Here is a 141,144-nt window from a genome sequence, read left to right on the forward strand (position 1 = left end):
TTAAAAGTCACAAGGAGCACTGTGCTAGAATGCAGAAATAAGAGGTGGGGGCATACTGATGGCAAGAAGTTCTGTGCCAACCACAGCACTCAGGGTCACATGAATACAAAAAAACAGGGCCAACGGAGGAAGAGAAGGAGGAGAAGGAGGAGAAGTACGTGAGGTATTGGAGCTCTGCATATGGGGTGAGGACAGCCAAGCAGCACAGGGATCCAGGGATGTTCCTTAGAAGACATCAAAATGAAACATTCTCTTAGTTGTTTCATATCAGTGTTGTGAAATTCCTGTTCCCTCTGAGATAACAAAGTGTTCCATCTTCCATGCTGCCTCGGAGAATTCCTGGGTGAAGAATTCCAGCTCCAGCCAGTCCTAAATATCAGCAGACAGGCTGTGAAGCGCCTGCCGAACCCACTAGAACTGATGGGACCTCCTCAGTGCAGTGTGTTGGTTGAGATAAAGAGCACGGAGAAAGAATGAATAGAAGAACTGTAGAATGCCCACACTCCAAAATTAGCCATCACCCTAAGCATGATCAGCCCCAGCCTGAGCTGAACACATCACCCGATGAGGATGATGTTCAGTCCAGTGCTCCAGTCCCAGAGCCACCCATCTCTGTCACATTTGCAGAGAGCATCAATTTTAACAGTATAGCATGAAGCTTGCATTACTAGCGCACGCAAACACGTGTGCGATTCAGATATATTCTAATAGACAGCTCTGGCCCATGACATTCCTGCAGGTCAAAATTAAAATAAAAGGGAGAGACGCGCCGTGCACCTCTGGTTAGACTCCGGGCTGGCTCAGCGCAGAGGCAGCCTGCAGTTAATCAGCCTTCTTTCTCCACTAACTGTCACTGCAAACAAAGGAATTAGCAGAAGGTCTGTAGGGAGCATTGAGATAATTTGGCTGGCTGAAGAAAAGAGAAAGAAAAGAAAAGCAAAGCAAAATTACTGAGAAATTTACTCGCGCTGACCTCTCCATAAATATTTAGATATAATCATCATTACCTTGGAGTAAATTAAGTTATAAACAGTCTCCACAATTGCTCATGATGAATGCGTATCGGCATCAGAGAGCACTTTATTGCAAGTTAATGTGGAAACGGAACACCTCAATCAATCAGGACGCAGAAATGCTGCCGAATGATATCAGCCTGTCTCACCCTATTCATGCTGGGCACCGTACACTCGCCCACCCGGCCCCCCTGCCCCCGATGTGTTATGTTAACAAATACACATCGAACCGATGACAAGGGGTATGTATGTGGAGCCAGAACAACAGGGGAAGTACAACACGTGTCCTAGGATGTGTTAGTGGTACTATTTATGCTACAGTAATGTCTACAGGGACCGAGGATATGCCCCCCTGGTGCTGAGCTCTGTACATAAACACAGCCAGCAGCTTCCTTGGGGGGATCCATCCAACCCAACCCAGACACCCACAATGGGGATGTCCATGGCCAAGCTAACCAACCCCCGTCAGCCCCCTTCACAGCCAGCAGACAGAAATCGGCACTTTCGGAGCTCAGCTTTCCAGACCTATTTGAGACTTCTAGTGGAAGCAGAGATGAATCATGCCCCGGGCTCCTTCGGTGCCTTGGCTCCATCTCCGTTTGGGAGCCCCGGGTGACTGCTGCTGAAGTCAGCATCTGCTCTGCGGATGACGATTTGACGAGACGAGTCCCATCCGCTCCGACCGAGAGGTTTAGAAAAAGCAGACAACCACACGGCAAGCAAACGGGAATCGTCACCAGGCTGCGTTTTTGGACATGAAACCCATGGAGCCTATCAGGGCCGATGACTTCCCCGAGAGGTTTTTCAGAGCCCAGCTGCTGAAGAGGAGAGCGGCAGAGGGAGCGTGCTGCAGGGGAACTCCTTCGCTTTCAGTGTGAGAGCTGAGAAGTCAGGAGCTTTGTTTTCCATTCCAGCCACCACGTATGAGAAAAATCAAAATTGTTTCACACTCTGCCCCCTTGGGTCACCCACCTCCATCTCCTTCCCACCCAAGCCAACGCAGTGGCACATGCATGGCAGGTCACCCAGTGAGCTCTGCAGTGGCATCACCACTAAAGGCAGGATTTAGGATTTGACTACTTCACGACACCTACCAATCACCCTCACTTTCCCATCGCCACCACCCACAGCACCCAGAACCTAGAGGTGCTGCACACACAAGACTAGAAAGGGATTTCCATGCTGCAAGGTAGGAAGGAATGGGGTATAAGACAACCGGTGATAAAAGCGTTTCAAAAAAAAAGGAGCATAATCAGAGATTTCATTAAGGCTCTTGACTTCAGCAAGATGGTGAAACTTGTGAGAGAACAAAGATTTTAAAATGGAGGGTACGTGTACCTAAACTTCTTAAGAAAGTCATTGAAATAGGCCCTAATACCGCAAAGAGCTGAACTGGGGTCAATTCAAGAAATCAGTGCATCATGCTGTGCTAAGGTTCTTAGGAAAAACCATCTTCATCTGGTCTTCATCTCACTTCAGGGCTTTTTCTTATGCAAAAACTTTATTTGCATTTCCCATAAAAAAAAAAAAAAAATTATGATGTCCAGTTCATGGTGCTGCTTGGCTCGAATTTAGTGTTGGGGAACAACAACAGCAACAGACTCAACAGATGAAAAGTGCCAGACAGAGAAAATAATTAAAATGCAAACAAAGTGGGCTGTGAAGATCCTTCTCACAAGCAGGTATTTATAGCAAGAGGTGAAAGAGAGACAGCGTAGCACTGACTGTCTCTACCCTGTTGCAAGGTGAAATAAAAATACTCCTCCTCTTATCCTTGTTGAACATAGCCTAAATAGAATGAAATAAAACTTAGCTGGTAGCTGCCTCGTTCTCTGAGCTGTGGGAACTTTCAAAAAGAAGCATCATGGATGAGTTTGCCACTTTTCCTCCAACATTATGAATTTCTTCTGACAAGACCTTATCTGCTGTCAGTGCTTCCCTCCGTGTTACAACACCGACCTCCATCTGACAATTTCCCAGCCCAGGACAATTAAGCCCCCTTCCTGGCCGAGGACAGCCTCCGACAGGACTCCCACCAAGGCTCGTTTTGTCACCCGTGTCTCATCCCCACCGAGCCTTAGTCAGAGGGGAAAGAAAGAAATCTCTAAATCTTTTGACACAAGGCAAAGATTTCTATAGATACCAAAAATCTATTGACTGGCTCAGATCAAGGGGTTTTTAATTGAGTGAGCAACGTTAATTAGTAAATCTACTGACTTCTAAACGCCACGAGGCCCAGGGCTTCAGATTGCCATTGTGTGAGGACAATGCAGCTTTCAAGGTCTAGAGAGCATTTTCCCTGGGCTGCCCTGCCCCCAGACACCAAAAAGTTTTGCAGCTAATTGTGGAGGCATTTGGGTGGTGGCAATCAGACATCTCTTCAGCTGAGGGAAAGGCTCAAAGGAGTCTTCAGGGATGTTTATCTTTGAAAGAAGTCTGAAAAAGAAACACAAGGTGTTTCTCGAAAACAGAAAGATCAAAGGTAAAAGCATTTGGACGGATAAAATGGCTGCAAAGATTATTACTTCTTAACATAAAAATTACTCAAATCGCTCCCATCTGTCTGCCTCCACTGCCATATGAGAAAGGAGACCAAAGGCTTAGCTCCCAATACATTAAATCCTAATAAATCCACCCATGTTTTAAGTTGTAATACATGAAACACTTTTCCTGGAAAAACTGTCTGCAGACCAGCAGCAAAGGCTTTAAAACATGTTTGTTATGGAATCAGGAAAAAGAAGGGATCAAACTGTAGCAGCTCAGAAGTGAAGGATTGCTGGAAAAGCAGAAACTAAAAATGTAATAACGGGAACATGAAGGCAGGAGGAAGAAACTTAGCAGAAGGAATGGCCTTGCTGGGGAAAATGCACCAGAGTTTATGGCCCCGCTCTTTATTAGCTGAGGAAGTCAATGCAGGCTTCTGGGGAAAAAATAGGAAAGGAAATAAAAAGGAGTTTAAGATCATTTTAATGGTTCGAGGCCAGATTCATAGCAGACCTGTGCTGTGCCCGGGGATCTCACCTCTATTTTTAACATTCCCTGAAGTCTTCCTACGAAGCGATGACCAGGATTCTGACAATGGCCACATTTATCCCGTGCATCCGCTGCCATGCCAGCCCACGAGATCCCACCAGTGGCACACAGCAAACGTTCAAACCATCCTCTGCTTTTGGAGGTCCTGGCCCCCTTTCTGGAGACATCAGCAGCCCTTTTACATCGCAGCAGTGAGTGATGTGACATGGCTGCACATATGAGACACATTTCCCCACCTGGAGACACCCCTTTGCCAAACCATGGTGCCTTCGTGGTCTTACACAAACTCACACGGGGACATGGATGGGCAGGGGACGTATCTCGGCATTCAGCCCTGGGTGAGGGCAGCCTGAGAATTTTTCAATGGCCACAACATCTTTGGATTTCAGCTCAAAACTCAGAAGTAGATCCAGGGATTTGACAAAATACTTGTTCACATTTCTGTGCAGGGCTACAACACATTACGGCCCTGGTCCCTGCAAGGTCAGCATTTACGGAGTGCAGCAAAAACAGGACAGTGTGAGTGACACCCTTCCTAGATGTGGCTCTTGCAGCGACACATTTTTGCCTTGGTGAAGTCAAAGCCCAAAGGAGAGATACCTCCTAAGTCATGGACAGTTTGCAGCCTCTGGTGGCATGGTGGCACTTCACCGAGACACAAAAACATTATTTTATTGGAATTCTTTTACAGGGTTTTGGTCTCTTGACAAGAAGAACAGCTACTGGCGCAGCCGAAGGTTCTGCTGGGCTGTGTAACATAATCTAGAGTTAAACCTCGCAAGTGGTGTTTCCTATGTCAGCTCACTGCTTCAAATCTTACCTGACGTCCTGCATCATGTATGAGACATCTGCACGACATGTCAGTGGAACAAATCTGTCAGCAGCACGAACTTGCAGGGACAAATCCGTCCCTGCTCCAACAGCAGTGGCCTTACCCCAGGGGACCACTTTTGGCCTGCTGGAGTCAAATCGGATTCAGAGCAAGTAGGTCCCTATGTGCAGCTTGGAAGACAAAATGAACGACTAAAATAGCATTAGTGGAGGCAGGAGTGCCTGCTCGGTATGCCAAGATACATCGGCTCGGCTGCGGCTGTGGCAGTCACACTATGTTTGGATTCAGATTGCCACCAATCAGTTATGCCCTATGCAAATCCCTCCCCCAGCATAAAAATAAATAAATAAATAAAATAGAAGAAAAACTTCTTAAAACCTATCTTGTGTTATGCCTTCAGGGCAAATTTGCTTTTATGAGCATAAATAATTCATGCATGTTCATTTATTATTAATTAATATTCCATGAACATGCATGGTTTATCCACCCAAACAAAGCCCCACGCCCCACGCGCCTTCCCTGCAGCCTGACATCAGCTGCTGGCTGCAGCCCGGCTGACCAAGGCATTAGATCAGTACCATTTATCACCTCTTTCTCCCCAGAAGCTGCTGAAAACTTTCTGAGCCTCCTTGCTGGTCACTGGCTTGCTCCATTCCTGGGGCTGGAATAGGGCGATTCGATTCTTCTGGGCTTAAATATTTGGGAGAAGTTGGAAACGTGGTGGCAAGAGGGGGGCATGAGGAGGAGTTAGGATTTTGGGGCTTTTTTCCATTTCATGTGTCACTGGTGAGCATGGCTGCTGGGAGGACCTATTTCACATTCAGTGCCCCATCAGCAACACCCCCAGCACTATCACCCAAGTGGAAATATCTCCCATCACGGGGACTCCAGCTCTTGCACGTGCCCCTGGCAACCCCAGTCATCTGCAATGGGGGTCCCCCTCTGTGCTGAGTGCCATATAAACACGGCAAAAGAGAAATCCCTGCCCCAAAGCCTTATTTTTTTGGATAAAGAACTGAAGCAATCTGGAAAAAAAAATAGTTTTACAATGGGGTCTTTTCCCTTTTGCAGTGGAATGAGTTAAAGGACCTTGGCTGTTACATTTAAGGTCCAGTGTGTCAGTTATGAAGATGGGGAGAGGGGTGGGAGGAGGCAGGCTCAGCACCATTTCATTGCTTATGGCGGGACCCGTGCCAACCACGTTTCCCTGCTGTGCAGGCAGCTGGCTGAGAGCACACAGGGATTCCCCAGCAAAGCCAGGAAACTAATGAAAATCTCTTCCATCCCAATATAGATCCTCATGCGTATTGACTCCGGCATCGGTCCACGCCGGAGAGAGGCAGCCGGATTGTTCTTCTTGGTGTCTATCCTCCGCAGATCCCGCGCTCGGTGGATTGGCTCTGATGCCTCGATCAGCCCTCGGTGCATGAGCAATGCCTGCAGAGGCAGCACGCATCCTGGTCTGAGGAACCCCCGCTGAGCCCCTCCAAGCAGGGTCAGAGCTGCCTCTCGTAGCTCTCTGCAGCCACCACCGTCATCTAAAGACCATCAAAGCTCCACATTTTGGGGGGACAGGCAGAGTTACCACGTGCTCTATAAAAACACCACCCACGACACCACCCTCATTGCTGCCTGTGCACAAGCACAGGACTTCAGGTGCATGCAGACTCAGGTCCCTGCCAGCACCCACAGGACCCCACAGAAGGAGATGTTCAGCTCTCAAATCTTCACCGGGAAGCAGCAGCCTTGTCACAAGCCTCTCCTGGATGCTCCATTCATGTCCCAGGTCTCCAAACGCCCATCTCACTGCATCCTGGGTTACAGACATGAGGATGCAAGGCCAAGAGCTGGATTTTCTTTATTTGGGCTGAAACATTTAAATCTCTTTATACGGTCCTATGTGAGTCCCGATTTCAAGCACAGGAATGTGGCGAGGAGATAGTAGAAAACTCCCTGTGCGTTAGACACTGGAACAGCTTCAAACCAAGAGTGAGCTGAGGCAAACAGAGACATGATTTTGGCATTTGCTAAGGGCAGAAGCAGAGCGCACGGGGAGAGGCGTAGAAGAAAGCATCACTTACAGGAGATGTTCCCATGGCACTCAGCACAACGGGGACCCAAATCCCTTGATATTCCTCAGGTGGCAAGTGGAGGAAGAGAGAAATGAGAATTTACAGCAATCTATGCACAGTTAGTGCTGGGTCCAAATCTCAGGTCTAGAGCCAGATATCCTCCTCATCTTCGAGGACCTGCAGAAGGGAGAGGAGTTGGTCTCCAGTGGGTGTAAATCGCCCAATTTCTCCTGTTTCTCTGTAATGTTTTACACCAAAGGCCTGGGTCCAAATTCCCCCAACCTTCACGTGTTTCACAACCAGACCTGAAGTGTGTGACTCCAGCAAATACCCTGGGCACCCGCCTATCGCCTCGTATTGTTTTACAAATAGAGGTAAGTTCTATAACACTGAGAGTTACAGACAATTTAACACACAGGGGCTGCTCTGGGAAAACTTAAAACTGTCATAATTCATCCTCCCCTTCCCCCAGTCCAGAAATGAAAGATTAAACCTTGGAAGATTTATTAAACTGACATTTTAATAGAATTTTTAGACTTTCCCTGTTAATAGTTTAAATATAATTGAATTCCATGAAAGGGAGGAATATGGGATAAAGTCGGTGTCTCCCAACAATAAGAGCATTTTAAACACTGGGGCATATCACTACTGCATAATTTAGTCTTATTTGCATGGCCCTTAGAACTGGGAGTAACGAAAACACAAATCTAATTAAGAAAGTGAAAGAATTGCCTCTACCAGCAAACTTCATCACAAGCTCCACTACCACACACCCACCCTCCCTGAGTTACAAACATGAAACAGATGGCAAGAAGGAGAAAAAAAGAAAAGACATCACACGTCAGCTCTTGGAGAGGAAGAAGGGGGGGGAGGAAAAAGAGAGAGAAAGCAGAAGGGACAGGATGGATAACTATGCTACTTGACGATGCAGCAATTAACTTGCTGAGGGTGGAATAATTCTTGCGTTGCCTCTCCGGTCGGAGCACTCTCCCAACTTAGCCAAGTAGTAGATGTATTGAGTGCAGCGGAGAGTAAGCTAGTTTTCATAAATCCCAGCAGGACTCCGTTTCGCTTTATGAGATTCGTGTGAAAAATTGAAAATTCAGGTTTTTCCAAATGCATCTGTAATCAGCAGCCTGAGCTCTGTGGGTCCCCGGAGGTAACTGATCACAGACAGCACAAAGTAGGGTTTCACAATCACACTGAGCTTCTACACTGCATTTTTAAAGGTTAGACATTAATTCCTGATCAATACAAGGAACAGCAGGCTGTCCCCTACCCCCATTCTCAGAATTGTCTTACATTATTAACTGAGCCATGGCTTTGTCCTAGAATTACTTCAAATCACAACTTGGGGCTGTAAGACTCAAAGTCCCTTTGGATGCTGAGCAGAGGGGTGTGAGAAAGACCCCCAGTACCTTCTTCCCCCATACAAATCCACCAGGTCCTAGTTCTGAGTGGCATCCACATTTTGTTGCAGCCCCATTTTATTAATTTATTTTTATCCTGCTACAAGTTCACTCAGGTCACTGATGGGTTTTGTCTTCTTCACTCAAGAGGTATCCCCTTGCTGGACTGTTGAAGGCAACAAGGCTTGCTGTGCTTGGCATGGCCCAGGCTGTCACCCAGTTAAACACAGATGGCAATGAAGACCTTTAAAGCTCAGCCATAACCACAGACCTCCTTCTAGTCAACATTAAAACAGCCATGAAATCGAGGGCACAATTCATCCTATTCTAAAAGAAACAGCTAAGTTTAATCAGATGAATCACCCCCTAAAGGTCTGTGTTTCTGTCCATTGTAAGATACATTTGGACCAAATATTGAGAGGCTTTCTTATTCAATCCCCAGAGCACATTCACATGCATACACATCCGTAAACACAGATTTCATATTTTGCACTCAAAAATAAAACCAGAATTTGAAGCTTCTCCATGCCCAACAGTTCTAGCTGGATGATGTACAAACAAGCCATTCAAAGTTATTCTTCATGTGTGAGTATCCCTCCCTTAACAATGTGCCACACTAAACCTATTTTTGCTGGGTTCCTCTGTGCCGTTACCATTGCAAATTTCATTGACACCCAGAGAACTCCCTTGAGCTCTGAAAACAAACAGTGTGTCCCAAGCATCCAGTTTTCCAGCAGCTTAAGAAAAAGCAATCCAGGCTGCTCAGCAGCCTGTAGGGATCAAAAATGTTCTGGTCTTCTCCACACTTGCATATTGGGCTGTTGTTTCTTTCCACTCGTGTGATAGATAGGTGGTGGCTGCTCTTATGTGAAGACCTGATGCAGTTTGACATGGTCTAGGTTGGTGGCAAGAGGGATGCAAGCAGGTCAATCAATTAGATTTAGCATCAATGTTTGACTGTTGGCTATGACAGAGGAGGATTCCTCCACCTTCCTTTCCCCTGGGGCAAAACTCCTGGAGCTCTGAAGTCCTCAGCTGGAGACCTGGAGAGAGTCTTGGAGGAGAGTCTTGGACTTCAGGCAGCCTTCCGGGGAGGTTTTGGAAATCTTCACAGATTTCTAGGCAGGCCCAGATTCATTAGCATGCACTCATGGTCTCATATTTTTACTGACTCTCTTCAGGGCTCATTTATTCCACTGAAATCAAACACAAGAATTCCCCCAAGGCATCCTTGTCAGATATGAAGTGACTGGGCTACACAATGCACTCTTTCCAGGTACTGCAACAGGTACAGGAAGGTTTATTGCGGTTTTCGGTGTCATATCAATTCATTATCAAAGGGAAATTGATGAATATCCACTTTTGCTGAATTAGAGAGTCTCCTGATGGCTAATGAGCGTGAATAAAACGTTATGCAAATTAGAGGCTGAGAAGGGACTTCTGGATCCGAACTTGAATATGAAACAGGTCATTAATATGACATGTTTTTAACATCTGTTGATTGTTTCAAGTGTTACATTTGTGGAGAAAATGCCTAAGATTCAGTGAGAAGAACACAAGATACCCCTGTGCTCATGCGTGCACCCCTCTGAGACCTGTGCCACTCTAGGTGTGAGAAAACAGAGAAATTCTAGAAAAACAAGCAGGCCCCTGCTCCTAGCAAGGAAACTCAGTTTATAGCCCAGATTGCTATTTGCTCACCTGTTCAGCACAGCTCAGTATTGTGTGTGCCTAGCCAGCTGTGCAGAGATCCTCATAAAATATGAATACTTCTTCCAGATACAGCTGGTTCTTAACTTGCGTTTACAGTATGAACAGTTATTGGGTTCTATTATTATTTATAAGCCTACAGTGTGAGAAACCTTTCTCTAATGCTTAAAAAGTGGCAGCTTCCCTCTTGCCCTGAGCAGAAAGACAAGGGGACACAGTAAAACAAAGTGGAACAAAAATGAGATGTGTAGACATGACAGCCTAGATTTTCTGTAAGCCATACAGGCAGTCTAAGTGTTTAAAAACAATTAAAACTGGGATGGATTCGGGCTTTGTGGGCTTGGCGGTGTAAGGTACAGTCTGTGTCTTATCCTGTTGGTACAATCCAGTCTGTCTGGATTTCTTCTCATGGGGTTGCTTTTTTGTTTGTTTGTTTGTTTTGTTTTGTTTTGTTTTGTTTTGTTTTAAGGTTGAAGAACAAGTGACAAGAGCCAGCAGGTAAAACAGGAAAACCACAGTTTCTTTCAACTCAATCTGTGGTGTTCATAGCTGCGTCCAAAGGGTCCCTGACACATCAGACAGGAGGAGTGGCAAGGTAATATTTTGAGGGAATCTTGCAGTGGTTTTTAAAAATGAGAAATGATTACTGTGACATTAAAAAAAAAAAAAAAAAAAAAAAAGACAAAACTGTCAGACTAACAGAAATGTTCCTTTGTGAAAAACAGACATTTGGACACAGAGTTGTATTCATATCCCTCACCTCTCCTGCAGCAGGATCGAGACCTCCCAGGAGGGCTAAGTCTGGGTAGGAAATGGTTATCATCACAGGACATTTTAAAATCTGGTTCTCCAAATCTGCAACCTTATGGTCTTGCAGACATTCAGAGGGAAGAGGGTAGGCGGGAGGAAATGAAGGAAAGCTCCTTTCTACCTTCTCCCTGGGCAATGGTTATTGAGTTACCCATATGAAGTGGGCAAGGTGCAAGAGGAGAAAAATAATCCATCCAATAAATTGCAAGCAGGGCAATATTCACAGGTTGCAGAAAAAGTGAGTTTCAAGCCACGGTAGTGACACAAGCTTCCATTTCTCCCTTCTGAGGTGACCACCCAACTCATTCCCACTTCAGGTATTTTAGGTGAGGATATTTCTCCCTGACCAGAAATTCTACACATCCAACATAAAGTTTCAGCTTCCCCAAACTACTTTCTACTATCCTTTCAGAAATTTCTACACAAACTCTAAACAGAACAGCACAGGAGCTCTCATGCAAATGAGGACCATCCTCAGGAGAATATAAAAATGGCTTTGTTCTCCTGTCATTGCTTCAGATCCAGATCTTCATTCACATTCGCCATTTATGAAAAAGAAAAGTAAATCAAGTCTTTTGCCAACAGATTTTAAAAGCTGGCACAAGTGGCCCATGCAAACCATGGTCTAGAGGCCATGACCCTGATATTGGTCAGCAAAAGGAGGAAAGCAAAATACGACAATCATTTCAACCTGAGGCACATATCCAAGGAGACACAAATAGGATGACTCTGCAAGAGAAGGCTGGGATGTGCTTCTTCAGAGACAATGCATGAAATGGCATCGAAATGAAAATTTAAGGAAAGAGGAATAAAAAGGAATGACATTTTGACATCTTCCCAGCCAGACTCTGTGCATATCTGCACTTGCCCATTAGGTATGAAATCTCAATCACTGCATGATGTAGGAGTATTGATCCAATGTGTTGGTCTCCCAGCTGATAAGATGTGCCCAAATCTTCTATCTCACATGGATAAGGATCACAAAACATACCCTTCACCAGAGCAAGTGAGAGAGCAGAAGAATAGCAATGCAGGTACTTGGGTTGTAGAGTTCTCCAAACAGTGAAGGATTCAGGTTGTAGAGATTCTCCTCAAAATCCAGGGCAGTGTTCCCAAAGCCCTCATTCCAGGTCAGACCCACCTCAATAAACAAGGGTCAAGAAGAGACGGTAACAGAGTTTTTCCATCCAAGGTGCATCGCAGCCCTCTGGATTGACAATCCAGGTTGACATAAGGAATGACAAGTCGTGATAAGGTAATGAAACCTGCAAGTCATGCATCTCAACCATGGTCCAGGGCTTGGAGGTGCTGAGACATCAGGCTACCAAGACCGAGTCACCTTATTTCTTGCAAGAGGACCCACAACCAAGTTCAGATGATCCTTTCCAAGGCCCTCTATTTCTCATTCATTGCCTGCCAGCAGTCACCTCAGTAGCTTCATCTCCAGCCTGCAAACCACAGTGGTGGGCTACTATATTTATTTTCCCATCACAATTAACCACTTCTGATTAGTTCAACTAATTACTGGGTGCAAGCAATTATTCTCTGACAGGCCTCCTCAGTCTTTAATGCCTGTTCCCACAAGATCAAACAGGTGAAGGCCAAAAGAAGTAAAAAAACTAAACAAGTGGGAAATGAGGGAAAGAATTAAGAAATCCCTGAACAGATCCAGGTCCTTTGATACCCCGAGTAGCAAACAGCCGAGCTAATTAGCATGCCTGTTGCCTTGCCAGCATGCATGGAAATTTCCCCTCCAGCCCTTTTTCCTGCAGAAGTTCATGATCTGGGATACCTCCACAATACAAGCACAAGACAAGCTGCATTTGTGCATTCTCATTTCAACACCGCAATGCCTCTTATTTGAGCAAAATCCAAAGCACTAAATCATGTCTGAGAAATTTTGTTTAGAGGGTGAATTTTGGATCCTAGTCCTCCAAGTGGGGGGATTTTCTTTGCAGCTGAATGAAGACCACTGACAATGGGAGGGATTAGGAGAGAATGGAAATGCTGACAAAGGGATAGCCTTAACTGATGGGGAGCATACTTTTATGGATCTCAGAGGCAAAATCTTTAGGAGGATGCTCAAAATGTTTTAATGGCAACTGTATGTTTTCTGCCTCGGATTGTGCTAACAGAATTGAATAGAAAACAAAGTGTTAAAGACATTCATAGGAGTGAGTTTGATATGTATTAAATTCTGTAGGATACAAGAAAAAAATCCATAGCATGTTTGACAGAGGAGCGTATTTGACAGAGAATACTCATTCCTATCGCCATTGAATTTCATGTAATTTTCCCCAAAGAAGAGTGCATTCAAATAATAATATCGTGGTTTCCAACTGTGTCTTTTTGCACCTCTGGTGGGGTTTTCAGACGGCTGGTGAGGTCGGCTGAGGTGCCAGCACCACCTTTAACTGTGGCTCAAGTCAGTCCTCTTAGTACACCCTTGTCCATGGTAGCCATGGACACGATGGTTTCTTTGTGATGCAGATGCTTGTTTTCAGAGGGAAACATGTTCAACTCTTTGAGCCTAGTTGTGCCACATGTGCCATGGAAGGTTGGACATGGAAAAGGTTTTCTTAAGGAAATTGGTAGAAAACATCATCCCCTTTGGAAAACAAGCTTCCTGAGCACAGCCCTTGTCCCTGGGGATAGGCATCAGACTTGGGTATCTGTGTGGGGTGTGATGAATCCCACCCAAAGCCGATAAATGCAGGCAGGATCATCCGCAGACCAGTTGAAGAAACACCAATCTTGCATGCACACAACTTTAGTACCCCAAATGCACACCCTGCTCGAGAGGGGAAGGGCAGTGAGCGTGGCCAGGAGAGCTCAGCCCCTGGCAAACAGCACCAGGCAGGTCCTCCTGCTTTTTGAAGAAAAACAAGGGGAAGAGGGGGAGGGTTACGGCTAAAGCTAAATTGTCCCATAAAATATTTTACTACAACAAACCGATTAACATTTGACTCTGCTGTAGAATGCTGAACAATGCTACAGGCTGCAAAATGCCTCTCTGAAAAGGCGATGCCAAACAATGCGGTCGCACAAAGAGCCCTTGGGGAGGCAGAGGGGCCCCTCTACGGCCCCACCACCCAGCCCATGGCTGCTTTCATCTTCACGCTAGCTACCCATGCTGAAAAGGCACAGGAAAGGTGTTTTGTTTCAAAGTAAAATCCTTCTGTAGGAAGTGTGCGCTGCAGAAAGGCAGGGCACAGCCCCCGTCATGATGGCGTTCTGCTTTCACCACACTGACGGAAGGCGTTCATTCTTGCAAATCAAAAATACTCCTGGTGTCCTGCTTTCTGCCTTCAAAGCTCTCTACCCATGCATGAACTCCAACAGGCTCAGCCCCGGGGGTCCCTCCTGCCCCGCTCGCGTGGAGGTCAGAAGCACATGGGGTCCAGGGGAAGCAGCCGTGCAGCTACCCTGAACTCAGACAGACCATTGCTCTCTCTCTCTCTTCTCCACCTCTGCTGGTACATTAATCTTCACAGAATCACAGCCCGGTGAGGCTGGCAGCACCTCGGGGTCCCTCCATCCCAGCCCCTGCCCCAGCAGGGCCACCTAGAGCAGGGTGCCCAGGCCCATGGCCAGGCAGCTTTTGGAGTTCTCCAAGGAGAACCCACAGCCTCTCTGAGCAACCTAATACACTTATAAAACTTATATTATACAACTTACATTCTTCTACACTACTGGATGAGTTTTCTAGACCTAGTGAGGAGATTATCCTGTGAACTGGACTGGGGAAGACTAAGATTGAACTCATAGACTTTTGTAAATATATTCAACGTTGGAAATCAGCTGAGCAACTACAAGAGTCTCTGATGTTAGATTTGATATTTTCAGTCAGTTGTAAGCAATATATTTTCCTACAAACACACATGCACATAACACTTTTCATTAAAACTCTATTCATACCTTTCCTCCTTTTTCCTTTTTTTCTGCTTGCTGTTTCGGATCACAGAGCTGATCCCCACATGGGCATTGCCAGTAGCCTCTGACATTTGGGGACCCAACAGGAGAGCAACAAGTGGCTGATGTGCTGCCATTTCACCCACCTTCCAAAACACAGCAGGCTTGGGTGTCCAAGAATTTCCAAGGAAATCCACACATATGGCTGACATCCAGGAACAGCAAGCCATGGCCATGGTGGGCACAGGAGTGTCTGAGAGCGGCTGCCATCAGAAAATCAGCATCACTTGAGAGCCTCCTGGGTGGGAAAACATCAGACCTGCTTGTTAGTCAGAGGGCAAAGGCTGATGAAGGCAAGTTTCTTGATGTGTTTTACTGGGGATTTTTTTGTGTGTGTACCCACAAGTAGAAATTCTGGCTTTATCACAGTCACAACAAGACGCCTCTTGCAAAGCATCCCCTCCGCTCCCCCAGGCAGGCAGCACCCCAACAGCGATCAAGTCCAACCTACAGCTCCAGGTCCACCGGAAGCAACCACCATGTCATGGGCAGGTCAAGCAGCACTGGATGGGGGCTTGTTTTCAGGGCTCTGTGTCTGCAGGAAGGGGACTTGCTGTTCATCAGGAGGGAGAGGTACCCGAAGGAACCCCCTCCACCAAGGGGAGCATGAATATCCACACAGGTCTGGGGTGTTTAACATCAAACGGAGACGGAATTAAGGTGCTTGTGTCTGTGGCTGCTTTACACACTAACTTTTGACAGGATGAAAACATAACCCCCTGTTTTTGCCTTTACAAGCGATACTTGGCTTTTTCTGCTCCCAAGCTTGTCTACTGTGCAGCGTATTTCTTCTGCTGATAAATATTTATGCTCCATGATTTTGATTTATACGAAGGGCTTAAATATCGTAAAGCTGGACATAACCAGCATAAAATAACATAAAACAAAGCACTAGTATCCAGAATGGGGTGGACTAAAAAGGCATGGCTCCCATGGCAGCCAAATTTTGCCTCAGAAATGACCTCTTTCCCCCCAGGAATGGCACAACTTGGCAGTTTCCCCTCTCTGCATTACAATTGAGATTCCAAAACTGTGTGTATCAAACAGGAAAGGTGTTTGCAGTATTGCCAAGGTTACTAGAGTGAAAACATTGCAAATGTCATTTGCATGATTGTACTTTCAAATCCTAACTTGTAGCAACAGTGCATTTTAAATGAAGGTGATTTATAACTCCAACCAGAACACTAATCATATTTTGGAGTAATAGGATTTATTTGTTGGTTGTTTGGTGGTTGTGTTCTTTAAGCTCAGAGACAACAAGCTATGTTCATGAAAAGAGACATGGCTGGGCTTAAACCCTACCCCAACAACATTTTGAAAGGATTAGAAAATAAACACAAAGGAACTCTATTTTCAATATGCGGTTCAGAGTCTGGGTAGTCTTTAATGTTTCCTTGCTATGAGAACATCCTAAATTGCTAAGCAAGTTCAGACAATTTCCATTTTAAATGAAAAACTCAGATTAACACAAAAAAGAAGTCATCGTCTGGGGATCAAGAATGGATGTTTAACAGCGCCCAGCTGTTCTCCAGCTCTGAAACTCCTTACCCAAAGCACACTGGCCTCATTACGAAGCAACATTCAGTCCTACACCAAGACTAGGATTTACAGCTCAATATCTTGACCAAAGCTAAAACTGGAAGCAGTTGCCATGTTCTCTATGACACTGGATTTTTGGGACTGACCGTTAGGTGCAGGGGCACCTATCTTTGAGTCATGCAGTATTTATGCGGAGAAACAGCTTGTTTAGGCCATAATTTAGGAGGTGCATTAAATCTCATCTCATGGCCCATATCCTTACATCAAACAAATGGATTAGGTCAATATATACCACCCAAAGAGCTTGACTTTAACCTCCATGCGCACCAGACTTACAGGAACAAAGGTGCTCCGTGAGGGACTAAAAGTTACAAGAAATAGTTCCAACAAATTCCCTCCCACACCTTTTAAAAAAAAAAAAAAATCTTTTCCAGACATTTCTGACATATCTCTGTTAAAAAAAAAAAAAAAAAAAATGAAACAACCACATTTAAGCCACCTTCTAGGACTTGTTTTAATATAACTGTTCTCAGTTGAGGCCCATTAAGCTAACCTGGTAGACGTGGGAAACCAGGAGTGCTCATGTGGTCTGTTCATGCAGCCCAGCCGAAGGGATGATAAACTTCATCTGACCACTGGGAACTTCATAAAACATGCACTAACGTGGCCACTTAAACTACATGATCATACACCTATTGGCAATTGAGTTTGGGCTAGTTAAAGGGGTTTCAAGTTAAACGTCTAGAAACAGCACCTAAAGACTCTAGTTGAGCTTGGAAATTTTGACCTTGAGTATGTTCACACACACTGATTTTATACAGTGTGTGTATATATATCTGTGCGTGTGTGTGTATATGTATAATTTCACATGTACTTATACCCACATCTATAAATGAAAAAATTAATCTAAAATATGTCGCCCTGCAATCTGTCAAATAAAGCTGATATAATAAATATGTCACTTTATTTAACAACTGATGCTGAAGAGAACGAGGCAGAATGAAAGAAATCAAGACAAGGCTTAGTAAAAACACTGAGGAAGGCAGAAATTAAAGCAATCAATCACATTCTCGTGGAACGTCTACACCACTCGAAATAATATTTTATTGTCTGCTATTGATTGGATGCCACTGAACAAAATTGCAAACAATGAATCTGGTGTTATAAGCAAGAATCACAATAAGAATAACTTATTTCAAAGCCTCAGCCGCACAACAGTTTGCAGTTCCAGGCATGGAGCATCGGACTTCTTCTTGCTCTACCACTTAAACCTAGGAGAACATCCCTGTTCATTAACTACTGAAAAGTTCTTCTGCAACTCTGCCAGAAATAAGGGCACATTCCCCTTTTGCTCTCCTTTGTATTTTATATGTGAACATGCAAACTGGCAAACTTTGGTAGAATTAGAGGGAAGGACAAGGAAGCCAGGGAGAAGTGGCACTGCTTTTTCAGATGGTGAGCTCTCCATTCAAGGAGGAGGAGGAGAACACCCCGAAGGAAAATACACTATGAGAGCAAGGCTTGGCTGTGGTGCATTCACCAGCAGCTACATAGTTCAATCCCAGGCAATTTTGTGAAAAAGAAAATTTCCATGGGCCTTCCAGCAGCCCAAGTCCCTTCCCAGGTGCTTTGCCCTTCCTTGGATGGGATACTGCCACACTGAGCTGTGCAGGATAAAGGGATGCAGGCAGGGACTTGGGCTTTCATTCAACCCTGGTGGAGAGAACTGGGTGCAGGACAAGCCACAAGAGGCCATATCCTCTCGCTGCTAACCAAGCCACACAATTCTCATTGAACACCCTACCTGAAGCCGCCAGGATGACCCAAGAAGGTCTGAAGGATTCAGCTCCAGAAGGGATGAGTTGCCACAATGCAGTGCTTTACAGCAGCAAGAAGTACATCCAAAGCTGGTACCCAAACCCTTCTGAGCTTGGCTTGCTGTAAGGTGCAGTGAATACGTGGCAGGGCTTTTTGTGCAATAGGGAGAAAGTCCCACTTCATTCTTTCCTCTCAAAACTCACAGGCTGTGCCACTTCTACGAATGGTTAAACAGAGTAAAACTCACACAGCTAGGAAAATCAAAAGGGGTGGTCTCTGCACGAGCCATCCAATCCTGATAATATCCAGACTCTAAAACAAAGGCAGGCAATTGTGAATGCAATAGGCTGGACAAAGGAGCAGGCAGCCAGGCTGGATTAGGAGGACACATCCCTCCCTGGGCTGTCCTATGGTCATGTTAGCCATTTGCATACACGTGTGAATGGCACGAAAACACTGGCCCAGATCCATCCACAGTGCAAATTCATTAATTCCAGTGGCTCTGCCCTGGGTGCTAATTGACATTTTTGATTACATCTCATATCACGTCTCTAATTTGCCCACAAGGAGTAAGAAAGAGATAACACACAGATTAGGGTCTGGCTCCAAGTGTGACAGAAACAGGAGGGAAAAGGGAAATCATCCCTGGACCTGTGCAATATTGCCAGAGAAAGAGGTGGAGGCTTCCCCTTGCTGAAGAAGCTTTTTACTCTGCTGGTATCCAGGAATCAGATTGTTTCTAATTTACTGTTACTCAGCTGTACCAACCCAATAGATTTTACCCACCCCTAATATATTTAGTCTCTACAATTACAACAGGAGTGGGAGTCCCTGTGGGCATTCTGGGGGGTAAAATCTCTGCTTGGTATTTGGGGGAATGTTTGTGCATGGGCAGGAAGGATTACAGTTTGGGGGATTTGGAGTTTAGAGCTATTTTCTCCTACCTGTCTTGTATATTCCCCCTTCTCTTTCAGACTCTGTCTCACATTAGGAGACAATTGTGCACCCGTGGGGATCAGCAGCAGCAGTGCCACCTTTGTGGGGCGGAGAAGTATTCCCAAGGGGCTTCCAGTTAATCTGGAGGAGGTTTTGGTACTCTCAATATACCCACAAGCCACTTTGGGAGGAAAAGCTCTTTCCTAATGAATTATAGTTACTTGAAAGGTTGCCTGGGACTTCACAGTAGTGTCCACAGGCAGATCCATGAATCCCGGTGAATATGGACTATGGATGCTTAGGGCCCAGAAATCACAATAACCTCAGGCTGTGGGAAAAGCTAAGGGGGAAAGGATACAAGTGGTTGAAAGACAGCATGCAAAGTGGTTAGTGATGGCTCACTCCCAAACCTGCAGAGGCTTGCCTCAAATCCGGGCCTGGCCAACGTTTTAATTGATGCCTTTGAGGAAGGGTAGAGAAAATGTTTGTGAAATGCGTGATAGAACCCAGACTGAAAGGGGAGTGAGTGCTCAAGAGGTGAGGAGCAGGACTCAGACCAACCACGATCTGCAAGGCAGCAGTCTGGGAGAAACAAGGAGAAATGTAGAGGGGAGAGCTGAACCTCCTGCCCCCAGGAAGGACATGTCCAGAGCACAGGCATGAAATGAGATGCTGGTTTGTGGTCTCAGGGCAGGCAGAAGGCCACAAAGAGCCAGCCATGGGAGTGACAGCCCAGTGAGCGGGCTGCAGGGAAGGGGTACACAGGAGGCAGGTGGGGTTGGGGGGGTAGCCCCAAACCTCCCCAGCAGGAGAGCTGAGGGCAGCTGCTGCTATTCCAGCCTCCGGGCTCACTACCCAAGCCCAGGGATTATTCCTGCTGTCAGATCAATGCACCTCCTATGATCAACACAATTTTTTCCGTGCCTGCCACCCAATTCCAAGAAGCAGCTCTGGCTTTCGGACCAAGCCAGCCCGAGCCGAGGAGGACACCGCATGGATCTGGGGGCGGCCGGCGGACTCGCAGCAAGGCTGTGGCTCGTACAACGAGCAAGTAAAGAGGGAGGAAGGAGCCAGCGAGGTGCACAAAGCCAAACCCCTCCAAATCTGGGCAGAGGTTTGAGTGCAAGGCAGGCGCGGAGGGAAGCGATCTGGCACCCTCTAGCGCGATGCTCCGGGAAGCACTCGTCACCCGGCACCCATCGCCGGGCCCCAGCCGTGTCCCCTCGCCCTGCAGCCCCCCAGGCAGTCCGAGCCCATCTCTCCAGCCCAGCAGCCCCCTTTCTATGCCATCTGCTATCCCAAGGCACCTTATCTCCCCAGCAGAGGAGGCGCAGCCACAGCCGCCCACGAATATTTTGCCTTTTATGACTTGGCTCTCGAGCCATTGGAAAGGAAACAGCTTTCTTCCCGTCCTCCTCACCTTCACCGTCCTCCGGTGAACTTTTGGGTAATTTATGCTGCGTCACCGGAGCAGCACCAGCCTGTGAATGGCAAACAGGCACCCGCATGTTTCCCAGGAGGACATCTCACATCATCTCCGAAGCCGAGGAGCCCGCACGGAGCACAGGCAGGAGGAAAGAAGATCACCCCAGCCCAGGGCACACCAGTCCCTCCCAGGGATTTGGACCAATTCCACAAAGCCTCCTGAACAAAACCTGCTCCTTTCCCATGTTGTCACAAGCAGCATGGTTTGAGGGGTAGATGGGGGGTGGTGGCCTCACCATCACCACCTGGGAAGGTGCAGGTGCGACCATGCAGAAGCCACAACCACCACCAGGACAGCCACCTCTGTGAGTCCTGAGACAGGGCAGGGCCAAGCCCCGATATGTTGCTGCTGGTAAATGTTGCTGCTGGTCTTGCAAGCACATAAATGTGAGAGCTCCCCTTGGACCTGGAGAGCTGGCACCTCACCAACCTTCATGTCATTGAAAAACACCCTTCCTAGTTACCTAGTCACTGACATTTTTGTTGAAGATTTCTATTATCTGGGGAGAAATGAGTATTTTGTGCTCAGTGCAGGGCAAGCTTGCCATCCCAAAACACACAGTCCACTTTATCAACCCCTCTTCCATGCTCTTTCTTGTCCCCTGAGTCCAAAACCAAAGGACTGCTTGGGCAGAAGGCAACCCACGTATCTCCTGCCCCACTCTCCCCCCAAACCACCCTCCTCCAGGTCCTGTGCTCCTCTGCACCAGCCAGATGCTTCCCATGAAAACCAGCTGCCAGTAATGCAAGCCACGGGTCTGGCTCAGCTCTGGTTCAAGCTGGATCCGATTTTACAATATTCATCTCGCAAGCAAGTTCATCTCCTATAAATAAACATAAAACCTGGGATGTTTGCCTGGCCCCTGAAACAAAAGGACTTTTGCTACACAGCTTAAATTTTTATTGCTAGTTAGTGTAAGAGAGGGGGAAACACAAAAGCGAGGACTGAGCCAGGATCTGTGCACGCTTTTGCAGGCAGACCAGCCAGTGAATCCCCTTAACGACCTTTAAAACGCTTCTTGCCTGTCGTGCTAATTGCGTGGTCACTTTGTGATGTGGACACATGTTCACAGGATACTCAGCCGAGACCATCAGCGAGACAGATTGCTCTCAATTTATGCACATATTCTGAAAAGTGTGATTTTTCCCTCTTAAAGATGTAAGAAGCCTTTTTAAAATAAGCTTACATTTCCAAACCATAGACCCACCAAACTGAATAAGCCAAATTCAGCGAGCCAGAGCTATTAGCGAGGAGACTCGAGCCCTGGTCAGGGTGTTGGAGTTATGACCGGATCACTTGCCCCCACCAGAAGCAGCAATATTTATATTTTTTTCGGAGGCAGGGCAGGAGGATAAACATTAAAGCAACTCACTCACACTGGCTTTTCCACTTGCAAACCACAGCTTCCACAGCACGTGCAATGCTTGCATCCTTTTAGAAGACCACAGAAGGATTCAGCATTGCCATAAAACCAGTACAAGAGCAGTGGCTTGCAGGAAATCACTAAAAAATGGTCTTAGCAAAATGCTAAGGGATTGAGTATTGCCTTCCCCACTGCAAAACAGCCAGCTAAGACTGTTAAATCAGGTTGCATTTTTTAATTATGGCTTACAGAAGACACAAAAGGAAGAGAAACAGGGGCCCGGGCAGGATGCTTGGTCCCCGTTTGAAGAGCAGGGCAACATCGTACTTGTCCGTGCACACAGATGTTAAGTGCAAGTGTGGTGGAAAACCTAATGCAATAATACCCACATCACTTGAGATGCCCTGTGCTCCCCCCTCCCTTGGAGCTTTAAATAAGAAGCATTAAATGAAAGCCGGAGGGCAGGTTGTTGCTCGGGGTCAATCGATGCTTCTCCCGCGCGGTCAGTGACGTTGCATCTGGCGAGGGCTCGGCCCCGGGGTTTCAGGGGCTGCACTGGCGAGAGCAAAGTCAGAGACAAGGAGAGAAGCAGCCTGGGCTGTGGGAGCACCGAGCAGCTGAAACCACCACCTCTCTGCCCATCCTGGGGAAAGAGAAGTGCACGAGCAATGCCACATATCTGTGTTGGCACCATTAGGGGGAAAGCTTGAAAGTTAACACCTTATCTCTTGGTTTCAAATGATAAGTGAATCATAAATGGATTTTTTTTCCTAAATAACCCTATTACCCTACTTTTCTTGACTGCTCTTTAGTCATTACTTAGTTAACTCAAACTTGCTGGTGAATGTACTCACATCAATGCTGGTCAAAAAAGCATTTAGGCATGTGCTTAACTCGAAGCAGATAACTAAGGCGCATTCAGTGAAACTCACCTATCTGCCTCAGTGTTTTTTTTTCTCTGAATAGGGCCCCTCCGTCATTTTAAAAGCTATATTTCTTTTCAGCATAAAGTACTGCAGCAGCAAAAATCAATGCGTCGTGCTCCATCAGTGTGCATCTGTCACTCAGCTCCCAGCGCGTGGAAAGGAAGCAACGCACGGAGAAAATACTCACCCTGTCCCCTTCCTTTAAGAACAGCCAAGAGTAAAAAGATGCATAATTTAGTGGAATGGCTTTATTTGTGTATTGGGTTATATTCAACGTCAGCCGAGGTTATGTTCTTGTCTTCAGTTGCTGCTGGGTGTTGCTTCAAAGTCATTCTGAGTCACTGCTCTCCGTCTTCATCTGCTGATGGGCCCCCAGGTAGTGATGGAAACATAACTTCCCTTGACATGGATAACCTCCAATAAAGGAGTGACTTCTCTTTTGACATGCTGATTAGAATAAATGGGGGGAGGCTGAAGAGAGGAGGAAGGGGGCCGTAGCTCTTGGAAAGCAAAGAAAATGGGTCACATCCTGCTCTGCCTCTGTGGCTGCAGATTCACTCCGAGCTATTTGCAAGGAACTCGTTAGACTTGCTGCTAGGGCTATTGATGGAAATGCAAATCTTTACCTACAGTACCTTATTCCACAGCAAATGAACAGCAGCCTGGGGAAAACCAGAGAGCTGTAGTCTCGGGAATGCAAACCTCCCGGTCCCAGAGTCCGGCAGGATGAGGCATCACCTCTCTTTTTCAGAGCTTAGCCTGAAAAACAAACCCCGAGGTCTGACTTCACTCAGATTTTCCATTAGCTGTGTCAATACTGACTTTAAAGAAATTCCTCCAGGTTTCCACGAGCCTCAGTAAGGTGAGAATCAGAGCCTGAGCATTCGGTAAATCAGCCTTGGCTGGTGCAAAGGGAAAGGGCTGTGCTCAGAGGGACGCGGTCTGGCTGGCACTTTGCAAGACCAAGGGAAGTCTCCTCTGGAGCCGAGCTTTTGTTTCAGCCTGACACAAGGCTTGCCAAGGCCAGTAATTCTTTCCATTACGTTCAATGGGCTTTGGGTCAGGTTGTTTATAGTGAATTCAGCTTTGGCTGCCTAGAGCAATACGTTGTGAGATCAGCTCGCTCAGAAACCAGGTGGGAGGCTTCCGGAAAAATCCCGCCCTGGTCTTCCAAAGGATCCTGCTGCGACAACAACCCAGTGGCTGTACTGGTCCCAGTAATGCTACCTGCAATGGGATCACACGGCCAAGGGCTTCCCCTCTCTAGGAAAGAGCATTAACGCTCCCCATCTCGACCCCTCAGTGGGGTCTGCACTTGCTGTCACATGCAGGCTTTCCACCGAGCACCAAACATTGTCATTTACACCCATAAAAAGCTGAATTCAGCACTCTTTCCATAAAACGGATCGTGAACCCTTACCACCACTTGCCTCTCCTTGGAATAATAAATTATGAGGACAAATGGCAGAATCATTATCAGTTTCAATACCCAGTCATAAATAGTCTTGTAAGAACACTGAAATGATGGTGTTTTATTGCGTTAGATATCACTTGCCATTAATTACAGCATGAAACTTTTGTACTTTGATGAAAAGCATTTTAGCCAGCTCAGTTATAAATTTAAAACAGCCTTAAAACAAAAGTCACCTCAAGATGTGTTGGTCTTTTTTTTTTTTTTTTTCTCTCTCTCTATAGATCTAAACCCGAAATAGCATTTTAAGCTTGGACAGACACAAAAGCAAGATTTTATAAAGCTATTTTATTGCATGCACATTCAGCTTTTGCATTTACGGCAAACTAACAGTACCCATGGCTACTTTTTACAGTAACATCGTTGGCAGATGGATTTCACTGGTGCAGATACTTCACAGTTGGCTTGGTTTAGTATGGGTTTTCTTTGTAATGATCAAGTGCTGTTGTGAATCAACGTGATCTAGTTTACATTTCTGCCCTGTTTCTTCTGTTTGGATCATTTCTCTTCCCTTCTGTAACTGTACCCACAGAGGACAGAAACAGCTGAGTGCAGAGCAAGCTTGAAGTCAACAGAAGCTGATGGGTTCAGCTCCTAACAAATCTGGGGAACTCCCAAGACCTCACATAAAGAAGTTGATTTCAGCCTAACTTTAGTGCAACAAACCACAGGAGTGAAGTTAAAAATCTACATTTTTTCAAACATTTGTGGGATCGGCCTTTTTGATGCAGAGGTCGAAGGGCTTCCTGCTGTAGCAGTTTAAGTCGCTGCCACTGTGGAACAGGTTATCAGCCCGTGGCATTGATCCCATTTTGCATTCGTTTACAGAAGGGATTATTCCACCCCGCTTTGGGATGGGTAAAATTACAGACACTGCAGCCAAATCCCACACAGACCAGGATTCTGTCCTAAACTAATCCCAGCGGGACTGCTCACGTCCATACGTGAATTTACCTTGCCAAATCCAGATGCACAGCACCATCTGTACTGACTCCCATATTTTGAGTAGACTTGGAGAAGACCTTGGAGAAGACCTCTTTCCTTTCCCAACCCTCCACAATGGTTGCTGTGAGGCCCAGAATTTGAGTTAGTCTCATGAGACCTGGCAGGCCAAGGTTTGGCTTTTGCCCTGCCAAAGGCTCTTGTTTTGCTCAGGCATACCACAAGAACCTCCTCAGAGGTATGGTGGGAATCAGCTCAAGTTTAAAACAAGCCTAGGAGTCAAATTGCCTTGATAGTCAATGGAGATGTGGTCCCTGCACTCTGCGGTGTCTTCTCGTCCTTCACATGCCTGGAAATGGCTCCCAGGAAGATTTGCTCTGTCACCTTCCTGGAGACAGGTGGAGCTGACCTGCTTGCAGTTCCCTTGGATTGCCCTCACTCTTTTTGAGGATGAGCCTTACATTGGCCTCTCACCAGTCCCTAGGGACCTTCCACGGTCACCACAACCTTTCAGAGATGATAGAAGCATCCTCACAGTGACATCTACCAGCTTCCTCAGCACACTCAGACACATCTCTGTCTGATCCCACACACCCATGTGTGCCCATTTTACTTCACTAGCCCCTAAATTGATCCTCCTACCCTATAGGTAATGCCCATCTTCCCCAAAATCTGCCACTGGACCTAAAGAGGCTTAGCAGCACATCTTGCCAGTAAAGACAAAAGCAAAGCCTTTTCCATGCTCTTTCTGACTAGGTTGGCCAACCCAGTCAGCAGCAGATCAATATATTTTCTGGTTTTCCTTTTTCTGATGATTTACCTATAGAAAACCTTATTCTTTCCCCTCACATTCCTCATCATCAGTTTCAACTTGCTTCTGGCTTCTCTAATTTCATCCATGTTGGACGATATCTGAGCTCTGAGGACAAGTGACATTCTCCAGGACTGATGAGCACCTGTAAAAACAGATGTCATTATAGCAACTGAACTGTTGCTTGAAATGGTGACCATTTGCTTTTTGACACAAAAGTGAGAAATTGGAAAAAGAAAAAAAACCAACAGCCTAATTGCTCATTTAAAGCAGCCTGTTCTTTCCCTTCTGCTTAGCCTCATTTGACAATCTGAGAGTTTAGCTCCCAGTGCTCTTGCTTAAAATATAACAGATGGCCTCTAATAAGTAAATTGAAAAGTGCAAATAAGGTTAAAACAATTTTTCTTTATTGAATATCATTAACTTCAAGGCTGTCCACTTTAAAATGCTAATTAAACCTCACTTCCTTTTGCAGGGTTCTAGTGAAGAAAGATTGCCACGGGGTAAATTCCTCTTGCTTGCAGAGGACTAACCCAGCAAGCTGATAGCAAACAGGGCTGTTATGTGCCCCACTGTTACAAAGCAGAGTTGGAACCTTTCAATTTATCTGCCCATTCCGTGCTCCTTCCTTCCCACAAGTCTCACGCAGTCAAGAGGAAATTCAAAAAGAGGTGTAGCGTGAAACCCCGCTCTGCCCACACGGCAAACAGCAGTTTCTCCCAAGGTCACTTCTGGTCCAAGGCTAATGCAGGTTTCTGCAGGAGCACGGGATTGCTGACACGGTGCTACAGCCTTGCCACGCGTCATGCTGCAAGCACGCGGCTCCGTGCTGCTGGCACCACGCTCAGGGTACGGGAGGTCCTCCAGCACCTTCCCCTCGCCTCGCTCCTCACTTCCAGTCCAAATTTATTCCCAGTGCATGTGGTTTGCTTGTGTGCCAGCACTGTCCTTTGGCTTGAACAGCTCTTCTCCTGCTCTTTACCCCCAGTCTGAAGGATTTATGCTGCGCGATGGTATTACCTCTCAGCTTCCACTTGGTAGGTTAAGCAAGCCAAGCTTTTAGTCTCCTCTGCTAGGACAGCATTTCTCTTCCCCTGATCAACACATCAGCCCTCTTCCTCACTTGTTCCAGTTTAAATTCTGTCTTGAACACAAGAGAATCGATTTGCAAATGCCTTCCCCGATGGGGTCCCACCAGTGCCTTGCACAAGGCAATGCTCCTACCTCAACTGGAAAGGCGCCCAGCTGAGCTCAAGGACAACACTTAACCTTCATGGCCAGTTCACACTCTATATTCTAGTCACCATGTGGAGAAAAAAAGAAAAAGAAAAAAGTATGTCGAAATCTTTCACTTCCTTTGTCACCGCTGAAGTCTGAGCTCCCAGTCCAACACAAGGCCCTGGAGACACCCCAACTCCATGGCCAGCCCCAAGTACACTGAAAGCAGTGGCTGTGGGGCATTCAGCCTTTTGGACAACAGCCTTGAGGTGCTACCCCATCACTGGGAGCTCTGATGCTACCTCTGCCTGGCGTGTTTAACCCCAATTCCCAGTTTTCAGGCTGGAGGAAATTCAGGGAGGGAGCCATGTCCATGTCCCCTGGGAGCCTGGAGCACTGTAGAGAAACACAGCAAGACGCATCAGGGCAGAGGAGGGGTCCCCTCCCCGAGCAATTCCCAAATCCCTCCCCCTCCAAACACAGCATTCTCACTCATCTGAGAAATTTAATTTACTTCTTCATTTAAAGACTCAGAGCGTAAATTACAAAATGCTGAACTTGGTATATAAAACACAGAACTTGATACAAATTACCTGGCCAGTCTCACCTCAGTGATTTCTCATCTAGACAATCTGGCTCGCCATCAGCACACGGGCATCCACCCCCTACTCCAAAATACTCATGCTCTGGACAATCCAACAGTGCCTGTCCCCTGAGTTGCAGCAATGTTTCTAGGCCAGGAAAGAAGAGAAAGAGTTTTTTGACGTTCCTCCTGGCCTGTACTGTGAGCACTTGTCCCAACGGTGGCTCTTCTTTTTTGCTATGGAAAGCCCATGAATGATAGGAGTGACTACTGACAGGCAGGGGAAGCTGTTAGCAACAGTTGTTTAACTATGAAGCATGCCAAAACTGCACACAGTACAGATCAAAGTCAAAAATCTACATTCACTGGGCAAACAGCAAAAGGAGACTTTGCAGAAAGGCATTTGGGAGAGTTTGCCACACTGCAAACACGGTGAAATAGAATCAAATAAAACACCACGGACATATCTTCTGAGCCAAGAGTCACTGTGCGAAAGAAAAATGCTTTCACGCCAAAGGAAGTCTTGAAATGCAGTTTATTTGCTTATTCATCCACATGAACTGACTAAATCATGTATTGGATTAGCTACATTCAATGCCTTCTTTCTCCCTCTGCTTAAGTAGGCATTTCTTCTAAGGGACAACAATGGCAGGCACCAGAATAATTAAGCTGAGAAATTGAAATTAGGGAAACGTATTGTTGCCTTTCAACAGTATCTTTCTTGATCAAAAGGGTCTTTTTGCAATAAGCAACTGTCCTCAGGTTGAGTCATTTAGGGCAGGAATCTAACAAAGAAACGTTATCGGGAGTGACAGGAGAATGTCCCGTCCTAGACTAACAACTTATGGCAGCAGTGCAAAGAGATGCTCTCAGGAGACATAAGCTGTGACATCAAAGTTGTGTGAGAATCCTTTGCTCCATATTTGTTTTCTCTAATGTGTTTTATTTTAAGATGAAAGTCCTCAGCTAAGAAGCAGCTCCGTTTCTGCCCTGTTTCTCTAAGCCCTTCTTTTATGCAACGTGGCTCAGGCTATTTTCAAGGAGAATGCCATCTTCCGACACACCGGTACTGGAACAGAGCTGAGGTTTCAGGAGGGTAGTGCATACATGTCAGTCAGAGAGTAAATATTGTCTCCCAACAGCAAGTTGAACAGACCTTTGTTTTCCTCTGTAATGCTTGTCTAAGTCTTAAGGGAGCTGTCTTTTACTGTACCAGAGTACTGAGCTTGCAGGCATAATACAAATGCCTGAAAGAGTCCAGCTTGAAGGGATAAACACGAGCAAGGGCATGCAACAAAAGGACAAAAAGCAGAAACGTAACAAAGCTCCCAGCCCACGTCCATTGGATATCTCCATGCAGGTGTACAAAGAGGGCTGCCTGAAGGGAGCTGGGGAGGTCAATCTCATGGATTTGACAGTAAAAACAGAGCAGTCCTGGAACAAGAAAACTTTCTCGCTGTACAACGGCAACTGGGGACAACTCTTGCCTCCAAAGCTGAGAGCAGCTTTCAATCAAGTCTTCAAGAGTTTTGACACAACCTGAAAAACTGGCTTTTTCTGCCCTTTCTCCACAAAACTGCCTTTCTACTCCCCCTGCCAGCGGAGAGGGAGGGCTCACTCACGAGACAATTCACCTGATCTCTTGTAGACATCAGCTGTAAGATAAGAAGAGCAGCAGTCAAGAACTCCTTTCCCTTGTCACCCTCTTCTTTGATTACAAAGAGAGCCCCTATCATAGGAGACAGATGTCTCCTATATCTGGTCAGACAAATCCCACTCCAAACATAACCAAAGACCTCTGTCTGATCAGATGCTAAGAGGGAAAGGACAACCAGAGAGATGCATCCCATAGGACTAAGACACAATTTACCCAATAAAAGCAGAGTTTGTAGCAGCATCTTAACAAAAAACATAGCACAAATTTCTGTCATCCAAAGGTCTCAGAGCAAGAAACGCTGCATGCATTTAATAATATCCCCAGTTGTTCTAAGGGATAGATTGAATTATTGAGAACTGAGGCAACCAAGATCATCTAATCTCATAAAACCAAGAGCAGAAAACCAAGTGAAGAGTGTTGGGTTGACTTTCAGCAGGAGACAAGCTCAGTCAGGAAAGTACCATGTAAGAGAAGTTCTTAGCATCCCTCAGAAGTGGAAACAGCGGTACAGGCAAACCGTGTACAAGAAAAGATCATATCTGCTGCTGAAGGAATGAGGAAAAAAAGGGTTGTGTGGAAAAAAAAGTCTAAAAATCTTATATTCTTGTAGTATAAGCTTTGATGACTGAAAGCTAAACCACGTGAAGAGGCTAACCAAAGAGATTTGACCTAGGCTGCAATCAAAGCACAGAGGGTGAGCAGGAGCTGTAGCTGCTCTGAATATCCATGCTGAAGATGTCATATTAGCACACTTCAGAGACATACTCAGAAAGAAGCTGGTTATCAAAAAAAATCATCCCAAATTCTTTTGCCTGGCACATCACATTGCAATTTTGACCTGCACCAAAGGAACAAAGGAATAAGATCCTTTGGTGCAGATATGATTTTATGCCCAATTCACGTGTGAATTGTACTAAAACTTCACTGTACTAAAAGTTCAAGTCATGCAGGATTAGGACTACAGTCACCTCTAGTGAAGCTTTGTAAGGAAACACTCATGGGACAGTGATCCCCTGCTATCGGAGGGAATATTCACCCAGCTGCTCATCATCCCTAGCCATATTTTTAACCATTTCCCAATTTCAACCCAATTTATCCAAGGGTTGAGATCTAAAATCCAAATCCTGAAGGTTACATGAAAAACATCAGCAGCTGAGGAAAAGAAAAAATCAGAACTAGCAGCTTTCAGGTAGAAAGCGGTTACAGCTTGGACATGTATTCATGACATGCACCAAAAGCAGAGAGTTTAGTTCTCTAAAACAACTATGCTTTTCTTCCCCACCCTCTAAGCTGCACACAGAAGTCTGGGGATGACAGCAAGAGAAATGCGGATAAAAGAAATTCTGCTTTGACTTTTTGCAGCTTTAGATACACTGTGCTGCTCTGTGATCTGTGGTGGTAGCCACGACTCCAAAGGAAAAGAAAGCTGAAAAACAAAAAGGTCCCACCGGGATCACACACGGCGCTACTCAGTTCAATTACTTATTAAAGCACCAATAGAGCGTGGACTTTTTCAGCACATCACTTATTCAATCAGAGCTCCAGCTCTCTCAGACCGATCCCTTAAGAAAACCCAAGCATCTTTCCCTGTTTGTTTCCAGTTGCATCACAAAAGACTTTAAAGACTCCAGGCTGCCAAGAAAAGTGTCTCTGGGTCACGGTACACCAAGAGCTTGTGGGCGAATCCTCTGCAGCTCTGACTGACTGACGAGGGCACAGGGCCATCGAGCTACGGAAGCTGCTCGGATTTTTCCATGTAACTCCACGACCCACCTGCAACCTAAAGGGGCTCTGCTCCTGCCAGGTGGGAGCCGCGGATCAGACAGCACCGAAAAACTTCCTTGTGGCTATCAAGTTTTTCTTTTGTGTTTTTTTTGTCCAGGAGGTGAGATCAATCTTCCATACAAGTTCCAGCAGATTAATCTGGACTGGGAATACCTCAGGAGGTCTTTAAACACAGAAGCTAGCCTTTGCTCTAGACCATGTGGGGATACCTTGTGGCTAACCTTGAAGAACAGCAAGGTCCCTTGTTGCTAACCTTGAAGGTCCCTTGAGATGGAGGGAGGGCATCAATCCACGAAATATGTTGAGGTAGAATACATTGCCTTTAGATTTGTGCTCACTAAGATGTTAATTAACTGGGTAACCTCTTTACTCCAGCCAGCCAGAACAACATGAGGTAGACAAGCTGGCAAAATGAAAAAAAAAAAAAAAAAACTTGATTTTTGAAACTACAGTGCAGAGTCTTCCATCACTGTGGGCTCCTTTACAGGCATGTGCACATGAGAGGAAGAAACCTGTGGTTCCTTGACAGGCTAATGTGCATTTCTAGGAAAGACAAAAAGAAAACAGTGGTAGAAGTCTTCACCAAGGGAAAATCGTGTTCGACCAAACTCATAGCCTTCTATGATGGCATTACCAGCTGGGTAGATGGGGTGAGAGCAGTGGATGTCATCTATCTTGAACAGCAAGGCTTTTGATACTGTCTCCCAGGACATCCTGCTACCACAGCTGAGAAAGTGTGGGATAGAGGAGTGGACAGTAAGGTAGGCTGGGAACTGGCTGACTGGCTGAGCTCAGAGGGTTTTATTGATCGGCAACGTCAGTGTGCCCTACACCATGCCTCTGCCACCTCGCTGGAGCAGTTTGTGTGTTCCTATCGTAAAAACCTGGCTCTTGGAGGGCCGGGGGGCAAGGCGAGGCAGAGCTGGAGGTGGTGTCAGGGAGGCCTCAGCTCTGGGAGGCCAGCACCGCCCTGCAGCCTCCTGGCGCCCACCGGGTGCCACAGCTCCATGCTGCCTAGCAACAAGCGCAAGCGGCCTCGCTATTGGCTGCACCCAGAGGCGCCAAGGCAGGCGGCCAATGCGGCGGCGCCTGACTGTGAGGGAGCAGTGGTGTCACAGGGCAGGGTGGGTGACATGGTGCTGGGTGTGCTGGGGATGCAGCACTCCAGTGATGGCAACGCACAGGCGAGGCGCGGCCGGTGGGCTGCTTGTGGCCCCTGAGGAGTGCTTCTGGGGGCAGCTTTTTGTTTTTCCTTCACTGTGTTTCCCTGAGGACGTCTTCACCATGCAGCTTTTGGGGTTCTCCACACCACGTTTCCCCCAAGGAGTGCTTCATCATTCTGCTTTTCATGTGTTTTTTTTTTTTTTTTTTTTTTTTACTGTGGCACTTGAGGAGTCATTTTTCGTGGAGCTTTTCGTGTTTTCTTCACCTTGTGGTCCCTGAGGAGTTCTTCATCGTGCAGCTTTTGGGGTTCTCTTCACTTTGGGACCCTGAGGAGTGCATCATCATGCAGCTTTTGGTGTTTTCATCACTGCGACCCTGAGGAGTTCTGCACTGTCCAGCTTTTGGTGTTCTCCTCACCATGGTTTCCCTGAGGAGAGCTTCATCATGCAGCTTTTGGTGATGTTTTCACCTTGTTGCCCCTGAAAAGTGCTTCATCTTCCAACATTTGGTGTGTTGTTTTTTTTCTCATCCAGGCCCTGAGGAGTGCTTCTGCATGCAGCTTTTGGTGTTTTTTCACTATGGCCCTGAGGAGTTCTTTATTGTGCAGCTTTTGGGGTTCTCTTCATGACATTTACCCTGAGGAGTTCTTCATCATGCAGCTTTGGGAATTTTCTTCACTGCAGCCCTGTGGAGTTCTGCATCGTCCAGGTTTTGGAGTTCTCTTTACCACGTTTACCCAAAGGAGTTCATCATGCAGCTTTTGGTGTTTTCTTCACTACAGCCCTGAGGAGTTCTTCATCGTGCAGCTTTTGGGGATTTTCCCCACACCACGTTTCCCCTGAAGAGGGCTTCATCACTTAGCTCTTCGTGTTTTCTTCACTATGGCACTTGAGGAGTAATTCTTCGTGAAGCTTTTTGGTTTTTCTTCTCCTTGTTGCCCTGAGGAGTGCTTCTGTGTGCAGCTTTTGGTGTTTTCTTCACTATGGCCCTGAGGAGTTCTTCATCATTGATCTTTTGGGGTTCTCTTCACTTCGGCCCCTTAGGTTTGCTTTGTTGAGCAGCGTTTGGCATTTTCTTCACTGCGGCCCTTGGGGAGTTCTGCATTGTCCAGCTTTTGGGTTTCTCTTCCCCACGTTGACCCTGAGTTCTTCATCGTGCAGCTTTTGGGGTTCTCTTCACTTTGGGACCCTGAGGAGTGCGTCATCATGCAGATTTTGGTGTTTTCTTCACTACGGCCCTGAGGAGTTCATCGTGCTGCTTTGGGTGTTTTCTTCTTTACGGCCCTGAGGAGTTCTGCACCGTCCAGCTTCTGGGGTTCTCCTCACCATGGTTTCCCTGAGGAAAGCTTCATCATGCAGCTTTTGGTGTTGTTTTCACCTTGTTGCCCCTGAGAAGTGCTTCACCTTCCAACATTTGGTGTTTTTTCTTTCTCGTTCCAGGCCCTGAGGAGTGCTTCTGTGTGCAGCTTTTGGTGTTTTCTTCATTGCGGCCCATGAGGAGTTCTTCATCATGCAACTTTTGGGGATCTCTTCACCACGTTTTCCCTGAGGAGAGCTTCATCGTCCAGCTTTTGGTGTTTCTTCACTGCAGCCTCTGAGGAATGCTTTGTTGGGCAGCTTTGGTGTTTTCTTCACTACGGCCCTGAGGAGTTCTTCATCGTTCACCTTATGGGGGTTTTCCCCACACCACGTTTCCCCTGAAGAGGGCTTCAGCATTCAGCTCTTCGTGTTTTCTTCACTATGGCACTTGAGGAGTAATTCTTCGTGGAGCTTTTTGTTTTTTCTTCTCCTTGTTGCCCTGAGGAGTGCTTCTGTGTGCAGCTTTTGGTGTTGTCTTCACTACGGCCCTGAGGAGTTCTTCATCATCGATCTTTTGGGGTTCTCTTCACTTCAGCCCCTTAGGTTTGCTTTGTCGAGCAGCGTTTGGTATTTTCTTCACTGCAGCCCTTGAGGAGTTCTACATTGTCCAGCTTTTGGGGTTCTCTTCACCACGTTGACCCTGAGGAGTGCTTCATCGTGCAGCTTTGGGTGTTTTCTTCACTGCGGCCCTGTGGAGTTCTGCATCTTCCAGGTTTTTGGGGTTTTTCCCAAACCACGTTTCCCCTGAAGAGGGCTTCATCATTCAGCTCTTTGTGTTTTCTTCACTATGGCACTTGAGGATTAATTCTTCGTGGAGCTTTTCGTCTTTTCTCCTTGTGGCCCCTGAGGAGTGCTTCTGCGTGCAGCTTTTGGTGTTTTCTTCACTATGGCCCTGAGGAGTTCTTCACCATTCAACTTTTGGGGTTCTCTTCACTTCGGCTACTGAGGAGTTCCTCATCGTGCAGCGTTTGGCATTTTCTTCACAGCGGCCCTGAGGAGTTCTGCACCATCCAGCTTTTGGGGTTCTCCTCACCATGGTTTCTCTGAGGAGAGCTTCATCATGCAGCTTTTGGTGTTGTTTTCACCTTGTTGCCCCTGACAAGTGCTTCATCTTTTAACTTTTGGTGTTTTTCTCTCATTCCAGGCCCTGAGGAGTTTTTCATCATGCAGCTATTTGTATTCTCTTCACTTTGGCCCTTGAGGACTTCTTCATCGTGCAGCTTTGGGTGTTTTCTTCACTGCGGCCCCTGAGGACTTCTTCACTGTGCAGCTTTGGGTGTTTTTTTCACTGTGGCCCTTTTTGGCATCTGCCATGTCTGCAGCCAGACCGACAGCTCAGCTGCATGAAGTGTGAAGAAGGACATTCTTCTGTTTGTTTTCAATCTGCCAACCGATCCTTTCATGTAGAGCTCTTTCTTTTTTGTACTAGGAGGTGTCATGTGTAATTCTTTCTTCTCCTCCTTTTCAGTCATGCTGCTATAAATCTCTTTCAAACCATTTATGAGTTCTCTTGCCTCATTCTGTTTCAAACCGTTTATGAGTTCTCTTGAACAGGCTGCCCAGGGAGGTTGTGGAGTCTCCTTCTCTGGAGATATTCAAGGGCCATCTGGACGCCTACCTGAGCAACCTGCTCTAGGGAACCTGCTTTGCCAGGGGGGCTGGACCCGATGATCTCTGGAGGTCCCTTCCAACCCCTACAATTCTGTGATTCCGTGAATTCTTACAGCTGCATCTTTTCAAAGGACTTTTCTAGGGGGAGATTTATTGAGTCTTATTCTATCTGACACTAGTCAGTGAACATGTGCAACTTTGGTGAGCTAGAAAAAGAGAAAAAAAAGAGGTTGTCTAAAATAAATTCTAAAAAAAGAGGTTGTCTAAAATAAGAATATAAATTCTTATACTCCAGACACTGTTCCTCAGTGGCCAGCCCTAATAAACCCATCACCACAGCAATACTATAATTCAGTGGTGCTCAGCTTCTGGTCTTTCAGAGTCTTGCATCCGAGTCTTTTCACAGAGACTCCTGCAGCAAGCACACAGTGCATCAGTTACCCTGAGGAAACCATTTTAATGCTGACACAGGACACATCAGAGAGCCCCAGCCCTGCCCAGCATGACTTACTGTGGCTGGGAATGGACATATGTGGCTGCAATACAGCCTTGAACACAGAGAAGAGCTCAGGCCCTGAAAGTAGCTAAACCACCTAAGCAATACCCCACTAACAGTACTGCTAATAATCTAGAGATGCTCTGACTACCAAAAAAAAACACGTCCTTGTGCCTAGTAGTACTGTGCTATGAGCTGGGAGACGTGAGCTTGCTTACTTTCTTCAGCTAAGCAAGGAACAGAATCTCTTATTTCACTGGCAAAGCCACAAAGCTGTACGAGGCATCAGTCTTCTCACTCTGGTAAGCCAGCTGAGCTACTCAAACTGTGAGCAAAACCAGACAAACCTAAAACACCTCAGAAACCCACCTCTATCAATTAGTAACCAGCTAATGATTAATGATAACAAACTAGTAGGCATCACTTAACTCGCATTAACAAATTCCTTGGTGCCTTTCCACAGTCTTTCTCAATGACAGAGCAACTGCTGAAGGAGGCTTGTAAGAAGTATTACATGTTTTAGCACTGTACCTTGGGACTCAGAATAATAAGCACATAAAAGAGATAAATGTGTATTTATAATGCCACCTTTTAAAGCAATTGCTTAAAAGAAACCTGCTTTAGAAACTCGGAAATGTAATTCTTGACCCTGCTGAGTAATCTTGCTAATATCAAGCGAAGTTACAATTATTCAGTTACGAACAAAAAAGGCAGTTCATACTCACAATGCTCATACTCATAGATAAAAGGGAGAGCAAAGGAGGAACATGCTCATTCCCCCTCCCCTCACGAGGTGAGTCATTGCAAAGGGTTCCCACTCCCACCACAGAGATGCGGCAGGGACAAGGTGAGTGCTCCTACCCCACTGTAAGGTGAAGAACACAAATCTGAGTCACCCATCTCCAGCAAATACTCAATAAAGAGATCTTCTCCTCCCTACAATTCCCTGCCTTGCTCCCTAGGCACTTTACAACTTCTGCAAGAACAGAAGAAAGACTTCAGTCATTTACATTAAAACAAGCCTACTTTATTCCCAGAAGAAATTTTATCCTAAGGGAAAAATATTGGCACTGTACAATGGTGCAATAAAGTGTTCCCACTTGCAGAGGGTGATTTAGGATGTTCACTCGAATTCTGTGACTTCCACGCATCTCTGTAGAAAGATCTGTATTTTCTCTGAGATTTTCCTCAGCTAGCATCTACTTAATCTGGACTGAAACATTTGAAGTGGAAGAGTAGCATCAGAGAAAGACAGCTCAGCATTCTGCTCAGCACTTCCAAGAAAGAAAAATGGCATACTGGTGGTATTAAAAAAAAAAATAAATAAGTGACTTTCCTGCACTGTTTCTTCAACACACACTCAGCATGAAACAAAGAACATGGCCATGACACCTGAAGGAGGAAAGGAAAACAGCATAACTGCAAACAGTTATGCAGATGAAACTGACTCTTTATGAAACAGAAAGAAAGCATCTAAATCTTTTCACATCCGACCCTTATTTTCATCTTTTCAAAACTATTGTCAGATAAAACTTTGTGCAGCTATGTGGGCATCACACAGGGCAAATTCAATGTGTCTACAAATGCCTCTGCGATTTCCAATTTCTAAAACCCAGTCACATCATGTTCCATCACACAGCAGACTTTCCATAGTGTCAGGTAACAAAAATTCCCCTTTTCTGAGGATCCCAGGGAGCGGTCAAAAGCTTTAATCAGCCTTCACAGAACACATCCCCTACGTACTGAAGAAAAACGGGAAGAAGTATGCTTCAGCTTTCTGTTGGTATTATGTGGGCAAAGATGTAAACATAGATAAATTATGCAGGTGGAAGAGGTTGTGGAATTTAGATACTGTACTAGATGGGTACGTAGAGAGTCTAGCACACTGAACACATGGAATCAAAGCTGATGGAGATGGGTGGAGTGATTCGTATACACAATGGACGTGACTTGGTCAGCCAGCTATTCCAAAACAGCAAACACCATCTGAAAAGCACTCAAGAAAAACTGAAGTCACACACACAGAACAATAAGATTTTTTTTTAATTAGGGTTTCGATCACAATGTAACCTTTTCCATCAACACACTCCAACTCAGCCACTTAAAAATTATTCATCTACAATGAGGAAAAAATGATTTAAACAACTCCAGTAAATTCTGAGCAAATCTCTTTTGATCTCCTTGGGAGTCCACTGCAGCCAACGTATAAATTTTGTTTGCTTATTATTTTGCAGGACAAGAAGAGGTTGGGTTGTAGATCACCTTCTGCTCAAGCTCTGCATATCTTTTCAGAAGTGGACGATAGAGCTAAAAAAGAAAAAGAAACAAATATGTCTAATTTGAAAAATCAGATTTTTAAATCACACTGCAGTTAAAAATATCTTCAGACCTGAGAAATGTAGCATCTTCATAGGCACCTGAAGGTTTCAAGTTTTTTTCCCCCAATGTACCAAAGAAAACGCTGCAGCATCTTCCTTCTTCAAATGTCACCGTCCCTTTTACCATCTCCTTTATAGCCTAATTTTATGACACATGCAGGTTGTTCTTATTGTGATTGCGTTCTTGCTATAAGCAGAAGTCATTGATTCCAGAGGAAGCAGCTCTGATAAAGTCACCTCTCCGAGCCTGGTGTGCCCCCCCAGTTATAGCTGTCCTGACCACCCAGGCAGAACTCTGTCCTTGCCTCCCTCCCTCGGGACGGATCGCTGCCTCTGTCCCCTCCTCCTCTGCCTTGCTAATAGGCACGCCGCCACCCCCTAGCACACTGAAATACCACTGCAAAAAGGTCCTCCCTGGCCAATGTGCTGACTGGGGCTTTCTAAAGTACACTTCCCACTCCCTCTCCCATCCCTCTTGTACTCTCTTATCTCCTTTAGCTTCTCCTCTCCCTCACGCCTTCCAACACCACAGTCCTCCCCATCTACAATGTGCTCATGGCCTGGCTCCTTGCCCTGCAATCCCAGGGCACAAACGAAGACCCAGCTCCTTTCCACAACCACACCGAGCATACGAGTAGCTTTCTCCTATTTCTTTAGCTGGAATCCACCAGGAACTTTTAGATCCAGAATTGTTCCATCTATGAAAAGTACAATCAAGAATCAAACATTCAAAACCCCACACTGAATCATGTCTTGGGCTTTTGGATATGGGCAAGATCCATGCTGGGATTTGCTTCACTCATCTCCCCCCCTTTTTTTTTCCCTTTTTTTTTTTTTCTTTCTTCTGTTTCAAATTCATCACAGGACATATCTTAGAAGATGAGCTGCTTGTACATGACCAGGTTACATAGCAGAAATCCCAAATAAAGCCTAGCCCTACTGTAGGCTCCAACCTAAAACTATGATGCTTCCAGATCTGCTAAATAAACCGCTTCATTATCTCCTATGTCTAGTTTTAACTGTCTAATAAAAATGTAATTTGACATGCCACGCCAGGACAGCTTCCCTCATTCACTGGCCTTAGCATAAAGAAGGGACAGCCAGGAGCCGGTGTAGGGTCTGGTACAAGCTCGAGCAGTCCTTAGGAGGATGCCATAAGGTCATATCCCTGCTGCACTGAATCCTATGGGCCGTCAGTCTAGTCTACAAGCCCTCTGCACTGATGCTATACATAATCAGGACAGTCTCGCTCCTGGCTCCGGGATCAGAGAGGTTACAGAGCCACAATGAATCATACCCAGTAAACTGAATTACTGCTCTCATCAATAAGTGAGATCCAGCATTTAAGGGCATGTTATCCTCTTCCACATAAGAGCCACAACCAACAACTGTATGTGCATGAAAAATTCAGGAGGGAGATGTTTTGAGTGCAAACTGTGAGGCTGTAGGAGAAGACAGTGCTGTTCTTGCAGAGTTTTGTTCACAGTCCTGCACTGGCCTCAGTATCTGCACCAGTCATTTTCTCAGATGAAAGAAAAGAAACATGAAGTGTTTGCAGAATTTTCTCATCTAAGAAATAAAGAACTGGAGTGTTTTGTTCTTGTGAGCCAGTTATATAATGCAGTTCTTGCTTCCCTCTTCCTAAAGGGTTGTGTCAGTCTGCTGAGTGAAACCTGGAGGCACTGCTTCAGTCCCACTTCCACCTTCCTCTAGGGCAGGTGAGAGAGACCTAATAGACACGTTCTGCAGCAGGAGCCTGTTTTGATCAACTTCTCCCTTTCACCAACATGATGTCGCAGCAGGTAAAGTACATTTCTTCAACAGATGAAGTACATCACGGGGAAGAAGAGAAGAAGCACATACAGCAAGGAAGCAAGCACTGTTCTCTAGCCATGACCTCCATCTCACAGTGATTACACCAGAGTCTTACAATGCCTTAAATTTAAGATTAAAATAGATTAAATTTAGATTAAAATAGAGAAATCTACTCCCTCTTTCCTGTGCAACAGGCTAACTCAGTGGCCTCGGGCAAGTCATTTAACATGCACGTGCGCCAGCTCCTCTTCTCTACAGGACAGTGATGTTGAGGCCCGTGGAGGTTTATGCAGATTACGGAGTTAGCAAATAAAACCAATACTATTATTAAATGCCACATGACTCAGGATGCCGTTTTTAACTGACTACACGGGGACCTTCGGTGTTCATTGAAGTACATACACATATTCTTTTCATGTTCCCGAATAATATTGTTGCTCCCATTTCTGCTAAATGTGCACATCACAGTAAACAAAATATTGAGCAGGCAACTACAGCTATACCAGGAATATCAGCATACCAGACAAAACCAGCTCTTTTATTCACTGAAGCATTTATAGTCAAGCTTCGCTATTTCTTACTTTGCTGTTCTATAAATTTGGAAAACCCTCGGTGTTTCTCAACAAGGTTTCAGCACCACAGAGATGCATTGGCAAGTATGCTCAGCTGCTAAGAAAGGAGGCTCCTTATTACTTACCCAGCAGTGCTTTTACAAAATATACAACCGCACATTCACTGGAAGGCTGGGAAGCATTATTGTTAATACATCACTCTAAATTAAAATGTGTCAAAATAAATGAACAACCACGTTTACTGATAACAGTTCCTTTTCCTGTTTATTGGACTTAAGCACTTAGCCTGCTAATTGACAAAATTCAGGCATTGGCAATAACCTTCCCAGCCATTAGTGTAAATGAATGTTGCATTGTGTACCACCTGAAAAAATGCAAACAACAACTAAATTCAAGACCATTTCTTGTACTCTATTTATTTTCAATTGGGGTTAGAGGAACAAAAAAAAAAAAAAGAAAAAAACAGCAGCACAGTTCAAAGGGCTAACACAAAGTTTTAAATTCCTCTTCATTAGAGAATTTGGCTGCAATACCTCGTGGCTGGTAAGGGCAGCAGTGCTTCAAGCTTTTCATAAGCTGTGCTTTTCATGCCAACCTTACAGCAGATGAAGTTTGGGGCCGAAGCAGCACTGCTCCCATGAAGTACACGCAAGAAATGCCAAAGCATCAGCTGAGAACCTGGCCTGACCACGCAGCCAGCTACATTTGTGAAAGATGCATCTCCACATCTGCCACGACTGAACTGCCTCTGCGAAACCTCAGGCAACTCCTCCTAAGCGATTCCAGGACCCTTTTTCCTGAGGCAATTATATAGATTTATTTTTCTCATTGAGGTCCAAAGGGAATAAAGAACTCTCAATGATGCATAAAAACTCAAGTACATAAATTCCCTCTCTGTCATAGCTTCAAACCTAATATATCAGAGCATGATATTTAACAAAAGTAATTACATGTATCACAACATGAACCTTATTATTGTCCATAATTTAATTGTCCTTGCTATATTATGGCCTTTTCTCCTGCTTATCTCTATAGCCTACTCTGCAACATTAGCAATACTCCGATGGCTTCATTTACAAACCCTAAACTTCACTCCTGGGACAACTTGGCCACACTCCGACAATCCCACAAATAAATAAGAAAATGGTAATGATACATATTACATTGTATAACAGAGGAAAAACTTGACCTGCCTTTCCTGGAAAATATGTTCAAATAAATGTACCTTGCTCTCTAGTCCAAATCAAGTATGTCATCCTCGTATTTTATCTCACCATAGTACTAGCCTATAAACTTAATACGGCTGTTAATATTTCCTCATGCAACGTCTAGAAAAATGGGACTTTGTCCCTCTACAAGCAAAACCAGCTACAAATTATTACAAGTGACAATCCTCACGGATCCTTCTGTCTCCGGCAATGCTGTGTTAGCCAATGATTGGAGCAATTCAAAATTTACAAATTATAAAGATGATGCTGATGATTATCTAATTTTAATCTACCCAAGAACATTTAATCTACCCTGAATAGATTAAAATCAATCAGTCCCTTGCAAACACTTGCTACTTTTGATAGGTTCCTTTTTTTTCTTTAAACCACGTTCAAATTACTTCAGCATCAGAGAATTGCTTAAAAAAATCAAGAGAGACAGATATTTTATTTTTAAAATCATGGCAGTTGTTCACCTTTTTTAACACAGAACGAATATGCTTAAAGCAGAATGGATATGACAGTGTCTAGAAATACCCCGAAGACGACTCCAAGGAACCACACCCCAGTCTCTTTATCTACTTCATATATTCATTCTATAAGCATATCTGAATCAGTTTAACAGGTTAAAAAATTTACTGGCTTCACAAATCACTTTAATCAAACTTCCATCGATACCTATTATCATATTTCCATAGCTGTATTATTATTACCTACTTTGCACTAAATTACCAACCTACACCAATCCTGGAAAATAACCATCCCCCTCCAAAATCTAACTCAACAAAAAATATCGTTATTTCAAATCAATAAATAGGTCATTATAACTTTCCTGGGTAACAGGGTCACTTCCATAAATACACATGCTTACAAGGCAGTTCACCAAAGTCAAGAAAACCTGTTAGGTCCACATTTTCCCACATTTTTCCTCCTTGAATTTTTGTAAAATAATACATCTCAGTACAGTCGATAATGCAATCAAAAAATACATATCCAGAGGTAGTGAACTGCACCATGCCTTCCCCCTACAAAGCCCTACACAGTATTACAATAAATCTGATGCTATGTCATAGGGACATGGTTTGTATAAACACAAGCAATCAACTCCAGATAACCATGTTCCCCTCTCATGCTTTTTTGTTAATTAACCAACAAGCTAAACAACTCCATTTGAATAGATTACCGAAATAGAGCTGAATTCTAATGCCATAATAATGCATTCTTTTGGTCTTTTAATATATATTTATTGCTCTAGAATCTCCTGGTTATTTCTGTCGTGCTTAGTGGGTTCTGATTAATCTTTTTCCTTGGGGGATGAGACAGCTCCAAAGACGTGAGATGACTAATTTTTGTTGTTCTGAAAATAGGGAAGGAAATTCATCAGGTTAACCCACAGATAGCTGACTTCAGCTAGCCTGGTTGAGTCATGACCAAGGATTATTGGCACAGTGATTACCACCAGAATTCTTTATGACCTGTTTGGGTATCTACAGAATTATAAATAAGCTCAAGGTGGTGAGCCCCCACACTCTACAAATATTCTGTGAAATCGTGTTCAGCTAAGAGGCTTAGGGTCAGCCACAAAGAGGAATTTATCCTCTTTGGAATAGTCTTTTCCACAGGAAAAAGTGACATTTTTGCCAGACAAGTTGCAACTTATGGGACCTCGGTTTCCACTACTATCTCACCACACATCACAAGCTCTCTACGTCTCATCTCGTGACTTTATTTTACCTGCTCATCAGCTTAACTGAACTGGAAGAATTGTTTTGTGTGTCCTGCCCCTCCCTTCAAAAGAAATCACTTTCATTATTACAAACAATCCTTTGGCAATCAAAGAAACACTTTTTGCGTTTTTGGTTCCTGAAAAGTCCTACTGCATGGATAAGCCTTGGCACCAAAGAAGCAGCCACATCAAACTGTCGCATTTGACCTCTGTCTATAGGAGGTTTTCCTCCTTCCAAGGATGTAGCACATGTTGCCTCCAACCTCCACCAGGAAGAAAGGACAAAAACCAGACCAGATTGCTGTGTTATGACTGTTTTTTCTCCGCACTGATTTAACTGTAGCTGTCCAGAAAATGTAGGGAAGTGGTCCAGGCAATTTCACATTGGTTAGCCAGACTCTTTCAGAAGAGCTCCTCAGCGAGACAGAACCTAACCTCAGGATGACTTTGAAGTTTATAAAAAGAACCGTCATTTAAGTGAAAGCCTCTAAACTCAACAGAATTAAATCGGAGGGACAGGGAGATGCAGCTCTGTAAGAAACAGAATCAAACTGACTCATCACATTATGAATTTTTACTGCACTGTTCATGCTAACACACTATTACTGACAGGCCCTCTGGCTTTCTGCAGTTTCACAGCCATGAAACTAGCCAGGGAATCCACCATCAACTGTAAAATTGTAAGACAGGAAGGAAAAAAATGGTGTGGAATACGTAATTGCAAGAAGCTACTTTTAATGGAAGGAAGCTGGCAAGCAAAGCTAAAGCAGAGGCATGGTTATTCCTTTGCATGCTGTTTGGTCACTACCTTCTCTATCATTCACTCGTATCCATTGGGGCAATAATTCACTGCTGTACATCATTTAAAACCAATAAAAAGATGTGCTATGAGAGCCAGGTTTAACCAAGTGGAAAAGGAGAAGAAAAGTATCGAGAGGGAGATAATTAACTCTTTTAGCTTCCAGGCCATTTTATGCAGACAGTAAAATAGAAAGAGGTAAATGAATTCCCCACTGATCCTTCCAGCTAGGTTAGCCTGGCCCCTGCAGGGGCACAAGGTGCTTGCTGCTCTTGCAAGGCCTCTGTGAGTGACAGCTGTATTCCCTGCCCTTGAGCTTTCTAGCTGAAGCAGCACTGGGGGGTCAAAAGCAGGTCTCTGAGCACTCTCCACCTCCACCAAAGGCAGCCTGTCAGCTTTTCAGCAGAGAGCGTTTTGGGGGGAAACAAGGCAGCAACAGGAGGCTGAACCAGACACCAGGGAGCTGCTCCCGAAGCCCCTGCAGGAGCCTTCAGCTGCAACACATGCGGCACAGGCCACTGCTGTTAATTATTTTATCTTTCAAAATGAGGGGGGAAGGTCGAGTAAATGAGATCAGATCAATCAAGTTTAAATTATTCAATGTCTTAATATTTCTGAAGGGGACTTCTATTCGATTACTGAGCTCCTTCATCTCAGTTAATAATTAAATAATATGCTGGCAGGCACAATGCAGCATGATCATTTCTATTATTACTCATGATGATATCTGGTGCTCCACTACACATGTAGCTGGGAGTTAGTACCTTTGGCAGATCATTAATTTCCCAGTTTAAATAAAAGCTTTAAAACCTTGTTGCCTGTAGTTAGGGCACAGCCAAATCTCATAAATGAAGAGTGTAAGGCTGTCTTGATTTAAAAAGTTTCTACACAGCTGAAGATGGAGGTAGACTTACTCTTTCTAATTTAAACTTGAATTCTCTAGGAATCTTGCTATATCCTACTGTTAATTTACTATCTGGCTTTGTATTTCAGAAGCTGTTGTAAACTAAGGCCTTTGGCACTCAGTAGTGAGAGGTACGGGGTTGCACTGGAGGGCCCGAGACTGCAATTCCTTCCTTGGCAGGGATATGGGCAAGAACTGTGCTGTTAGCAACAGTGACTGTTTTGCTTTATCTCTGAAGCACAAGCTTCACCTTCAGATATGCTGAAATTCACAGGGTGGGCAAGGTCCCAAGAAGACCTGTGACTACTGAATCCTCCCGGCTAGCACGCTATTAGCTGTTCCAACTTCAAGCGACAAGCGAAGACACAGAATTGCTGTCCTCTCTTTCAGACTGGAAGGATTTTTCTGATGTTTTCCACCACCATGCTTTTTTCAATGCTGCTTGCTGCAAGCAAGTAAAGACTGTTTTGTCAATTATTATCCATTACAACCTGACCTGTATCTAAAGTCTACCTATTTTATAACTTTTTCTGTCCCTTAAGGAGCAGATTCTGCTCCCTGATCGCACCCAGTTAGGAAAACACATCTCAGACCTGGATGGAGCGATCACGCAGATTACTACATCGTTACAACACTAGGCATCTCCCAGAATGAAATCAATCTTTACAATAAGAACTGTGCAAAAAAATAATTCTTAAATTAATCTATTGTATTAGAAAAAAATTAGTTAACGACATTTTGAAGCAGACAGGAAATGAAAAGGAAAATGACATTTCCAAGCTTGCTCACCTCCTCAGCCCCGGTGGTTGGTGTAACAGCCAATCTAGGCTCCGGTGCTAATTTCACAACATCAGCCAAGGACACATTTGTCTCAGCTACAAGTCCTGCAATGAGAATCACAATCCTGATCAATGCAAAAAGCAAGATGAGGGATGTGCCTTGACTCCCTGGCAAATTAATACTTTATATTGATCTTCCCTGTTCAGGTCAGCATTCAGGATTGAAGGATAAATGGCGAAAGATCTTACATTCCAATGCAGTGGGAAGTAGGGACTCTGTGATTGAGGTTTTTGCCAATCACTCAATTCGTACCCTGGAGAATAGGCAGGCAGCAGAAACACTACTCAACAATATCAGTAATTATTTATGGTTACAACAATACAGTAAGCAGCAGTGGAAGTATGTGGAAGCAAGGGATTTAAGGACAAAATGTGATCCAAAAAAAGGAAGTGAAAACAGCGTCAAGAAAACCAGCTACAAGTCATTAAATATATTGATATATAACAAAGCAGAATAATAGCGGGGTCCCTCTACCATAGCATTTGGCTTTGCAAGTGAATCACAGCATTTCAGGAGTTCCTTGTTGTACCTGCTAAGAAACCCCGGCTAACTGGAAAACCGTGCTTGCAGATGTACACTGTAATGTTATTAAGGAGCCCCTGTCATCAATATTTCATTTATATTAACTAGTCTTTGCTTTTACCCAATTCCTCTGCCTGGCCAACAGTGAGTCAGCTGAAGGCATCAATCAAAAATGCCATTTAGAAGCACACACAGCATGCCCCGGGGGCTTGGCTGGCAGAGTACCTGAGCGAAGGAGTCCCTCTGTCAGCATGGCATCCAAAATCTTCCCTCAAACGCTCTGTCAACCAAGCCCCAAGATTTCACATGCCAACTGGCAGAGGGAATTTACATCTTCCATACACATGAAATAACTGCAGAAACTTTAACGACAGCTCTGCAGCTCACTTGTATTCATGGACAAGGAGTTTGCCTGTGGCATTACAAATGGGAAAGATTCTGGTGGCTTCTGAAGCAGTAGGCAAATTTTGAGTAAAGAGTCTGGAGATTTGGCCCCCAAAGTGCAAAAAGGAACCCATTATGGCCTCGAACATACCGATAACCTAACAGTAGTGTTTTCACAGTCCTGCCATACTTTGCCTGACAGAACCCTTGTGTCTTTTCTGGAAATAAAGCGGAGAGCATGCTGTTTGTGTTAAACACATTGACTCAAGCTTTTGGCTGTGCTGCTTTCAGATGCACGAGAGCATGTAGTCTTCAGATGTTCTAATGTGACAGCAGAATTGGCTTCTAAAATTAAAACTTGGCTGATTTTTCCTGATGGCTGATGTTATCTTTTCCATGCTTGCTGCAATGCCATGGATTTTGTATGAACCTGTGCAGAGTCTATCCATTTCTTAAGGGCCAAATCCTAAAGCTTCTTAGCAGAAATACTGAGGCTAAACTGAGTTGGCCTAAACAAGGACTTTACAATTTGATCCACGTTCCTCAACTTGTTTAGCACTAAGGTATTAGAAACTTTTAAAAACACTTTAATAAAATGTCCTGTCTGGGACTGAACTCTTAAACGGCTGAGGGCCTACCCTGAACATACATCTACATGCATTAATAAATACAAGTTCATTAACCCTTCAAATTTGGGACTTGGACCACTGTGGTACAGTGAGTGATGTAGTACAACGAACAATATGACTGCATAACCTAACATATCCCAAGATTTATTCTTTTACAAGACAAAGTGCACACAGTTGAGCATGAAGCCCAGTATGCCTTGTATATCCTGCGTCTTGACGTTTAAAAGCTGGAAGATATATATAGGTTTAATAACATTTACTCAGCTAGCAGTATTACTAGTCCTGTCGTCCCTGCCCTCTTGGATCTTATTTGCTAGGATTGATCCTTTGTTTGGTTTGTCCATTTCAGCAGCCCAGTTTACAGCCTGGTCCACGATCCATCGCTGCAGGAGACACTGACATCTTCAGATTGCTGTATTCTTCTTTGGAAAAGACACACGGAGATCGTAACTTAACGCATTAAGCTCCTAGACCCTACCCTGCCGATCTCAGCAATTTCCAGGCCCTATTCCCCTGGTTGAGGAGCAGCCTTGAATCAGAGTTGAATTATAATGTAAATGCTATTCTTGGGCCTGATCCAAGTGTATTAAACCAAAAAAAAATACCCTTTGACCTCAGTGACCTTCCAGTCAGATCCACACAGCTTTATTCTCCCCTTATTTTCAGTAATGTTAATCCCAAGTATTAACCAGCTGAAATTAAATGCCCAGACTGCTCAGAAGTATCTCCTTACAGTCTTACCGTGAATTGCTCTGTAAGCACTTCCCAAACAAGCAGAGTTGGCGGTATCAATAGTGTACACCGGTGCGTTGAACACATCAGACAGGACCTGAGAAGTATCAAAGCTTCAGTTATGCATGCCCGTGAAAGACAAAAGATAAGCAACCCCCTATCACTGCATAGGAAAACAAATGACTACTGTACACTCCAGCCAAGCATTTGGGTACCCATGGAAAGAGGCACCACAAGCAACGAATCCTGAACTTGTCGCACAATGGGGTACTGGTAAATCTGACCTAGAGATGTAACTGCAGCCAGGAAATTGAGCCCCATTTCTCTCCAGATCTCATTACTGCAAGTTTAGAGGACTCTAAATTCGAGCATCACCTCCGTCATAAGCCCACACAATCTACCTGTGCCTAAGGCTTACATCAGGGCAAAGACATCCACCGAGGAACCCTCAACTGGTTCTTCTTTTTCTCCACCCAGTTTATGGCTAAGCCAAGAGGAATGGAAGGAGAGAGGAGCCAGCTGTGTCTCCTCAGTTCTCAGCTTTGATACAACAGAAGCTACAGCAATATGAAGGTCTACATTTGTCATCTTTGCCTCCAGCACTCCCACCACATTATGGTTAGCAGGAAAAATTACACAGGGGCTGGTTACACAGGCTTTACACACACTAGGAATCCTCCTGCACTTGTGGAATCCGTAGCTACGAAGACAAAGCAAGACTGCATGTTCTCAACTTTGCTTTGCAATACAAAGAAAATTGTACAGACAAAGAATTTGCTATGATATCTGACAGACACTACAGTTATTCCACCACGCACCATTCCACCCACTGCACTGAAATCTACACCAGGCATCTCGCATTTAATGAATATATGCTCTATTCCCCACAGTGTAGGTATAAGAAAAAAAGATACAGAAGAGGAAAAATGAAGACAAATTTGGGTAGGGACAAAAGAGGTTCAAGAACTCTTTTTCTGAAAACACTGCCAATAAATTCATTCCAAATTAAACAGACATTTTGGTTTCATCACCCTGAGGTCTGCAGGTGTCCCTCAGGCTAGGCAATGCAAAAAGCAGGTAGCAATTGAGATTTAACTTGTGATGGTTATTACTTTTATCAAAGGCAACAGTGCATCACCCAATTTACATCGGTATATAAGAGTCTGAAATAAGGCCAGTGTCCAAGAATCCAAACCATTCAGATTCATCACCTGCAAACCCCAATCCAGGAATTAACAGCCCCACCAACCATGGGCCCTAGGGCTTCATAAAAAAATGAGTAAGGAATTCAATTCATATATGCTATAGGAAAAATTGCATATGACATTTCTAAAGGATTTTGCCTCTTTCTCTGAAAGGTTGGGTCAAATCTGCAAATCAAAACCTTAGAAAATCATCTATTTTGGGAATTTTAAACAAAACTGACTTGTTGCTAATAGAATTCATTGAAAGCCTGAGCTTATACACTTAACACTCATATATACCTAACTTCAGTTGCAAGCAAGCATTGAGCAGTATGTGAGCTTCAGTGCTAGAGGACAAGCAGAAAATTAATCGCAGTATCTATTAAAAGGTCCTCTGGAAATGATAAGGCCACAGAGTGCTGGTTCCACTGCCCATCCTGCTGGCCAGTAATACTGTATGGTTTCAACATATCCCCCATCTTCTTCTCTCCACCCCAAACAGGTGTTCCTTGTCTTATGCTTGAATTGTAAATTCCTCTGGACAACAGTTCTTTTGTTTTGCATATCTGCAGAGCCTTACACAGTGCAGCTCTACTCTATCCTGAATGCTAACATGTACTGTAATACTACAAATAATAACTATCTTGTGCCACATGATTATCAAATTAAAATTATTCAAAGTTCATATTTTTAGTATGTCATTTGAAACCACGATCTCTCTCATGAATGGTTTTAAAAGAAACTGTTAGAGGTTTTACTGTTAAAAATATTTCATTGTGTTTCATGTGGTCATTAATCAAGCACCAGGTAAGTTATAAAAAGCTTCCCAGAACAGTGGAAAAAAGCTGCCCTACTATGGCTATATTTTTAAAGCACATTTTCCTAAGTTGCCTCCTTTACTACATAAAATATAGGAGTTACTGAATGTTGATTAATTAAATGATACTCTTTTGTAGCCCTGGAACAAATTATCCAAAATTGAACACGATAAGGGGGGAAGCTGTTATTCTTCATGCAACTGATATGGTTTCTGAGGTTTTGATTAAATTAAAAAGGAGGACCCAATTAACCAGTGATTGAATTAAGTGGATGACACTGTATTGATCATATTATTTTAAGACACCTCTAATGAGTTTTAAAAGCAGCTCCATTGTTACACTTGAAGAGCAAGCACCACAGCAGTCACTCTCTCATCCCCACAATTTTCAGCTCTGTTTTAAAATCCCATGTTATAAAAACATCCTGTTCTCTGCCTTCATTCCACGGTAAGGAGAACCCCTTGCACCTAAATACTGCTTGAAAAACAAACTCAAACTAAACTAAATTCAAAACAAACCCTACTAATTCGATCTCTTCCTTGACATACTCTTAGTAGAACTACTTCAGCAGGGACCAATGTTTTAAGCAATTAACCCATCAGCTAATTTCCCAATGTCAAGTTCCTGAGCAAAATAACCAAAGCAGATGAAGAGAAGTGACATCTACAGGCAAAACATGCCAAATCTGTTGTGTCCCAATCAGCTCTACACCCTATGGTTATACAAACATGCATTTTAGATGACTGAGGAGAAAGTGAGCTCTTTGCTCTTCAACCTCCATTTATTCCAACTTGGGTTTCGGAGAATGGAGGCATTCACTTTGTACAACTGCAATTGTCAAAGAATGTGGTGCACAGCTGACTTGCTGTAGTTGATGGAAAAGGATTGGCATCCACAGAAAGCAAACACCCTCTGTTTGACTAACTTCAGGGCCAGGACCCAGCCTAAGACTAAGACAGGTGCTTTTTGGTGCAGATGCCTACCTCCAGCCTCAGTGTGTGAGGCTCTAGTCAAAAGGAAGCTTGTCAGTGCAGTCAGTGAAGTACAAAAAGCTCTTTGGCTCACCCAGAGGGAGACACCTGCATCTGATAAGTTAAAACACCGTTTTCTTTGCACTGTAACTGACTGGCTCTCCCCTGGCTATTACAGGATTTTCAGTGACAGACCGCATACAGGCATCACATCACAGATGACTGGATTCAGGCAACATGAATCCTAACCCAGAGGTCTAATTCTGCAATAGCAAAATCTAGGTGAGAGGCCTCTCACCATCAGCAAGAGGCTTTGCTAAATCTCAGTGCTCATTTCTGCAAAGTAAAAAACTACTCAAATATGTTGTTAGTGGCTAAGTGCCCCCACCCTAAATCCAATGCCATCCCACTAACGCTGATTTCACAAGGGAGGCCAACAATTAAACAGTCTGTAGAGACTAAACAACCTTCCCATCCCTTGGGAGGGTCCCTACAGGACAGGGCCAAAGTGCAGAAGCAGAGCACGCAGTACTCTGCTCCCAAGACATCTTCTTGAGACAAAGGATCTTAAGCAGGGCTGGATGTGCAGCAACTGCAGCAGATGAGGAAGGTAGGAAGATGGAAGAGAGACTATACAGAAGCATAGCCTCCCCCACAATATGTGACACACTGCTAATAGGTAACAGCTGCTCAAAACAACAGGGACAGGGTTTATAGCATGTTTTGTTGTTGGTGTTTTTTTTTCCTGTTACTTTTGCTGTTTTTTCTGAGTGTTTAGCACCAGCACAATCCCTCCCCAGATTAAATCTAAGGCCCAACTCTGACTTTAATGACAAAAACTAGAAAAATCTCAATAATCTTAGCAAGTCTCTTCTTGATTTCTTTGCTGATTGATTTGACATAAGTGATGAGATCTGGAAATCACCAGTGTTTCAGATACACATTCATCAAACTAGTCAAGTATAAAAAAAAAAAAAAACAAAGTTCAATACAAAATTAGCACTGGGTTAATGGTCTCTCCACATTAAATCCGAGGAAAAATCCCAAAGACCTGAAGCAGATTCATAATCTCATACCCACGCCTTCCTGTGTTTCTGCAGTGGTTTGGATTCTGTACATCAAAATAAAAAAGCAGATAAAACTGTGCGTTGAGTTCAATGGATTTAATTTCCTACTTACCTGTAATATCTTCTTATTGTGGGATGCACCACCAGTAGCCAAAATCCTTGTTCTGGGCACTGCAATGCAATACAACATATAGATCAGACTGAAATTGCATATTGTCGAGATTTGCACTACTGAACCAAGCAATGAGAACAAGGTGGTGGGAGTCAAATGGCCTGGGCTCGCTCTCTGTACCTCTAATCTACCTTCTGTAAAAAAGGAGATAAGACTAATTACCCACCTTTCCAAGCCACATTAGAACACTTCTTTAGAAGAGGCAATATAAGTTTTGCTGATCTATTATTATTATAGTGCTATCAAAGTCTGGGAGATTTGCAAAAGAGATATCCAATACGAAAGGCTGAGTGTTATTATACTACAGCTCTGGTTTGAGGTCAGATTGGTTTGGCTCATAGCTGTATATATACAAGCTGACAGATAACCTTTAAAATCAGCAGTATTTTCCAAACTTGTCTCCTCGTCATGTTCACAATCAGAGTCCACTGAAACCTGCGCAATCTCTATGTGCTTGAATGACAAGGAAATGTGTCAAAAGGCAATTAGAGATAGTCTAAGTCAATTCAACAAAATAAAAAATGATCTGAATCTTCATCCAATTCAAAAACATAGATTTGGAGGTATTGAGAAAAAAAAAATTACCCTGCATTCTTTAGTCTTTAAGGAAACCCACCCTTCCTCATCATGTTCTCAAATTTCTGTCCAATGCCTTATTATTTATTTGTGTGCATGCTCCTCTGGAGCACAACATGCAACAAGCCATACATCTATTCACAACCACAACTCAGCAAGGTGTTATAAGCATCAGTAGTCCAAATATCTCACTGAAATTCTTTAAAGGCTTACAACTAAATAAATGCGTAAATACTTCAATATATTATATTTTTTAAAAAGACATTAAAAAAAGACATCAATTATCCTAATCTATGACAATAATAACACCATCCTCCTGAAAGGGGAATTTTAGTGTGATATTATGATGTTATTTTAACCTCATTTTTAATGAAAGCTAAAGGTAATTTATTTCACAGAAAGAAAACTTGGTCAACTTATACTGAGGCCCTAAATGACTTGTCGTTTATCTTTTCAAGTACCTTAATGACCAGGTCTCTGAAGACAAAACCAGCAACAAAGAAGATGCAGCTCACAAAGGTTCCTCATGCCATTTCTTGACCCACTACTAGATTCTCAGGCGGAGTCTAAGACCCAGCTGAAGCATGAAGGACCCTATTTTGCTGATAAATTTAATTTTATTTTCCTCTTTGGAGGATATTCAGAGATGCACAAATTGGGTTTTAAAAGCCATTAGGATCTCTGTCAATGTCAGTAAACAAATAAAACAAACAGCAGAGCGATTCCTCAGGGAAAACAAGTTTCAATTATACCAACACATAGTGACAGATCCCTGCCAAGATTATCACAACAACATAATAGCACAGAAACCAGTGAAAAATAACTGGTAAGCCTCTGTTCCTAGAGACCAAACTGAACTCTGAATGATTTGCCTAGTAGTTGCAATTCTGTCTTGCTAAAACCTTGTTGTGAATATAAATTCTTGCCAAAGTACCATATCCAACACGAAACCACAGTTCAAAGACAGCCAGCAAGACAGAATTAGAAATAAATGTTTGCTACACTTCACAGTGACTAAACAAACCGAATGAATGAGGCATGCTTACTACCACCTGCCTCTGGAAAGGGGCTTTGTAAACTGCTGGGATATCCCCATCTGGAAAGGATGGTGCATAAGACATTGGTGGTAAAGCCAGGCAGTGGCCACCCCTGTGAAAACTGCAAACAAATCTTAGCTCAGCTGCTTCTGGTACTTCCACCTGCACGCCAGCTCTCTGTCTTAGGGCTGCTGCTACCCAACTTTCCAAAAGTTCGGGGATTCTGTCAGTAGATACTGCATCTTCTTTCACTGGCATAGTAACTGATAGGCCAGGTAGGGCTGACTTGTGCCTTCAAGCTGACTTCAGTGTCCCTGTAACAGATATCTGCATTAGGAATTGAGGACTGGACAAGAGACTTCTACTCCTTGCTAGGTCAGAAGATTCAGGTTTTGTATACGTTACCATTTTATGCCATAACAGTATCTCAGGATATTTCTATATAAATATGTTTCCCTAAGAAAAACAGGGGTAAAAAAAATAGGGGTAAAATTACACTACATGTACACTTCATTCTACAGAAACCACCCATGATCCTACATTTACCCTACTTTTAGTTGAGGTAAATACCTAACAAGAGAGGAGACAGAACTTAAGCCTAGAAGTGCTTAACACCCCGATTATCTGCACACCTATCTTAATCCAGACTAATTCTTTTGTAGGTAAACACTAAGAATTATTTCAGTAAATGGCTAGCCTACTTGATAAAAGAAACTGATGTAGTTTATGCAGTGAAGTTTCTGATGTTGGTTGGACATCTCAAGTTCTGAATGGAGTCAGCTTACGACTAGAAAAACACATAGATACACAGAAAAAAAAATCTATGCTGAAGCTACATAAAGGGCAAAACCATTCATTCTTCACCACTTTGAATAACTAGGATGGTTTGCTTCACCAAAACATATCCCAGTAGGCAGCAGCCTAGTGAACCGTAGCCATCAACATCTGACAACAGAACCTGACCCAGTGTGCTGGTGGGACTGGTCCATCAGAGCATGTGGAAGACAGATCTCCAGTGAACCCAGTGCTCCACGCTTCCAGCAGCAGCTCTGCGTATGCCCAGAGCAGAGACAACAGCTTCACTGGTTGAGTTTTATTACAAACAAGAAGGTCCCAAAAGAACCAATCCCAATTCACTGAATTTTAGGTTTATTCCTTATTTCAATCTCTCCCTTGAGACTGAGGAAAAGGCATTGATCACTGATTTCAGGATTGCCTTTTTAACGCCAATACTGTGTGCTTTACTGAACGGTGGACATTTGCTCTGAGGTGTGTAATTGGATACATCTTATAAATAAATAAAGCCCATCATTTATGTATACAGGGGCATTAACAAAGACATCGTTCATCCATCACTAGTGGTGTTCTCAGCCAGCTGTGTTTGAATCTGTTGGGAGTTACCATCTATCCCCTACGGCAGTGCAGAGAAAGAACTTAAACACAGTGCTACTGAAAAAAAAAAAAAAAAAAAAAAAAAAAAAAACAAACAACTGTAGCAAACATCATTCATGAATTCAGTTCTTTGACAGTTGAGAGAATCAGTTTAAACATCTTTTAATTAAAAGCTCCCTGCATAGTACCTAACCAACCAGTTTATTTCCTTCCTATTTAAAATTTTATGATTTTTTGAGAGCCGATACAGATTTTTAACCCTGTCTAGAAAGTGTTCACAGGGCATGGTGTCATCTTGCAACATGCACATCTTCCACAGATCTATTACCTGCTGCGGAATGGGGTGACTAACTTAACGTAATTCAGTTAAAATAATAACTCCCATGGCAGCAGACAGAGCGAGGGGGAGAAGAGACAAGTAAAGAAGTTCACTTGCACAGCAAGATGGAGCATAAGGCACTTTCCCAAACACGACTGAGATGTTAGCCCTCTGAACGTGTTACTGCTCACACAACCACCCCCACTCTGCCTTTCAGAAATCCAGTAAGAAGAACTGCATGATGTTAAAGTTCACCTCCTGGCTCTTGTTTTCAGTCAAAATATTGTTTTCATTGAAAGGCACAAAGGGGAACAAAAATCTGTCACTGAGAAGACAGAGAAATTACTGTGGTTTGTGTTACAGCGGTTTCAGAGCTCCCCAGAAGACTGAAGTTCTGTACTGATGATGCCTTCCCAGAAAAGCAAGCAGCTTCATCGCATTAAGACAAAAAGCTGGGGGGTGTGGAAGCAGCAGGACAAAAGTTTTAGAAAGTACAAATTCAAAGAGCATCGCCCATGTGGATTCAGCACGTGAAACAGGAACCAGTGGCACAGGGAGAGTCTCTCCAGAGCAGCCCAACATCCCCTCCAATGGTCTTGGCGCATAACCATAGACATTAAGAAAAATAATCACATGAGCAAACTCACATCAATCAGAAGGTTAGCGCCGATGATTAGCACAAAGGAGACTGGAGGTAGAAATTCACCCTCCTGTTCCACCAGGAGCGGAGTCAGATCACACCGCTAACAGGTCCAGGTGCTGAAATCGATGGGAAGACTCCTGACCTCAAGGCTTTGGCTGTATTTCAGCTGACAGCAACAACGTGCCTGTATCAGTCCTGAATTTCACTAGCTCATGCACCGCGAAGTCAGCAAGCAGAAGCTGAGGATGAAAACCCTCCAACTTTTTCACCTAAATTTCCATTTCTATGCCCAGCCCTGATTTGTACCCCAAACTCCAAGCGCTAGCTGACATTCAAAACTTCTAAAAGACATTTCCAAGGCTTCATTCAAACAACTTCATAATGTCTTTCTCATCACAAATGAATCCATAAATAAAACAGAACAATAGAACATGCATTCAAAAAGCAGCTGATTACGCACATGAACCCACGCCAGCTATAAGCATGATTGCGAATAACTGCAATTTACAATTTGTAAGCAACAAGAAAAGTGTCAGCCCCTCCTTTATTTCTCTGATTAACTCCAAACACTATAATTTTAAAAAATATATTTTCTTGCTTTTCATTCAAGAAAAACAAAAACAAAAATACATCATTATTTTGCCCCATTTATAAAACCAACGTTCCAAAATCTTCCTCCTTACAAATTAACTCTTCAAAAACTCATGCTAATCATTCTTATTCAAATAAGCACCATGAAACTGAACTCCCACTATGGCAAAAGGTTTTTGTTATCTATACCTTTTCAAATATGAAAATATTCAAGTTACAGGTTACCAAATGGCCCTTACATCCCTGTGACTTCTAGGATTGAGTCCAAATGCACTTGCTTCTCTACCTTGTTGTGCTCTGTTACTTCTGACATCTCCAAGCATTTCATAACACAGAAGAAACAGACTGCCACAGTCTTCAGCACGTTAGACAGCATCTGATTTTTAACTTTTTGTTTTTAATTTAGAGATCCGTACAACTGCCCCAGTGAAAAAAAACTACAAGCTTGAAGCAAAACAAATTCATCCATCTTTACAATACTCAAAAGAAGACAGTAATTCATAAAAGCTATTCAAAAATCTGTTTTTTAAAAGGCCTTTTTACTTGTACTTTGAAGTCTCAGCTAATTTAGTACAGAGAGAAGCAAGCCATATTTGCCATACAGGTTGGCCGTTTCCTTGCTTATAAGCAAAGCTTTCATATTTCGTTAACAGACTTTTAATTTCATTGAGGGTTTCAATTGCTCAACTGCGTGTTAGAAGTTTTCCAGGCACAGAATTTATTTTTTTTTTTTTTAATGCAGTGCCTGGGGAAGAAAAATAACTTTTAAGAACAGAATTGATCATCAGCCTGTATGGCTACAGCTCCTATCAAACCAGCTGTAATTCAACAGGAGAAAATAAAAGCCTTGATTTTCTCAGCAGCAATGACAGATATGGCTAATATCCTCAACATTTACACTACTTACATAGACAAAGTCTCTACAATGATGTAGAGAAGAACAAGCATGATTCTTCTTGATCACACTGCTGCAAGGCAAGAATAATACCACTGCTATGAGCTGATGCGCACACACCTAAGTAAAACAGAGTAGAAATGTTACCCAGAGTCAAGATTCATATGCTACTGCTAGTCTAGATCGCCTCGTGTTCTCAAGCAACAATGTTGACTACTAATAGCAGAGATTGTTCTTCATGAAGATGCCAAATTCAGCTTTCCTAAGACCTTGCTTCAATAAAGACAAAACTTTGTATTTCACAGCCTGAAACTTAAAGACACCAAATCACCTAACTCTAAAATTCTTCTTAATCTAACTCACTTCAGACAGGAAAAAGCCTTCCCCGTTTTAATGGATTTCAGGAAAAATAAACGTAGAAAAAATGCGTACAAAAATTATCTTTTTAACCGCACCTCACATCATTGCAAATTACCCCAAAAACACAAGTAGTCCAAGACGTACTACAGGGAACCAGAAAAAAAAATTTACGATACAACCCTACTGACAATTCAGCTTCATTGACTTCAGCAGAGTTATGCAGCAAGGAAAAGTTTGGTTCATGAACGTTAAAGACTTATTTGGGAACAAGCTGATCAATAGTCATAATAGCGCTATAGCATATACATTGACAAGTGCACTATGAGACCTCTGGAATATTTGCACTTCTTGTAGAAATACTGCAGAGCTCAATTGCTTATCAATTCACTGTGATTTTTTTTTTTTTTGAAGACATGGATCTCTATTTGACAGAGTATTTTCTTGAAGCCTGGGCTAAATTCCAAGTGTAACATATAAAAAATATACCCACAACTCAGCACTAGAGTTTACAGGAAGCAGTTAAAAAAAAAAAAAAAAAAAGCAGCCGATTCAGACCAGAAGTTTTCATAGGTACAGGCTGAATAATTTGGAAAAACCTTCCTGCAGAAGCTTTTAAGGAAAGAGGCAGAAAGCAAACGAGAAGGAAACACTTAAAAATCTATTTGGTCAAGACTGAAAATGTACTTGGGGAAAAGTCCTCTCCTGAAGACATTACTACTAGACGTAATTTAATAAATACTTGTTCTCTCTCTGACTTGTATAAATTCTTGGTTCTGAATTAATTCCTTATAAAAAAAATAAGTCACCAGGAATTAGTGAGGTAAAATGCACTCACCAACAGAACTGGTTTACTTCAGCTTGAATGTGGTTTTTTTTTGGCACTCAAAGTTTTCATCTTTTCTTTAACCAAAGTTTAAATATGGCAAGAACTGTGGAACGTAAAAATAGTGTCTTGGGAAAAATACTAATCACCACAAAAACTGTTCAGCAGTTGTCCAAACATCCATGAAGTAGCCAAGGTTTCAATTAAAGGCTCAACAAAGTGTCACCTGCTTTGATTTACACCATGCCTCCATTAATTATTCAGAGACCCTTGGCAACACCTCTATCTTCACTCTCCACTTCAGAATTGCTGTCCTTCAGCAGATAAACAGGAAATCTGGAACCAACGGGACAAATTAACTGATTCTCAAAAAATGTTCTGAAGCAGAACTTAGAGGAGACCAGACCTTAGAGGAGACCAAAACTGCATGTTTGAAATCTAGCCATTACAGCCAGCTATTTAATAATCTACCTACAGAGAGCTCCAAAAGCGTTAAAGGTCAGAAGAGACCATCTGCTTTATCGAGGTCACACAACTTTAACACCACGATCCCACCATCCAACCCAGCAATGCATTTGCTCAAGGACAGTAATGCGAAGAAGATACAGAGCCTCTCAGCTGAGAGACACAAAGTGACAGAGAATTTACTGCGACTACTGGCTATTTTCATGCTGAATGAGACTTTAAAGTTAAATATTTATACTTTTCCCATCATTTAGATTTTTATCTTTTAAACTTCTAGCCAGTTGATCTTTCTGGCTTCAGCCTTCCAATTAAAACATTAGTGTAGAGCTGGGCTTCCCCTTCATGTCTTGACACTTATAGACCACAATTAAATTACATCTTGTCTTTCTTTTTTTGATAAGCTAAGTATATTAAGTTCTGCTACTCATTAAAAGGCATATTTCCAAGACCACAAACCGCTGATGCTTAGAGCCGCTGGTACCCTACCAGTACCTAGCAGAAATGTCTTCACCACTAAAACCACTAGAAAAAAAGAGCAGGGTCAGAGCATTAAAAACATCTACCCTAGAACTACTTGATGCTGCATGTTGTCAGTTTGCCTGTCCAAATATTTAGTAGGAAGGTGCCAGTGTATAAAATGGTTGTGCAGAGAGGTGGCGGAGTCTCCATCCTTGGAGATATTTAAAAGCCGCCTCGATGTGGTCTTGGGCGACCTGCTCTGGGTGGCCCAGCTTGAGGCAGGGGTTGGATGAGGTGAGCTCCAGAGGTGCCCTCCAACCACAGAATCATAGAACAGTTTGGGTTGGAATGGACTTTTACAGATCATCCAGTTTCAGCCTTAACCATTCTGTGAAAAACTCTTGATTAATCAGAGAAACTTTTGCTTGAAATCTGCCAGGTTTCTTGGGAGAATGTGCCAGCTTTGAAGGGGTGCAGCTCTGGAAGAGGTGCTGTGCAGAGTACCACAGGAGGAAGGCAGGCATCCTGTGGTCACCGTCACAAGAAGCACCAGAGTTTGGGAGGGCTCTCCACCGATCCATGCAGCAGTGCCGCTGGGAACGCTGGAGATGCAAACCAAGAATTCCTACTGCTCAGTTCCCTGGCCCAGAGGCGAGACGTTCACCTACAGTCAGGACCATGCAAGATGTTCCCAGAAATAGATTTAAAAAAGAAATAAGTAAATAAAGTGACCGCTACCTTAGGCATTTTCCACTTACTGAAAACTACGATTTTCTTCAACGTGCTCTGTTGCTAGCATTGCAGCACATCTCAGTATTTCTTCAAAATATTCCAACGTATGAAAAACTCATGCCTGAAGCTGAGCAAAACATATACCCTCCCATGCCTATCCCAACTCTGACGTGGGTAATCACCAGGTGGCTTTAGAGACCACGCAGCAATGTACAGTGCTGCTGTGTTATTTAGAAACATAAACCCACCATTGTTTCATTTGTAAAAACTATTAGTCCTCACACACAGCAATATTCATCCTTGCAAATCTTTTAAGGGAACTAAAAAATTACATTGGCAAATCAACATATGACACCATCCATGGAAGGTTAAAATGGGAAAAGCAAGGAAGGAGATAAATGAGCTGCCCAAGGTCGCACAAAATCAGTGGAACAACCAAGAATAGAACAAAGGCCCCTTCATTACTTAGATCACAAATGCATTCGATTCTGCATTAGTTAATCTGCACAGTCTGTGCATCAGTAGCAAGACATGTCCACAGGAGAAAATATAACAATAATCAGCTGCAAGTTCAGCATTACCTAAAGCCACAGAATATAATTAAAAGGCACAGGGTGCGACGACTTGACCTTGAATGCCACTTGAGGGAAGAGAGGAAAGAACATCCTACAGGGTATTTTGATTTCAGAGAAATCCAAAGCATGACGAACTTTGGCAAGAAATGGCTTGAGATCTAGATTTGCAAACCAGATCTCTAGGAGATTTCAAATCTACTCTGCTTCTTTACAAGTTATCTAAAAAACATCAACAAAGGCCTACAAACAACAGGAAAGAGTCAATGTCCAGGGATCATCTTATTTTTGCAAAGGATAAGCCAGATGAGGAACAGAAAAGAAAATATAAAACAAGGCAACTTTGGTGTTTTCTTCACAAGATATAAAAAAAAAAGTATTATGTTTGGTACTCACAAATGTTGCCTGTACCTCTCATTCTGCTAGTCCTGTAAGACTGTTTTGTGCTGGTGAAATTTTCTTCTTGATTTTTCCTTTTAATACCTCCTGTTCCTCTCACTAGATATAACCTACAGGTCATAAAGGACTTCATAAGAATAATCAGTAAGAGGGGTTCACCTGCTCGCAAAACACCAGGCAAGTTTTCCGAGGAAGGCAGAAAATCTGCTTATTTGTTTCATATACCAAGAAGGGAAGCACACAGAGTGAGTTGGAAACAGTTTCTCCTTTTTCTCCCTAAGAACCATACAGAACTTACTATCAGGAAAAAAAAAATAATAACCAACACTAATCTTCCTTATATGACTATGGTGGGTCACTTCATGGCCCAGAATCTCCTCCTTTCCGTACCGACAGCACGCAGCACTGGGGACCACTTGCATCGGCTGAGGCTCTGAACACTACTAAACTCCTCTGTTATTAATAAACCTCCTCCTTTCCGTGAGGATTATTTATAAATGAATTTTGTGACCTCTGGCGGACTGGAACTAAACAGAGAACGGAGGGGTTCTTTGCCTTTAACTAAAAAATAAAGGCTATAGGAAGACGAATAGAGAGGAGCAATTAATATTTCCTAATAATTGTCATAGCGAATGGGAGAAGCACTACGTTTCTCGGGGTTTCGGAGCAGAAAGGTTCCAGGTAGCTGTTCCTTCCCGGGCTGGGTTCATGTAAATCGGATGCAGTTGCCAAGCAACAATAGGTGCTAAGGAATGAAATACAGGCTGCAGAAACCTAATAGCCTGGAGAGAACAAGAACTACAAGCTGAGATTTATGGCAGATATAAAAGGAAAAGAATCATTCTCCCACACACAAAGAACACAGATACTTTATTATCAATGTCCTTAGCATGTTTTTTCTAAGGCATAATTAAGTAATAAAATCCCCACTCCACCCAAAATCAAACAGGTGATTTTTTTTTTTTAATGCTTTGTTCATTAAGCTTTTTCGAAAAGGACCTTGAGAAATTAGCTACCAAGACAAAAGCTGAAATTTAACCCAAAAAGCTTTCTTTCACACGAGAAAGATGTCAGCTACACAGACAGCGCTGCAACTGCCAATCAGCGATCCACGTTACCTTCTTGTGTTTTTATACCCTGCTCATTAACATTGCATCTGATCATCAGAAATTCTCTTTAAGCTTATTAAGATTTTAAAATATTTTTAGCAAGTTAATTAGAATACATTAACAGAGCTCATCTGTGTTCACCCATCATGCATATTTTATTTTATTCAGGCAAATTGCTTTTAAATGAAATATTAGACCCGGGAAGGGTACGCTGTTGGGCACTGTACCAAGGGGTTGTATCGTTCTATATTCCATTCCCAAATACCCCCAAAACTTCATGCCGCTGGAAATGGGGAGATCTGGTGGCAAATGGTGGGGTTTTGTGGTGCCTGCTGTATCACATTCCCCTCTAGGTGGGGCGTGGGTACATCAACCTGATGGATCTTCCTAGTACCTGAACCATCCTTAGCTGCCATCACATTGCTGCACAGTTTCCAGGGGTCAATATAAATTAAAGGCATCAAGAGAGCACTTGAATGGGAACCAAAGGCACACACAAAGAGTGCCTTCAACCCCTCACTCTGTAGTGGAACTGCTCTTACAGATTCATGCGTTTATTTTTCCTGTTGATGGTTGCTGAAGATGTTATTTTACCTTGAGGAAGGAGCCCAACCAGAAGCTCGGGCATGGTGTGGCACAGGTTTCTAGCAGGCAGAGGTGCACATGGACTTGGCAGAATAGCAAGAAAAGCTCACAAAGAACAAGCCTGAAATATACTTTGCCTTAGCTGGAGTTATAAATTCTTCCCTTTAATGTGCACTAAATGTCACCAAATTCAATCACCTAAAATTAAATAACAGTTTATGAGGAAAAGGGAAACAGCAAAACCTACCTTGGGGTATTTTGGGCATGCCAATTCCAGATTTTTGCTCTAGTGAGATAAAATCCATCACCAGACAGGGAAAAGTATAATAATACTATAATAAGGCGTTCCTCAAGATCTGCTATTCATTCACTCAATCCAATCAAGTGTGACATGGTATATTTCAAATTGTACCTTCAGACTCCATCTGGCCCAAATCCTTCCCATGTAAAGAAGGATGGAGAATGTCACTAATTTCATCAACAGTTCTCAAGCTAAGCACTTACTTTTAGAGGTCTGCTCATAGAAAAGGATGAATGAAGTTTGCCAGCCTCGCGCTTGATCCAGATTTTGCACTCTCACTGCATTTCAATTAACCGACCCCAGATTGCAGAGCTGACATGTTTGATTCAGATAGTAAAGAAAACATCCTTTAAAAAGCAACAGGTCTGAAGCTTTTGATGAGTGATCGTACAATTCATATCAAAACACATATTTAAATCTCAGCCATCGCACATTTCAAGATCTGCATCATTAACACGGCCTGGTTTGAAGGATTTCAATAATCTCGTTTACAGCCTATAAAAGTTTTTTTCTTTATCTCCAAGGCACTTACTACTTTTAACCAATTACCATTATTTAGGTATGTGTTATTCCTGTAACCTTTCCTGACACGTTAACCTCTTCAATTCTAGTGGCTGCTCTTTCATGAACTGATGCCCTATTCGCAGTTTTCTCCCACTGAGGAACTCCAAAACTAGATGCTTTTCATTTAGCACATGGCTGAGCACATCAACTGTGCTGGCATAGGGAACCTGAATCCCAGCTGGGCAATTCTATGGCAAGCTCTTCCAAATGCCAAAAGACAACACCTGTATGAATGGGTGGAGTCCCTTTTCTCTGACAATAACCCTATCAATTGCATTGAACCCAAAACTACCCCGTCATAACCTTCTCCTTTTATTTCTGCATTCATTAACTCCAACACCCAAAGCACACGCTCCACCCTACCCTTTCTCCTCCAGCTTGACTGGGCAGAAGTTTTGCTGTATGAAGGAATTCTCTGCTTCAGAAAGATTTCACCTCCCTGCCACGGAGCTGGCAGCAGGCAGCTGCCATGGCCAACAACGCCAACAACCTATGCGTTTGCATTAAAGGACACAAACTGTGTTGGTTTATTTTGTAACATTTAAGCAGAAATATGCCCTATCCTAGGGAAAGTACCTACCTGGAAATTGATGCACGTTTCTAACAACACCCTAATTGCAAAAGAGTAAAACGAGAACGAGCAAGGAAAGCAAGCTGACATTTTAATGTCATTTGGAGTGACCAAAGACACTGAAATATGTGGACAATTAAAAACACTCACTAAAAAAAAAAAAAAGCATAACTAGTAGACAACAGTTAAAAAAAAAAAAAGCATAACTAGCAGACAACAGTACAATAAAATGCAATTTAACAAAGCACGTGTTGCCACTGGCCTACCCTGGCGAGCATATGCTGTTCGTAGAATGAAATCCGTGGCTCAGCTACGCAGGCGAGCATGATGTTAGCAAAACCCTACAATAACCCCACTAGAGCTGCATCTGTAGTGCAGCTACACTCCAGTTTTGCAGCCTCAGGATTTAAATGAAAACCTGAAATCCTTTGGTGCTTGCAGAAACCTCCCTGTCAACCCAACGATCCCCAGAGCAGCTCAGAACACATTACCCACCCCAATCCCCAGCTGACTGCCTCTCCTCCAGAGAAGTCCCAGCTACCTTTACTGCAGGGCTGCAAAACTCCTCCTGTCCATCCTCTCCTCCCCTCCTCCCAAACCCATACTCAGCAGAGAGGTTTCACGATCAATTCTTTAGGTTTTCTTCTGCAGAAGCCAAAATCTTTTGCCACCAAAAACCCAGACCCACCTAAATATGCAATGTCTCTGCAACAGCCACTGACCCTATAAATTATTCCCCGGTCTGGGTCCGTCCTTGGGGTACCTGAGATGAGTTCACCACGTAGAATTGAACACAGCATATTGCAAATCCCATCCGCATTACATCCAACCCTGACATAAAAACAGTAGTCACCAAAAACGCACGACACCTTTTCCCAATTCCTCACCCTTAACACATCAAGCGGCAATAAAGGGTGCAATGACTTTCCAAGGGCATGTACCTGTTTAATTATTCAAAAGCAAATTGACTCAGGCACCACGGTATGAAACACTAAAATATGCAAACGAAGGAAATTATGGGGGAAAGCAACAAAAGAGGGAAAACAATCATGGTGAGAGGAACACATGGGGGCCCATTCTGATCTCCTTGCATGCTTGAGTGTCTCTATATGTTTCTACAGAAGAAGAAAAGGTTGTGAAGTAACAGAGTAATTATTATTTACTCCTTTCAGCACACTGACTAGGATCTTGAAACCAGCTAACCATGCCAACAGCACCCTAAATAGAGTGATATTTTCACCTACAGACATGAAGCAATTTCTGAAAAAGGGAAGTTTACACCTTTCTAGGCAATCAAATCTCATTGCTGGGAAAACACTTGTTTCAACAGAGGCTGTATATATCAGATGCAGGATCTGATCCATCAGTGATTCTCATTTATTCTAGATTAAGGTCCTGAAATACCTCATTAAACAATAAGAACAGGATAACTGAGAGATACTTTAACACAACTTCTAGTTATTTTTCCATAAAACATGAATATCCCATTAAAACAAAGAGCATTTGATTTCGGCTTGGACCGAAACAAATGTCTTTCCAATCAAGACCTCCAGTGAATTGAATGTCTCTTGTAAGCAGGTGCCACTGTGCTATATTTTCATCCAAACTGCTGAGAATAAGCTAGAAGAAAATGACAAAGTAAATTGAACAAGAAAAGTGTCTGATCTTGATGAATAATTCAATGATGCAATGCAACAAATACGGATTTTTTTGTTCTGGTAAATGCAGTTTACAACTGTCCTTTGCTTAGAAAAATGACCTTCTCCTTGTAATTATGCTTTTGTCTTTAGGCACTGAATCACGGTCTTGGTAATACTTGCGATTCCAGTTCACAGCTCTGACTGATCTCAAAGCACTCCACTCCTGCTACGTATCTAATCGTTCTTTAACAAAATAATATAACGTACAAAGATCTTCAGCTATAGTATTAGGCACCCTGCTCGCTGACTGTTCTTTAACTGTTTTGGTCACTTTTCTTGGGTCTTGAAAAGCACGAGAGTATCTTTTAGCAGAGCTCATAGAGTGACAACTTGCACATGGACTCGAGCCATGGTAACTGCAGCGTGATGGACTGGTCAAGGCAGGAACAATGCCATCTGCCAGGGATGCGGCAGCTGAGCGGACACCTAGCTTCTTACAGCAGCAGCCAGAACCTGAAAGGTGAGGATTTTGTGATCCATATTCAGCATTAGCTGAAAGTCTACTAAAAGTACATTAAGTCTACTTTTGTCTGTTAAAAGGTTTTAGACCAGACCCACAGGAGGAAAGCAGAACCCAGGGCTGTTGGACCGTATTTCTGCCTTACACCATCACTGACTTCTTGCATTACACTGGGCAACCATTCTTCACCCTTAAGGGTAAAACTTGTATGCTTATAAACAGGCAGTGCTAACACTAAAACTAGTGGAAACATGATTAAAAAAGCATCCACAAGGAGAAGGGGAATCAGCTCTTCTCCGTGGAGAGAACAAAGACTGGCAATATTAAACTGTGGCATGCCAAAGTTCAGTTTGTTGTGAGAAAAGCTTTTTAAGAGTCAAGGTAGCGAGACGTGGCCATAGGTTAAGCACCACTCCCATTCCCCAGGGTACTGACCTGACTCCTTGGATAATAGCATGAACAGACACCCATCGCTCTTGCCCTTACAGAAAAGTCACCATGCAGACAGGACTGCCAGAGTCACAGGTCCAGAATAACCACAGCCACGTAGTCTAACAAGAGAATTCACTGGAGAAAGACCTGAGCTGTTTGCGAATTTGTTCCCAGAAATATGTCTTTTATTCTTGACAATTAGAAAAATATAAATAAGAATTCACCTGTCAGCCTTGTTGTATCCACAGCAAAGACAGTAGCAGAAGAACCACACTCAATGGGGAGGTGGGCACAGCTGGATGATCTAATAGCCACAGATCCTGAGAAATCCTCCTTAGAGCTGTGGTACGACACAGTGCATTCAGGTCCTTGTGTAAGTCACACCTGGCATATCACCATTAGAAGTGGACACTACATGATCATGACTTAAAAAGACTCTTTTTGCCTTTTTTTCATTTATTTTTCACCATTTCTGCTGTATGTCTCTTTCTTGATGCATAGCCTTATTACAACCAAAATATATAGGAAAGAATCCAGATAGAAACAAAACAAAAACAAACAAACAAAATTAACCTTACCAAACTCTGCGATACAAGACATATAGTGAGTAAGACTAGCTTAAACACAAGTAAGGACATAGGAACTCAGGTGCATATTTTCTGTCCCCTGCAATATATCAGCATCTCTTGCTCATGAATACTCAGATTGCATTTGGCCAGTTGGCAGCACTTCTTAACACCTAACAATCTAATAAAAATATATTTTTTCTCTGCGCTAGACAGATCTGCCCACCTTCAACCTCTGCTACCCATAAAACACACAATTTATTCAAGTACCTTTACTCAGAGTATAATTAACCTTTTCAACGTACAAAAGCTTCTGTGCCTCTTAAATAAGCAAAGACCTATTAATGAACAAAAATACTTTCCTGATCAAATGTTTAATACTAGTTCTGGGAATACGGAGTATAATATTACTACACACACACTGTATATTATATAGTATATAGTTCACACATTCTCTTCCAGAAGGTTTCTGTTTTCTGAGTATCATCATATTAGACTGATTTTTATATACCATGAGGATACTTCAGTCAGGTTACTGTACACACTCACAATATGAAACTGCACAACACAGTCATGAAAAAGTAGTCTTATCTGCCTTAATTTTAAGACAAAGAATAAGATGAATTTGATTTTATTAATTTCAAGGTTAGACTGTAAGGAGCCTTAACATCACACACGGACATAAGTTTTCAAGGCACAGGCCATGAGCTCTTGACAGCCCATAATGTAAGAGAAACAGGCCTGTTGTCTAGGAGACTTGAATCTTCCACATAAGAGATCCAAGCCCATACTGAAAAATTTATGGAACTCACAAATTTTACGTCTGCAAATCAGTGACCAAGAAGAAAGAAGGCATGTGAGTTGTTCTCATCTTCTTTCCCTGGTGCTAATTTCTTACAGGGATGAGAGATCAGGATTGAAATGAAGGCTTGAACTCACCAGTGCCCCACATCTTCTGGTGTGCATGTTGTACGCTTTCCATCAAGGCAAATGCTAGCTTTAGTTCTGTAATTTTAGCTGTGTTTTAGATGAAAAGATGCCCTGAATCCTGCAGCAATGCAACTGTTGATCACACTCTGTTCGGTAACAGAAGTCCTGTCAGATATTTAGCCTTAGTTACCAAAAACTACCTTCAGGGAGTACAAACATTTCCCCTCTGGCATCCTGTCAGTCACAGCGAATCTGTAAATAAACTGTCAAACTCCATTCCAATCATTCCTGAATCTGCAAGGGAAAAAGTAGTAAAATTGGTGCAGCTGGTTGGAGTCCCTGTAGAACAGGGCTGATTTCACAGCTTTAATATGGTTCACTACTTCACAGCAAGTCCGATCTGATATACAGCATGCAGAAATGAGTGACACCTTTGCTAATCATTTTCTTAAACTTATCACATGTGGAGGTAATAATGGATGCAATGACTTTTCAAGGGCACAGCCTGGTTAATTTTTCAAAAGCAAACTGATTCAAGTTCTGCAAAATTAAAAATCCACTAAGACACACTGTAAAGCTATCTAAATTATGGAAAATCACAAGAATAAAGGGGAAAAAAAAAAAGCTCTGGTCACGGGAGTCTTAGACTCTTATACCAGCATATAGAAAGTAGGAACACAGCAACTGCATACAAGCCAAGGATTTAACTAGAGATGCTGACCATAGCAAAGACTAGTTAAATAAAAGGGGAAAACCCATGCATTATTACCTAGAACATATTGGCACCCTTGTTTTATAATTCATAACTTACGAAGTAGTTCTGAGAGAGCTGGTCAAGAATTTTTCTGCGAGATATTTTTTGTTGGACCATGATAGCTAATCAAATAATTTTTCAGGGCCATGACAGAAAATTAATAACTGAAGAAAGATCAGAAAAAGAATAAACATTATCACCCCACTGCCCATGGACTCACCTAGGATGTAAATCACCTGATTTAGAGTAGGAACAGAACCTGAACCGGGGTCTGCTTTATCCCACAAATTTTCCTTCACCATCAAGTTATACAAAGTCACATTGTCTCTCTGGACCACTGAATATTTCATAAGAAGTAGAATAGCCCCAAGCAGAAGACAGGCTGACTCTAAGCCCAAAAGCAAATGCACTGGCTTGATTTATGTCAAATCCAGGTTCAAGACGCAGTCCTGTTATCAGTCAGAAAAAGGGATTTCAATCGCCATCTCCAAAAGGAGATGTTTCATGTTTCTTCACAAAAGCCCCCTGAAGTGTAATTTTAATTATGTGACAGTTTGAAAACAGATTTTGAAAGCATAACTTCTTATGAAACAAAAAGGTAGGTATTTGATTGCACACGCTTCCTCAGCCTCCTGCTCTTGGGACAAAAACTTTTCATGTCAACAGCTGAACGCACCAGAGGAAAGGATTAGGGTTAGTTGTTAAGATCAGTATGACTGCAATGAGTATGATGATGAAAAAAATAACATCAGCCCCTTAATTAGGGTCACTGTATGTTCGGAATTCTATACTCATCCTGTCTTTTTCAAGCTCAAAAGTTGGCTGGCTGGAAAGAGAGGAATACAAAATGCATCATGATTTACCCTATGTGCCCTGGCCTCCTGTGTGCTACATGTGTCAGATCTGACGTATCAGAGACATGCTCACCAGGCAGACTACATGGCCTGTCACCTACTAGCTCCTTTCATAACCTCCCAGAATAAACAATAGAAATGCTACCCCACATCCATATCCTACATAAGTTTTAAGCAAAAGCAACAATTCCAGCCCTCCAGAACCATGCAGCAAACCGGTTTATTCTCCTCTTTGTGTATCCAAGTATCTCATCCAAGGCACAAATAAATCACCGTGAACCCGAAAACATCAGTGACTCTGGACTAGACCTCTGTTGCTGTACAGGGTCCATAAGAAGTTTTTCCATCAGAGGATTAACCACAAAAAAAAAGGAAATCTCTGACCCGAATTTTATTTCCCATGTAACAACACAGCTAGTTTTTAATCCCAATCTGATAATAATCAATTCATCCTCAGAACACCCTTAACAACCAGGAATTATCATCATCTGTATTTTAGAGGTAGAAAACTATTCACCTACATGAAGTAGGGCTGCATGCCATGTCTCGTGAGTGAGAAAGCAGCACCCATATCACACCACCTTTTCACTGCGAACCACAGTCAATGCTTTGCTTTAAAATCAATGAGACATCAAAATCCAGCCTGTACACTTCTTTCCATCCAAAAAAAGCAATATCGTTTCAATTTCCAATAAGAAAGAAAATGGTTTATTGGATTGTCCTTTCAGTACCAAAATAAATAAATAAATAAATAAATTTACTTCGCATACTGAAGTTTCAGTCCTAAAAGCTAGCAGTGAAACACAATCCTCTGGCAGACAGCACAACAGCTCATGACATGACATGACCCCTAAGACAACAGCTGACAAAAAGGGGACTTTAGGTAAAGAGAATGAAATGATCCCAATGGGAGTTGCTCCGGGGCACCTGTGCTAACTCCCCTGCCAAAAGCATTTTCAACTCTCCAATGGCCACAAACGATAAGAAAAACCTATGATGAAAGAAAGTCCACAAGGCTACACCTGTGAAGTGAAGTATTTTCTCAAAAATACTTCAGATATAGAGGCGGAAGCAATTAAAAACAAAAGAAAAAACGTGTGCTGCTGTCTTTGTTTTCACCCAAGCTGAACTTCCCCTGCGATTGAATCGCTGGCTCGCTGGGGCAGCTGGCTGGGATCCTGAGCCGCGGGCAGGAAGAGCTTGTCTGGGAAATCGGTGCAGGCCTCAGGCCTGCCTCTCTGGAGACGTGCCCACAGGGACACGCTCACCCAGCCTCACAGACCAAGGTCTGTGCCACACTACGGCAAACTGGACCGGGCGATGAAGGAGCAAAGCTCTCGATGCCTTCCTCACCTGTCTTTAGTGCTAAGGCGTGCTTTCAGGTCCCTGAGACTGGAGGAGGGAAGACCTCCTCTCAGTGGAAAAGACCATACAGGGGAACGTTTAAATAAACTAAATAGACATATATAAGGCCATGGGACCTCGTGGGATGCACCCATCGGTGCTTAGGCAGCCTGTTGGTATCATTGTGAGGCCACCCTTGACCATCTCTGGAGGTCATGGCAACTGGGAGAGGCTCCTGAGGAGTGGAAGGAAGCAAATGTCACTATCTTCAACAGGGGGAGGAGGATAAAGGGAACTACAGGCCACTCAGGCTCACCTCGATCTTTGTAAGGTGATGGAGTAAATCCTCCTGAAGACCATTTCCAAACGTGATAAAAAGGTTATTGGGATTAGCAAGCATAGCCTTCTAACTGGTTTAACTAGACTGGTTTGGTGGGTGAGAGGAAAGCAGTGGATGTTATTTACCTCAACTTCAGCAAGGCTTTTGGCATTGTCTCCCACAATATCCTCACTGACAAACTGATCAAGTACAGACTGGATAAGCAGTCAGTGAGGTGGATGGAAACTGGCTGAGCTGTTGGACTCAAAGGTGGTGATCAGCAGCACAAAGCCCCGCTGGAGGCAACTCAATGGTGGTGTACCCCAGGGGTCGATACTGGAGCTGATACTGTTCAACACTAACAACCTTAGATGATGGGACAGAGTGCATCCTCAGCAACTTTGGAGACCATACAAAAATGGGAAGGGTTGATAAAGAAGAGGGTTTTGCTGCCATCAAAGGGACCTCAGAAGACTGAAGAGAAGGGCCAACAGGAACCTCATGAAGTTCAACAAATGGAAATGCAAAGTCCTGCACTTGGGGAGAAACAACTGAGAGCTGACTGGTTGGAGGCCATCAGCTGGAAAGCAGCTTGGAAGTAAAAGGCCTGTGGTATCAGCATGTAAAAGAGTGGTATCAGCACGTCAAGGGAGCACTGCTCAGCACAGACGAGACATCTGGAGCGCTGGGTCCAGTTCTGGGCAAGAACACAAGAGAAACATGGACATACTGGAGCAAGTCCCATGTAGGGCCGTGAAGATGATTATGGGAATTGAACATCTAACCTATGAGGAAAGGCTGAGAGGGCTGGGAGTCTTCAGCCTGGAGAAGAGAAGGCTCCTGGAGGATCTTGTCAACATGCATTAATTGTGGGGGACAGGAGGAAAGCGTCCAGGCAACAAAGACAAATTCTTCTCAGTGCCATCCAGTGACAGAACAAGTGGCAAAAGCCACAAACAAATACAAGAAATTCAAGAAACTCCTTCCAAATTTTTTTTTGAACTGTACAGGTGATCAAACACTCCAATAACTTTCACAGAGAGCCTGTGGAGCTGCCATCCCTAGAGATATTCCAAACTCAACTGGACACTGTCCTGGGCCATCTCCTCCAGCTGGGCCTCCTCTGAGCAGGGGATTTGGACTGGATGATCTTCGGAGCTCCTTTCTAACCTCACCCATTTTACAGTTCTAACTACCTATAAGCTAAAACACAGAACCATGAACAGTTTAAAAAAACCGTAAAGATGACTTTAAAAAAATCAGCCTGAAGTGTGAGATACTCATTTACAAATATTTATTTTTCATCATTAAATGCTCCAGTTTCTACAGATGAAATACTAAACAGGACATAAAAACCTACTTTGAAATAGAGAAACTAAATAGGGAGAAGGGAGTAGCAGCAAAACAGAAATCTGGTCATATGCCTGTAATTAGAAGTGCATCTTCAGTAGTCAGGGAAGAACAAACTCGAGATTATAAAATAACTCAAGAAAGCACTATTATGAAGGTTTATTTTTGACTAGTAAGTAAAGAAATTCTTGAAGACATGACAATTATTTTGTAGAGCAGAAGCTTGTGAAGGTAGCCAACTCTGCTTTGTGGGAGCCTATTTGACCCCAGCTAAGCCACCTGATTTCAACAGGAATTGGATAGGATCAAGGCAACACAGCGCAGCTTCAACTTGTGATAATCTAGCCCTAAAGACTTTAACAAGAAACAAATGTGTCTGAAGCTACAGACTACAACAGCAGCTAATTTACAACTGCAGAATTGAGATAACTTTCTATCCCTCACTATAAAGGCCGTAGATGTTCCATTCAAGTTTTTTCTATAACATTTCTTCAGAAAATAACAGTACATCCTAGCATACATAGTAATTTGTTTTTCCAGTGAGGAAAAGAAGAATATATAGACAAGACATGGCTACGTTAATTTTGAAAAACTCCTGATTTTAAAGTGCCTGGTATTTAACGTTGTGATAATTGCAGGGAGGAGAGTTGTCCCTATGTATATAAGGAGGAGAGAAAAGGAAGCTCTCAGATACTGCAGAGAAAGAGGCAGACAGACAGATTTACTTGACATGCTCTCTCGAAGCCCTGCAGGCTTCATCAGCAGTGCTTGTAAGGCCTTTGAAGTATAGCTGTTGCACAGCTTGTAAGTCCCTTCCTCTGGAGCTTCCGAGGTTGTGGTGTTATAAGCTACTTAAGCTCCTTACTCCAGATCTAAGCAAACGGCTTGACGCACTTACAAGCTTCACTCCCTCTTATTCTGAAGATTTTAAGCTGCTTAGCTTACTGCCTTCAACTTTCAAATTCCTACAGCCAAGTCCTACCCATGCACCATGCACCCACCTTTATTAACCTGCTTCTCTTCTCCTGCTCAGGATCCTGACTGTCTTGTGCCAAGTTGATGGGAGAACAAAATTATCTTTTACAAGCTTAGCCCTCCCAATGCCACAGCCAACACCTGAATCCTATTGTTTGGCAGCTACCACTCTGCATTTTCAGGATTCACGGATTTACTGTAAAGCAAACAGGTTTTCTATCCTAACAAAGCTTTTTGTCAAGGCAGTCTATTTTTTGGTTACGGTTTTCAAAAAAAAAAAAAAATCTGCACTGGCATAACTTTGCTCTTGTAAATGTGAGCTTTTACTGTTAATTTTAGATTCAGGAGGAACTGCAGAAGCTTTTGGAAGAAGGGCTGCTTATACAGGAGAGATGAGTTTCATCTAAATCAAGCTGGTACCAGACTGCTGGCATTTACAGTTAATAACATTACAGGAGAGCCTTTAAACTAAGAAGCGTAGTAAGGCTGGCACAAATGGACATGACACGTTTTCTAGGCCTGAAATCATTTTAACTTTGTATCCATAAATAAAAGATAGGACAGCCATTAATAAATTCGAATAAGAAACTGCAAAAAAAAAAAGTAATTCCCTTTTAATCACAGCACAGAAAATAAGCTACTGAGCCAACTGTGTAAGTGCTGCTACACAGATACTAGAAATCTAAAAAATACGATAGAAAACCTCAAGTGTTTAGTTTTCAGTGAGGATATTGACAGAAGCAGCAGAGTAGTGAAAGGCAAATAATCATTGCCATGCTGTAAAATAAAAGAGCAAATCATATTGCAAAGCTATAGAAAATCACAGCAGTGAGATTGTTGCTATACATTAATGAAAACCTGAAGCCTAAACAGACAAACAAGCTATCTATACCAACTTGTAACAGCGTCACAGAGTCACAGGGATGGTCTGAGGACCATCCAGTGCCACCCCCCGCCATGGGCAGGGACCCCTCCCACCAGCCCAGGTTGCCCAAAGCCCCACCCAGCCTGGCCTTGGGCACTGGAGAATCCCCTCCCTTGCCCTGCTGCCCACGCTGCTGTTGGTGCAGCCCAGGACGTGGCTGGCCAAGCACACGTTGCTGGCTCACGTTCAGTTTTTCATCCACCAGCACCCCTAGGCCCTTCTCTGCAGAGCTGCTCCCAATCCACTCATCTCCCAGCCTGAATTCCTGCTTGGGATTGCTATCCATGGAATCCATGTGGTTTGAATATCACACCAATATTGGGATCATACAACAAGACCACTTGCCCAGAATGATGACAGTGACAAACACAAAGAGACCGGAGAGACTACCTGGACAGAAAGTACAGGAACACTGAGAGACTACAGTTAGCCCTTTATGAGTTAGGGTAAACATCACACTCATGTATCTACATGGTATATATGCTTTGCGCTATGGTATATATGTTAAATATGCTACAATTACTCAAAAAACCTAGAAGAAGAAAAAAAAAAGACATGGGTTCAGAAAGTTACTACTCAAGAACCCCTTCGTAATAGTTACCGTGAAGTATTTTGGTATATTGGTCTAGGAAGAGCCAATAAATCAAAATAAATAAATAGAATAAAAACCCAAAACAGAAATGTTATTTCAGTGAAATGGAGTACCATAAAAAGGAGAGAGCACATTAAAAATAAAGGCAGCAGATGAGAGCCTAAAATGCTCATAAAGTAACCCAGACTATTAAAGACCAATGTATGAATAAGCTCTTAATTCAGGATGCGTTTGAAGACATGTCCCAGAATGAGGTGTCAACAAGGGAGGCACAAGAACAAATTAAATAAATAAATGAGGAGAAATAGATAAGATCCTATGTTACCCATATAGAGGGTGCATAGGAATCAAGTGTAAAATTGTTAAAATGTTCCCTGTGGGAAATAAAACCTAAAGAAGTGGCGAAGGGGATACAGGGGGAGGCCAGGAGAGCACAGCATTCAGGGGGATCAATAGGGAATAACTATTTGCTGTTTCTCATAGTAGAAAATGAAATTACCAGGTGAGATGTTCAACACAAAAAATAGGGGCTTCTCACACAATGTGCAGCTGAGCTGAAGAGCTCAGTGCTACAGGATACCATGGGTGCCAAAAATCTACGTGCCTTTAAAAAGCCATTAGAGAAGTTCATGGGGAAAAGTTTGTCAACAACCATTAAATAATAATTAAAAACACCCTCAGGCTCAGGATGTTGCTAAATTGCAGACTGATGGAAGCTGGGAGGATATAGTAGATGTTGTAGCCTTCCCCATGTATTAGAGACCGGCCACCGTCAAAGGAGGAGTCTCACCTTGCTCGTCCTTTGGCCTGACTCGACAGCCTTTTTAACCTCCACATTTTTCACTCTCAAATTTTTAACCTTCACATTTTTAACCCTTGCACATTTTTCCTTTCCCCATCACAAAGTCTTTTACATTGTCCCCATCACATGAAAGTCTGTTACACCGAGCATTTAAAAAATCCACCATCAAGTCAACAAATAAGGCAGCCTCAAATCTTGCAGACATTTGACTGTACCGTGCCTAAATTTCCAGGTATAGCCATTTTCCCCTGGATGTGTTTGTTTTAAAAGTTATGACAAGTCTCACAACCTTTATTATATTTATCATGGTTCTGGAGATTGCAACAATCTTGACCTTTTTTCCCACATCCTAATGCAATTTCAAATTAATCTTCTCTGTGTAACAAGAGTTATCAAATGCCACGGAGCATGTAAACCACATCTTGACTGCTGAGAAAACATCTCTTAACAGACCATTATTTAGGCAAGCATTTAAGCTTCATTGACCTCGCAGGTACCTGAGCACTTCCTTGCCTCAACCATTTCTAATCCTGACAGCACCAAGAGTTGATGTGAGCTGGAAGTTTGCACTTCAGCCGCGAGACTTTCACTCCATCACATCCTACTGAAAGGGCGGCTGGTCAAGATGCAGTTTTGCCTTTTTCCACCGTCATGAAGGGCATAACACAATAAAGCTAAAAGAGAAAGCATTCTTTATTTGTCAGAAGTAATTAAACATGTCACTGACTTTCTGCAAAGCTCAGGAGTCATCTGGGAAAAGAGCAGTATGTCCCCTCATCCATCTGAGTGACAAGGTCAGAGCAGCCCTCACTTTCTTGGTTGCATCTCCATCACTGACTCTGTTCATCATGCTGTAAATTAATCTGTAAAAATTTGGATAGAGTACCTAGTGTAATTAGCCCTATCTGTCCGAATGAGGCAAAACGAGATGGGGTGGCAGCTGAGGGCTCCAATTGGCTTGTGGCTGCTGAGTGACAGAACTAGGTCAACACACCAACTTGATTTGGAAAGAGAACAACATAAAATTAGCCTTGAGTCTTGTTACATTTCTGAGACAAGGCTTCAAGACCTTCAGTTACCAAGAGGCCAGCGATAAAATGCTTTATATTTTTATTCCTCCTTGCGAAAATTTTGGTTTGCATATCCAGTTAGAATCCCTCATCTGTTGTCACACATTCTTCTGCCATGCACCTCAGCCTCCCTAAAGACTCCTTCAAGCTAAACAACTCCAGCCTTCAACCACTTCGGTCGCCCTCCGCTGCGGTTGCTCCAGTTTATCAATGCATTTCTTGTATTTAGTGGCCCAAAAGTGGGTGCAGTAACTCTGAATGTGGTCTAATACATGCCGAATAGAAGCCTAGCTCACTTCCCTCGATAGCCAGCTGTGATGTTGATGCAGTCCATAAGCTGTCAGCCTTCATTGCTGCAAGGAAGCATTGTTGGCTCTTTTTAGCTAGACCTCCCAGGTTCCTTTCAGCAGTTTCTCCCCCCAGCCTCTTATCGATGCAGGGAGTTCGTGTGCCCCAGGTGCAAGACTTGACATTTTTCCTTGTTGAATTTGATGAGGCTCCTGACAGACCATTCCTCTATTTAACATGCAACTTACGTGATTTATTCAAGTCACAGGCATGAGCTTCTCATCATCATATCAGAGGATAATCCTGGAGATAGAGCTGAATGTGTAAAACAGGATTAAGTGCAGATAGGATGAAGTAGTGTGATGCACAGCTCACCTCTTTGGCCTTTTCTCATTATATCATAAGACCTTTCCCAATGTTTATATTCACAGCTACTAATACACTACACTAATAGTTCTCAATTCTGAGAAATTTGGCCCAAGCTACATCCCCATTCAAGGGATTTCTGCAAGGAATTGCTAAGCGTGCACTGGGTCACAATGACATGACTCAGCTTTTTTGCTGGCTCTCAGCAGGAGGAGAAAAATTAAAGCTAGGAGCTCAGGAAACCACCTCAGAGCATGCCTAAACACAAGTAGCATCGCTAGCGCAAGCAAGACAGTGGGATGAAAATCTCTGTAGTTAAATCTACACAAAAAAAATAGTTGAACTAGAAATAAAGCCCATAAATAAACGCAAACACTTTTTTCCAAAGGTACTTTCTTGAGTCAGAGTTGGGATTGATGGGTAAAGAAATTTTCATTGCTCGTGTCTGCACAGAACCTGTCCTGCAACTGAAGAAGCAGTTACAGCTTCCACCACTACTGAGCCTGCAGAAAGTCAGTTTTCTCTTGGTTTTGTTTCCTTCTAAATTTTCTGTGGACCTTTGAGGGAGACAGAAGCAGTTCGGGACTGGCTGCCTGAACTGGTAAAGTCAAGTAAAAGAACACAGGGAATCTCTTTTTTTTTTTTTTTTTTTGGGGGGGGGAGCGTCTAGAAGACTTACCCTATTACATATGAAGGAAGAAGTGCAACTGAAATGACAAGTCAAGGAAGTGTATTTATTTGGATTTTTGTATTTATATAAACCTATGTATACTTATGGATTCGAATCAAGTATGTCCTGAGGTAAAATAATTTCCGCCTCTAAGATCAGAATAGCAGGACATCTGTGTAATTAAATAAATTAAAAAAAAGAAAAAAGAAATAAACATACCAAATCTCAGAAGTCCTAAAGACAGACTTTTCACTAAAAAAAATGTTCCAAAACAACTTCTCTATGGTTATTTATTAAAATTTTTAATAATATTCATAAACTTGTGCATTCCTCTTTGAATCTTGTCAATTCCAATATATTAGACAACTGGTACACTTGCCACCCAGAAGCACTTGGGGTTTTTGTGTATGAGTGGCACTAGAAGGTCAGGGAGAAGTTCGTTTGTGGACATACAAAATGGATTTGTTGAGGAAGAAGAGGAGGAAACACTGCACTGCTGCAGAAGAACATGGCATTTCAGCACACGAGGATACATCACCTATTTTCTTTCTAGGCAGCAAGGGAAGCACACTGCCCAATGCTCCATATCTTGGCAAACTAAGCATTATAATTTTCACAAAACACAGAAGGGAATGAGGGAATCACTTCTCGGTACAGTGTGGGATTTGGTAAAGGATGAGCTGCTGTCCTCTAAGGGTCTGGACATGCCTTTTTTCCTCTCCTGGTTACAAAACAATTTTAATCACGGTGGGAAGGAAACAGTTATTCCATCCTGTTCTGTAGCTGAACCATGAATCAAGATCTGAGCTATCAATTTACCCTCAGGAATCCTTTGTTGCACAAGTTAATTTACCTTTCCTCTTATGTAAACTTGGTGTCACCTTACTGTTTAATATTGAAAGTTATTGACAAGGGAAACGCTGATTCATGAAAGTGAGATTTTGTTCTAATGCATTCATGTGAAAACAAATGAGCCAGCACCGTTACAAGGCCCTTCCTCTCGCTCACATTTCATTCCAGCCCTGTCAGAATTTCCAATGGGGTGAGCGAATCCTGAGCAAATCCTGCGGCAAGTTCTTCTCAGTCAGGGGCCAATGAATTGGATTTCAAAGAAAAGCTTTGTCCTTAGTGCAGTAAGAGCTGCCCTTGGAGTGTAAAAGGGCACTACCGCTTACGGACTGCAGCTGAGCTATCTGAAATTGGGGAATTTGTTTATCCAGTTAGTTTCCTATTAATATTTCCTTCTGTCTGGTGACCAGAGATAGGATACAAGGGAACACCATGAATCAGAGGAGGGTCAGGCTGGGCGTTAGGGAAAGGATCTGCACCCAGAGGTGGTCGGGCACTGGGACAGGCTGCCCAGGGCAGTGGCCACAGCACTGAGCCTGACAGAGATCAAGCGTTTGGACACTGCTCTCAGACACAGGGTCTGGTTTTGGGGTGGTTTTGTGAGGAGCCAGGAGTTGGACTGAGTGATCCTTGGGGGTCCCTGCCAAGTCAGGATATTCTGTGATTCTATAGAGCAAAATGTGCCATGTTATGTTTGCTGGAGCCTAATCCTGATTAATATTTATACTCTAATCCAGCACTACTTATCCTCACTATTCATACGCCTGCACTGGGCCCGATCATAGCCTACAAACCACTTCAGCCACCCTGAAACCACCCAGCCATTGCAACATGATAGGTGGCCAGAGGATTACTCAGGAACTCTAGATATCCTCTGACAGTAAAGAGACTCACAAATCTGGAAGAAGCACCCGACAACATCTGTGTAAGTGCATTTTCAAAAATCTTCCAGAAGAGAATCTCAAGCACTGTTAGCCTCAAAACCACAGCCCATCTCCTGCCAGGGAAAGCTCTCTGTTCCTAACCCAGGAACTCCCCATCTACACGCCACCACTGCAGGCAGGCACTCAATAGCTGGCAACACCCTCTCCAAAGGGTGATGTATGGCAGGTTTCTGAGCTAGAATGATCTCATTTTTAGACCAGGCACAGAATGAGGACCCCAATGGCCAAGGGAATGGAGGAGCATGGATAAAGTACACCGACAGACAGAGATGCTTGAGGGTGATGTTCTGGAGCCATGTTCTAAGGGTTTGTGAAGTAATGGGTATGAGAGCAAAGTTTAAACAAAGGAAGGAAGCATTTTGCAGACTCTGCAGTAGCAATTATTGAGCAGTCAAATGTGTGAAACAGCACCATGGCATGATGGTCTTCATCATGGTGCAGGAAAAAAAAAACAACAGTTTTTTTCATTCATTCCAGTGACTAAACATTACAATCTCTTTCAGTGCCTTCACAGAACTATCTTCAGTGACTCTGGATGCAAGTTGATCCAGAAAGTGGAATCCCATCTCCCAAAGCCAAGTAGTACTTTGGTAGTCCAGCTACGTCCTCCAAGATGTAGGGAACAAGAGACAGTAAACACCTCACAAGCCTCCATCACGTCGCCTCCGACAGTTATCCTGCCAGAGACAGACAGCTTAACCACCGACTGAAGATGTATCAATCTGACTCACACGGATGCTAATGAAACTAATAGTGCTGCTTACCTCGTACATTGGGAAAAAGAAGCATCTATATATAGGGAAACCAGAGCAACAGCTGTAAGCATCAGCATCTCCACTGCTTTGTCAGCATCCCACTTGTACGGTTTCCTCACCGAAGTCCAACAGTGCCTTCCAAAAGGTTGTAAACCAGTGCTGAGGTCTCATATTCTCTCTCAACACCCTGCTGCAAAAGCAGCGACACAAGAAACAGTCGCAGCTCATCCACTTATGCTAGACCCATGCCCTGACACTGCTGGAATAAAATGAAGCGAGGAGTGTGCTGAGCTGAAAGTATTTTATCCTGGAGTACTGGTAAGCTAGGAACACTTCAGTATGGGTGCTCAGAAGGTCAGCCAACTTCTTCCACAATACAGGAGGATACGATTCCTCTAGCAGATCAAACACGAAACGTGAAGAATACCCCAAAAAGATTGGTAATTATATGTTATCCAGGGCAACGCAGCACCAGGACAGATGCAGGGGCACAGGCACAAATCACACCCAGCTGTGCAACGCAGCACTGCCACTTGTGCTTGGCTTACCCAGAGCTGCACTGGGCCAGCCACGCAGCAAGGTATGCTCTCCCTCTACGGTGTCCTCTCTCCAGGTGAGACTGCCACAGGGCAGCTTTGACTACTTGGCTCCATTTCACCTCTCTGGATGAATTCTGAGGAAAACAATAGCTTAAAAATGAAAAAGGAATGTTTATACAGATGAGTACCCCGCCTGTGCACAAAGCAGGCTAGCCCAGGATGGCACCCAGCCTTTCCTCTTTCTTAACTAGATTTCTACTGATTTCAGTCAGTTTAGGATACAGCATCTTCAAAAATATAAACCAAAGCATAAAGAACAACTCGGAATGATCCAGTTCTGGTGCTAGAAAATATGCTTCATTTGTTTTGGATGTTTTAATCACACGGGGAGATAAATCATCTGAAACTGGCATTTTCCTCACTAGCTACCAGTATTTCAAGTTAGCGTAGCAGAAGCCAGTGAACATTTATTCAGGTGAACTCATGTATGTAATGGAGTTGCCTTTAGCAACTCTCCCTCGCTTGTGGGCCTCCTGTGACTACGCTGCCTAAAGTTTACCTTTATATTTCTCTGATGATCACAGCTGGGCAGGATTTGTAGAACTTCAGACTAGAAGGCCTTGCAGCCTGCATTATACACGGTGCTAAGAGGCCAAACGAAGAGGCAAAAGCAGCAAGAGGTTTATTGTAATACTGGTATTTTCCTAGCTCTTATCGAGCGCAGCATTTAATCTGATGTATTACACTTAATGAAGAGTCAGGAACTTGTACTGCAAATAACAGATCAGATATAATTGGAATTTGTTCCACACCACTAGCCTATATACATCAATAAAAACAATAACCACATTGGATTTTGGGCTCACTTCATTTGCATTTCTTAATTTAGTGTTTAACTAATTTAACAATAGTAACGATTTAATTCAAATTAAAATCTAAGGAAAATAAAACAATTTTAAAAAGCCATTAAAGATTTCATTAAGTTCCATCTAAATTAATATTAGCTTTCTTAGTATTTTCAGTAAATGATTTTTTTCTCTCACCGCTGAAACAAACATGAAGTTTCCTCTGTGCAGTCAAGCTTCAGACAAACCTTGTTAGATTTATTGGTATTATTTCAAGCAATTAATTAATATACATTGGAGTTATTCAGAGGAAAAGCACAGAAATGGCAGGAAAATGAATGAAGCTGTTTTTAAAACACAGCGTTCAACTTAGATAATTGTTCTTTGAGCCTTTTATGCGGAGCTCTTAGGTATACACTGTCTGTTAGATCACATTTCCCATACATTTGCGGTACTGCTCCTAAGCAGCAGATGCACAGGAGCTATCCAAGCCACACTAATTTTACAAGACATTTTTCTGCATCTCCACATGCAGCAGTCACTTGCACATGAGTGGCTTTTCAGACAAAAGAATTCATTACAGGAATACGTCAGTTATACTAATTAAAAGGGAAGTTCTGTAAGTATCCAGTCCTGCTTCCCAGCCTCTACACGGTACAGAAAAGTTATTTATATAATACCAGCTATATAGATTACCAGCTATCTAAATCTATATAGATTTAGATAGATACAGATATATAGCATATGTATAGAAACTTTCCTGTTTTCCTCGGTAGAATAAAAACACCAGTCCTAAACGTATTTTTGCTCTTGCAGCCTCCAGGAATCTGCAGCTGATTTTGGAGAGTTGGATGTGCCATCACGAAGGATATATGGAGGAGGTAAGTGCAAGAAGTCATACCAAGACCTCTCTAAACCAGAACTGCTCACTACATCAGTTTAATCCCTTAAAGCAAAAAATGGTGAAATGCTAAGGCCTCTGAAGAGCTACCTAGCTCATTTTCAAAGCATATAGAAGTGTTGGAAATTAGGTTTATAGTCCTGCACTCTCCTGGTTCTCATGATTAACCTTTATTCATGCAAATAGCAGCAGTGATATCAACAGGAACACTCCTGCAGTGATTATGCTTGCAAGTAACAGCTTAGCTAACATTTAAAATTTGCACTGGACTGTATTACAGCTCATAACAGCAACTGTAGTTGAAAGAATTTATTAATACTTGTAGGACACGAGTGAAAAAGGAGGTTAAACCAAAAATAAACAAGAAGCCTTAGTCCTGCCAATTTACTTAAAAAGACAATTTCACCTTTTCAAATAGATATTCCAGCAGTTTTTTATTCTAATGTGCCACACTTCAGAAACAATGGCTCCAGATTTTCACCTGCATTTCCCTGGGTATCAGGCTTTTGCATTCAAAGACAAAATTAGGTAGGAAATACAAAGCTTTGTATCACTTTCTCTGAAGCACAAGTGTTCACTTGCAGGTAAACTTAAGTCATCTAACTAGGAGTGCACTTAATTTGAAGAGATTACTCGAGCAGCTCTCCACTTGTACACTTGTATTACCATTATAATTAGAACTACTTCAAAACAACAAAAAGTTCAATTTTGACCACAATAAACACAGAGGAACAAGATCAAGAGCACCTTGACTGAAGAGGATGAATGCTTCTGAAAAATATCCTTTAAAATCCCTCCAGCTCTGTGACCAGTGACCGCCTTCATTCCAACGCTACTTACAGGGCTGCAGCTACACAGGCTAATATATGACATTATTTTCTGCTGTTTTGTATGCTTTAAGTAGCCATTGAGAGGCCTGAAATACATCACTGATTGGCAACAATGCTGAGTGCCCTCCAGCTTTCCATAATTACCACTTCTTGAGATGCATACATGAAAATTGCTATTTACATATAAATATTGACATTTACCTGTTAGGTAGCAGATACCAACCAGCAAGGGAGAGGGAAGGAACTGAGTAACTGAGTAACCCAGCCCTGGAAAAACTGAGGAAAAGGTCAAGGATGTGCTGGAATAGAGCTTTCAGAAGCCTTCCTCCATAACATGAGTACATCTCTGTAGCAGCCTTGAAGAGCAGACCACCAGGTGCACAGTGACAAATGCTGTGAAGAGCAAGTCTCAGACCTACAGGTTTCATGGAGAGGAAAACACCAGCTCCAAAAGCTGCCTAGAAGACAAACTGCATACTGTTTTCAGCCAAACTCTCTTTCTGCTCATTGATCAAAAGGTCTAGAGGCTTCAGAGCACTAACATTAACTTCAGTTCTTGTCTTAGGAAATCAGCTGCAGACTGTCCTTTTGGCATGAAGTAGTCCTTTGAAGCATGTCCTTCTGGCAGTGCCTAGTAGGGTCAAAATATGATCCTAAACCTTCTACCAACTAAGCTCACAAGAGTAATCTTTATCTATTAAAAAAAGTACATGAGAATGTCCTGAAAAAAGCTTCTATCATCGATGGAGGACTTACCTAAGAACACTGAAACTTTGGCTACCAACTTTAGGTTAATGAAGTCCAATGTATATTCAGGTCAGTTAATCTGTTGTCCAAAATATTACTGGTATTTGATACTGCATGTATAATACACCTGTATTGTTTAGCATTGTTACTTTCCATGACATTGTTGGCTTGTAAAAAGAAAGAATTCACTATTACGTGTTTGTGCATACCAAGCACTTTCAAGTGGAGTTTTCCAGACAGGGCATTCAGCTCGGTCACACTCCTACACAGCTGTTCCTTTCAGTTTGTGTTACTGCGAAAGTAAAAGTACAAAAGCACGCAGATTTGTGTTTCAGTAAGATGCTAGCTGATTTCTACAATCAAGACTGAGTTGAACTTTCCTCCACCAAAGCTTCCAAAGACTTCTAAAAAGTATGCATTTCAAAAGAATCAACAGAGATAAGCACACCTAGAGGTGAAATATTAAAGAGTTAAGTCTCACTTCAGTAACATTTCAGATGGAGATTAACAAGCACATTTATATGCAGTAGTTATCCTCTAAAAAACTTCAAAGTTCATTCTGAGATACTACCAAAAATAAAACCATCACAAATCCACCCTGTGTTTATATATATGTGTGTATATATATACACACACACTTCTATTTTCAATTTCAAATTTCCAACTTTCAGAAATTTCTTGATATGATCTTATTAAGCTTCAAACATTGTCAGATGGAAAAGAAATACTTCAAACCAACATTAGTGATAGAGAAGAGGTTGTTTTTAAACTCACTCTCTACTTGAGTAGTAACTGATGAACAATGCTTAGCAGGTGCTCCTGGATTTAGTTTTAAGTCTGTCAGATGCTGTACAATCACTGTAAGAGCTGCAGGAAAGAGACAATTTCGGATTCAAGCAAACTTTTTCTTTTTGCTCTTTTATCTATTCTTTAGATTTTCCAGCTTGGAGAAGCATAGCACTGATGAGCCAAAGGGACACTGCAGAAGATCATGAAGTCCAGGCTTTCAAACATTAAAGAGAGAAATTATATCACTGTCCAGAAACTGGGATCAGGAATTTCATGTCACCTACCATACCAGCAGTGGATTTAATTCTGTGGATGCTCTAATCCCACTCTTCTGCACATCCAACCTTCCTACCTGAGGTCAGTTTTGTCATTGATTCCAAATTTCAGTCTTCAAGTGCAAAGCTAAAAAACTTTCTGCTCCTATTTTCAAAGTTCTCTCTTTGACATAAGTACTGCACTTGAAACTTATTTTCATGAACTTCCCATCCTTTGCCACCCTTTACACTTGGACTAAACCAACACTGTGAAAGCCCTGGGGCTGAGACTTGTCACTTCACGTGCACTATGCATACCTTTTCTAGTGCATAGATTAGACAAAACATATACAGGCTAAAAAGCGTTACAGTTTAAAGGTGGAAAAAGAATACCCTCCATATGCATTCTTAGGATCCACAGGCCAGAAATAAGAAAGAAAAGCTGCCCAAATTAATCCTTTCATGTCTCAAGAGAATTAGGTATACAAGTAGACTGCAAAATTCCACCTGTCCAAAGAAACGGGAACTTTTATTTGGTTTTTACTTACACAAGAAATTGGGGGAGGGAGTATTTTTTTTTCTTGATATCGTTTAAATAAGCACTGAGTAACTGCCCTCCGGAAATCAAAGTCTGGAGGGAACCAAAGCTTTAGATACTTAAAGCTGTTTTAAAAACCTAGGCTCTACTCTGTTTTAAAGCAGGTTAAATCTGTCTTGCCTAACCTCATCCAACAAACACAATCATAGCTAAAAAATCACCATACATGTAGGCAAATAGAGTAGGTAGGGAAAGAATGACTTATCTGGTAGAACCCTGTTAACGCTGAAAAACTCGAGTGTGGGTTGATGCAGCTGAAAGCATTGAGACACTTAGTGCTCAGAGCTGATGCATAACATGAGATGTGCAAGAGAAGCTGAATCACCTTAAATCAGAAAAAAGGAAAGACAGGGTCTAGGGAATCTTGGAAGAGCTGATTAGAGTTCGCTAACAGGCCTGTCACATTTGAGCAACAAAAAGGAAAATACAGAAAGACAGAGAGAGATTTAAAGAGGAAGAGAGATTTAAAATAATAAATACCTAACATTTGACTCAGTGTTAACAAAGGTGAACGTAGGATTTTACGAGCAGAATGATCATCAAAACAGGGGATCACTTAGGGTGATAACAGCATTTGGTATAAATGATTAATACAAAGCAATGTTTGGATAGCTATGAATCAGATGAGCTTCCCAACAACTGCATCTCCTACAGATTCACATTTCTGAGACAGAACGAACAACTCTGATCCTTCAAACTCACCCTTCAATAACATAAATGATCCCTTTACTAAAAACAGGATACCTATTTTTAGAAAAAAATCCATCTTGTTCTCAAAACCGTCAGAGCTTCAGAATCTACTACCCCACTGTCAATTGCTGCATTGTTTGATTTCAGTCTCTGTTAACAATCTGCACCCTGCTTGTCATTTGAGGTTTGCCTACCTTCAGCTTCCAGTTATTGAACCATAATGTTTCTGCCTGTAAGGCTCTAGAGTCCTATACTGTCAAGTTTCCTTTCCCAAAGAAGGTACTTAAGGACTGCAATCATGTCATTCCTTTGCTAATCTAAATGGATTTAAAACTATAGATCAGTCTCAAAAAACAAGTGATAGAAGGTGATTTATTAGATAACCCAGCTGATCTCCAAATCCCTAGCTTCTAGAGATCCATGAAGCTCTAACAAAACCAGTCAACTGACAGCTTAACTATTTTTCAGAATACTGCTTGAACAGTACATCCACTGGAACAGTTATAAACAATCTCTCCCCCCATCAGGGTACAGGAATTGAACCATTTAAATGGTCTTTTGCTGACCAAACATTAAAAGTGATTGTTCAAACAATGACAACATTTCATCATTGTGTCAGGAAAGAAAGACAGATAGTGCCCCTTCCAACGTTTTTATTAACTCTTCGGATTTTCTGTCTTCATTGTGTTTCCTGTATATGTATAACAACAATAAAACAAACTAAAAGCAAGACAATAGCCACTACATGAAAAAGCCTAGAGCACGTAAGCAACTTCCTTATGGCATATTAGGTCATTTCCTTCAGAGACACTTTATCTAACCCGTTTAAAAACTAGCTAGACTAATACTGTACTCTCCTGAGCCAAGCAATAATAAAAAGCCCTTTCTGTAAAAGACTTGGTCAGGGAGTTGGTAATGAGCTAACCAACCTCTCACTCCAGAGCACTGGCTTAAAACCAAGCCTTGCTTGATGGTGCCTAAATGCTCGGCTGCAGGACGGCGATGCAAGCCCGATGCTCTGTGGGAAACAAGAGGAGCTGCAATAAAGTTCTTGGCAAGGCATTGCCCATCTCAGGCTGGCATTCTTTTCAGCCAGAAGTTTCATCAGAAAATACAAATATCCTCTGCAGCAGTATCAATGACTTATCTGGGAGGAATATCCTGCCTTTGATGAATTCGAAAGTACTTTTTGAGCCAACACTCCTCCCTCAAATATACATGCCCAGTGGCATGGGGTGTTTACACTTTGTTTGTACCACACACTAAGCAGTTCACTCTACCCCATCACTATTCACGTATGTTCCAATCTGACCATTACCACCATTCACTATTATTTTAAACATAGAACTTCAACCTCCTGTCAAGGGCACCGTCCCCTAATTATTTTTAAACTGTTTTCACTCACTTGCTGAAGCAAAAGGCCCCTAACAAAGCCATCACCCTCGTGCTGCTGAAACCCCATCAGCACTCTTGGCAGCAAACATCAAGAGACAAGCATGAAGCCAACACAACATTTTAGTATTGATTCCTCTAAGAAATTTAAATCCCGTAGGGCATAAACATCAATTTAATCTGTATGCAACTACAAAATGGCTTCACTCGCAGCGTTCCCCATTTCAGCCAAAACACTGCTACAACTCGAGTAGAAACACACTCAGCAGTGAAGGCAAAGACTAAGAGAACAAGTACCCCAAAGCTGCTGCTAATTTGTAAGAGAATTGGAGACTACAACCATAGAAGCCATTCCTGTGAGGGTCCCAAAATCCGTGGCACCTCGCCTTGCCAAACCGGAGAGCCACTTACCATCAAGCAGACTAGTGACAGCCTCACGCCTCACCTTTGGGCTTCTGTGCCTCCACCTGACAAGGTGAACAATGAAACACAACAGCTCCACGTTACGCTAATTGATATTTTCTGAGGTCCCTTCGCTCCATTAGACTGCCCTCCCTGCAGACAGAGGCACACATTATTACTACCGTCAACCTGCTGAAAAGAACATCAGATGAAAACATCACCTGAAGAAAAAAGGAAATTGGGGAACGTGGAGTTTGCCCTTGTACAATCTTAGACTGAGCTCTTCAGAGTGAGAACGTATATTTTCTGACTGCTGGAAAGTCAGGCCCAGCATGCTCTGACATTTCCTCATTTTTCTAGCACTGTATGACTGCCGTTTTGTGTAAGGATGCATCCCATTGTACATGTGACCAGCAAGATGCATTTTCACACGCTTGAAACACCAGTAACATACGGCACAAAGGAAAAAAACATCTCATTCGTCTAACAGTGCAAAAACACAGGCATGTCTGCGTCACCCCAGCCAATACACAGGCACCAAGTGCTGTCAGTAGAATTCAGGGCACCACCGTTATTTGCAAGTGATGGATTTACGTACGTAACAAACTGTAAATTCCATAATAAACACGGACGCAGGATTTTATGGACAATGCTTTCGCTTGTAAAACTTGGCACCTTCTATCCATCTCTCCCTGCTGATGGTAGTTAGGTGGCAGAATCAGATTCCTGAAGGTACAAACATGACACAAACAGCACAGGGGGCACCTAAGAGTATTAAGAACCCACCAACAGAGGTACACAATGTGAACACTGAGAGCCATGCCCAAAGCTAGCAGCTTCAACACAAACACACACACACACCAGAGAATTTTTCTACCTACAAGGCAGGATTTATTAATTACTGCTGCAGTTCCACAGCTCTAGCACATATGACCTAGTATGCATGCACGTACTGCTCTGATTACCATGACCACAAAGATTTCTATACTACCAGCACATCATTTCAATATCTATTGGCTGCACGTGGAAACGCCACCAAACACCTACTGCCTTCCTTCAGCATACACAATCCACACCATGGCAATGTTTACTTCACCCACCGGTGGCCAGCAGGGCAGATTTTGCTCCCAAAAATAATCAGTTTTGTAGGTCTTCACCAGGACAGCTTCACTGGGTGCGAGCAAGGACCACCATAACGTTCTCTGGCCAGTATCAACATGAAGTTTAGGACTGCTTGGTCAGGAGTAGAATCAACTCTGAAGTTTATTAACGATTATTATGAAGATATTAAAGCATGTACTGGCAGATCACTCTAAGCCACTGACAGTTTTATAGCTGCTGTGACCACCTGTGTCACCGAGCTGCACACACTGTCATTTCTCTGTAAAGTTGCCATGGTTTTGGCCAACGAGGATGGGTATGTTCCCTATTACAATAGTCCCCAAACCAGGCAACAAGCATGTTTACAGTCAGCATCTGAATTCCAGTTGCGAGCTTAGCTTTCAAAACGGGATGGCTGTAAGCACAAGAAGGAAGTGACAAAACAGAAGGTGTTTATGATATAATCAAAATCCAGGAAAATAAAGGCAAAACAGCAAACCTTCCCCTTATCTGCATGAATCTCTGAATGAGAGGATGTAAACAACAGGCACAGACCAAACTTTGCTTGTTTGTTTCTAGATCACAACGCTCTATCCAGCCCGTAAGCAAAACAGGATACAGGGTGTTACTGAATGATTTCCCCTGAAATCTGATTGAGAAAGATTAGAGCAATTAGAGCAAAGTGACACACACTTTTAAAAGCCTTAAATCACGATTAATGTAAGGTCTAACTTTTCTCTCAAGGATTATCTGGTGACTCTGAGCCATTTTCGGTACAAGGCTGACACACACATTCCAGCCTCAAAGAAAAAAAAAATCATGAGGCAGAATCCCCTGCCCTCTACTGGCACACGAGATGCACTGAAGCCTGTGCACACACCCACAGCCGAGCACAAACACAGCAGCTGAAAAGCTGTTTTAATTTTTTTCGTACTATTTGTAATTTGTGAAAGATCTATAATGTACCGGACACGTCAAACTGGCTGCAAAACCTTACACGTGAAATAATATTTCGGCATCACTGCACTTCTTCCTGCAGAGCCGGGCAGACTGAGGAGATTTAAAACACTGCTACTAGCAACATAATACATTCTTTAGCCAAAAATAAATTCTAAGGGATTATCTGACATTCCTGATGTTTGCAGTGCATATCCAAGAACTCTGAAAAACAGAAATATATTCTACAAAATTCTCTACCACGCACATGGCTTTCTGGCTTACCTGCTGCCTTCCAGATCACAGTCAGCCAAAGTGCATTTGGCCCAGGAACTGAGAGGCGGGTTCATGACTCTGCAGAAAGGATTTTCCAGCACCTCGGTACCAGAGCTAGGAAAATTCTCAGCCATGCTTCTGGCTCATTTGCACCACTGAGATGGTACCACATAAACCTCGGGATACCACAGGGAATTGCTTGTTGTGACTGACCACGTCACTTCCATCTTCTGTGGCAGATCAATTTAATAAGTATCATCATGTAACTTTCTGGATCTTGTGAGCAGTTATTACTGTATTCTCTTATTGGTGAAAACAACAAACAAACAAAAAAAACACAAAAGGTTTACACTGCTGTACTTATATTTTTGAATACAAATCTTGATTTCTGGAAAAAATAAATTGTCCATATAGACAAAGCCTAAGAGGAATTGAATAAACACAAGGGTCCTGACTGTATCTTTCATCCAAACGATAAATAAGGTTTTAAATCACATTAAAAACAAAAAAGCAGCCTGACAAGGAGCAGCTATTAAACAAGAGAAAGTCTGGTAATATCAGAGTAATTCCCACAATGCTCATCCGTACCCTGAAACACGTTCAGAACACACCCTGTTTTCAGAGCTGTCACACAACAAATGCAGATGTAAGCCTGCCATCACCACACAAACAACAGAATATGACATTTAAATAATACCACTAAGGAAAAGTGGGAGATGTATCCAGCCTACACTACGTACAGCAGTTCTTTCTTAAAGCAACTCATCTGTTAGTTACCAAATAGCTAGACCCTTGGGATGAAACAAAACAAAAGCATACAAGGTTCCAAGGAAACTACAGGAACACAATGCAATCACACCCATCTCCATTTTGCTGTAGATACCTACAACACTAAAAAAATAAAAATAAAGAAAATTTTAAAGCTTATGAAGCCACATCCTAAAACTAGTTAGGTTTTCATATGTTCTACTAAGCTTAATTGTATTTACAGATAATTTCTACCCATTTGTTTCTGTGTCAGAGTTGCCTAGTATCTTAAATCATTCTCTTCCTACTCTGGTGTTTGTCTAACCCCTGACCATTTAAAAATTACAAATGTATCTTCTTCAGCCATGAGCTTTCTAGCCTATATAAGCCAATCTTTTGGTACAGCAGAATCTACAATCGAAGGATAAACGGGTATTTTAAACATGATGTATTTGAATCTCTGTCTCCATAAATAACCTCCGCAATTAAATACTGTTTCAAGTATATAAGAAAACGCGTAACAGGAAAATCTTTACAGTGTAAATTTATGAGGTGGTGTTGCCACGCCTTGTGATTTGTTCCAGTGTCTCTATATTTTCTTAACTTGCAGCTCCTGGAGTTCTCTCTTCACAAACAAACAAAACAAAACAAAACAAAACAAAAAAAAAAAAAAAAAAAAAAACAGTCTTTCATGGTTATGAATAAAAGTAAGAGATTCGAGCAAATAAATGGCTCAAAGCATTAGGTCAGGATTGGCTTGTAAATTATATAAACAACCAACATTTTATTTTGTAAAATCATATGATTTCAGAAAGCCATCAAGAAAAGGTAATTCAATGTTTTTAAGATGCCACTGGCTGACATACTGGCAGACAAATCCAACAAAACAGCTTACCAGTTCTCCTATTTTTTTCCTAGAATTTCACATCACACTTATTTAAGTAAAATGCTAGCCTATTTTGCTGTTTCAATGTGCTAAAAACTATATTATTAATTCTGGGGAGCAGGATCTCTTACTTTCTAAATCACAAGACAGAGAAAGGGCTTCTGCTTTATTAACAGAAAACTATGGTAAAGAGGTAAGCGACCATTTTATGGCAGGTCCAGGAACTGAACGTAGATTTCAGATTTTCTGAGTTACGGTCTTGTGCTTCAGGCAGAAGGCTGTTCTTCTTTTCACTTAACAAGCTAACGAAAATCCGAACTCTTATTTAAAAATTGACAGTGCAGCTCAGTAACAATGAAATAGCAAGAATACGTGAAAAGAAGTAATCAAAGTTAAATCACCGGTCCTTCTAAATTTAACATCTGCAAAAATTTGTCCCCAGCATACTGTCAAAAATGTTTCCAAGAGGCTAGTTTAGAATTCATACCACTTTCTGTATCCGTTAGGGCATGAATCACGATACTGACATTACTGTCAGAACTCCTATCTTTGTGTTTGAACTCTAGCGCCATTAGTTCTGCAGCTTTTTCATCATACTTACTGACTTTATATCCCAGCTTTTCAGCATGAATCCTCTTGGCCATGAACTGCCCTTCAATCAAGGCTCGTATTTCCACCTCCTTTGGAAAATCTGAAACCTGTATCAAAGAATGAATACATTAAATTAACCAGCACCTTGCACAGTATACAATGCCAAGTTGAGACAGGTTAAAAGTACGAGACAGATTTACAGTTCATTATCCTTGTCTTCACCCTGAAGTCAGCTTTCAACTAGGCCCAGCTCTGCAGTCACATACAAAAGGCACACCTAAAGACTCAAACGCAACCCATAACTGCAGAACTGTTGGCAAATCCATCAGTCTTGAAATCAATGCCGGATGGATGGGAAGAGGTGCTAGTGTGAGTTGTAAACTCTTGGCATTTCTCGGCACAAAAAGCTGCTTAAAGATCATATCTCAAAAACGTTAAATTAAAGCAAGTAGATAAAATTCAAATGCATTAAGCAATGTCACAGAAGTTTAAATCCATTTCTGTCTGCAGAGAAGCGAAATAATCTTTTCATTAATTGCTATTTATAACATTTTTCTGTCCTTCTGTTAACCAGAAGAAAGGCAAAAGAGGTAGGAAAATGCTGAACTACAAACCAATACAAAAAACATTTCACAAAAAGTTGAGTTTTTTCATACACTACAAAAACAGCAAGAAGTGACTAAGCATTCATTTAAGCAGCAAGTGTTTAAAAGACCAGCGCTACACTGCAAACACAAGATAGTATCAATCTCTGTTCACCTAAGTGAGGTCTAATCAACGGGGAGTCATGATTGATTAGAAACATCTGTTGAGTTCCAATACCACCCAGAAAGCCAGGCATTTAAACAACATCCATTTCTCAAAAGAAAAAAAAATACGAACATAAAAAGAACTTTTCTTTTCATAGCATAATTTTTATTTTAATTCCTGTTGTACTTGAGCTTGTGTTTACTTACTTACCACCATGTGGCCTGTAGGTTAACCAAAGACATGCAAGACAGCCAAATGAGGTCTTTGCACTCACATTTAGAGCAAGATAAAAGGAAATACTATAGCCCAATGTTTCAACACATTCTTATCTGTGTCCAAAATTTAGAAGGTGGGGACTAAGTGATACAAGTTTACTGAGCTCTCAATAACCCTAAAGCTAACCTCTTTTCAAAAATAGCATTGGCTTTAGTAAATCCACATTTTCTAGTTAAAAAAAAAAATATTCCTTAAAAAAAAAAATTAAGTTCTAGTTCCAACTTTGTATTGTGGATGTTCTCTAGCTACAAACCAAACCTTATATAAATCATCCCTTGGACTTGCATCAATCAATGAAATTCAAAAGCAAGCACCTCAGACCGAAAAAAAAAAAAAAAAAAAAAAAAGATAATGGCAAAGGTTTTGAGCTTTGAGAGTACTCCTTCAAGCTTTTGGACATTAGATTATTGCTACCTTTTGGTTGTCACTGTTGAATCTGTGAATCCCAACTGCTTCAGGGGTAATTTCCATCACATCAAAGTAGAAACCTGCATCAAGGAACATTAAAGAGTGTCATGTTTTCTCCTAGCCCAAAGTTGTAATCTTATTTCAGCACACAGCTAAAATGATAATAAATGCATGTCATATATTTGGAAAGACATTTGAGACACCGCACAGCTTGTTTCTTAACTCTTTTCAGTCCAGATACTTACTAAATTTAATTACTTTCAGTTTACAAAATAAGAGGATCTTAAACATATCTGGCTCAATGCCTCTAACACTTCATTAGAAATCCAAACGATATAATAAAAGACAAGTCTACAAAAAAGCACACGCCCACCAAAACATGCACACATGCAAGTAATATAGTAATAAGATAATATGTAACATCTCAGAAATAGTTTCAATAAATTATGTACAAGGGTGAAAGAAAAAAAATGGAAAAAGTGAAAGGTTAGTAAGAAGAGTACAGGAATAGGGGAACACTTCATGCACTGGATAAGATTTCATGAGTTTATTAGAGAGCATCAGATATTTTAAGTCATGAAGCAGAACTGGTCTCTGAATAATTTTGATGAGATCTAAAGAAATACAGTAACGCTTTGCAGGCAGCTAGACAAAAAGTGAGAAAAAGATTTCCCTTGTGTTGATGGCAAGTTGGTCAGAAAAGGTATTCAAAAAAAGGAGACAAAAAAAAAGAAAATGAGAACAGAAAAACTGAACAGAATAGCTAAGAAACTAAGGGCAGTCAGCACAGCCTGTAAGACTCAGATCTTCGGAAGAAGACTATGCTGCCCTAGCAGCCCTTTGAGTATTACCCCTCAAAAAAAAAAAAAAAAAAAAAAAAAAAAAAAAAAAAAAACACAGAAATAGCACTGTGCTTTAGCGCACACAACCTTTTTGATTAAACATTCTGAAAGCCTGCCAGCAAGGAACACTGTGGGTTACAGATCTGCAGGCCCTACCAGGGAATTTATATCCCAAAATTTCCTTCTTGAACCTGCTGCCACCTGGCATATGAGGTGCTCGGGTAAACTTGCTGTTTTAATAGCTTTCTCAGGGTCCTCCCAGATGTGACAGGACCTTCGCCTGTTCACCACTCTTCTTTCTCCATTTGTTACCCCGGTTACTCTCGTTATCCCAGCCTCACCCTAGCCGCTGCCTCCGCTCATCTCCAGATCTCCAAAGCTTCCAGTGGCATCTTCTTGCACAATAAAGGGTGTAGGGAACAAGTGTCAAAAGGGAGGATGTCTAACCAGGTCCTTCTTCACTCTGCTTCCCTCAGGAACTCGGAGATTCCTGTATTTTTACGTGTATACTGTATCTTCAAGTAACACAGAAGTTAACCAAGGATACCAGTTATTGAAGATAACTTTCAGGAAAACAAATTTTTACAGGGTACTGAGTTATCCGAAGGAATATACAATAACACAATTTTTAAGCCTTAAAGCCAGTGTCCCGGTATCCCTGAAATCACTAACAAGATTTCCATCAACTTCCAATTTTTTACTTTTTTTTTTTTTTAAATATTGTCTCAAGTGGCTGACTTCTGGGTTTTAGAATAACATCTTCCCATTTTCTGAAACACCTGAATTGATTTGTCTTCTAGCGAAAAGAGATGCCTGGCCATTTTAATACCCCACAGAGACTGGATTTGACAGACAACATAACAGAGTTTCTAAAAATGAAAACAGTGCTAACCTCACTCTGTCAAGAAACTCTGTCTTTAATTCGCTTTTCTAAGGAGTAAAGTCTTCTATAGACTAATTATCCTACTTTTTTTTAATTAATTTTAACATATCAATTCAGATCTAGTATGATTGCAATGATTTCAAATCCAGCTCTGCAATGGTTAAATTTAAATCTTGATTATGCTCACCTTTCAATAACTTATTTCAGAACTATATAATACACCCATGAAATGTTAAGCTTTAGGAAAAAAATTATGTAAAACTACAAATACATGGATTTATTAATATTTTTTAAATGTTTGCATCATCGTTTTACTTCATTCACTTAACATAATGTGGGAGAAAACAGGGATGAAATGACTCTGTGACATACACTGGGAAAAATGCAGGACACCTGGGTACGACTTGATACTTCTGCTTTGTTCACATGCACAGAGCATGATTCTAGAGTAATGTGCAGAGAGCAAAACCATTGAAGACAGAGAGAAACAGCATGGAGCTACTTAATCCACTTGATTTGAGTTTCAGCAAAAAGCAACAAACTTTCATGAAAGCCTCCTTCAGAAATTAGTAGTTCTAAACATTCCTTAGATAAAATGCCACTAACACCTTTTCAATGACCAAAAGAGCTCTATAAATATCATTTTCTTATTTAGTGAACACTGAAGAAAAATACTCTTATGACACCCACCAACAGAGTATTTCTGAGTATACATTAGAAATTTCCCTTGCTTGGCTTAAATCTTGGCCTTTATCACAACCCAAATAAAAAGTAGGTGCAACTCCCACCAAATTATGTCTCCAAGCAAACCCTGGAATTCCCAGCCCTGCTAAGGCTCATACCCAAGTTTCCGTTGTTTCCAGCAACAGTAGATGATAAGGCTTTGGAGAATTCATCCCAGGAGCCTGAAGCACAGTCATCTCTGATCCTCTCTCTCATCAGAGAGCCATTCTTAAAACTAAAACACAAACATACCATATGCATTTTTCAAACCATTTGACTCTATTTTTAAGCAATTTGTTTTTTTACTTAATACTGCTGTTCGTTGTATCAACTGAATATTGCCAGGCAAGCAAAAAGATAGAATCATCTCTTCATTATGGAAAGAAACACAGAGGAAGGAAAGTAAATAAAACAACCGTAACAAGACATGTTGAGGAAAACAGCGCAGAGATGCTCTTCTACATCTCTCCAATGAGTGAATGGCTTAGATCTACTCTGGCAGGCCATACCAAACACAAGCTAGCTCTGAATAGCTAACATCTCCTCAGAGCTCCACGTGCAGGAGTTGCAGCCCAGAGCCTGACTTACTGCAATTTCCTGGAGCCCAAAGCCTTGAAGAATACACACCATGCACTGTCTGTCGCAGCAGCAGGAGCTCCAATCATGCTGGCCATGAAGCAGGACCCGTGGAGCTGTGTTTCTGCACTGTGCCAGCACTCTCATCAAGGGCTTCACTGAGTCTGGTTGCACCCAAGAGCAAAGACGAACACCTGCTTTTGGACATCCCCCAGCTGCACATAGTAACTGCTTTCAAGCGAAACGGTCTGTGCTGTGGGTGCAGAAGTAGCACTCGTATGCGCTGCCAGCAGTACTCTGACACAGCACTGAAAGCTCACTGTGAGATGGCTGCAAGGAGGAACAAGAGCATCTCCACACTGCGTTACATCATTTATGATTTCAGAAGCCAGCTTGGGTCCAGTAAAACTTACGAGGTCTAGATCCGTGCCAGTATCTGGCAAAGGGAAGCACCACAGCTGCATCTACACGGTTCTGTCCCAGAGCCGGTAAGACATGCTGTAAAATACGCATCTGTTGAGTGTGCACGATCTGTGCATCCTTTATGCCATCTCCTCCTTTGTCTCCTCTGAATATAACACTCCTGCAACATACTGCAGCACTGGACTCAGACCCGAAGGAAAGCAGTCTGAATACTCTCCAACACGGACTTACCACACCAACTCAGCAGGAGAGGCACAGAAATATCCAGAAAGAGGGCAAGGAAATTATTGAACATGCTCCATAGCAGCAACTGAAAGCATTCAAGTTTTCTATACATATATTCTGCCTGGGAGTTCAGGCACTTTTCCTACTAAACCAGGCAAGTCCCCTACTAATTACACTGCTCCATTAGTAAAGGGGTGCCAAAGGAGCAGTGTCAGGGCAGGACCAGCTAGACTGGCAGAACAGGAACTCTTTACATCTGCATGGCTACAGAAGTAGCCTGTGTTCTGAAGGACAAAGATTTGGCCCTCTGCACACGTTAAGCTGCAGCAGAAGAATGACAGCAGAGCAGTTATTCAGAAAAATGTCTCAGTGCCTCCTATTACAAACAGGTTGTTTATAGAGCTCTTTCACACAGCAACAGTGGGAAATAGAGAAAAATTGGGGAAAAGGAAAACTTGAATGCAAAGCTTCAAAAATAACCAGCTGCTGGGAAATCACATTATGAAACTCAGTAACTTGCAGTTGACATCACCCTTTTAAGCTCCACTTCACAACACAGTTCCCACTGTCATCTACAGCATCCTTTCACTGTAAAGGTAAGGCTCAACATCACAGCTAAAAGGCAGATTTGAGCTCTGTTGAAGTTTTCAGTTACAAGCACCTCCAGTTTGATGTTGTAGTGTTAGAGATACGAGGTAATCTCAGGATCCACAGGGAATGGGTTGAGTTAATCACTAATGCCACCAAATCTCCGCTTCGGAAAATGCTACCTTGTAGATCTGATCATCTGTAATAATTACTACTGTGACTTATAAGAGACAGTCCAAGTAGGGGAAAAAATAATAATCCCTCTTAAGTCCTTAAGAGGGTTTTATGTGCACACTCGTAATTAACAGGCCTGTTACAGAAGTGCTGTCCACTTCCGAAGGCCTTCCCGAGGAACAGCCCTACCTATTCCTGCCAGTAACTGCTGTGCTGTGCTCTGTGCAATCCCAGGGATTTAGACACTAAATGTATCTGTGTATTACTTGTAAATATTTGCCTCTGACTTCTTTTGGAAGCTTTTCTGGTGAACAGAGGGACTCAGTGAGGGACAGCGCAGCTTCAGGCCTTCCTTCCACCTACTTGGCTGGCGAGGGGCCAAACCATTCCCACATCACAGCAGCCAAAAGCTACCAGGAGAATCATTCTGTCAGCTGGGTTTCTTGAGATCTCAGTATTTTCCACATGCGCAGTCTAATATGTCCCTGAACAGCACTGATTATACTCGTCTATGAAAAGGAAGTCTTCACCTGCCCCATTATGTCCCCTCTGGACCACTAGAAGAGCACCGAAGTTACACAGTCTGGTCAAGCTTCTGACATTTCAGATTATTACATTTCAGAAGACTGCTACTCCTGTACATTAAATATATTACCTTCGATCCACAGCGAACTGGCCCTATGTATACATAAAAATAATTTTGTCTTTTTATCGCCATGAGAATTTATCCTTCACAACTCTGCAGTTACCCACATTGAACAATGGGAATGCCATAATCTTGATGCAGATGTTTCAGCAATAGGTTGCCATATACCGTACAGAATGCTGAACATTCTTTACATTAACGTTTTGCAAAAGAAATAAACCACTAATATAAAGAAAGAATTATGTTATTGATCCCAGATGTACAAAAAAAAATGGTATTACCATAAAAGTGCCATAAATGTTTGCGAATCAACAGGATTGCAGAGGATATGACCTTCTACGGCAGGAGTCGGTTCCTGGATCCACAGAAACAACGTGTCACTTGTGCCAAGGCTAATCTGGAAGGAGAAGAAAAAAGTAATTGAAGCGTTATCACAACGTGCACGGAAAGCAATACAGAAATTAAATTAAAACCATTTGTTATTACCACTAATTGTTTTTAAATTACACATTAAGTCAATTGGATTCGTACTGAAGCTAGCTCTGACTTTTAGGTTGTCACATCAGTGAAAAACACACCAGACAGAGACTTGGGCTTTAGGGTCTAGAGCATTAGTTAAAAATAGTTGCAGTTTACTTAAAATCTTTCAGACAGCTTGCAGATTGATAGAAATACAACAAAAAAGGCAATAAAAAGAAAATCAACACTAGCAGATTAATTTAACTGATAACCTACAGCTATCGTCCTTGTTACCATTTCACATTTCATGTATCCCATTTATTCAGGGATACGGACAGTTTTCAGGAATGTTTTGACTTACTGCAATATCTCCTTCCCGAAGTCTCATCCCTGCCAATGATGCTGAAAGCAGAAGTCAGAATAACAGAGAGAAAGTTACTCATATGACTCAATTTTAGCATGCCACTTGGGACATCACGGTACACTGCACTCACTGTCTCAAAGTAGAAAAAATGGGAATTATGTTCATGATAACCTTGGCCTACACATTGCAAAAGAGGAGCCAAGAGTTTGGGTGAGAGAGTTACTTTTAACACTTGATCAAAATGCTCAAAACAAACAACTGCAGAACTGCAGGATTCTCTGAAGTTTTGTATGTTCAGGTTTGAAATGCTGTGGACCCTTACTTAACAACACACTTTTAAGTACAAAGCCTCCCACCTGCATCAGACTACTCACATATTTATTGGACTAAACCGGACTTGAATTTCTAGAGGAAAAATTTGACTTTCAAGAAATTCAGAGCTTAATCATGCCCCATAATACACACGGGAAACATACCATGATGAAGCCTACATCTTTATTCAAACCTGAATATGCTACTTTTATATGGATAAGTATTTTATTTTCATATTCTTGAGAAAAGATGACTGCTCTGCACTGAAACAGTCATGAGGATTCCAAAAACTGATCCTAAATTAACACCTTTCCTTACACTGGGATATATCAGTCTGACAAAAGGACAGCTCTAATTCTTAGAGAAAGGCTCTTTGATTCAAAAGATACAACAGCAGGTTTTGAATTCACATTTCCTAAGTTAGAAATGGAAGTAATTCATGTTACAAATAGTTTATTCTCTTAGGTGGAGACAAACCAAAACCTAAAGTCACCTCTAATTACTAAGCTACGGGGAATTCATTTGCAGTACCCAGCTTATCCAATATGCCTATACCTCAGAAGAGCCAGTGATGGATGGCTGTTGGAAAAAGCTATTAATGCTGATAAACATGATATTCTTTCGCTGTATAAGGGAGCATCTGAGAATTAATGAGATTGATCTAGAATTTCAGTACATGCATAATGATATTCACTGAATCTTATGCATTTAATCATCTCACCTGGGTTGTCTCCTGTAAAGGCTACTACTTTACAGTCTGGGCTAAACCCATATCGCTGAATATAATACGGAGAAATGGACCCCTAAGGAAAGAAATACGGAGTGAAAAAAAAAAGCTTAAAAAATGGAAAATGATCTGCAGTGTATGATACAATTGGTTGTAACATAGAGCTGAAAAGCCCTAGAGCAGCTGCAATAACCATTTCTGTATATTTAAGGCAGGAATATTTCATAGATTTTGAACCTTTTTTTTTTTTTTTGTCAGAGAACCTCATAGAAATATCCTGAGATTAGATTTTGAAATACATTAAGTAAATAGTAGCATTTTAGCTCTGGGTCACTCTGGAATTATTCACATCAAGTAATATAAACATACCCATCTATTTTGCACAGATACATGAATATTAATACATAAAAATTAGAAATTCAATGCAAACAAAAGAGGAAACAACATTAATATACATCACAACATTAAATGTGAAATATGACATCTATTATTTTAGGGGTCAAGAACTGTATTCTTTTAAGCACAGAGAAAACACAGGAGAAGAAAACTATCCTTACAAAATACATAGACATTTACGCAGACTTTTGATTCGTTCCTCTCTATTACACATGATCAGCACAGGAATCATAAGTTGGCTACTTTACTAGCACTGAATTGAGAGGGATCAGGTGACAGATATCTACCCTGTTTTACATGTATACCACCTAAAGCAATAGCTCTTTCTGTGCTGGACGGTAAGACTAAATTCATTTACTCTAAGAGATGTGGGCCTTGATTTCATTGTTCTGCTACATGAACCGAGGAGCTCTAAACATCCCAAATGATTCAGGAAGATTAATTTATTAACTCTACAAACAGTATAAAACAAGGTCCCTGTTAAGCAACGCAAATGTTGGGTTCTGTTTCTGCAGTAATAAATACTGTGCATAGTTTTGCAGTCACCAGGTACTTGTGGGCATATGGGAAGTCGGAGAGAAGAACCTCAGTGATTCTTATCACTGCAGCATCTGCCAAAACCTTTATTTTCATAGCCCAAGGTGTGCAAGAACCTCAAGTGATCCATGGTGAAAGCTATGGCAGATACAAGGTACCAGTTTTCAAAAATGTCCATTTCTGCTCTGGCATATGCATCTGGAATATCAACTAGCATAACTCTCAGGGTAATTGTACACGCATGCGCACACACACATACATACACAAATATACTCTAAGAAAGTACCATCAGCGGAACTCTCATCACAAAGCCCTATTTCTTCCAGTAAGTTTGTGGGTGTTTTTTTAAACTCTTCAAGACGGGCACATACCAGGACTGAATGGGATGGCACAGGGCTTCCCAGTTTCTCTTCCAACCCTGGTGCACAAGCATCAAGGCAGGACGCTGACCATACCTTTTCCCAAATCTGTAGCAGATTCATACCAGAACCTACAAGACACAGACCAAACCAAGAATCATAGATCATTAAACACAAAACTAGTGTAAAGAAAACAAACAATATCGCATCAGAAAATTCCACCTTGTTACAGGTAACAGAAAGTTTACAGAAGTATATTTTACATTCAAATAAAACAGTTTCAGCTCTTCTAAGCATAAAGGATACTGGTTATTCAACCTCTAGATAGCTTTCACCTGTAAAGTTATCAGAAGAGTCTTCCCTGATGCACAATGCACCAGACAAACCAGTTATGCCCACATGAAAAGCAAAATAAAGAACACATACTTCCCCATCAACTCCCCCTCAACCCTTCCACCTTATACAGAGACTTCACTACAGCTACTAGAGGTGACGCAGCAGTGTCACTTGAAGGTGTGCTGTGCTCATCTGAGACTAATTACTGGTTGCAGAAATTCAGATTTGGCCGCCTAGGTCCACAGCAGAACTATCACTGGATCTGAGGAAGAGCTGGGCATTTTCTGTTTCATTTCTTTTTTGTCACAGTCTCATTTGCGTTGTCCTGGTTTAGAAAGTGAACTCAAGTTGGTTAGTGGCCAAATCTATGTAACTTCCTGAGCATTCCACATCCCTTGCTTGCATTTCTAAGATGCATTTAATTGCACATTTCATTAGCCTCGAAAAATCCGTACGCACTTCTGGTTAGTGCTGTTCAGGGACATATTAGTCTTACTCTGGATTAACAACATTTTCATTTCAAAGACTGTTTAGCCCGTGACTTATTTATCTCAGAAACACAGCCACGTTCTCAGCCGAGCACGGTGGAAAACTTCAAATTCACTTCAATTCAATACATCTTTAAACTCAGCGTAACACAAAGAAGGTGAGGCTGACCAACATGTAGAGTTTGTGGAATACAGCTACGCTTGCAATGCTGGGACACAGAGGAAGAGAAGGGTCATAATCACATCTCAGCCAGCACATTACAAGGCTCTAGCAGAACTCTTATTCTCAACAAGAGCATAAGCCTGCCATATTCCCTGTACATACCCTACTGTTGGTTACACACGCACAAATAAGCTTACGCTATCAATTCCCAGCAGCCTTTTTCACTTAATAATGAGTTTAATAATGTTTATTAACAAAATACCTATCTGTACAGTTGAATCCTGAGCACCAACAGCATGGTCTGGACCCAGTGCTTTGCACGGTGCTGTAAATAGAAAGTGTCGCACGCTCCAGCTAAGACACCAGAATAAACCAAGCCAAACAGCAGGAAATTTGGACTATACTTAGTAACACAGAAAATAGAATTACATTTATTAAATTCAATCAATCCCATTTCATGCAAATTAAACACTTAAATTATGCACTGGTAAATTTGGCCTGTGATGCGACAGCAGGAATTTGACAGAGCACAAAGTGTGCTTGCTCCCACAGGCAAAGGGTGCGTTTCCCTTTTCTGCTACCAAAGTCACTACCAGCAACAGGAGAAGGAAAGATGGCAAGATTTAGTCCAGCTTCTCTCAATTCACTCTTACATCTAGCCACCCTCCTGCCTCGGTAAACCGTGTCCAGAATTGTTATCTGCACTTCCAAGACATGGAGCCTCTTCCCAAGCCTCTCAGGCTTAACGAGGCTTTCTACGAGAAAATATGCAAAGCTAGAAAGTTTCCTAGAAAAGAGCCTAATGTAAAAGGCCAAGAACACCTTAGCCAAATTAAATTAATCAGTGAGCAAGAGTGTCTTTAAATAAAGAGGAATTTCATTAGAAAAGGGTTAGCCGTTGTTTTTTCTTTTTTTTTTTGGTGGTTTTCCTTGTTTGTTTTCTTTTAAATCCTTCATCCCCACATCCTGCAAGCCTAGAGAAGCATTTAACCAGTGTCCTCCAATGTAATTCTGGAAGAATAAGCACAGCCTCCCATCTTTCCTCCCTAAACCAGGCAAAACACTAACCTTTGTAACTGAAAAGGTCTAAGCTTATATAGAAACTGAAACAACACTTCAGTTTTATTGACTAGTAGATATAGTTGCAAAGAGACTTTAATATGCCCTGAGAAAAGAAAGATGAACTAATTTATCCCACCCTCAAAAACTCATTTAAAAGACGTGAAACAACTATTTTACAAGAACTACTCGTCTGTTGCCCTGGATTCATCCTATCCTGCTGCAGGCACATGAATGAGAATCTCTAGTCAGCAGAAAACCAAGACCAGAGAGCTGAAAGCTCCCTGGAACTGCTTCTCTTTCTCCTTCAGTCACACAGGGAGCGATGCACAGTGAGTTCCTGACTCACACATGTCCGGTCATGCATGATCTATGCCGCTTCTAGAAGTTAGTAAAAAAAAAAAAAAAAGGCTTAAGCACACCATTGTGAGTTTAACATAAAAATAAACAATAACCTTAGAACTAAGATCACAGGAAAAAAACAAAGGCAGTCTTTAGACTCGTCACTCCAACTAGGTACCCCATCAGCAATGAAGGTCAATAGCCAAGCCCATGGTCTAGTAAGGATTGAGGAAAGGATTAACACGTGGATGAGTAGGATTCAGTATTTCACTGCAAGCATCACTGACTTCAAGTGACCAAGGAGCACAACTGGGACTTGCTAATATTTACTGCTTGTACAAAAATATAACTATTTCAAGACTGGAAAAAAAAAACCATTACAAAGACCAAAAGACACTGACTAACTGGCTTTATCAATCAGCAAGCTAAAGATCAATATTTGCACCCATTTAGAAACGGGTAAGTGCATCTATATTACAGAATTCTGGATTGCCTTTTCAGTGAGCAGTGCAGCTCTGCTGACACCAAACAAGCTACAGGAGGAGTAAATTCAGCCCAACAGGCTTCCTTCTGAAAAGGCTTCAGTTCAAAACAGCCTTAGTTGAGACAACAACAGAAACAAATATGCTAAGCTATGATTTGCCTAAGGCTCTTGGAAAATCATTTCAAAAGATAAAGCTTCTCTAGGTCAAGAGCTGAATAGCTGTTCTTTAAGGTGTCTTCTAAAAGAAACAATGCCTCGAGTGCTCAAGTTATTTAGGTCCCAGATGCATCTTACTTTTACCACCTGCACAATATAAATGAAAATCATTCTTCGTTCCACCAGAATGTAATTTGATTTTTTTTAAATCAATCACACAAGATGCTCAGCCATTCATAAGCAGTGGTTTGAACCTTGCAAGATTGGACCTTTAAGAAGAAAAATTCCTGAAACTGAGTAGCACATTTCCTACAATAACCCGCAAATTTAAAGAGAGAAGTTATTGTGCAGAGCTAAACAATTTGACAGGGTCTTTTAAAGACGATATGACCTGAAGTTAAACCTACAGAAATGAAGAATAGGTCTATTATCTGAGTATTATTTTGAGATGCATTTCAAACTACAATATACAGGTGCAACGTAAAAGATCAAGTGAATTGCAAGAAATCATACATGACAAGAAAACGGGTTTTTAAGATGGATCCAAAAAACTATTGCATGCATTATAATTACATTTTATTACTGGAATTAGAATTCGCTCTCATTATGTTAACAGAAGAAAAGAACGTACAAGACAAAATATAGCTTACAATGCTGAAAAATCTGTTGTCTTGTAAAAAGAACTGTAACATGCTGCTTAGTTCCCTTATCTTTTTTCACACAAAAATTTAATAATCTTACATGCTCTGAACAGCAGATAACATTGATTCAAGTTATGTAAATAGCCAGAGGTGTAACAGAACAGGCTCGCCTTAGAGCTGTTTGAAAAATGCAACACATTTTCTATGAAAGTTTTCCAACGAAGCAAACTTTTGTTTTGTTTAGAGTTTAAAATGTTTTGGTTTCCAACCAAACTGAAATGATCATGTTCCAACATAGAAGAAGCACAGATTTCCCTCACTCGCTTCCAACTAGAAAAGTCAGAGATAGCATTACCAAAAAAAAAAAAAAAAAAAGGATTTATTATTTGCTTGTATTTTAAACAAAATTTGAATCAAAATAAACACTCACTGAAAAAAATATCAACAACCAACATATTTCTTTGTCAGAAAAAAGGATCTTAGAGCTCTCACCATCTCTATTTGAAATACAGTACATAGAGCTAGTTCTGTAGGTTGGTGAGTGGCCGAAATGCTCAGCACTTGGGCCTACTGAGAAGCAAAGTGCAACTCTCAACAGGTATTGTGGGCAATAATTCACAAAAAAAAAATAAAATTTAGCTGTGAAAATACATGGCTAACAGAACAAGACCAGAAGACAGATGTAATAATCTCACAATTGCTGCAAAATAAGCGTGGATTGCCTTGTAATTTTTAAGGTCTCAAATATAAATGGGAAATCTAGTATTGAATAAGTTGTCCATTACCTAAAATTGAGGTGTCTTGCCTTTTCCTACGAGCTTTGATGGAACAACGAAGGAGAAAAAATAAGTTCGTCTTCGCACATGGGTGTCAACTATGGCTCTATAATGCAAAATTTCCTTAGAGAGCCTTGTTATCTAACCTTTCAGCTCTGAAATATATCTCCTCTTATTTTCAGAGAAGGAATCAAAAATGCTATTTAGAAATAACAGCGCAGCTCCCAGGAAGAAGGTATCCCTCACAAAGGCTGTTTAAATTTGCCATTTAAAAGCTGGATAGCTGAGATAACACACAACAGAAAAGAGAGACACGTGTCTGGTCACTTTCTGGTCTTTGTTACGATGAATGAAAAGATAAAGGTTAGATTTTATTCTTTTTAACTGAGCTTGCTTGTTTGTTTGTGTTTTGTTTTTGTTTTTGTTTTGTTTTTTCTTGCTTGGCTTTGCTTGTCCTTTCAAAATGAACCAGCGGAAATTTCTGTTACAGATCCTTACTCCAATTAGGTGTGGGGGCGTGTGGAATAATCACAGTATACATCTTGTTTGCATCCTGTACAACTCAGAGCTAAACCAGCAAAAACAAAGAATATCAGAACTATGAAGTCTACCTGAAAATCCACAATTTTTTTGTGCTTTTAAATAGATATGTCAACATTCCTTTCACATCAGAAAGTAATGAAAAAGATACACTTTCATTTAAGAACTTTTTCTCTGGATCCATTTTATAGAAATTGGAATCATGGCACGCTGGGGATAAATAAGCAGAGCTGACAACACTATCAAGAGTAGCAACAAACCGAAAGGAATAACTTAGTTGAAAATCTAATATACTTGTAATTAAAGTTTAAAGATTGAAAATAAATGGCAGAGAGCCTGTTCCCCCTTTTATGTAAGGTGGGGAGGGATAGAGAGGAAAATTTCCTTCTTGACTTGTCACTACCAGAAAAGCCCACACACTTACCATCACTGTAATCGATGGGTGCATAAGCTCCTAAGAAAAGGGAAGCTGCGAAACTACTAACCAAAGAGATTCTCTGAAAGGAAAAAAAAAAAGGAGTGTGAGAGTGATTCCCATCAGTACTCACTTCAAAGAAAATAAATAAGTAATTGGAAGCAGCAAATGTTAATAGATGCTTAATGTTAGACACAGAATGCACACGGAAATACACCTAGAAGGATTATTCAGTTTTATATTCCTGCCTAAGTAACGCAGCAGATATCAATCTAAAAGTAACCCCATGATAAAAGCTGTTAATAGCTCTGCTTTCTGAAACATGCAAAATACACCTAGTATATTAGCATATCCTATGTTATCATGAATTAATTCACAACTGTGGTGTATCACAGGACCTCATTTAAGGAAAAATACTCACCGAGAAAAAAACTGTGTGTGGATGACCGGGGAAATGCCCAGAAGACATGAATTGGTCAACCCTGGGTACAGGTCTGCGAGCTTTTTTAGTCACTCTGGCAAGGTTCTGATAGCACCTTTACGTGAGCTCTTACCTTCCTCCCATCTGTGACCTCCTCCCAGCTGAGACCCCAGCCCTCCCAGGAGTTAATCCTAGGAGCTGGTAATAACCAGCTCTGCACTAAACCACTGCCTGCAGCTCTGCCTCAGGATATGTTCCAACAATGCATGAAATCCAGCTGCAGGGCTCCTAGTACTGGCCCCGAAATGCCCTGGCCGTGTAACACAAAGCACTGATCCAACATGAACTCACCTCCATTTCAAGCCTGCTAGAGAAACTACCGAGTTAAGCAGCCAAGCTTTCTGCAGGATCAAGTATTGTATGTCCCCCAGAAGCTGGCATAAAAGCTGTCAAATTCCTCATTGTGTGCTCTAATTCAAAAGAAATATGATTGTCACCCAGTAACTAATGAGAATCAAATCTCTACTGGTGGAGTGAGCCTGCAGTGACAGGTTTTTGTATTAGCAATTATGAAACCACTGCTTCACACAGCATTCAGAGACGGACTATAGCCAGAGCTCTAAGAAGTGGTTACAATGGCCAGGAAACTTAATGATGCACTTGCTCTTCATGCGTCTCTCCCCAAGAATATGTCACATTGTGCTTAGATAACGAAGGCCTACCTTCTCTGGTGCCCCAATGGGCACTAGCTGCCTGAAATGGAAGGAAAAGGATGAAGTTAAACTGTGAATCAGCCAGTTCAGCAAGCTGACCTAGAGGAGGAAAAACATCCACCTTCCACGTGCCACTCAGACTGCCAGGCTGCTAAGTGCTGCTTGAAGGTCCCCAAAAGCAACTCTGGCACTGAAATATTTGGGCTAGAACACAACTTCTTGCATATCCTTATTGCCAAAAGGTGCCATCAGTGCCAACCAGTCCTCAAAGTCTTAGCTTACTTAGTCTGACCAGCTCTCAGTTCCCAGGGACTTGCTCCCCACCCTGCCCCTGCTATTCATGCATCTTTCTCTAAAGTTACTCTTAAACTTGTGATCAGACTGTATTAGTGTTCTGTTTCGTCCCATCCCTTACTAGCATAAAGGTTACACAATGAAAAGAGAGAAAAAGAAATTTTTAAAAATGAAGCATTCTCCTCAGAAAACTTTGCAACTCACTTCCCCATGAAATTAAATGTTTCATGTAGAGGTGAGATTCTAAAAAACAGAAAAATTATGATCAATACTAACAAGAACTGCAGTAATATAAAAACACAAGCCACCTGACTTCACAGGTCGGGATGTTGAGTGTTTTCTAATCACAGGGCAGGAGCCTTTCCTCATGTATATCATACCTGCATGGAGGTTTCACCTTGCTTCAAACCATTTTTGTCGCAGCTAGATGCAGACTTAAATTGAAACAACAGAATTGCACATTGATTTCTAAAAATTAAAAATCAGAAGGAAACTACACAATGCAATTCATTTGTACTAACAGAATCAAAGTAGCTCCTCAAGGGAAAATCTATGAAAAAAGAAATCTAGAATTGATTGCAGTTTTTTTCCTATGCACATCTGCAGGGATGCCAGTTTTGTATGGCAGAACAACCACATTTCTGTATGCAGACAGACAATTCTGAGTGCTAAAATTTCAATTGTGTGCTTAGTTACCCACTTGTATTTGAACTGCTGAACATACAATTTACTGCCACCCAAACGAAAGCCTGTTTTAAAAAACTTCTTCCACAAATGCAAGATCCAATGGAACCTGCTGTGTTAAATATAACATTCAAAATGGAACCGATGCCCGATTTTTATCTGCCTAATGACTACGAATATAACCCAAAAAAAGTATTTTTTTATTTTAATTTTAAAAGCAAACACAAGAATAAAGATATTTTTAGCCAAAAAAAAAAATAATAATCTGACATCTGCACAAAATTCTTTTTAAAATATTTTCAACTGTGATTTCCAATAAGTATATTGAAGTTGAGCCAACCTCAGTTTGCTTGTAGACCTCAGGATTCTGGCTGTAAATCTTTGCTATCTGGTTTCCTGTAAAACGCTGAGAAAGAAATGCAAATGCTTAGAAACACAAACCCTAAATGGAGTCAATAATCATTAACTCTGTGTAATGAGTTCAGTACATTGCACTTTGGATATTTAATTTGCCTGATGCATGATGAAAGTCAGTGCACAGCAGGCAATCTGCACTAAACAGGCTATAACACATAGTCTCATTATGAGAATTTTGCTCACCTTTTGAAAAAAAAAAAGCTTGTGAAAAAGCATTACTATCCACAATTTACATTTCAGAAATGACAGTTCAATGGAATGAATCATTCTTATTACATGCCCAGGAACCAACACTATTCAAATGCTGCCTTCGAATTCTTTAAAAGATTTAGGCTACCCAACCTATGCACCTCTCTGCGAGGAAGGTGAATGGAAGCAGGCAGCAAGTTTCATACTCAAAGAAGCAACTCCAGCACAAGCTAATGGCAGTTGTAAGAATAATTATTTTTCATTCATATATTGTATCAAACAACAAAAATCTTCTAACACTGAACTTCTGAAACCTTAACCTTTGGTAAGTTAAAAATAAACTGTTAGTGGTATGCAAAGTCTGATTTCAAAAACTGGCCTTGTGACCAGTGCATGATGATTCAAAAACATAACCAGCAATTTAGGAGATTAGAGCCTTATTCTATTAAACCAACAGTAAGAGCAGCCAGGTGCCAAGATGCCTGGAGGGCAGCCCCGATCCCACTCAATGTCATAGTTAAAAGAGAGGGAAGGGTTGGGAAGAGGAGATGAGTGACTGAGTACTCTCTGATAGGGTCCCGAACTTCAGAGACTCATTTCTCTCTTAAGTCGACAGCTACTTGTTAGCCTTCGAGGAACATTAAAAGGCTAATTCTTTTAACTACGGAAGTAACCTAGAGCAGCTATCCCCAAACGTTGAGTCATAACCCCAAGTAAGCCTGTAACACAAATTAAATTGTCATCCCAACGGAAAATTGGCTGTACAGGAGCTCCCAGTGGAGAACTGGGCCCTGGGAACCACAGGCCAAGTGCAACAGCTCACTACAGTCACTGTTTCTACACTGGTTCCTGCAGCAAAATTGCCAGTTTTGCCTAATTTCACCTTAAAATTACCATAGAATACGATTTCCACCTCTTCCTTTGTGAGGCTACTACAAAGCACAGTACTGTCGGAGGTTCTTCAAAAACACTGAATAAAATTCTCTCTTTCATAGCTAATGCCTGCTCATTATCTGCTGTGGTATGACTTAACAGCAGAATTGTTTCCGTCACCCAACTCTGCCGAGGACTTTCTTCTCACTGCTCCTCACCTCATAGGCTCGAGATCCAGTGATAGCCGCTAGGCGCTGTGCTCCTCCCACAGCCTTCTCCAGATTGCTGCACTGGGAAGCTGTGCTCGAATCCATCCAGATGGGGCTGTTACTGACAGCAAAACAAGCCTGGAACAAACAATATTCTTTATTAAGAACATCTGAGCTCTTAGAAGTCCCTGCTGGAACAATAATAATCCAGCAGACCTAGCTGTCAGCTCACAGTTCAGTGCTCTGAGGTGGCTTCTGTTCCCCTCTCGATAATTACAGGAAAACAGATATTGGACAGCACGTTGGTCAGCAGTGGAAAGCCTAACCCAACCTTCACACTCGAGGGAAGCAGCAGGCTCCACCTGCCAGTAATTCACACATGCCCTGCAGCAGGATGTGCTGTGGCAATGTATCAGTACACTCCTTTAGTAGCCAAAGCCCCAGGTCATTTTATACAAGTTTAGACCCATTTTTTAGAACTTCTCTTCAAATATTTAAGACTATCCAGAGCTGTTCTAAAAGATTTCTCTTCAGTGACTGGCATAACCAATGCAAGTGAGGCTTGCCATAAGCAATGCATGTGAGGCTTCGTACATCACCAGAGAGTATTTTAATTCCATTCCCAAGAGTTTTGCATAGATGAGATTATTTCCAAAAGTAATCATTTAATAGATCGTTTACACGAATGCCTCCTGTTCAATATACAACTGTTGTTTCTGATCTTAGAATCACAGAACATCCTGAGTTGGGAGGGACCCACAAGGACCATCAAGTCCAACTCCTGGCTCCACACAGGACCACCCAAAAACCAGACCCTGTGTCTGAGAGCGTTGTCCAAAAGCTTCTTGAACTCCTGCAGCTCAGTGCCGTGCCCACTGCCCTGGGCAGCCTGTCCCAGTGCCCGACCACCTCTGGGTGCAGAACCTTTCCCTAACCCCCCAGCCTGACCCTCCCCTGTCCCAGCTCCACGCCATTCCCTCGGGTCCTGTCGCTGTCCCCAGAGAGCAGAGCTCAGCACCTGCCCCTCCGCTCCCCTCGTGAGGGAGCTGCAGGCCGCCATGAGGCCTCCCCTCGGCCTGCTCTGCTCTGGGCTGAACAAACCAAGGGACCTCAGCCGCTCCTCACAAGTCTAGCACTCCAGACTCTTCAACATCTTTGAAACCCTCCTTTGGACATTCTCTGATAGCTTTACGTCCTTCTTATATTGTGGCACACAAAACTGCACACAGTACTCAAAGTGAGGCCACACAGTGCAGAGTAGAGCGGGACAATCCCTTCCCTCCAGCAGCTAGCCATGCTGTGCCTGATGCACCCCAGGGTATGGCTGGATACAGATCTTGAAGTGAGGAAGGTCAGGGACTTTGAAAGGAAAGCTGTTTTCTCCCTACTTCTCTTTTCAAACAGAACTCTGTCAAGTCTATATTCAAAACATACCAAACAAACAAAAATAGTGTTGAGGTTCAACAATTTACTTGCTATGAGGTTCTATCCTCACAGCATTACACTTCCATTGTTTCAGAGGGAAATGTAAATTGATTTTTTTTTTAATATTTTCTAAAGAAATCTCAGGCATTACAAGGAAACTCAGGTGCAATAATATTCTTCATTGCAATTTTTTTGTTAATACAAATTAAAAAAAAAAAAACAATGCTTACAGGTTGTTTACAAAAATATTACATTTCCTAAAAGAACAAACAGGTTGTTACTCTGACATAAAAAGATTATGGAATGCCCACTGACACCTGTAAGCTTTTAAAGCAGTACACACTGTCGCTCAGGAGAACAGGAAATGTCAAAAGCCCTGGAGCTGAAGGAGTAACCTGTATATTTCCCTTCATGCTGCAGGGACATGCAACTCAGCTAAACATGAGGAAAGGTTGGCAATGAAAAAAGCAATGCCTAAATATCAGAAAAACTGTAGCTCTCCCTTCAGAGCTTTTTTATGCACATTACCTTTAGTAACTGATGTAAAGGCAGTTCAGGTGATGCATTCTTTAAAATCTGGATGCTTCCTTTCTTCCAATACACACTCCCGTGTTGCTGTAGGAATGTACAGAAACCGAAGTTGGAGATGGCCTGTCAGGCTACAAAGTTCATACCCTGATCTGAATTTCAAGCTCTAAGGGACAGAGAACTCTCTCCAAACTAGGAGAAAAAAAATGCACTTTTTCAAATCAAGTGTCCCATTAGAAGACACTTCAAGATTGAGCAAAGCATATACTGAAACAGAAAACACAGGAGTCAATACAATAATGACCTTGAATTATACCAACTACACCAATGAAACTAGATGTACACAAAGAAAACCAAGCCCATAGTTCTTGACCCACAGCTTCATCCAGATTGCTTCAACATCTCTCTTCTGGTTCTTCTGACAATTGAAACCTGTTTGCCCCTTCTGTTGGGGCAAAAACTGGCACATCAGTGCACCTCTGCTGTCTGATCTGCAGCACAGAAACAAGGTTCTTAACAGAGAAAAGGGAGAGAGACGATGTGTAGTTGGCAGGTGACAGCTAAGTGAAATCTGTTCTACCTGAAAGAATCTGAATATAGCACCAAGTTGATACCCCAACTTGTTGAATTAAGAGGAAAACAAAGGGAATGCTGGTAGTCTGGAAAAAAAACCTTCCTACCTTCACTTGAGTGAGTTGGGGTTGCCTGGCAGCCCCTAACTTCTGTTCCACTGAGGAATTCTTAACAGAGCCTTGATACAAACTATGACTTTCAGACATGTTGCTCAGACTTTCAACTGAAAGCAATGAAACATGGAGATTAAAGCAAAAATTTTGATTAATTAGCCCCAGATATATCAAGATGATTAACTAAACCTCATGCATCACAATCAGCTATCATTTCGGTGCTGTCCTTACCCTGAATATAATTTTTAAGTCTGTAAATGGAATAAAGGACTTCCTTATCTCACCACAGTACTAGGAGACTGGAGAACCGACCTAGTATCAGAATGGGTTTTATAAACCTCAAAAAATGTACTTAAAGGATAAGAAATGGCCAAGCAGCATATTTGTCCTCTTTGCATCAAAGACTATCATAATTTGTTTTCTTTTGTTCCTAGGCAGATCTCCATCCTAGCCAACAAAAACAGTGCTCAACAGGATTTTACTATGCCTTCAGCAATGTCAGCTAGTCACTGTTTTTCTACCCTATTTCCACTGCACCTGGATAAAGTGAAATTCAAAATGACGCCAGTCATTTCAGAATCTACACGTATAAAGAATTTAAGCAACAGGAGAACAACTAGTTATGCACTATACTGATCTAAACAATTACTATGTAAACCTCATCCTCCCCTCTTACTACCTGCTATAGATTGCTCTGAATGCTTCAGGTTTTAGGTTACCTTGAGTAACATGTGTCTTTTAATGGATGCTTACATAGAAGCTTTGATCTTACTTGATGTCTTTAAGGTCTTCTGCAATACAACCATTCAAAATTTATCAGTATACCTTGTACTATATTGAAGAAATACAGTAAGATGGATTTATTTCTTTAGAAACTAACCTGGCCAGCGCCAGACAAAGCTCTGACTTGAGCGAAGTTAAAGCCCGAAGATTTCATCTTTTCTAAAATCATATCCAGAGCCTACAAGAACAAACAAAATCAAGAATGACTGTAACGAGCTACCAAATTATGCATACTCACAATCCTTGGAATTAAAGAGTAAATTCATGTCATCACTGATAAGAGTTCATTGGCAGATAATGAAAAATTAGCTAATGACTATGGACTTTTCAAGAAGCTGCATAAATTAATTTACTAAGTAAGAGTCCATAAAAGAAAAGTTGAATCACACAAAGGAGGAAAAAAAAATCTTTAAACAAGCTCAATCACAAAGAATCATTCTTTGAAACCTAAACAAGCGGCAAGACTTAAAGAATTCCAATTCATTAAAAAACATCTATTAAGAGTGCCAGACACAAGACATGATTATCTTTGTCTGTTCTTACTTTTGGAAATCTATGAAATCTTTAATGGTGTGCACCCTGCACCCCATTCTACAAGATGCTAGGAATCCTCAATACTGCTGACCGTCGTGTCTGCTGAAAACTCAGAACCTCTTTAATTCAAGTGAATTTTTGCACTTTAAGCCCCTAGGTTACTTTTGTTCTTGCCACATTTTACTGGATTTTAAAACCAAAAAGTAATCTATCTTTATATAGTCCCATTCGGATCAGCATTTGCCAGACTTTCTTGACAAATGGACCACTGTAAGGCTTCAGAACTTCCCAAGAAACCATATTCCTTTATCATATGCCTATATCATCGTATTATTAAATTAATAAATACAGCTGTTCCTGTTTATTATGGTTCAAAAGACCAACTGCGAACAATTTACCAAATCTTTATGGATCATCAGACAGAACTACAGTGGAACACCAACTGGGGATTCCATGACCTTTTAGATGTCTTAACTATTCAAATCATGCTAGTAAAACAGATTGACGTAGCACCATGTGAGAGCAAGGGTTGCAGAATCTGCACAGAGGCAAAGAAGGCCTGCTTTTAAAACAGAAGAGAATGTTATCTGTATTTCAAAATAAACACCAGTCAAAGTGACTGGGAATTACTGAATAAATTGCTCTTTAAACACCTGTCATTTGAGAAATCAATTTGTTAGCAAAGCTTATTCTAAAAAGATAGTGCGAGTAACCTGGATGCTGCAAAAAAACAGAATTAAGCTAGGCAAAGCTACAGTGGTCCATTTTGCATATGAAACAGGAAGATGGAGGGGAAAAAAAGAAAAAAAAAGTGGCATTTTAAAAATAGGTGAAATCCAGGAAAGGATTTTTCATGCATATAATGCTATAAATAGCAGAGAGTGAAAAAAGAAACAAAGAAACAAAATATTATGCATAACCAAAGTGGAAGTTGTTTACATTAACACCTGCATCCCAAAGACATAGAATAGCACTTTAAAAAGCAGAAAATAAGCAAAAGGACTGCAATGATTTTAATGATGAGTTTCACTGTTGTTTGCAATACATATCCATTTCAATAAGAGCAAGGAAGAAGTTGAACCATACACTACAGATACTTCCAAAAGGCTGACAATAAAGCTTGTTCATACCTTGACCCACATTAGCACAGGAGAAGTGACTGTCAGCCTGTCACTGTGAACATAGGCTCCACCTTGAGTCCTACAGAAAAACGGTATTTTCTCTTGGTAAATTCAGTCACTTTTCCCCACCAAGCAAAGTTCTTTAAGTTTAGTAATAACCAAGGAGAGCTCGCAATGTGTTTTTTTTTGTTGTTAGGAGCAAAGATAAGATCAGTGTTTGAAACCTTAAAAACTAAAAGCCAGCTCCTAGGAAATGGCATTAGAGAAGTTTGACTCAATTGCAAAAAAAAAAATTGCAAGGAAGGGCTGTGGTCCTGAAGTAAGACCTGTGACAGACTCCAGTGCTGACGCTGCTCATTGGCTCCATGCAAGTCACGGTTATCTGTAAGTTTCCTAACTGTCACCATTAGTGGCTTGAATCTAGAAGATTAAATTCAATTTTTGCTGTTAAACCATCAAGTAGATAAATGTATTTTATTGGCACTTGTGACTATGATGGAAGAAATCTGGAAATCTGTAAATTCTAGTCTATAAATCGAGTTTATACATCTTAATGTGCCATTTGGAGCCACTGAATTTGTCTCCAAATGCCTTTCAGAAGTTTCCCTCATGCAATTTATTTCCTGTTATCACAACATTCCATCCTGACATAAAGGTGGTGCTTACTTCCGTGTCCCAAAAAGAAACAGCCACGTCCAAAAGTCTGAAGTTCCAAAAGAAAAAAATGTTGGTTAATTTACACCATGTTGGTTAATAATACTTCACGGTGGGAGGGTCTTTTTATTTTCTATTGGGAGTTCTTGCCATACTTACACACAAAGCAAGGCAAAAGGACATACTTCCATTGCCAAGTATGAAACACAAACACAGCATTAACTTTTTCCATGCCTCCACACTTATCAATAAGACCAAAGTAGGGAACAGCCCCTCATCCTAATCCCCAAAGTTTTACATTTTATTATCCAAGTAAAACATAAAAAAAAACCTTACTTAAATTCTGGAAGGTCTTTATCAAAATGAACATTATCCTCATAAATGACTCTCAGATGTTCATCAATTGCAATGACTTTCAGCTAGAAGAAATAAAACAGGATGTTAACAAAAACCGTTGAGAACAATAACTAGAGAGTACTGATAATTCATTTATAATAATTCAATTCTCATAGATGAAAAGGGAAGGAAGAAGTGGGGATCACACCAATCCATGCAACTAACTGTAAGTATGGACACAAATTTACACAAAACAAGTTACTATGTGAGTTTACGGCATTGACGTACACTTATCCAGCAACATGTGTATTTGCTTGCTACATTTTCTCCCTCCTTAATCACGCAAGAACAAGATGCTTTGCTAAAGATCACCAAACAAGTTATATAGTTCCCACTTTGCATCACAGTAACCAAGTTCTCCAAAGAGTACTGTATCTTAGGTTAAAGATGTCATGGGTTGTTGGTTCTATTTTCTTAAAAGCCTCATCTTACCAAGGAAACTAGCAGACATTCGGGATACCTTGAGGACCTTCCCTCCTGCCCAGAGTGTCTGAACTGCACTCTACCAGCCTGGCAAAGCTCAGAGGGCATTTCACAGCTTCATGCTTGGCTTCTGCAGCCTGTGCAGAGCTACATCCAAATCCCAATTCCATCGAGCCGAGCTTTCTTGCAAGCACTGACTAGAAGAGTACCACAAACTAGCTTTTCTCAAAGTCACCTGGCGCAGAAGAAAAGCATTAACAGCCTCAAAGAAAAGCAAGAACGTCGTTCACATCCTGCACGCTTTTTAACAAGGGACAGTGCAAACTGCTGCTAAAGGAACAGACTGAAAAAACCTACAAACAGCAAGTCAACTCAAAGGAGCTGTATTCAAATAATAAAACCATCCCCATTTGGGGGCGGGCTACTTCAATTTTAGCCATACTAATGTAGGGCCTCATTTATGCACTAGCACAACTCATTACCAAGCCGGTGCACGGAGCTAGCTTAAAAACGGCTCTGACCCACTGCAGCTTAATTGGCTTTCTGCTTGCGGTGCACCCCGTTCAGAAACACTTGATCAGCCTAACATGGGTAACCTCGATATGTCTTGTCAAGCTCACAAACTTCAGCACAGCTGTAACTAAGTGATTTATGCCCGAGGAGGGGAGGGAAGAGGCCGCGGTACCTGCTGCGTGCTGAAATCCCAGCCCAGGAAGCAGGGTGCGGCCATGTCGCGGCCGGCGGCGGGGAAGCCCTCACAGGGCCGGCTGCTCGGGGCCCTTCCCCCGGCTTCTCGGAGCCCTCCCCCGGCTTCTCAGGGCCCTTCCCCCGGAAAGGAGCCGCCGGCCCGGCCCCGCTGTGGTGCCGTGGGTGGGGAAGGGCCTGCGGGCGGGCGGGTTAAAGGAGCTGGGCGAGGAGGAGCAGCCCCCTCGTCCCTCTCCAGCGCGAAGGGGTTTGTGAGAGAGTTGCGGCTGGGGAAGAGGCTCTCCGGAGCTGATCCCATGGCAGCTCGCTCGGCTTTGCTCAGCTCCACGGCTCAGCTGAACGCCGGTGTTCAGCCGGCTGAACTGCCGGTGTCTGGAGGAGAAAACGCCGCAGCAGTCGCACAGCGATCGGCCTAATCTGAGGCACAACGAACAGGGCAAATCTACCCCACAGCCCGAAGCAATCCACTGAATTTTAATATATCATGTGTACGGGTCTTGGTGTAGTATCGCACCCTGGGTTTGTGTAAAAACACACAAAATTCTGCTTGGTTTTAGGATTTTGCATTTTCTCCTACAGCAACGTGACAGAGGCGTTGCCTAATCAAAGGAGGGCTTATCTAAGAAATACTCCCATTCTGCAGTCCAGGCTGTATCTCAGCAGAGCCTTAACGAGGTTTTGCATGCCCAGGATCCTAAACTGTTTTAAGAGTACAAATATTTAATATGAAATGCCCTTCAAGCTATAAAACATTACTACATTTTGTCATATACTGAACATTTTGAAGATTCTGTAAATATTCCCAATGATTTCTCAAAGGCCCAACTCCTTAAGCTTATGCTTCAAGGTTTCTAGTTATTATTGCAAAGAAAAACCTTTAAAAAAATAATATGGATTTAAATCTATAATGCAGCCACCATTCTAATATACTGACTTTTAAACAAATCCTACTCCATCACGTCACCTTTGAATACTCTGTGTTGACAGTGCCTGTATTAGAACTCCCAAAGACATGGAATCATAAAATCTTTAAATAAGAGTTTAATTTAAAGTTGTCTGGGAAACATTTATAGTGTGGGGATCCCTTCAAATGCATACAGTGGTGTTGTCCAACACTTTAGAGTTTAATCCTGCAAATATATCTAAATGGTTTGCAATCAGGAAATGTTCGAATGAGGAAAGCACTAACAGTCCACTTGAAAACAAAGGCATGTAGAATTGTCACCCAGTTTGTAGTTTGACTTCCTTAAATCAGATGGCTTCAGGTGTCTGGTATTGGTGGTTTTTCCCTGCCCCGAAGGAGTTCATGCTGGATGGACCTGTCCCGGACAAAGGTCTCATTTAAGCAAGAAGAGACGGTGAAGAAAATACAGTTTTTAAAATGTTACCAAGAACTGTTTCCTTAGTATAACTCCTACCAGAAGAGAAAGGATCAAGTAACACACCCAGGCTTTTCCATTAATGCAGAATGTGATGGGTGAGCCAGGGAGGAGAAGCTTGCTTTGCCCTTTAACTTACTGCATATTTCTGATAAATAAGTAACAGATATGGAATTTGAAGGCTTGAAGTGCTGCAGTTTTCAAAGTACAACTACTCGCAAAAAGTAAGAGAAATTAAAGTCGGTCCTGAAGAAAGCCATAAAAACAATAAGTGACTTCAGAAAGAGACAGCTGTGCAACTTTTGAAAAGATAATAGAAGGAGATGGTAGTTATGCAAAAGGAAACAATAGTTTATAAATACGTAAAGCAATCCTGTGGGGATGTAAGAATCCATTATATTATTCGGCAATGAGATCATTCAATGGACAGATTGCTGCACGAAATACTTCATTTTAAACAGCATGGAAGAGTTATGGGATTGGGATAACAATCCACGTGTTATCAGATCTCCTTAAACTGGAACAACAGTGCAAGTTTGGTAGAATCCACTCAAGGACAGAATGGGAAAGTTAATGTTACTTTTACTCCTTAGGTTTTTCTAAAGAAAATAGGGAAGTTTAGAGAATCGTTGTCTCATCCTGTCACTCTGTTGCACATCCTTCCATCAAGTCAAATTCTCTCAAATGTAGTAGTTTGTGTGCAGAAAATTTGCATTGCTGTTGTTCTTTCTGCATTAAAGCTCATGCTGACAGTTACTACCATAACCTCTAAAATTGTTTTTTGAAAGCAAACAAAGCTTAACTGTACAGTTACCAGTGAAGTTGCATTCACGTACCATTGATGTTTTAGCACTGACAAATCCAAAATTTCCAGAGGGGATGGACAGAATGCCATTTATAATTGAAATGTCACGATCACAGATTAACAGCTTGAGGCAAAGCACAGATTAATCACACAGGACACATAGAGCAGGGTAAAGGGAAAAGCGAGTTTCTTCCCCTTTTCCTATCAACCAGTTTCTGCAGTTACGCACAGACCTGACAGAGAAGCAATACCTTTATGCTCCGCTAGGCCATTGGATCTTTTAGTAAGCTATAACTGTTAAGCTAATTGATGTGTTTGTTTTTTTCTTCCTGACTGTCAAGTTAACTTCAACCCCATGCTCATTTCAATTCATTGCAAAACAAATTATTTTAACTGTATTGCATAATCCTACATATAAGGAATTTTCACTTTTTATTCTCACTTTGTTTCAAACTCTGCCTCTGATCCCAGTTTTACCCTGATATAAAAACTTAGATTTAACTGCACCCTTCAGCTTTGCACAGGTGTGCAGGTAACAAAGAAATCATACAAATTAGAGCAGTGAACTCTTTCAAAAACAGTGCCAGTCTAATTACCATGCTTTGATATCATCACATCATCTTAGATGTGCCAACAAACTAGGGAACAGCTAGACCAGACCTTTGTTTGATATAAGTTAGGATTACCATACTGACTGTAGTCCAGCTATCCTGATTTATGCAGGCCATTTAAAATACTTGTACCTTCCTACAAAGGTACGAGAAGTCCATGAACAGCTACAAAGAGACCGATCCTTCTGCTTCCAGCAGATCTGGGGCTTCTACCTAGCTATTTTATGTAGTAGGGCAGCCAAATATTCTCAAGTCCCAAACTGATAATCCACATTTGTACATCAACAGAGGTTGGCACAGCAGAAACAAGAAGACAGCTAAGAATCATTGCACAGCCATCAGTTATGCACATGCAATACGAAGGCAGCCCATGTTAGACCTGGCACTGTTAGGCCTGCTGGCACGGTTATCCTTTTCCCAGTAAGAATTCTCCTGGGTCTTTAATTAGCCTCAGAAACATTCAACATACTAAGCTGGGTCAGATAAATTCCTGTGTATTTGCCAAGTAATCTGACAGTCACATGCAATGCTGCTAATTAAGTGGGAGATGTTTACAACGTTAAGCTCCGCATAACACAACAATAAAACAACACCTAAACAAAAACCTCAGCATGAGCACTAGACCTACCTACTTGAAAGATATCTGAACAATAATAATTCTCTAAAGGTCATCCCTTTTCTGCTTAGCACCGCTGGTACTCTGTTATCACACAATCTCCAGCAATGTTCAACCAAGTACTGATAACGCAGCATACCACAGTACCATAAATTAAATACAAAGTTGCTGTTCTTTCTAATGAGATGGCTCTGTAGCATTTAAAATGTTTTCCTTTCTGTAAATATGCACTTTTTTTCTGGAAGTTACTTTTGCACTTGATTTTGTGGTAACCATTTTATTTGATCATACCTCCAAATGCTGTGGAGAGTCTCATTATTCACTCTAAGAATAAATACTTGATGTTTAAAACCAATGTATCTAGACAGCTGTTACCTACTTTAATTTTACTGATTGTCCTGTGAATGGGTGAAAATCTGTAAAACAAAGATCTAGCAAAAACCTTATGTACGAGTTCCAATAGAGGAAGCCCAAACCAGTTACTGAGACACAGTTGTTACATTGAGACTGAAAACATACCTTATTTAGGTGTAATCATTCCACAATCTTAACAGATAATTTAGTTCCTTATGTGCGTATTGACATGCACCTGGTGCCGCGTTCAGCTCTGGGCCCCCAGCACCAGAAGGACAGGGACCTGTTGGGGTGAGTCCAGAGGAGGCCACGAGGTTGCTCAGAGGCTGGAGCCCCTCTGCTGTGGAGCCAGGCTGAGGGAGTTGGGGTTGTTCAGCCTGGAGAGGAGAAGGCTCCGGGGAGACCTCACAGCGGCCTGCCAGGGCCTAAAGGGGGCTGCAGGAGAGCTGGGGAGGGACTCCTGGTCAGGGGGTGTAGATTCCCTGGGAGTGTTTAAGGAAAGGTTGGACATGGTACTTAAGGACATGGTTTAGTGGGTAATATTGGTAGTAGGGGGATCATTGGACCAGATTATCTTGGAGGTCTTTTCCAACCTTAATTATCCTATGATTCTATGATAGGATAGCGGTAACAGCTTTAAATTAAAAAAAAAAAAATGTAGGTTTAGATTAGAAATTAGGAGGAAATTCTTTACTGGGAGGGTGGTGAGGCCCTGGCCCAGGCTGCCCAGAGGCGCTGTGGCTGTCCCATCCCTGGCAGTGCCCAAGGCCAGGCTGGATGGGGCTGGGGGCAGCCTGGGCTGGTGGGAGGGGGCCCTGCCCATGGCAGGGGGTGGGATTAGATGGGCTTTAAGGACCCTTCCAACCCAAACCATTCTGTGATTCTATGCTATTCAAGCTCTTAGGCATTGGACTGCATTAACTAATTAAGGCGCTTTAATGAAGAGGAGCCTCTCATGAAGAATTGGCACAGGATTTCATATAACAGCACATGAATGTACAGGAACAAAAGATATAAGCAAAGAATTCAGATGATGGCTCAACTGCACAGTCTCAGTTATATTGTCAGTTTCATGTGTTTTGGTCAATTTGCAGCTTGTATTTAATCAAGTACATAAACTCCTCCAATTTCACTTCTACTGAAATCAACAGAAGATGTTGACTTCGGGAGGTACTGAATCAGGCACTGTGAAATTGTTTCTGGTTTTACATACTCCAGTTTTACAGATGTAATTTCATTGACTTCAGTTAGGTTACTAGTGATTATGAAGCACAGTACAAACTCCTCATGAGATCTCTGCATGGAAGTGAAGTGAAGAACGTTTCTGAATAGCAACTTATTTTTAGGACACTTTCCTCCCCTGTCTGTACAATTTCAAGTCCATATTCATTCTCACAATAGCAGTGGCACTTAACCATCCTCTTCAGAGAACTACCTTAACTAAGAGTCATTTGCAAGGCTTATTAAAACTTACACACCTGCAGATTTCCTTGAAGATGAATTCTTAAGTTGTTTGTGTCCTAAAGCTCAAAAGCAAGATGTTGTCATCCAGATAAAACTTTTCATTAACAAGAGATTAGCCAGTTCTTTTATGCTGCATTTGATTCTTATCAAACTCCACTTACAGATAAGTACATTTTATTGATTGAAAACAATCAAAGATCAATTCATTCCTACTCAAACAATGCCTTAAGTGGAAAATAATAAGGGCCAAGCCTCACACTATTCAGCATTACCCTGCAAGGATCAAAAAGCATTTTAAAATCAAAAATAAATCAAAATCACATAGTTTACAGGTGGAAAAAATTGAGGCAGAAAATTTACATAGCTTATCCAATTCTTTTTAGGCCCTACTTGAAATTAGAACTTCTCCCTGAGTTCCTCTATGGTTATGTCTGTTGCAGGAACAAATAAACACAGGTTGCTGTCACCTCACAGAGCTGTAGCCATCATAACTCTGTGGATAGGAATCACTGTTGAGAAGTAGCTGATACAGAAATGACATTTACATAGCAGTACCTCAAATGTGAACGCTGCTCATCAGTAACTCGAATTTAAGACATCTGCAGAATCAAGGAAACTTCAATTTCCAAAATCCTCTCAAGGTCTATTTATGATGTCAAAACAGACTGAACATAACCATTTTGTTCGTACTAATTTAAGAAAACCTAGAACTACGAAGGAAGGTAAACAGTGAAGGAAGATGTCAGGGTTCATTTGTTTAGAAAGTCTAAATCATAAATAACTTCGGTTTCTTCTTTGACTTGCCTCTGCACACTGTCACTTCTAAACGGGCATCTCAGAAGTGCTCAGTGGGCAAGGACAACAAAACTACAAAATGAACACCAAAACCTGTCCCTAAGTTTTGGATGCTGATTGTTCATACAGAGGGAGAAAGTCTAGTCCTAATGATGCAGGCAGCCAACAGAGTAAGTAGCCCTCTAACAGATCAAAGTTCAGCATTTTAATTTACTTTCCATAGCAGTTAACAATCTAAAGGAAAGTTGTTTAATCCTCAGCCCCAACAGAGTCAAGATGGAAGAAGAGGGGTTTTTAAATGCTGCTTATGCCAGACACAAAAACAGACAAACAAACAAACAAACAACAAAAAAAAAAAACAGCACATACGGGACATCTGCTGCATTTAACTCCTCACAACCAGCACAATTGAATTTGACTTAGGTGAACCCGGTGATTTCAGCGTGGCTGCATTTACCACCCACAAAAAGAAAACAAAGAACAAAACCCGCTGTGGTTCTGCAAAGGGTACTGCATAGCACCGAGTACAGATGAAAGCATACACCTAAATACACACACATTACGTAATTATATTTACCTAAAGTCCCCAAGAGATAACAGGGGAAAATAGAATCCTATCAAGGAAAGGTGAGGAAGGACTACCTAAGAACCGGGCTCACCAAACCTTCAGAGGGACTTGAGGACAGCTGGGCTGCTCTCCCTTTGATACGCTTGAACCCTTCATGTCTAAAAGCACATAAAAGGTCAGCAGATCAGATGAAACGTCTCAAAATCATTCTGAAAACTTGCATCATGGGCACCTTCATCCCATTAGCATGGACATACAGAGAACACCAAAAAAAGGTCTTGCATCATCAGAGAGTCCTGTGCTCAAACTACTTAACCAATCCCAGACTGTAGCATGCTTTAAAGTTATGCTTTCAAATAAGAGAAATACACGTCCTTATAAAAAAAAAAAATCATTAAAAAGTAAATAATTACTGTTGATTCTGATAATATTGTCTGGAGCACAAATAATAGCAGTCACCTTGTTTCTACCATTTTTTTGTTCCTAAATTTTCTAACAATAGTCAGTTTCTAACACTTACATACCATGTTTGAGTAAAAAAAAAAAAAAAAAGTATACAGAAAGTTACGGAAAGGGGATTATCATAGTAACTTTTTCCATCTCAGTGCCAGTTAAAATCTAGCTATTTGTATTCTAGCTTTACAACCTGCACAAACAGTGTAGGACATATGCCTGTAATTCTCCACATGAACAATCTGAATAATCATACATACCTCCAGTCCCAGGTGTGCAGGAAAATCCAGTGTTGCAGGAAGTGCATTCAGTCACAGTTAACTGTTAGGAGCATTTTTTAATTATCTTTAAATCAACAATTATTCCTATAAGATCCCCCAAACATTTTTTAATAAAAAATTAATTTACCACTCACAAATTAATTAGCCTGAGATAAAATTAGTTGCATCTTTTTAAATGAGATTTTGCAACCAAGGTCAAGGGCAGTAGCATCTACTTCAAGTTCTAAAAGCCATTGCTTTTGGATTATGAAGTACTCTCAAATTTATTTTGCCTCAAGGAAATGAAAAATTGCTTCCATTGTGTGATGGAAGAACAGACTTAAGAGAAAATATAGCACTTCAGACTTCAGTGGATAATCAAATTAAAATCACTCAGACGACGTTTTTGAGAGGAGTTTGTTCAATTAGAGACAGACAAGTTTGTGCAGAAACCTAATCATGGCAGTAAGTTTTCGAAACCTGTAGTACTGTTAGGAAATACATCTACCAGTGATAAGAAATGGCTCGACTGCTTCTATTCCTCAGCAACCTTCAAGCCAAATCTGGACCTCTAACATTTTAGGACTAAGGCAAGCCTGCAGCCATACCACTCCAATAGTGCCATCTGCTGCGTATTTTTAAAGCGTACAGGGGTCTGCAGATGCAAGTGTTTAAAGACTGAATGACTGATTTAAACCAGTGTCATGATTTCAATTTTGTGTGTGTATGTGACAAGATTTTTTTTTCTTTTCATTAGCAGCACTTAAACAGGCTAGGGGTACGAAGGAATTTGTTCCATTATGGCGTAAGAAGCCATGGGTAATCAGTTTGCAAGTTTATGTCAGTGGTGTAACAAGGATTAGTTACATCAACTCACCATACATCAAAAACACATCCCTATTTACTTTGTGAGCCTCTGCAAATTAGTCCTGCACCTCATTTTATGAATCATATCCTGGCTGCAACTTATTCACAAAACACACGCACGTATGTATGCACATACACACCTTGAGAGCAAGCAAAGTACGGACTCACAAATACAGACGTACACACGAGCATACCTCCTGAGACTGAATCAAGATGCCATGTTCACAAGCTTCCCCTGAAAAGAAAAAACTGCAACGTGTAAGGGATTGGCTCCGTAACACAAAACTTGTCCTATTCCTGGTTCCACTGATCTAACTATGCCACTTGGACTCATTCGCTTAATTTCACTGGGCTTCTGTTTTCTATTCCCTATTTATATTTTTGCTGTTTACCCATGCAACCTGGGAAGAGACCGCCCTGTATAATGCATTTGTGTAGCCAAGAGCGATGGCCCTTCCACAAGCCTGAGGTGCTGGTATAGTACAAATGATTAAAAATCATAATACTTTCTGATCAGATACAAACTCACACTTTACATGCTCTTCTAATGAGAAGTTAAATGTCTGTCTTTTAAGACAGAGCCTACATGTCACATCAAAGGATGTTACCGCAGTAATTCTGTCTGCAACACACACTCGGTTTGTACAAGTCACTTTCTTAGGAGGGCAGTGAGTCAAACACTGTGCCTGGAATTTTAAAAAGCTTGGGTAACTTTTATGACCATTAATAATGTTTGTATCGAGTACCAGCTCAAACTGTAACGGGGTTAATTAAATCTCCTGCCCCAATGTAAGGAACCAACTGCCTGAAGGTCCAAAGGGGGACTCCATGTGCCACCAAGTCAGAAGACTGAAAAAACAAGGTGACAGAGGTACTTTGTCAGGGTGTTTGTCACTGCTGAAGGCAGGATATCCACGCAGATATACCAGAGCCATGAAACATCAGAACATCTCTTAACACAACGCATGATTTTTCAAGGGTCAAGAGAGACAAGCTAACCTGAGGAGTATCCACAGTGTTTGACAAAGTATTGTGCTTACTTTTGTTTCCCTGGCAAGGTGTTGTGGTTTTAACCCGGCCGGCAGCTAAACACCACACAGCTGTTCGCTCACCCTCCCCCCTCACTCTCTAGGATGGGGGAGAGAAACGAGAAAAACTGAGGCCCGTGGGTTGAGATAGAGACAGTTTATTAGGACAGAAAATATAATAATAATAATAATAATATGTGCAAAACAAGTGATGCACAATGCAATTGCTCACCACCCGTTGACCGATGCCCAGCCTATCCCCGAGCAGCCGCCCCCCCCCCCCCCACCCCGGCTAGCCACCCCTATATATTGTTCAGCATGACATCAGATGGTATGAAATACCCCTTTGGCCAGTTTGGGCCAGCTGTCCTGGGTCTGTCCCCTCCCAGCTCCTGCTGCACCCCTAGCCTGCTCGCTGGCAGGACAGAGCGAGAAGCTGGAGAGTCCTTGGCTTGGTGTAAGCACTGCTCTGCAACAATTAAAACATCAGCATGTTATCAGCGCTCTTCTCATCCTAATCCAAAACATAGCACCCTACCAGCTACTAGGAGGAAAATTAACTCTGTCCTAGCTAAAACCAGGACACAAGGGTAGAACAAGACTGCAGCTGAGGTAGGGAACGTGATTCGCAAGACACAAGCCCTTTGGGAAGGCAGAAGCAATTAATAAGTGAATTAAAGCAGATTTACACATGAGTGTGTTGAGCCGTACCAGAACTCTACGCACATAACTCTGCAGCCAGAGCTTTGTCACCTGTAAACACACAACTTCCAGACAGGTTCCTCAGATCTGTAGATTTCGAGCCCGATTCAGTCAATCATTTATAATGCAAACGAGAGCATAATTTCTGCCAGTAACTGGAAAAATACGGCACACAGGCATTCCTTCCACACACTGCCCTTTCACACTGTTTTTGTGTAATGTTTCTCATTGCAAGGAACCTAGCAGCTGAACAATTATATTGACACTGCTGTTTAACAGCATTATTTTCTCCCATGCGACTCTCTTGGACTCTTGTAACAGCACCAAGTGGACCTATTTCAGGGACAGAAACTTACAGCTGATACTTCAGACAGTCTCAAACTTTAACTGACCTGATCAAAAGCCATGCACTTTTTTAATATAATTATTAGATAACACTGTAACATGTAAGAATTTTTAAAATGTGGCTTACCATGTGTTTGAAGAGTTTATTCAGCTCTCAGTAAAGAAATTATTATTTCTGCAGCTTATTTCATTTTATAGAAATGCAGAAAAACTGAATGAGTGCAAGGGAAGCATTCCTATCTCTGGCTTCCCAGTTTCAAGTGTTGTTGGCACACGCTGTTTTGGCTTTGCACCAGGGAATACTTCAAACACATTCTGAAAAGGGAGCAATAAGAACAAGGTTGTTATTAAGGTTCTCAGTCCAGTCCCCATCCTGTTGCCCAAAAAAGCTGCAACAAGAATGAAGCTGGATGAAAATTAAGGAGGCGAGAGTAGAGGGGAAAAAGGCTCAAAATACAGAAAGAAACCTGAAGAAAGATTTTTTTGCCTGATGGAATTACTGTCATGGGCAGGTCACCACGACAGCACCCCTTTAAGAATTAACATTACTACATAAACCAGTATTATCCGGCCCTCTTTGCACCTGACTGTGTTCAATGAGGTTTTGTATTTCACTGTTTTTTTTGGCAAAGCCTCACGCGCTCACAACCTTAAGTCAACATTAAATCCAACTATCCGGTTATAATCATGAACTCTGTATGCAGGAGCTCAAGACACGCTGCACAAGAACAAGCTGACGGAAATCCACGACTTCAGAGAAGACAGCACAACTTCTGAAAGAAATCACCATACTCAGAAGAGAGTTACCTCTTCATTTAGGAAGATTTCAGATGCTTCATATTTGATTTGCTTTTTCTGCCAGCACAATGAAGGAAGTGGTCTGCTTTTGCATGAGTTTTTCTTCCTTGTGGGAACAGATGGTAAAGGCTTACAAATACATAACTGGTATTTTTTCAGTGACTCATACCTCAGAGCAACAAGCTTCAGATTGTGATAAGCAGCCAACCAAGATGGATGTAAGCTTACTTGAGGAGAAGTATGACCATATAAAACAGAAGCAAAAGCTGCAGTCACACATTATTATATTTAAAACAGGTATGCTTAGATTTATAGGAAACGATGTAAATGTAGATGTAAAAACTTTTACTTTAAATATTGAATAACTTTGTTCTTTTCATTTCAAGAGAGGTACAAAGTGAATTCCTTTTCTGTCATTTCATTGTTTGTTTTTTTTTTTTAATTCATTTCACTAAAAGGCAGTCTTAAACTAAATTAGTTTCACAGCAGTGAAACACTAACATGAATGTGAAACAGATGAACGTATTTGGCATAAGGTTTTACAGATTTTAAGTCAGGAAAGTAAAGTTCTTAATACTGATGCTTACTCTCACAGGAGCCACGTACTTCACATCTATCATCAGTTTCTTTGTGCAATGTACTCGGCAACATTTCTGCTCTCTTGAATGCTTCCTTCAGAACAATCAATGCTGGGCTTCTCTCTCTTTTTCTCTTCTTCTTTACCTACGTAGAGAAATACCTTTTACAAGACTACAAGAAGCAATACCAAATATCAGCCATAAGCTGGGCTTTTGATTTAAAAAAAAAATCCACTAAGTCATAGTGGGTAACTAAGATACAGTCTTTGAAGAAAAGGTTTTTGAAAGCATTTTCACTGCACATAGCTCAGAAAATATGTTTTAAAAAGTAATGAAGTATCAATCATCTACCTGCTATGTCAGACAGCTTTTACAAAACAAATATTTAACTACTTTGAAGTTTTTAGTTAGACTACTCCTTACAATATTGCTCTGATATATTTTCATTCAATTTCTAAGTTAAAGTGATATTAAGAATACTAAGTCCATTAATGAAGTTGTCTTTGAATGTAATATTATGTAATAATGAATGAATGTAATAATAATATGCAAAACCTGCTTCCTTCACCTCCAATATAAGTATTTAGCTCAACAAATGCAGAACTTAGGCTATTTCATTCTTTACATTTTACTCTACATTTTTCAGCAGTTCTTGATTTTTGCGGCCAGACCGTATCATCAAAACAATTGAAAAAAAAAACACATAATGAGCCATAAAACAGATTAACTTCTTCAGTATCATTTCATTCAAATGTCTAGAAATTGTAATGTTAAAAGAATTTAAGCCTCTGTGAGGAAGAAAAGGATATGAATATACAGGGTTATTTTTATCAGGTATGAGAAGGCAACTAACTTGAGGACAGAACAGGCCATCTAGTCAACTATTGCAACAACATAAACCAGGTAAAGAAAGGAAGCAGAGGTCTGTATTTAGGTGAAATTCAGACGAAACTTCACATATAACGAATGTAGCCAATTTTTTAAATTTTTTTTTCCAGTACAGCAATAGAAGATTAAAGAAAGATAAAGCAGGGCTGTACGGTTTCTAAGAAGTTTAAAATTTAGAAGTTCACATACATGTTTTCATGTATATACACATAACTCAAAACATTCACAAAAACACAACCCTCTGCATTGAACTTTTAAGCAGGCCATGAGGAAAGGATTAATGTTGCTGTTAGAAGCAGCTGATTGTTGTTGTTGTTATGCTGAGTTCTCTGTGTCCTGAAAGGTAATCTTAAACATTCCTATGGTTTGGAATTTGGAAAAACCTATTACATAGCCCAGCACTTTGAAGCTGTTACATGCATCGGTTTCCAAGAGCATGTCAAGCAGCAACAAACAGCACACATCGAGGCAGCATATTGCCCTCTGCTCCTTCAGTTACAAGCTTGAACAGAGCTGTTCAGAAGTAATGTGAGTTACTAACTGATATGCCACCTGAAAACAACTTTCTTCTGTTCCTTCCCCAAAACACACAGCCACATTCGCACTTCTGCCTGTTCCTGATTATTTGAGAAAAAAAAGCTGACAAGACTTGAAACTCCCCAGGTAGGGGATGATACAGCAGTGCATTCATTATTCATTGGCTGCAAAGCAGAAAAGCAGTGTTTACTGTAGGAATTAAAATAGCATTCAGAGCACGCAGTGGCAACAGAGTAAACAGTGGGCCTCTGGCTGCAGAAATCTCCTCCAAGAATTTCCCAAGCTAACTTGAAGCAAGATCAACTTTTGTTACTTCACAACCGTAAAAGCACCTATGATGACAGCACATGGAAAAGGCCACAAGGTAGACAACCCTGCAACAAGGCTATTATGTGCAATTTAAAAAATAATCCATCTTTTCAAATGACCAAAGATCTGATTCAAGCTTTCTTTAGAAGTTCAGAGTGCTGAATGTTTGTTAATTCAACAGAGAACTGCAACATTCCTATCAGAGCTCATTGCTCAATTTTGTGTGCCACTCCTGTAGCCAAGGAATCAAATCAAACCTGAACCGAAAACCAGTTCAGGCTATTTGACTTGGACTGATGCATTACCCTGAACTCTCTGATCAGCTCGAGCCAGCCTGGAATTCTTCCAATGACCAGTTCAAATGGTTTGAGATAAAACCTGATGTTGCCTATCAATGCCAGTTCATCCAGGAGTGTAGTTATATCCACTAAAAATGCGCAAAGCTGCATCCCTTCAGTCTCTCCATTCCTCCTTTCTCTCGCCTTTTCTCTCACATGTGAAGAACAAACCCAGCTTTGTAGGCTGGTGCTACACTGTGCTCTTCTGCAGACTTTAGAAGGATCTCCTTTGCAAGTGAACTTTTTGCAGCCCCCAAGCTGAGCTTTATTTCCTGGGAAAAGTCCAGTTGTAACGTTGATTCTCACTGTTCCACGAGAGAACACTGTGTGATCTTATCTCTAAGAATGGTTTCACCCTAGGAAATTCTGTGAGCATATTTCACGGTATAGACATGTGCAGAGACACATCCATACCCTACTCTGCGTGTCCTTTCATCTCTTCTCTCCTGGTGGCACTGCAGGAGAAGGGAAGACGTGGGCTCACGTGGTTCTCACTGCCAAGAGCCACCAAAGCAGCTCGTATTGGATCAACCTTACTCGGCCAGCTGAGGGAGCAGAAAAAATTCTATGAAACTGTGCCGATGTCACTGCTTGAGCAGTGGGAGCCAAAGACAGTGACGGAAGCCCCTCCTCAGCTGAAGCCCTGTTGTACAGGGCCATTTACTGCCAGTATATCAACTGGGTCTGACATCTTCAAATAGGTCCTTGTAAAACGGTATGAAAGGCAGCTATAAGGTTTTTTGTGTGCGCATGCATTTTTTAAGGCAAGATCCTATTCAAACTAGCTTCGTTTCAAATTCAAGGTGACAATTCTTTTGAACAGCTCTTCAGCTCTCCTGTTTCAAAATACACTCACCACTCTGCTTTTTTCACTTCAATATGCTTTATAATTCATTTTGCAACAGACACAGTTCCTGTAACTCAACACTGTGAATAAGGTCAGCATTCTCTTACTCCTACTCCTACTTTAAACTATATTTATAGTAACTGAAGTGTATTTCATTAGCACTTACAATGACAACAGTGCTGTTTGCTTATCTTTAGTATAATGGTTCAGCTTCTATTCATTTTCAAGGCACAGGCCAGTCATGTTCAGGAATCTGATGGCTGCTGCATGTAATTAAGGTAGCATTAGCATTTCTATCCTTAATATCTTATACATTTCTAACAGTAACTTTCATACTGCATGAGAAATTAAGCCATAGAGATGGAAAACAATGTAATTAAAAAATAAAATACACACCTATGTGCTAATAATCCCTTGTTCAGAAAAAGAAGAAAATTTCAGATTATTTTTAGGTTGTGAATACAAGCCTCAAGCAGTATCAAATTAAACATTTTTCTCTCTCACATCACAGTACCTATCAACACACTGAGCAAGCCCCTGTTCACCTTAAGAATTTTTGCTTACAAGCAGTTAATTACTAAAAGTCAATTCTCAATCTGTGCTGTTAATGAGTCTTAGAGTAGCGCTTAGATCAATATTGACTTGATAAATCTCCATTATCTTTTGACCGATCCTATCATAGCATTTATGTCCTCAAAACTGAACGTGAAATACTTCTACTCCGTAATCTGGCATCAAACGAACTTGTACTACTCTCAGTCAAAGATGGAAAGAGTACTGATAAACGCAGCTGAAGAGCTTTAACAGAGTAGCGTATGCTACAGAAACTAGACCCTTAATTTCTGCCACAATAATAAATTGCATACATGCAATTCTCTTGCAGGTACACAGGAATCTGTTCTCCCAGAATCGATGGTCAGCACTGTTTTAATTAATAAAAAAGTTAGAAAATCGAAGTCATTTACAGAACATGTTCCCGTCAGAAAGGTCAGACTGGAGGTGACCAGCAATGGCAACGTGCAAGACAACTCACCATGGCGCACTCACCTGGGAATTCACCGCCTGGCACAAGCCCCTTGTCAAGAAGTTCCCTGGGATCCTTCCCGCTGCAGGAACGGACCATGCAGTTTTGACAACCGGAGACTGATTTCAAAGGAAAACGGCCCACTGCAGCACCAGGAATTAGAAGGTGCGAGTGAACTATCCGTGCTCAGTCAGCTGGGAAGTTCGAGCATGTCGAACGGTTTCAGCAAAGAGAACGGCAGCAACGTTTCAGAAAGCTGCCAAAAGCCTCCTCTGAAATCAGCCGCTTCGGCAGTTTGGATGCAGCAATACATTTCCTCTACAAAATGCACGCCAGCTTGCCACAAACTAGACTTTTACCCTTTCCCCAATAAGAAAGCACCCAGAATTTCCGAAGCAGCAAGGAGGCTTGGGTTGTATGTCTCACGATGAAGATCTTCAGTAACACCTAAAATTTAGTCAAAAAAAAAAAAAAGAGGTAAACTTAAAACAGCAAAACAGTCTTCCTAGTTGCCCTGATCAACCTCCTGAAAGCCTAATACTTGTATTACTCAAGGAAGATCTTCTCTAAGTAATCTGTTGCTTTACAGCCCAATATAAAGTGAGATTTTGTAACGAAGATCCTGGACTGCAACAGAAACTCACTTTGGCTGCTATTCCAGATATAGGAGCAATCTTCTGTTTGTTTGTTTCCTTCTCTATTTTCAGGTTACTTGTTTTAGAAACTAAAATTTTATCACAACAGCATTTGAAATACCTGAAAGAGCTAGAGCAAAGATTAGCAAAACTGCTAATGAAGCAACTTGGCTAAATTTCAATGCGGTACAATTTGACTAGACAAATAAGTAATGAAGCAGTATTGAAGGTGATTCATACAGTAAACATGATTTGATAATTATCTTTCCTTTTGGAATGTTGAAAAGATATTCATGATACTTTCCAATGTATTTTTAAATTCAATGAATAAAACCTTTGCTCATTTCTATTGTTGTTTTAATGGGATATAGTAAATGGCACCTGTTCCCTACATATAAATCCTATAAAAACATACTGCTGCTTCCATTCCACCCCAGAATTTCATTAAAAAAAACAAAACTCTGAAATAGTTATTTAATTCCCCAATACCCTATAGCAACGTACCTTCCTGACCAGAAATATAACGCACCTTGCTGCTGCTACAGCTGTATGCACTCAAAGGGAATATAACCATTTCACCTACACAAATATAACTGCAGCAAAACAACTTCTTATGGATAACTGCAACAGTGGCACAACCATACCACAAATCCATGCCTTTTTTTTTTTTAAAGGAAATTATTTCTGGTCTCCCCTTCCTGCAAGACCTTTATCAAAGGAGACTCTGTCCCAGGTGCTTTCCAATGACAAAAACCACATGCTACATATCACCCACTTCTGGAGGCAAGTGTTAGGACAGGTCTCTTTGTCAAATGTAGATTTCAGGAAAACTGAAGACTTGAGATGCCTCCTTCTTTCATGAGGACTGATTTTGAACTATACCCCTGGCAGCCACTGGCTCTTCTAAACTATTCCACATCTACCAGAGCCCTAAGAGGACAGCAAAACAAGGATCAGGTGGATGGCCCACAAACTTCATGACCCTACAAACAGTCTGCTGGTACCTATCTCCCCTTACCACCACTGCCTCAAAATCACACCATCCACAGACAAGAAAAATGAACAATATAAAAAAAAATGCCAAAGTTGCTTAGCTGTAGTTTATGTCCTTCCAGACACAAACTCTTCTAGGCAAGAAACAAACTATCCTCTTACAACACATCTTGGAAATAGAGTTAATACCTATGTGCTAAAATCTTTTCAGAGGCAGCAGTGTTATCCACTTGTAGGAGAAACTACCATTTTCTATCCATCCAACACAACTTCAAATCACTTAAATTTTATAAAATTCCACTGGCTTTTATTGTGCTTCATGCAGGATACTACATCTGGAGATGTTTGCACACAACCATCACAGCCTATGCTTCCACTGCAGGAGATTCATAGCCATAAGTGTACAATCAGAGAATGGTTTGGGTTGGAAGGCACCTCAAAGTCCAGCTGGTTCCAACCCCCTGCCATGGGCAGGGCCCCCTCCCACCAGCCCAGGCTGCCCCCAGCCCCATCCAGCCTGGCCTTGGGCACTGCCACGGATGGGGCAGCCACAGCTCCTCTGGGCAGCCTGGGACAGGGCCTCACCTCCCTCTGAGTGAAGAATTTCTTCCTAATTTCTAATCTAAATCTCCCGTTTCTTACTTTAAAGCCATTTCCCCTTGTCCTATCACCACACCCCCTGACCAAGAGTCCCTCCCCAGCTCTCCTGCAGCCCCCTTTAGGCCCTGGCAGGCCGCTGTGAGGTCTCCCCGGAGCCTTCTCCTCTCCAGGCTGAACAACCCCAACTCCCTCAGCCTGGCTCCACAGCAGAGGGGCTCCAGCCTCTGAGCATCCTCGTGGCCTCCTCTGGACTCTCTCCTTCTGGTGCTGGGGGCTCCTGAGCTGGATGTGATCCATGTAAGAATACTGCAGTACCATGGCACACAGTACTACAGTATTTTGTAAGAGCACTGAAAATTAAAGAATATCATAGAATATAATGCTGTTCTAACCCCTCTTGCCAAGCCTCATTTTTTCTGTGCCACTCAACACAATTCCAGACCTAAATTCTCTCATGTCCCACACTGATCCAGCCAACATCAGTAGACAGGCAGGTAACTGTCTCCTGTAAGTGACCATTCGTAAGATAAAGGCAAAAGAATATCGAGGGTCCTTAACAAAATTCTCCAAAGATATACTTCAATAGCTTTTACTGATCTTCTTGTTCAGGACTAGCTTAGTAATGTACTTTGAGATGCCATGCTGAAAAGCACCAGCTATTACTTATAGTGATGAGTATGCTCCAGTAACTCCTGAAGAATTTTTCATTCATATATAGTAAAAGCAGCAGACTGGAGACATCAGTTTGGTAGAAGCATTCATTGTGATTTTTCAATGTTTTCAATTTTTTTTTTTGATGTTTTCAATAAACTGGCTTGCCACAGACTGGTTTCCAGCTCAGATACTGATTCCTGTTTCAGTGTAGGCATGAAACATCAATAAGCAATCATAAACACTTAAAGAAACAAACTAAAACAACAACAAAAAACAGTACTTAGAGTACTTAAAGAAAGATCAGAAAGAAAAAGAAAAAAAAAAAGATAAAACAGATATGAATAACAGGTATAGGTATAACAGGGATGAAATACTAAATAACCAGACATAAGAAAGTACCTGAGAGAAATATCAAGGGACAATGAATTTTTTGAACTATGTGATACACATTAGCTTTCTATTTACCTGACTTGCTGATTACAGAGTATATTGATTTGTACTGCAGCCTTTCATTACACTGGAGTGTTATTTTTGTTGCATCTCCAAGTCCGTAGACCATAAGAGAATCACATAAAGCTAAAGGAATAACTGAAAAAAATCCCATGCTAGCAAGAAGCCACTAGAAAAACTATTAAAAATTTAATTTAAGATCATTTTGGCTAGGTACTTGCAGTAAAATAATTGAAAACATTTCAGTGAATGCAACTTAAACTTTTAAATGAGTATCACAGAAATTTTAAAACCTTATCTAGCCACTTACCTACTCTATAAACCCGTTTGACTAAACTAGTGATATTATTTTTTGCAGATACTTTTACATTGTTTTTAAGGTGCTTTGAATTAGTTATCTTAATTAAACATGGACCTTGAATACCTTGATTTAAAACTCGGTGAAAGTTTATGCACAGACTAAGTAACTCAATCCTTTGTAGGCACTTTCATGCAAACACTTCACCCTTTCCTGAGTCTTCTCCAGCAAACTAGCTTGCTTGGTACTAGCTGGAGCTTAATTAGGAAGGGCATTCTGCCTCTGGAGAAGTCTTTCAATTTAATTCCTAAGGACATTATGGAAGATAAATTTCAATGAATTTTCATTTGTTAGTGGAGTATTTTTAGTTCTGAGAAAAGTTGTTATATTTCAGGAGACTAAAATATTACACAGGTACATTGCCTGAGGAGAATTCTACTTTTTTTTTTTTTTTTTCTCTAAAGCAGCCTTAGTATAAATGAAAAAAAGGACACATTTCATGAGAAAAATGGAAAACTTCAAATATTAGAAAGTCCCAATTCTCAAGTGCACCTGATTTGCAAAACCCTTTTTTGTTTGGAGCTTCTTTATGTTTGGAGATCATGGGGGAGTAACTACCATCACTGTGTTACTCTGCTTTAGCAGAATTTCAAGCACTGAACTCAAGACTGTCATAAAAGCAAGTTCAGTAACAATACCCGTATTTCACCCATGGGCAAACTTGAATGATTTATGCACATGGGGGAGCCTGGAATCCTGAAATTCTAGTTCAGAGTCGTGTTCACAAACCACGATACCTGTGAAGTTCCCATTTTCTAAGCTTCAGTATGCAGCACCCCCACCTAGTCCCCGTGACTGGGTAAGGAATACGTTTTACATAAGGACTGACCTGCAGGGCCATCTATTCTGGAATAAGTAATACTCTTGGACAGTGCTTTCACTCATGTATCAGAGCAGTTAGAAGAAAAACCCTTAGCTGCTGGGACAACTGGGCACAGGAAAGAATTAATCCACAAGTTAAAGTATTCTTTTAATGGGTTACACCAAAAATAATGACATCTTTTACAGGCACCAAAAGGGTTCCAGGAGCAAGCTTTATTCTGATTTTGGGTAGATCTGTGTGGAGCCAGGAGTTGGAGTCGATAATCCTTGTGGGTTCCTTCCAACTTGGGATATTCTGTGTTTCTGTGAGCTGCAAACTTTTAGGAGTCTCTGGTACAAGTGTAA

At 41.8% G+C, this 141,144-nt stretch overlaps 2 protein-coding genes and 2 long non-coding RNA genes across 13 annotated transcripts; 2 read left to right on the forward strand and 2 right to left on the reverse strand.

Moving 5' to 3' along the window:
* The first annotated feature begins 32,117 nt into the window (after window positions 1-32,117).
* LOC121065345 lies at window positions 32,118-35,333 on the forward strand. 3 transcript variants are annotated; one of them, XR_005817000.1, is made up of 2 exons: window positions 32,118-32,609; window positions 33,990-35,333. It is a non-coding gene; the product is annotated as an uncharacterized LOC121065345 (long non-coding RNA). The 3 variants fall into 3 exon arrangements; XR_005817001.1 differs by lacking the exon at window positions 32,118-32,609 and adding an exon at window positions 32,616-32,821; XR_005817002.1 differs by lacking the exon at window positions 32,118-32,609 and adding an exon at window positions 33,804-33,813.
* LOC121065346 lies at window positions 32,633-33,667 on the reverse strand. Its single transcript, XR_005817003.1, has 2 exons — window positions 33,631-33,667; window positions 32,633-33,530 (listed from the first exon to the last, which is right to left on the reverse strand). It is a non-coding gene; the product is annotated as an uncharacterized LOC121065346 (long non-coding RNA).
* A 2,710-nt stretch (window positions 35,334-38,043) lies between the features above and the next one.
* On the reverse strand, window positions 38,044-120,856 carry XYLB (xylulokinase). 8 transcript variants are annotated; one of them, XM_040548125.1, is made up of 20 exons: window positions 120,702-120,856; window positions 119,534-119,616; window positions 118,553-118,622; window positions 116,986-117,066; window positions 115,420-115,506; window positions 113,476-113,604; window positions 112,119-112,184; window positions 111,475-111,528; window positions 109,676-109,748; window positions 104,279-104,397; window positions 102,969-103,050; window positions 101,933-101,973; window positions 101,394-101,509; window positions 98,600-98,715; window positions 96,039-96,112; window positions 94,609-94,705; window positions 52,677-52,735; window positions 48,534-48,621; window positions 46,207-46,301; window positions 38,044-38,322 (listed from the first exon to the last, which is right to left on the reverse strand). In XM_040548125.1, exons 1-20 carry the CDS (start codon window positions 120,744-120,746, stop codon window positions 38,239-38,241), a joined length of 1,659 nt encoding a protein of 552 aa, XP_040404059.1. In that variant the 5' UTR covers window positions 120,747-120,856; the 3' UTR covers window positions 38,044-38,238. The 8 variants fall into 8 exon arrangements, with proteins under 8 accessions (XP_040404059.1, XP_040404057.1, XP_040404061.1 ...); XM_040548123.1 differs by lacking the exon at window positions 120,702-120,856 and adding an exon at window positions 120,026-120,261; XM_040548127.1 differs by lacking the exon at window positions 120,702-120,856 and adding an exon at window positions 119,210-119,246 and having other exon boundaries at window positions 119,534-119,556.
* A 10,362-nt stretch (window positions 120,857-131,218) lies between these two features.
* On the forward strand, window positions 131,219-137,267 carry C2H9orf152 (chromosome 2 C9orf152 homolog). Its single transcript, XM_040549565.1, has 2 exons — window positions 131,219-132,063; window positions 136,147-137,267. Exons 1-2 carry the CDS (start codon window positions 131,835-131,837, stop codon window positions 136,716-136,718), a joined length of 801 nt encoding a protein of 266 aa, XP_040405499.1. The 5' UTR covers window positions 131,219-131,834; the 3' UTR covers window positions 136,719-137,267.
* Window positions 137,268-141,144: the final 3,877 nt, after the last annotated feature.

This window comes from Cygnus olor, chromosome 2 (assembly GCF_009769625.2).
Source record: "Cygnus olor isolate bCygOlo1 chromosome 2, bCygOlo1.pri.v2, whole genome shotgun sequence".
Taxonomy (NCBI): Eukaryota; Metazoa; Chordata; class Aves; order Anseriformes; family Anatidae; genus Cygnus; species Cygnus olor.

Bases quoted from the DNA above. Each gene is read 5' to 3' on its own strand.
- XYLB (XM_040548123.1), bottom strand. From the start codon at position 120,124: ATGCCCTCTGAGCTTTGCCAGGCTGGTAGAGTGCAGTTCAGACACTCT. The intron at 115,507-116,985 runs GTTAGTTTCTAA...ACATTCCTACAG, and splicing joins CTTTGTCTGGCGCTGGCCAG to CAACACGGGAGTGTGTATTG. The intron at 112,185-113,475 runs GTGAGGAGCAGT...TTTCTTTCTCAG, and splicing joins CTGGATCTCGAGCCTATGAG to CGTTTTACAGGAAACCAGAT.
- C2H9orf152 (XM_040549565.1), top strand. From the start codon at position 131,835: ATGAAGGAAGTGGTCTGCTTTTGCATGAGTTTTTCTTCCTTGTGGGAA. The intron at 132,064-136,146 runs GTATGCTTAGAT...ATTCTCTTGCAG, and splicing joins CATTATTATATTTAAAACAG to GTACACAGGAATCTGTTCTC.